The sequence below is a fragment of the Cheilinus undulatus genome, linkage group 3, assembly GCF_018320785.1.
Source record: "Cheilinus undulatus linkage group 3, ASM1832078v1, whole genome shotgun sequence".
Lineage (NCBI taxonomy): Eukaryota > Metazoa > Chordata > Actinopteri > Labriformes > Labridae > Cheilinus > Cheilinus undulatus.
In genome coordinates, this window is record NC_054867.1 from 45,269,543 (window position 1) to 45,413,721 (window position 144,179).

Below are 144,179 nucleotides of genomic sequence, written 5' to 3' on the forward strand. Positions count from 1 at the left end.
GAAGAAACAACTTCCAGGTCTAGAGCTGCAACTACAGCCATGACAGGAATCTTTTACATTGTTTTCATGTTTGGTAATACTTCCTGGACACAAAACATTTAAGCACATGGAGCTATTAAAACAGACCCTAAGGATGCTGCAGAGGAAAGCAGGAGTCAACTTTTGTAACCTAGCAACTATAAATACTGGTGAGAAATGCTCGGAAACTGCAGTTGTGAGTGCTGCCAGCTTAAAAAGCTCTGTCCACAGACACAGACTCTTAATGTCTCGAGAGTCTTTTTCTTTTGTGTTCTGATGGCGATTTGACTGATTGCATCCTCCTCTGTAAAGGTTCATCCTATCTTTATTTTTTGCTCTGTGACATCCTGGGCTTAGCTCTGCCAAAGACGAAGTCCTTAATATGCTCCCTTTTGTGTTTAATGTAGCCTGTTGTCTCAAGAAGCACTTCCAGCAGAATAGTCTCTAAACTGCTGTGAGCTGAACGATGATTACGTACAGGCTATTGATACCTTTATTACCCAACTAATGCCCACTACAAGGGAAACACTGATTCTTGGTATACAGTCAAAGATGTAATATACAAAAGAAAGAAAGTGCACACTGTCTTTGGTGAGTTCTGCATAATAAGCTCTAAACATAAAGATTATAAAATACAAAAACCAGACACATTGTATAAACTGGAGCACTATTTACAACCTGTTAGCCTAGTCTTTGGTTCTCTGTGTTTTTTTTTCCTGAGTGTTTTATCTTGAGATGAATTTCACTGTGAAAACAAACAAAATGATTCATCAAAACCTTCTCAGTATCTAAATGAGTTTCCTGTTACAATTCTAAATGATTTTTTTTCATCAGTATACAATGATTTTTTTTCTTGTCCAGGTAAAACTGTTCCTTTTTTGTTTCACTCAGCCTATTAGGTTTTAATGATGCTTTTTTTCTCCTCTTAAATAGTCAAGATGACGTCATGTAAGAATGATTCAGCATCTGCCTCATGATGTGATTAACATTTTTGTGTTGAAAAGCTAAAAAAATACAATATACATATTTTCTGCAGGCTACAAATGTCTTTCTCTCAAACACTCCCACACACTTTATTTACACTCGACAGCTAATGTTAGCGATAAATCAACTCCACATAGTAGCTTATGTTTTGGTCACCGGGTGTTGTCTGGGTCACCCTCTGCTTAGCGTGAGTCCTCGGCGGTCTCGGCCTCTCCCGGTGGGAACAGCAGTTTCCTGAGGATGGGTGCATAGAAGGGACCAAAGACGGTTCGGTTGAAGTGGACGATTCGCCCAAAGGCCGTTCCCAGCTCGGCTAGCTCAGCACTCACCAGCCTGAGGGGAGCGGGCAGCTCTGGACTCCTTTTAGCAGGGCCGCCCTGCAGCATGGCCTGGAGGAAGCCCTGTACCCTTTCTCCTGTTTGATCGAGAGGAGGAGAGAGAGAGATGTGGGGGTGGAAGAAGAGTGGAGAGAGAGAGAGAGAGAAAGAAGTCAGCCCTCTGCAGAAGGACACATCTAAGTTTAACAGCAGGCATGTCTGCAGAGATAACCCACACTACACTTTAATACACATCACTCCTCTTCAGTGAAGTTTGTGCATCTCGAACATATTATAATAGAAACTATGACTTAATTAAAATGAACTTTGAACATGCCTCGAAGGGTTTTTATAACCTTTAAAAGTCTGAATGTTGTCAAACACATCTTAAAGCTCCCATGAGGAGAGTTTAACTGGCTATGAAACAGACTAAAATTAATACTGATGCCTCTATATTAGCTTCATGAGCAAATAAGACCATCAGGGACAAGACTGGGCATTTCAATAGAGTGATTTGATTAAAGTTGTTTCAATGATTGATAGTACTAAAAATGAGGAAGCTCTCAAAATTCTGTATTTTATTAGACAGGTGCTTAGGAGAGGAATAAATCCACAAAAACTGCAAGCAAACCCATGCACATTGTTTCATTATAGCCACACACTAGGCTTCTTTAACCTGACTTCAGGCTTAATTTGGCACCTCAGATCATTTTTTTGGAGGGAGTTCTGAGCCATGCCAGACTGCCTCTGATGGAGTACCCAGTAACCAATGAGTGAGCAGAACAGGTAGCATCACCAACTGGATGTTGTGTACTTGCACAGCTTACTTACATAACCAAAACTATACCGTCATCTCAGCCAGGGTCTCAGCTTTAGTCTTGACCTCAGATTTTTTTGTCACTGAAAATGTAATGCATGCCAGGACAGCTAGGCTGAAGATGTCAGTCATCCTCCATGTTTGTTTTTCTTCTGAAACCTAAAAAAACAAACCATTCGGCACTAGTCATAAAGTCATTTCCTTTAAATGAAAAGTGTAAAACTTCAGGACAAGTGCCAATTGGTTTGTTTTTTGCATCTCAGTGTATTTGAGCTGGCACCAATATTCCTGCATTTTGTTGAGTTCAGCTCGCCTTCTCCAGTCAAATGTTTTTCTTCTGAAACCACATTTGATCATGTAAGTTTATGTGAGATCTGGTGCATGGAAATTTCTCTCTGAAATTATGACAGGAGTAAATGTCAAGTGTGTATCCTCATGATCTGGCGTAATCGTTTAATGCATGCGTTCAGACAAATGCTAAAAATCTTTAAATTAATGTCCTTATCTCTATGGTCTCCAACAATTTTAAGATCAGTTTGTGGCCAGCCTAAATTTAGCAAATGCATTGGCAATATTTGTGCAATTTAGGAGTTTGCTTATAATTTTTGACCAATGAAAACATTGACATTTATAATATTTGGTGCTTTTGAATTTTGTTTTATTTTTTGTTGTGGCTACACAATAGGAACTTACTTATTTTGTTTTTATAGAAATATATCAAAGTTTAGTTCTTGTTCCATGTACTTATGAACAGTGTTGTAGACCAGTGTCAGATGGAGTGAGTCCATCTGACTTTTCTCAACAATTACTTCAGTTCAAATTTTAAAAAAAAGTAAATTTTTTACACAGTTTAAAGGGATTTTCTTCAGAATACACAATAACATGGACAAGAGACAAACAAAGAGATTAGGTGTAACATTTTGTCCACAGGGGGCACCAAAATCAGTGCAGAACAAAATATATCTCAGGAGCTTTAAAAGTACAGTTTGTAATCATGAGTGGCATGTAGAGCAGGGATGGGTGACTTTGGTTTCTTTATTTTAGCCTCACTGCCAGAGGGCCAAATATTTGCAAATTTCAGTATACTCTAAATTTAGTAATCATTATAATTATAGTTAAACAAAAGGAAAACATATAAAGCTTTTATCACACTTTATTTTAGCATTTATATTTTGAAACTAAAATACAATTTGTTAATCATATAAACACAGGACTTGAGCCCATCTAAACTGCTTCTGAATGCAGTGAATTTACTGTTCATTTAATGTTTTACTTACTTGTCATTTTTATTCACATGCATGATGATAAATATTAAAGATTTTAACAGCAGCAGTTACAGCCAATGTCATCTCTAATTTTGTGTGAAGAACTTCACATATACAAGAAAGCAAACATATTCAGAAATGTTTACATTTTTATGTTTTCATGGCAGATTTTTATCATGTTTCCTTCATGTTCACATTGAAACTGACTTGCAGGCCACATTGAGTGAGGAGGAAGGCTGTGTTTTATCACCTGAATATAAAAGAATTGTTTTATTTGTATCAACGTAAAATAAGCCTCTTATTTATACATAAGGAGGTCTACTACATCTAGCACCTCCATGATTATGTAGTATCACGAGAGGACTATGTAACAGTTAAGGCTGTTGCACACTGTACCTTAAAATTAGTTGATATCAGCCACTAGTCTGAAGTAATCCATCAGTCATATTAATCTTAGCCGACACACTCACTAATACATACTCCTTTTTAATATTTATTGATTAAAAGCAATACTCTATGTCTATTTTGATATTCATTAGATGATCTGAGAAACTTTAAAGGCAAAAATACTAAAATTAACTTATTCTAGCTTGTCAAATATGAAGATTTGCACTGTTTTCTATATCGGGTAGAATTGGGTATGTTGCTAAGTAGCTATAATAAATTGGTTGTGCTATTTTGGTGCACAAATGATGAAAATAGAATAAAAAGTAGAAAGACTGCAGCAGCAGAACTCCCGTCAAAGCTCTAAAATGGAAGGAAACCAATTTAATACAAATTAGGTACAATGGTTGTAGTGTAAATAGGATTGAAAATGTAACAACCTGGGGTTTAAGACTCTTGAGGAAAAAAGCAATTTGAGGTTGTCACTTTGGCCTCATGGAAATAGTGACAAAACATGTTTTCCTATTTGCACATTGTTCAGACAGGTACATCATTAAAGTGAATAACAGGCAGAGTAATCATTTAAAAACATTCAAACACTGTTTGCAAGACTTCTTTTGTCAAATGAAAGGGACAGGTCCCTGTGTGGTTATCTTTTGACAGGCAACAATATTCTTTGATTTCATTATCAGAATCTGCTTCAAATAGCTTTTGGAGAGTGTTTTTCAGCCTAGTGGATCATATTTGTAAATCTGTGGCTGTTAATAAAGCTGATATCAAGCAATAACAAAATCAGTTACTAAGGAGCACAGATTTAATTTTTTGGATAGTGACATTTTCTGCTCATTTGGTGTTTCATTAAACATTTATCTACATCTCTTTGGCTGACCTATGAGTGTGCGGACGGGGTTGTTGTGCTTCCACAGCTCAGATATTTGTCCTTTCAGCAGATCCAGGCTCTCCTGAGGCAGCGCCGCTCCTCCCTGGCCACTCACAGCTTTGGTCACCTGCTGCAGTACGACATCCCCGATCCCCAGCAGTGCGGCCTTCAGGTCAGCCTCCCTGCAGCAGCAGAAACCAGTGTCAGACAAATTACCAGCAGGCTTCATTAGATGTGTATCAGGTCGTGGGGCTGTGAGAGTATCCATTTATAAGTACTGTTGAGCAAAGGGAATCGTGGAAGTCAATAAATAAAGGTCTTAATATCATCTAGGTCTCAAAAGAGGGGAAGATTAAATCAAATGACATTTTAATAAAGGTGATTACAGGAGAAATAGACTGTGCTGCTTTTTATTGCAGCTTGGACCAGAGTATGTGCAGGCTTTGAATATCACAAGCTGCTGCTCTACATTTATCCTCTAATCATGACAGGACTTCTCTCAAACAGAAAGAATGAGGTTAGCTGCATCAGTCTTGACAAGCTAGTTGCCTGCTGTCACCTCCATCGGTTTCCTTCTCATACAATACCTGTTCCCCATGACAGCCAGTACATTCATCACCAAATCCTCCTCTTACCTGGTGTGACTGCCCTCCAGCAGGGCAGCGATGGCGTGCCTGAGTTTACCTACAAACCCCTGCAGGGAGAAAACCAAGCCACTGCACTGAGCGCTGGTCAGGAGCAGCACCGACGCCTCCAAGACCAACGCGTGAAGCTGCTCTCCCAGAGCATCAAGGCGGGCTCGGTCCATCAGCACAGTCTGCGTGAGGAAGGCAGGTCAGGGTTAAATGTCATATGGTTAATCATGGGATATTTATAGCATCCATGGGAGTGTCTCAAAGGAATCAGCTCTAACAACATGACATATGATGATGCACTAGATCCTTGCAACAACATCTTGCATTTATTTTTACCTATTAATGAAGAACATGGGCTACTTGCAGCTCTCAAATTAATTGGAAAGAAAAGGATCACATGTAACTAAAAATATATGGAATAACAACACCAGCACACAATATTATTAAGAAGCACATAAGACTAGTTTTCTAGCAAGGAATTTATCACATTCAGTTTCCTGAAGGTGATGGATAGATTAAAATATTACCTATAAGTAATGAATAAAATATGAAAACAACACAGCTGTAGAAAGGTAAATGTAAAGAAATGGGCTGAGTCTGTAAGCTTAAAGTCTGCATGATGCATTAAAAAACATCAGAATAAAAATGTTTATGAAGGGTTGAAATAGATTGCTGCCATGCCAGATAAGGCTTGAGTTGCTAACAATATGCTAATTGTGCTTTGAAATGATGGCTTGAAGCAATAAATTTTAAAAACTTCTTTTCACCTAAATTAATTTTGAAATTGTTGAAAAAAGTTTTTTTAAAAGTTCTATGTATACATTGCTTTAGATAAATAGGTATGGTAGTCATACGCCCGGCTGTGATCAGCTGATGGCCAGCTGATCCGATTATCACCTCCCAGCTCTCACAGCCAATCACAGCTCCTTCTCTCAACAAAGTGGTGTGTTTGAATATGGTGTACTTCTCACTAGTCACTGTTTGCATTAATGCTGATGCACCTTGCTGCTGCTGGCAAAGCTTAACCTCCTCCACCCCAGCTCCCTCCTTTATAGCTTAAAGCTTGTTGCACCCTCACATTCAGATTCATGCTAAATGGATGAACTGCTTTTGAACTGATTTTATTGCATTGTCATGAATGTATCTATCCATAAGGGGGTTTCTAGCCATGCACTCCATGGAAGGTCAAAGCTATCTGCTTGACTAACTCAGTGAGCATCTTTTGAGCAGAGCCTTCTCCACCAAGTACAACTGTGTATCCATTTTGCGATAAAATGGTTAAATGTATGACAAGAGTGTTCCTGACTGAAATAATAGTTGAAGTCAATGCACAAGCAGGTTAAATGGATCACCATTTGTAACAGATTAAATTTGAGTCATAATTACTTGGAAATATCAGTGAATTATTTTATAAGTACCTGTTCTCATAAAAGATTGCAGATACTGTACTTAGCATTATTTTACAGCTTGATGTTAGCCTCTTAAGCCCAAAACAAACCAGCGCCAGACGGGTGCGATGTGCCATTTGCTGTGCTTAAACTGCCATCCTTAACACAGCGACAGCAGCTGTTAACCTCTCCACCAGCCACTGCATGGCCAGGTGCTTGATACCAGAGCTGAGAGCCCGCTCAGGGATCACCTCACCAGGTAAGTGAGAAAACAATAGGTATTTCACCAGCAGCCTCCTGTTTGAGCCAGTCTCAAGAGGACATTCAAGAAACTACAGTTTTGAGCACTTCCACATTGGCTTAATTTTTAATATCTGGGGGTGCAGCTTGGGTTTGAATAATAAAACTAGCCAAATGCATAAAAAACTTCAGTAGATCCTGAAAAAATATGTGTGCAATACGTTGTTAGCTTGAAGTAATGGACCAGTAGATGAAACAGCTAGATGAAATTTGCAGATAGTTCGTAGAAATTTCTTACAAAACTTGCTAAAGATACAGTTATGTAAAAGCAGTTAAATTTATTAAAAGTTATATATGATTGCTTACATTGAGAGGTAAAGATAGGATATAATTTGTTTAATCTATTGGGTACCCTGTTGAAATAACTAGAGATAAGAGATCAATAGTTGAAATTTTTAAATAATGACTATACAGGCTACACAAATAGTTGATTAATCTATCTTCAAAATCAGACTAACCACTATTTTTCTAACTGGCTATGATTGGAGTTTCCATTTTTTGGATAAAAATGTTAGCTATTTCTAGTTCTTGCTAGTTTCAGCTCTTTTAGTGTTTGCCTCTTAAGTCTTGTGTGAGACTTTTGATCAGACAAAGAAACAATTAGATGAAGTTTCTATGAGCTTTGGGTGTCCATGATGAGCATTTTTACTCTAAATTGCCATTATATAGGTGTAGCATTTAAAGAATTTAGCCCTAGCCACACTTAAAATATAACAGGAAAATATAAAAATGCATGCTTCACCCTTGCAGCTAAACATTAACAGTTCATGTGAATACCTGACTAAAGCTGTAACATCTCTCTATATCTGTGACTATCTATTGATATTTAAATGTAGTTAAAATTAATATCGAGAAATACCAGAGTTACTGAAATATTTCAAAAGAACGCATTAGAAATATGATGGGTGAAGTTGATGTAAGGGTTCTTGATTCGAAGTGACAGGGCTGCGTGGCTGCGTCAGATAAAAAAAGGTTGGGAGCTTCTGATCTATGCCGCCACATGAGCTCTAATGTGGTGTCACATGCTTCAACATGCGGCAGGGTGAGGAGGAGTGTGTCGGGAGGCTGAATATTCCCCCATAATCAATAAAATATCACTCAGATGAAAAAGGCAGAGTGCTGTGTGACATAATTTTTGACCTCGGGATATTTCTGGTCTTGCGGGTCCCAGTGTAGCAGACGCATGTAGGCTCTGGTGAGGACAGCAGTGGGGCTGACAGGACCTCTGCTGTCAGGAGCGGGAGAGTCAGACTGAGCTCTGACAGCCGACGCCTCCTCTGACGCCGCTGCCTGGAGCCAAGCGTTGGTGTAGTCCAGAGAGGCTGGAGAACAAAAATACATATGATACAGACCTATGCATTAGGAGGACAAGCTCAACAGGTACACTTTAGATTTTGACTTATCTAAAATGGATTTAAATCCACTTTTATGATACAAGATTAGTGTTACTTACGTAACTCTGAAGAAGTATGAGTCTATTTTTAGACAGTATAAAGCAGGGTTCCCCAATTACTTTTTCCCAGGGGCCAAAATATTTCAAGGACAGAAAGCCGAGGGCCGGATATGGATTCTTTTTTATTTTTTTATGTACACATACATACATATATGGGTTAATTGGCTACTTTAGATAGAGGATGTATTTACAAGTAATCTAAAAAGGTTAGGCATAAATATGCTGTCCTTGTATCAGGTGGAATTTTTTTGCATTTTTAACGTTTTTAAGCCCCACTGGTGCTAAATTTACAAGACTAGAATATTCATTATAAATATAGATTCAACATGACTTTTTGGCTTTAAAACGGCAACCTATTGTCCGCAATATCTGATCTGACCCCCAGATTATTTCACCCAACCTAGGATCAGTGCAAAGTCCAGAAAGAGAGAGAGAGGAGGATCCCGTGGAGATGTTTCCCTAACTGCTGTGCTATTACTGCTCAAAGAGCTATAAACCCTCATCCCTCAACCCTCACTTTCTCTTTTACAACTATGTCTCATTTAATTAGTTTAAAGGTACAGTGTGTAAAAATGGGACTATCAACATCTAACAGTCAATTCTGGAGTGTGATGCTCATTTCTCTGGTGATAACTGTGGGAACCAGTGAAGTTTAAAAATCAATACATGCTTAACTGTTATTTGGTTCCTTCTATGGTGCCATAGAAACAGGCGAAATGCAAAAATCCAAGATGGCAGCTTCCTTGGAGGGGACCCTCCCTATGTATGAATAAAAGGCTTATTCTGAGTTAATTTTAAACATAAATTTAAAAAATGTGTCATCAGATGTCAACACTAATTTAGATCAATCTACTTATAAATGTTATGTTTCATTTTAACCAAGCTTGTTTTGCTAAATGCTAATAGGCTAAATGTTACACACTGCACCTTTAATTGCAGGATTTAAAGTTTTAGAATAATGGGACCTATTTGGATGTATATTAACCCTCTGAGACTTATGCTATTTTTTAACCATTGTGTCTCATCTGGACTTTTTGTCTAAAAAAGATAGTAAAATCTTAACCCTGTGGTGCACAGTCAAGCTCTAAACATTCATTTTTCAGGGTAACCTGGGCGTTAAGAATATGTGTGCTGCAGTAACCCTGTAAAGCCTATTGTATCATATTTGAAACATACTTTTATGAGATCTCTGTCGTAATCAGTGGGATCAATAAATCACTTAAAGAAGCGTTTCAATACAGTCAGATAAATGATAAAAAATTTCCTTCCGGTGGATTATCAGTTGACAAAAAATGCCTGCTGTATCTAATGTGATACAAAAAGAAATGTGTGAAAGAAGAAAGAAGGTTTAGTAAAAGAGAAAACTAAAGGGAAATTAAAACTTGAAGATTATTGTGTATTACACATAGTTAACAATAATGACTGAGGTTTTTTTGCACACACTTTGCATACTCACATTTTTGGGGAATTTGAGTCATTCAAAGCACAAGGGCTTTTTGTTCTCTTGTCCAGTTTCTTATTGTTTGCACATGTGCTGTTCAGCAAATCATGACATGACGATGGAACAGCCAGCCAATGGTTGTCACAGCCCAGTAACAATACCATTGTGGGATACAAACAGACAATATGGCAACAGTATTAGCCACTAACGGCAGGAACTATTGAAAAAATAGATTAAAAATTGGATAAAAAGGTGTTCAACATTGGAGTTACTGGTATGGATTTACTCTTTAAAGACCCCAAAAAGCCACCCAGGTTCCATTCTCAATAGAAATCTTCAATGTCCTTGCACACCAGAGGTGTTCTTTTGTGCAAATAATTTGCTAAGTTATTTTATATATAGTGGGTGAGTGTAAGCTTTCACACCAGCAACATTATTTTCAAAGGGCATTTTTCTTTCTATTTGGGTAAAAATGGACCTTTATTATGAAAAAGGAAAAAATGAAGTTGTGTCTGCAACTAAACTACAGAAAAACGTGCTTGCTACAAGGTTTGCTATGAATGTAAATAGCAGAAAGGAACAGCTTTGTGCTTTAACATAAACCATAAAGCCATCAGTTCAAAAGAGACAGCAGATGCTTCATCTAAGATGTCAGTCCAATTTGTTCATTTTCAAGCTTTTATTTCTGAGCACCTATGCACATAAAACACTAAGACTGCTCCTATTTATTTCCAGTTGCTTTGGTAAAGCCAATGTTTAGGAACCATCTTTTATACTTTTGCTTTGACAAGAACCATTCACTCTCTCCCTAGTATGCAGTCAAGCCAGCAGGCACATGCAGGTGTTATTGAGACTGGCAGCTTCTCACACAGCATTGTGAAGCAAAAACAACACCAATTCTATTTAAATAAGAAAAATATGCATTTAGTCATTTTCAGGGCATTTCACTCAGCCAGTTGGTGATGTAATAAAACAGGTGGGTCACGGCTGTAAGTTTCAGAAAAAGCTGATCTACACAGATGAAAAAATGCTTTAACAAATTTGCTGACAAGTTGTATTTAGACATAATTGTATTTTTATCAGATAACCTAATCTCTCTGATGTTTAGTATGAGGTCTAACATATCTGTGTCAGCACTGAGGGTCCTGTCACTCTGCCAGCTACACTCAGACAAAATAGAGTTCGCTGATGGGCTGTCACACTCTACCTAATTTATGAAAAAGCTGAAAAATGGCAGCGTGGTGCTTTGCAGCATCAAGGGTCAAAATCGGTTCAACTGAAAAGTGAAATATGCCTCAACCATAAATTTTACTGCCAGAAAGTCCCCTTCCTCACCCATCACACCTCCTCCTCCTCACCTGGCTGCTGGTCCAGAATCTGCTGGAACTTGGTCCTCTCATACTGCACGGCCTGCTGCAGGAGATGAGGCCTCAGGGTCTGGATGGTGAAGTTCACCATGTCTGTTTTCATCAGGCCCAAGACGTGGAAGATCTCCCTGAGCGAAGAACACAAGGATTACAATCTTGTTACACAAAGGAGTTTTTTTTTTTTTTAAAGAAATGATAGAGGAAGAGGGGATACATATAAAGGCCTTCATTGACGAAACTAAAAAGATCAATAGGTTAAAAGAAAAAGAAAATGCTCAGACTAAGCTCCTCTTACTTCCGAGAGTTGAGTTGCAATGATTGCAAAAGAATGATCACATGTATATTTCAGTGGAAGCAGCAGGAGCTATGGATGCACAAACAAAACAGCAGTATCTTAACACTGAGACCACCTCCTTTAAAGTCTGATGCATACTAGTTACTACTACACCTCTGAAAATCGACCACTGGTGTGACCTCAATTATTAGTGTACAGTAGAGTGAGAATGAAAAAATAAACAGATGTTGTGAAGACTAAAGAGATCACTTAAGAATGCTTCGTGATGGTTTAAAGGTTTAAACAGAATCCTTTGAGACTCTTCTGAAGTATTTTATCTACTGCATGATGACAAACTGTTACTAACTCATATCAATCATGTGCCTCTGCTTTCTTTCAGGGTAACCACTGAGCTCTTATGTTTGTTTTGTAATGGTAACACCAACTCATTGCATGAGTTGCTTTGTTAAAATTAGGGTTAGATTCTTTTATGTAACAAAATCAATTGCAAAAATCCATCCATCTATTTTCTATTGCTTATCCCATTGGGGCTTGCAGGGGGGCTGGAGCCTATCCCAGCTCTCACTGGGCGAGAGGTGGGGTCAGTCGGCAGTCAGTCGCAGGGCTGACATATAGAGACAGATAACCAGCCACACAGATAACCAGGCACGCTCACATTCACACCTACAGCTAATTTAGAGTGATCAATTAACCTAATGAGCATGTCTTTGGCGGTGGGAGGAAGCCGGAGAACCCAGAGAGAACCCACGCATGCACGGGGAGAACATGCAAACTCTGCATAGAAAGGCCCTGACTGCGAAGCAACCCAGGAACCTTCTTGCTGTGAGGCAACAGCGCTAACCCCTGCGCTGCCGTGCAGCCCCATTTGGAAAAATGTTAAAGTTAATTGCAATTAATCCCTTCTAATTGCTTTTTTGGAAACTCAATTAAATTGTATTTCAAAACACACATTTTCTGTCCTTATTGACATTGTAAAGCAATTCTTTTACTTCTCTTTTTTTAAGGCCAGAAAGACTGATCCATAGCATGGCTATATTTCACATTCATCTGGGAAACCTCCCATAAGCTGGGTTTCCATTATAGTTTTTAGCAAAATAAAAGCAATATTTCTTAAATTTCAGTTAAGTAAAATTGCATTTTGAATGTGTTTCCATTGAAGGAAGATTTGGTCATAAGCCTCGCAATTCTCATAAAATCTCATCTCACGAGACTCCGCTGCAAGGAAGCTGGACACTCAAAACCTGTTGCATGTTGGTACGGTTATGATTACTTCTACAGCGGTTGCCTTAATAACTTTGAGCAAAACACGAAGGCAAAGGATGGTAGTTCAGAGGCAAAGTGTGTATGTATGGCAAAAGCCACATATAAAGGTATAACCATGATGTTAAGAAAAGTCTCATCTCCTCTTCTGTCCACACGTACCACTCCATGTTGTCTTGGAGTTAACTGGTCATGTGACACCGTACGTCACGTCCTGTGACATTTAAATGCGAAAAAAGTGTTACCATTGCATTTTTGCGATGTATTTCTAAATCAAAATGTCTGAAAACCACCTCATGAGAGTGGATTTTCAAAATTCAGGTATTTCCATTACCAGATTTTTTTTTTTTGCACTATTTAAATTTTGCACATTTCTAAGGGTAATGGGTAAAATTTTCTGGATGAATGTGCTGTCTGTCACATCGGAGCGACAAGACAGAGGTAGTCAAGCATGAGCAGCTGCAGATGAAAGCTGAGCTTTACTAGCATAACATATGAACAAATTATGAATAATGAATTAATGTGAAAAAACCTTGATACATGTAAATAAAATCAGAGAAAGTCGACTCAGAAAATGTATGATGCATGTCATCAACCTCTGATGCAACAGTCACCTTAATTTACAGAGTTTTAGTGACCAATTTCAAGTAATTAGTTCACAGCATCCAGAATAGTTGTATTTCAGTGTGACTACATACTTAAAATAGTTTGTAACTAAAAATAATTTACTTACAATGTAGAAAGGACTCATCTCATTCAAATGAATCTAGATGTACACCTTTGGAGTATTTGATGACAGTCAAATTTACATTTTCTGTTTTAGATCTGAGGTAATGATGTGGTTTGATAAAACCAACTGACCCTACTTTAACAATGTGTCAGTCGTGGCAGGAAGCACGAGCCTTTTCCATTCTGCTAACTCACCTCAGGAGCTCCACAGGTTCCTGGAGGTCCCTCAGCACGCGGACCTCTGGGTCCCGTACAGGTGCACATAAGGCTGCCATGGTGTTGATGATGTATCCTGACAGTCTGTGGAGATCCAGAGCTCCGTGATCCACCTGCTGACGGATCAGATCCATGTCCAGAACCTCATCCAGCTGAGCTCTCAGTCTGACGTGGCCTGGGAGCAGCAGGGACTGAAGCATCTGAAAATACACGAGTGTAGTTTACATACTCAAAATATCTGTTTATCCTTCAAGGTTCATGAAGAATCTGTGCTGTGGATTACACTGAGGTACAGTGTTTCTCTCTGAACATAAAACATGATATATCTCAGCTAATTCCTTAAATATGATCTATAATGTGATTAGTAGCTGCACAAGAAAAGAAGAAAATTAATCCCCTGTAGAGCTTAACTGCTTAATCAACAGGCCAGGAAATTATTTTCTGCTTTACAGGGGAAGATATTTTTGTTCAGAGATATTTTCTGTATTTTACAAACGGTGTTTTTGTTAGATGAAGGCCTCTACAGGTTTAAATTTCTGCTGTAAAGTCCCATTCAGGATTCTGATCCCTTATTTGAGTCTTTTTTTTCTAAGTGTGCATGTGAAAATGTGAAACTATCATCCTCTACCAACAGAGAAGACCAAGTACTGGATTTAAAGACTGGTTTGATTCTGAGGTACACCTATTTGCATTCTTGCCAAGAGTTATTACAGAAGATGGACTGAATTCTTGTTGTCACCATACGGTTTCTAGGCAACCAGTGGTCACTCATGATAGAAACTATAACTGACCGAGTAATGGCATGTCTTTACATGCACTCTGCTGTACTTACACCTGCTATTTTGAGCATATAAATGCTGTCACATTAACAATTATAGCATAAGCAGTGCACTTAGGTGTTTTTCTCATAATGCTGAACATTTCTCTCTCTAAACTGTAGTCATCTTGGAGAGATCTGCATACAAGAATGTCGAAACTTGCTCCGGAAGGATGCTGAGAACAAACAACTAAGAAGCAAAAGCATGTTCAGGTGAAATTAACAAACCAGCCTGAAGATGTTTTGGCAGGTGAAAATGAAAAAGAAACAAGAAGGCAATCAACATTGGGCTTGGTTTGAGATTTTAGAAAACTGCCTTAGTTTCTAGACCTGATGCAGAGCTGAGCTAACGAGCTGTTCAGTACACACGATTTGAGTGAAATGTTTGCTTACTCTCCACAACAAAAACAAAACACAAGACACTATTAATATATCTCCTGGAAAAATAACTATTTAACAATTTGTTTGAACTTATCTAGCTGTGACGGTTGCTGTGATATTATGAATCTATCCAACACAAAACAGATGAGTCCTGTATCTTTGCCTTTTGTTTTCCATTTTGAATACTGTTTTTGTGTTATAGCCATGAGTATTCAGGTAATTGATAAGCTTTGTCATGCATGTTGATAAAAGGATTTTGTGAAATGTCAATGTACGATTTGAATGGGAAATTTACTTCCAAAGCTAGAGCTGCCAAAAAAAGTGTCCTGGCGCTGTTGGGCTCTATAACAGATACCAATGTTGGTGAAACTTCCAGTGGTACAATGGAGGTTTTCTCCCTGTGGCTTACCATAGCCAACACTAGTTGTTTTGGAACAACTAAAATTGACCCTCAATTTAGCAAACATTGCTTGTTTTTTATTTGGATGTTTAAAATATATATATATACATGTTGGAAGTTATATTTTCTTAACCTTGCAAAGCAGATGGATAGGCCCGTTTCCTTGTTTTTTACTGGTGAAACCATCTTGCAAAGCTCCCATCTGAACCGTTTGGGTCTGGTTAGAAAGTGACAGGACCAATCAGCAACGAGGGGCAGTACTTTCAGGCGTGGCAGAGTCGTGACGTAAACAAGCAGCAGCGAAAGAGGCCGGTGCAATTATGGCGAAAGACAGCGTGGATTCTGCTAAAAGCCAGTTTTATCAGAACTTGATGACATTTCTTCATTAAAAGAACAAAGAACAGCAGTAAGTTGTTTTCTTTTCAAAAACGACAAAAGTCGAGTACTTACATGTCTATAGTCGCCATGTTTCACGTTATTCCTCGGTAGCTGCACACGTGCAGCTTGATAGTGGCTACATCATGTGTTTTGTTGCTCTGATTGGCCCGTAGAGATGTGACAGAAAACGTTTATCCAATCACACTCCGAGTTTTTTTCAAAGCCTCTGCCTTTTCCCAAATGTTTCCGATTGAAGCTTTTCCAGACGTCAGGTTGATATTTTCTGGAGTGCTCTTGCAAAATTGAAGTATCATTTGCATTGTTTGTAGGATCCCAGAAAGCATTGGGTGTAGCTCACAGCATGAACCATGAAGGCCTCTTTTTAACAGCTTTTCTCCCTCATTAGGTGAAATTCAACAAACGCAAAATATGTAAAAGTCTGCCCCCATGGGCCTCTCAGCTAAAATAAAAACACAAACACAATAGACAGACCAGAGTTGCACAGCTCCATCTATCTCTGCTGTGACCTTAAACGAGCAGTTCATGCTGGAAAACCCTCCAATATGGCTGAGTTTAAACAATTCTGTGAAGAAGAGTGGGCCACAATTCCTCCACAGCGATGTGAAAGACTCATCACCAGTAATCGCTAACACTTGATTTCAGTTATTGCTGCCAAGGTTGGCACAACCAGTTATTAGGTTCAGGGGGCAATTACTTTTTCACATAGATTCAAATAAATTTGGATTTTTTTTTACCCTTCATCGATAAAATCATCATTTAAAAAACGCATCTTGTATTTACTTGGGTTGTCTTTGTGAGATATTAAAATTGGTTTGATGATCCTTAACATTTAAGTGTGATAAATATGCAAAAAAATCAGGAATCAGTAAGGGAGCAACTTTTCGTGGCGATTTGTTATTTGCTCTTGTAGATTAAATAAATGCATAGAAAAAGTTGAGGTTTTGAGATTAAATAAAGCAAAAACGAAAGACTTGAAAAACTTTAAACAAATGCATATCGAACTATGTACCTACAGCTGATTGCATATTTTGGTTTAGTATGGAAAAAAATGAATAGTGGACACAAAAAGCACATTTAGGAATACAGTACTTTCTAGTGGCACTTAAAAGCTGAAGTGGCCCTCCTTCAAGATGGCAGGACTGAAAATGACCCCCAGTCAGTTCAAGTATGAGACCCCTGCTGTACACCATGATTGCACCGGTTGCTCACCAGTCGTGTGATGTAAACGTTTTAAGCCCCGCTGGCATGCTCACAGTGAACTTTCCTTAATATTATCTGCTGCTCTCTCACATCAGCTCAGTCTGACTTCCTGTAGAAATTTTACTAGGGGGGCTGGCAGAAAAAGTGAGGGTAAAGCTGGGGTGAAACACTCACAGCTCACCCTGAAAACTTCATGAAAGTTTCAGGGGTTTTGTATATGTGAAAGCACCATGTGTGAATAAATGCCAGAGGTCTCAGCAGACCCTCTCCCTCTGTTTCTTCTGCCTCTGATTTGATGCCTCACACTCACCGTCTTGACTTCCTGAAGCAGAACGACAGCGTGGCTGTAGTTTGGAGGATCACTGTTCAGCTGCTCTTGAAGACTGTCCCAAAACGCTCGGTGAACAATCTCTGTCACTCTGCCCTGCAGGCTACACAAGGAAGAAAAGTTTGAAAAAAATACTCAAAAGAGGCTTAACCCTGAATCTATTTTTAGGAACAAGATCAATGCAGGTCACCCGGGCTGTGATTGAGTTTGGTTTCTTGCCTGTCTGTTGGGGGGCTCCAGGGTTTGAAGCTGAAGTCTCTGTTCACCACTATTTCGTGTGCGAGGCTCAGGTTGGAGACACAATTTTCCAGCTCCATCAGACTGGATAATGAGGCGGTGGGTGGGCTCCCTGACACCACAGACAGGACACACACACCCACAGATAATTAAAACTGCCACCGTGGTAATAATTCAATCACTAATGGTCCCTGAACGTGCCTGAAAACAATAACCACCATCATAAAGCGTCTTACCCGTAGGAGAGTCAAGTTTTTCCAGACAGGGAAGGTCAGCAGGGGAATCATCGGCCGCCTCGTCTCTTTGATTCGGCATTTCAGCAGCAGTCTAGACAATTAAACGACTCAGTAAACAATCAACTCAACAGAGCCTGAAGAAATCACTAAGATGTTTTTGTAATTACATCGAGTACAATGAAAAATACTAAAATGGGTAATTATCCTTTGACCAATCAATAACACATCAGACAAAAAGTATTTAACTGCAACTACTGTGATGAATGGACACAAAAGAAGTAAATATTAGAGGGTTACAGCTCCTTAAATGTGTCCAATTAAAGCTTATCTTTTTCATTCAGACAGTTAATTGTATTTTGGTTAGTTTTGGCCCATCACATCAGCTCTCGGCTGGTGGATTGGGACATAAAGATGAGTCACACAGCTTTTTTTGTGAATAATGTTTTGGGGATTATCAAACTTTGCACAAATGTTCACCTTGACCCAAGGATGAACTGATTAGGTTTTGGAGGTCAAAGGTAAATGCATTTAGGCCTCATGGTCATCCACTGCTTATAACATACCACAGTAGGGATGTAAATGGATACAATTTCATTGATATTGATGCCATTATCAGTTCTCAAAGATTTAATTCTTTATTGATTCCCTTATTAATTCCTTCCCGTGAATTCTCTATTAGGAAAAAGGAGATTACAAAAGTTTTCAGTTAATAAGTGCAATTTCATTGAGTCTCTCTGAACAAACCAAATTTCATGCCCACTTCATTGAGAGTCAATGACAAGCACACTTGAATTACTGGCTATAATAAACAGTTTTGATAACTAGTAATATTAGCATCAATCCATCTAAGGTCTAAAGTGGAACATATGTCATGATATGAATTTCATCTGCAGAAATTTTTCAAAAATTTGGTTTGAGATTTCTCACTATAGAGGTTGTGAGGTTAGACTACTACAGAACCACTGCTCTGTCAAACAAATCTGACTTCATTATATTTGGCATGAAGGTATGAAAACACTCATGAAATTAATATGCAGCCCCAAGGGTGGAAAATAAGTCAGTTACAGCCCTAAAATTATTGTAATTTTCCATTAAAGTAATAAAATGACATTTTAAAGGAACTAATAATACTGTTTTAGATTATGTAGAATTTTTGCACTAAAATATGATTCATGTATGACTCAAAATTAACGTCTTTTAAGTAATAGCTTATTTTAGAAAGATGTATGCAGATTATTGAATTATTATCTATAATTATGCATTTGAATGGGTGGAGTCAATGTTATTGCTTTATATATATTTCGTTTAACATAAAAAGAACAATAGAAGCTGTTCAGAAAGAATAACAATGTCTTAAAAATTGACTTTGCTAAATTGACTTTATCACTGACTTTAGTTGAAACTATAAGTCTCAATCCTAATGTAAAAAGTTACAATTGTGTGAAATAATGTAAATAAAAGCACATTAGTACATTTTCCACCACTGAAATAATACAAAAATACGAAATAAAACAGATGTTAGCAAAATGTTTTAAAAACATACACTATTACACTTTATTTAAATGAATCGTAGTGATATTACCTGTGTATTTATGGTCTGACTTACCTGATGTTGATATGTCAGTGACTTTTAAAGTTTTCGTCGAATGAAAAATAAAGTTTCTTCGATTAAAACCATACATGTATCATACAGGTAACAGTTCATGTATGCGTTTAAAAGCCACCTAGAGAAACATCCCCAACGTTCAAGTTTGAACCTGGACAAAACCATTCTCAACAAAATACGGGGGGGGGGGTGTTAAATATTTTCAGAAATTGTAATCTTTTTACAATATGATCAAGAATGATAAAGTTTTGTTTAATTTGACCTAAAAAGTTAACATAAATTTAGAAAATGCTTGTTTAGCTCGTCTTTTGAGGGAAATACAGAGAAAACACGACGGCTTCCGTTGGTTTAGTCCGCTCTCAAATCAAAACAATGGGCGGGACACAGATGTATGGTTCCGCTCCTCTCCGCCCCTCTGACTGTACTAACAGCTGAAACGCAGCAGTGTTTGAAAGAAAACTCACCATACCTGTTCATTGTTTGGGGCTGTATTGTAGTTCACTGGAAACAACACTGAAAACTGCAGCTTTGTTCTCACAAATGCTGCTTTATTTTATATCTACAGCTGGAAATAGCCCGTTTCCGTCGAGTATGTAGCACTAAAAACGGAGGAAAATCACACCATTGTATTCATAACATGAAAAAACACAAATCCCGTAACTTTCGTTGATTCTCAACAGTCTGCACACTTTGCTCACCCTTTTCACAGAGGGTGTTGTAATCATACTGTTTGTGATTCTGAATAAGGCACAATGTAGAAAGTGTGAAAACTTTAACAAGGGATGAAAAAATAAGAATTACATTTGGATATTTTTGGTCTACTTTGGTTTCCATTTAGACCTGAGTTGTTTGACTTGAAAATGCATGGTTCCATCAGTAACAATTAGAGAAAAAAGTTTTATATGCGTATTTAACGGGATTTGATTTTACCAAAATAAAAAACATGACCTGGCCTACCAGTTTTTTCATTCTTATCTTTAATATATTTTTCTTAATGATAGAAATGTTATGAAAGTTACTATAGTCATTTTGCCTTATGTTAACCGATGGCTGCCTTTTTGTTATCTTAGCTCAAACTAGTTTGTGCCTTACTTTCTCTGCTCCTCACTGAAATAAAAGAGAGCTGTTTTGGTGAGAGAAGCCAAGCCAATGCTGTGCTGTTAAGGAGGGGAGGGGGTACTCACTTTTACAAAACAGGACAAAACCTGCAGACAAAATGAGAAAAAGGCATGCAGCACAATGATCATTTAATCTTGAGTATCTTCTTTCATGATAGTAGGAAACCGAAACCATAACTGCAATTTGCATCAAAATTTCGGATTTCTCCTCTTATGAATTGGGGAAAAAGGGGTACAGGCAGAACTGTATTGCAAATTCTTTATAGTTGGAAAATGTTGTTACAAACGGTTTGATAAATACAAGCATTCGACAAAGCCTTATCTAAAAAAGTTGACCCTCCATTACATCCACAAACACACACAGATATGATCATATTTTTGTTAGAAAAGAAACATAAAAAACAACCCCGGGCCATGTTTATACATTTGCATATTTCAAAATATTAAACAACTAAACTCCTGTCTTAAAATAACAAGCATAACTTAAACTAAATGACAGTTACACACTCTGTTTCAGTCATTGTCCTCACGATGTTATGTACAAACTAAATGTTGTGCATTGCTGCTCCTCTCATGTAATACGTCATTAAAGCAAAGAAAGGGAAGTAAGTGCCAGAAGTCGGTCTGAATGACGACAGCAGACCTGAATTGTACCTTGGATAACTTAGTGTCCTATAAACTTCGACGGTAAATCAAAGTCATTATTTAGTAAACCATTTTCAAAAAGCGGCGAGTGAAAATCATTGTGAGCAGTTGAAATCAGCAGGAGAGTTCCTCATGAAAGGGAAATCAATGTCAGAGAAGAAGAAGCTCAAATGTTTTTTTTCTTGTCTGCATCGGAGCTTTGTATTCTGGAACTGTGAGAGTCTTATTGTGAGAAAAAGGCAAAGGAGCATCCACAGAATGAAAATGAGGAAATTAATGAAGCAATCTTTTGTTCCCAGACACACATACAACCGCTTCTTTCTCATTCACACACTGACAAAACTGTACAAAAAAATCATCTTTAATAGTTTCATATTAATAATAATTAAATCAGACTTCTATTGTGTTTGTTTTTATGCCTTAATTCAGTACAGACTGTGCTGCAGTGTGACCCCACCCAGGGAGCTTTCTTTTCATCTTATTTTCTTTGCTGCTTTCCTTTTCACTTCAACTGTTTGTCTCGGGCAACATCGAATACCCCAATTACTCCTGCTGCTATCACGAAATCTCTGTCTTAAAGTGCTACCTGGATAATAGCACTGATATTCACGTCTACAGCTTGTAGAAATAAGAGCTCTTATTATCTGCAATTCTGCCTGTGTTGTGATTAGATCTTAAACAGTAAATAGGTGCATGTTTCAAGTCAAGCTGTATGAGTTTAATTTTGTCTTTAGAATGAAACATCTCTCCCACAGAGTTCATCTGGATCCTTGAAAAGTATTGAATGGACGTTTGAAATTAAAGGCCATAAAAGTCTTATTTTTACATCTGAGAGGTCTTGGATTTTGATGGTATGTTGATTAAGAGATGTATTTAGCCAATCTTTGAATCAGTCTGGCACATATGCTAAAATATGTAATGATAAATGTCAGTATGCCATGTATTGATAGAATAAGTGGCATTAAATGTGCCAGAAATGATCAAATTTGGGCATTTATGACCAAAATAGGTCCTTGTCCCAAATCACCAACATTTCATAAACAGCTCATTAAATCCGGAGGTTGAGCCCTGGTCTGTGTACCAAGAAATCTTTCATTTTTTTGCCATACAAAAGGTGGTATTGATTTTACTCAGCTTAGGTCTTAAAAAGACCTAAATTTGATTTCTCAAAGTGTGTAGGAACCTTGCTCCCTTGCCTCGACCACCGGTGTTGAAAAATGATGCCAATACAGAAGTGCAAAAAGCTGTAGTTCCTCCAGTGTACACTAGAGGCTGGCTGTGGGGACACTGGCAGTCTCTGACAACCCATGTTAATGTGCTTATTATCATGCCTCTTCACTGGTGATATCCAGGGCCAGAGGTGTTAGCGTCTGTGTCCACAGCTGGTGATTTCCTCAGTAGTAGGTGTAACGTTGCCTGAAATAGCTCTGTGTGCTTCATATTTCCTTTATCATGAAAATATCAACAAAAACACACTCGTAAATAAAGCAAAGAAATCCTGTCCCAGCAGGCAGCAACTGCAGACCTGGAAACTTAACACTTGAAAAGATGAGTCCAGGTCGGTTTCTCTTCTTCTATTATTATTAGCCCCCACACATTCTTGATTTTGTTTGGCCAGTGAGGGAAAAGTGACATTGTGGAGCACAGCGCTGTTCCAAAAGTTGAACCGTTTTCAACTGAGAGCGCTCTGAACTTGGCAACAAGAACAGACAACTCCAAGGGTGTTTTTTCTTTCCACTCAAGAGCACAGAGAAAATGCTGGACTACAACAGCTTTATACTGAAAACAAGCACTGCCAGTGGTAAAAGCCCCAGCTGCAGACACAGACTCTTATGTTTTTGGGTTGTCCATCCATCCATCTGTTTTGGCCATTCTTCTAAACGCAATATCTTGTTGCTAAAAGGGATTTCTTCAAACTTTGCACCTGTGTTAATTTTAGCAGCTGTTTATCATTTTAGTCAGTCTTAAGATTAAAATGTTTACGAATTATAGTCACATTAGTCATTTCTTCCCTTTATAGTTTGTCTTTCAGTGTACAAATGTCAATAACATTTTAGTGCAGTTGTAGTCCATAAAAAGTTCTTAAATTCTAGTCTTTATTTTAAGTCAAACATTTATTATCTTTGCCTGAACCTGGTGCCATATCATACTTGTGTGATTATGCATTCTGCCAAACCTGGAATCTCTGCTTTCTAGAGCAGAGGCAGCAATGCTAAAGATGCATTGTGTTTTGATGGATTTACCCAAAGTGGAAAAATATGGATTATAAATGTCTGACAAAACACAACTACATTTTAGTCTTGTTTTAGTCTCCTTGACAAAAAAATAAATAAATAAATAAACGTACTTTGTCAGTTTTAGTCATAAAGGATCTATTCTTAGCTAGTCTTGGTCTAGTCTTTCTAATGGAAAAAATTAGTAACTAACATTTTAGTCACTTTTTAACATTGCTAAATTAGCACTGCTTTGCACAAATGTTAAGTCTGCTTAATGGATGAATTGATTTGATTTTGGACGTCACAGGTTAAAGGTCAAGGTTATTATACCTCATTTTCAACTCTTGAGTCCCATGGTCATTTTGTGGTGAGGTCAATATACCAAGAATGCCTCGAGAAATTTTCTTCAAACTTTGCATGACTTCTCTGCCTCAAGGATGAACTAATGTAATTTTTTAAGATCACACGGCAAAGCTCAAGGTTATTGGGCTCCATGGTAGCTCCTTGTGATGAAAACATCTCAAGAATGCTCTAAAGAATATTTTAAAAGACCTTTAAAATTGCAACAAAAAAAGTGTTTAAGATGTGTTGTATGACAGAAGACTGTCACTTATGTTTGTTGGCTGTTTCTCTGCCTGAGCCATCGACTCCTGAGTTTTCTTTGCACCGAGGCACCTAGACATCCTTCACTGCTACCTAGTTTTAAGAGCTGCTCCTAAATCTATGGGAGATTGGTGGCCCCAATTGTGGATGCCCTTCCTGACCACCTGAGGGCTCCTCAGACTGCAGAGGCTTGGAAGGAGGACTCCTTTCTTTTCTCTTTACTAAAGCTTACCTTGGAGCTAACAGATTCCTTGATGTGATTCTTGGATGTTCCTGTTGTAATTGCTAGATTGTTGTTTTCCTCATAGTTTTTCTTATTTTAAGTGTTTTTTTAATCTATTTCACAACTACAGCACTTTGAGATTTGGTGTGAATGTAAAATGCAAATACAATTTATTATCACACTGTGGCTGTGATCTGTAAACGTCTTTGGGTGTGTTTGAATGGGATTAGCTAATACAGATGGCAGATATCAACCTCTGCCATGAGTTTATGAATGTGGAGTGAAAAGGTGTGAATGGCTAGGTACTCTGAGTAGTCAGATGACTAGAAAAGCGCTATACGAGGTCAAGGTCATATTATCAAATTTCTGTAATGAAGGTGGGCAATGTAAACTTCTTGATAACGGATCCATTTTAGTTTTTAAAAGGGTTAAAGCTTGATATACTCAAGGGCATGGCTGAAAACACCAGCATGTTGTAACTCTATGCCAGGAGGCCTAAGGCCCATATAAGATCTGCCTCTTTGTCTGTTTTAAGGTCTTTGTGTTTGTTGTTTTTTCTTTCTTTCTTTTTGTGCGATTTATTCCTGCGCTGCCTTTATTTGTAGAGGAGGACAGTGGACAGATTTGGAAACAGGGAGGAGAGAGAAGGGAGTGACATGCTGGAAAAGAGCCACAGGCCACACTTAAGCCCAGGCTTCACTGGGGCAAGGGGGTAACCTTACCTCTAAGCCATCTATGCCCCTGTCTGTTACTAGGTTGACCAAAAGTTAGTTCTTAATATAGCAGCCACCACTGATTGGCCTCAGATGCCCCTTCAATAACCCGAATGGTTGATGTCACTTGGGCTTCAATCAACATTTTGTACCATATAAACACTTAAATGTGATTTTAAATGTAGCTCCCAGTGTTCAAGCTGCCGCCCTAGCATAAAGGCCAACAATTGCATTATTCTGGAGTTAATTCAGGTCAGTATGAATTTCAGCTAAATTGAGATTCTCCATTAAAGAAACCAGTCCAGTAGTGGAGACAGAGTGAGGTCATATTGCTGTCAGTCTGTGCCGTCAGTGCTACGATGATGCAACGTCTGGCCTGTGCCAAACTTTTATACTCTGCTGTCCCCTCACACCCTCACACCATCACACTCTCTCTCTCTCTCTCTCTCTCTCTCTCTCTCTCTTTCTCTCTCTATCACTCTCACATACACACATATTTTTCCTGCTAGGAGTCTTTGAGCATGTTGATGCGTGCAAAGATCTTGAGAGCGGGTCCCAGTTTAATGTTCATGGTGCTCATGAGGTGGTCTTCCTTTAACAGCAGTAGGGCCTGTCCATCAATCTCCTGAGAGCGAAACTCGTCTGCGATCTCCTGACAGCCTGTGTGAAAAACAGTTGGGGAAGAAAAATGAGCTGAAGTCAGACTAAGAACTGGACTCAGAGATGCTCTGATACCATATTATCCTTTCAGATAGCTGAATTTATTATCAAGCACTGATGCAGTACTAGCGGGAAAAACAACAGAAACCAAGAACCTGTTTTTATTGTGTTTTTTTTAAAGCAAAATATAACTAAGAAAGAACTTAAAAAGATCACTATTTTCTCATATCCTTAAGATAGATTATTTCTGTGTTTGCATTACTGACCTGGCAGGGAGCGGATAAACTCGTACACCTCCTCCACGTTCCACCTGGCGGGGTCGTTAGGTACGAAGCGCTGACAGGGTGAAGGTTCATCTCTTCCGCTCATCACCTCCTGATCTGAGGCCCTGCTAGAATGCCGGTGGACGGGGACCTGAGTGGGGGCTGGAGCGGGAGCAGGGGGTCCTGAGCTGGCTGCAGAGAGTGGGGACGGCGGCTCCTCGTAGCTGGACATGTCCGAACAAGGGCTGGACTCCTCCTGACTGGGCTGAGAGAGATGAGGCGAGGACACAGAGCCACCCTGAGTCCGCTGTGGTGATGTGGAGAGTTTCTGAAAGGGAAAATGGCATCCAGACATTTAAGAAATGAATGGCTCATCAGTAAAATCGCTGTTGGGACATTGTGTTAGAAGTAGCAAAGATTAAAGAGGTAGTAAGTAAGATTGATACAGTACTACTGCTTCAAATGAGACTAACACACCTGCAGGGATTTGATAGGGCTGTTGGACTGATACCAAGGCCTCAAGACTACTTAAAACTACTTTGTCAGATGTTGAAACCTCTGGATTAGAAAACTTACCTCCTGATCCCAACATGAAACTAAAGCACCCCCCCCACTGGAGGCTCACGACCCACCCCCGAGGCAAAACATAACTCCACACATTTTGAATATAAAACATAAAAAAAGGGTTAGCTCAACCCAGGTGTGCACTGCACTGCTCCTCTGTAAAGTAGAAAGTGATAACAATGCAGTGTTTAAACTCGCCTTCAGCTAGGTCAGAAAGTTCTGATATTATAACACCTATAACACAATTGTAAGGAGACAGTACTGAACAGGTAAGAATAATTAAGTGTTTTACACACTCTTGGTTCTTGCTTTGCCCAGCATTTGTTTACCCAATTAGGTACAGTGGTAGCTTATGAAGAATTAACAGATGGGTGTTAAATCCACAATATATATTTTATGCTAAATAGGGATGAGTATCAAAATCCGGTACCAAGACATTTGATACCAACGGAACTGAATTTTGGCGCTTCGTTTTGGTGCCCTGCAACCCTGACATAACCCTCCGCCACTCCAAATGAAAGACACGACGTGTTTGAGCCTCACATATAAAGAAGATATTCCTTTACTTACATATTCTATTTGCATCTTCTGAAGATATTTCTTTGAATCATTTATGCTTACAAGACAGGTTTTATTCACCCTCCGCCTTTTACCACACTTTTCTCTAAAGGTATCAATACAGGCACGGTTTAGGCATCGCCAGCATTTAAAAAGTATCAATTCAGCACCAGTATCAGGAAAACCCCAAATAGAATCTCCCTACAGCTAAAAGGGGGAAATACATCAGTCTTGTTACAGGAACATGACCCTCACTTAGGTCTAGACAACTGTCTTAGACAAAACAGTCACAACTGTTCTGCTGAGAATAAAAGCTGTAACCTTAATGCAGATAAGCAGAACCTAACCAACACAGCTGATCCTAGTTGAGTGATGTAGGGTGGCAGCCTCTTGGGCCTTGTTTCTACGACAACGTTTTGCTTCGTTTTGCGTTTTCATTTCCAAAAAGTTCCATGTTTAGACGGCACATTTTCAAAACAATCTCCATCTACAAGAGAATGCAGGAAACAGAAAAATGCCTTAGTGAGGTGATTTACTGCACAATAAAACTGTCTCTACAAAAAGGACAGTGTTTTCATCTGTTTTTGAGAATATGTAACATTTTTATCATACAGGTGTGCATGAGTGTAATTCATCACTAAATCCTCCTCATCACCATCGTAGCATAGCAGCGAAATCTTACGGCATATATAAACACAAAAATGCATTACAAGACCAGTCTTATTATAACAAAATCCTGTTAAGACGGTTTGATTTTCCAGGGACAAATTTTTCTCCTAAAGCCTTTGATTTCTCGTGGATATTCTCCGAAAGTGCAGCGCTTCCTGCTTTTAGCGCAGCAAAAGAATGACAGCCTTTCAGAACAATATTTCTACTTCCCTTTTTTCAATTTTATCTGATTCTTGGAAGTGATTACTATCTTTTTTAACCATAACACGGAAGCTTTATTCCTGTCTCCTCCATCAGCTGTGCATTGATATGTGCCGGTGGAGGAGGAGACAGGGGAGTCTATGGGCTGAAGTCAGTTATTAAAACTTAAAGAAAAAAAGATCAAGTCTAAATAATTTCTTAGAAGCAGAAAATAGCATTTATATTGCATTTATAGGAAAATAGAAATATCATACTGAAAAAAGGCTCCAGCTGCGCTCATGTGCAGCGCCGGGCTTTATGATTAAAACCTCGAGAAGTTTAAGGCTGTAGGAGCTGAATTTGTCTGTGGGGAATTTATTATTCTCAGCGGATATCTACGTTATAACAAGACTGATCTAGCAAAGCATTTTTGTGTTAATATGAGCTGTGAAATTTCTCTGCCTCATTACAATGATGATGACCGTGATTATCATGATGATCAATAAAAAAGGTAAAAGTAATCATTTCCAAAACTAACAGCATGACTTTATCTAAAGAAACTGGCACTGATAGCCTTCTAAACTAGAATAATGTTTCCCCTTTTCTAAATCCAGCTGTCTGTGACTTGACAAGCAGTAAATAAATCAGGCGGCTTGGCTCGAGCTGCCATGGCTGGGTTCAGAGTGCTGCGACACTCATGCTTGACAGCTGATTGCAGCCGTAGTGCGCATGTGCGTTTTTTAGAAAATGTCGTTTTCCCTGTTTACATGGAGATGGAGGCAGGGGCATTTTGAAAACTTCCACTCTGGAGCCCGTTTCCAGAAAGTTTCATTTTCAGGCACCAAAACGCCATTGCTGTATAAACGGACAGCCAAAACGCTACAAAACTTTTGTGTTTTCACTCGAAAACACAAAAGTTAATCTGTAGTCTGGACATGGAGGCGTGAACATCTCCTGCTCTGACCACAGCTGAGAGGGACTACTGCACGAGGAGTGGGCTGCCTGTCAGTGCTTTGGGACAGGGAGGGGCCCATGGCAGCGCCCGCTGCTCAAAAGGCGTGACAACGATACATGCTTTCATGTCAGAGTCTCCAAAAGTCTCCAACAACACCAGAAAAAGTCGCAAGATTTGTCGCTAGTAGCTTTTTTTTTTTTTTTTTTTTTTTTTTAAAAAGAGTCGCTAGAGGGGTCTGAAAACTCGCTAAGTATATCAACAAATGTGCTAAGTTGGCAACACTGCAAGGAGGTACAGTAACAATCAGCTATCCACCTTGTCCCGCTGTGAATGACGTCATGACTGACGCACTTACGTGACCAAAGATCGTCTCTGCCTGAAATACACATTACTCTGCCAGGAAACCAGCCAATACCAGCATCGTTCTCCAGTAGCATAAAAATGAATTTTTTGCTGGTAAAAAATAACTCGCCACAGTGGCGAGTGGTCTTAAAAATTTACCAGCCAGAGACAAAATCTACCCTTAATTTGCGAGTGGCATGGCCAGGAGACAACTCAACATTTAAACGCAGAATATTTTGGAATTGACATTCATTTCTTATTTCTTTCTGAGTTCTTTCAATATTTTCTGTTAATTTTTGCCAGGGTTTTCTTTCATTTGCTTCCTTGTCTTTTGCCCACCTTAAGCACGTCCTTTTGTTGACCATTTTATTTTGTTGTTGTGAACTATTTGGTAATTAAATTAAAATTTTGGTCATAGAGAAAGTATCTAAAAGCTTTAACCTTTAATCCATAGATAATTGGCTGCACTAGAGTCTCTATTTTTATACCACAGTTGGGTAAAACACTTAATTGTGATTGGTCAGGTAGCCTAGCAACTTTCTGCAATGGATGATAGCAGTCAAACATCACTTCCTGCTCTCCCGAGTGACTACAAACCCACTTAGGTAAAAAATTCTGAGAACGATTAGCAAGAGATTAAAAAACACTTGAAAACTGAATTTTCCATGATGGTGTAGCTTTTTGTGCTTCAAATATTTAAAGGAAAAAATAAGATAAGGAAAAAGGAGTGCCAAAGAAGAACTCTGTGGCTTTGGGTTGACTCTAGTGAGAGGTCAAGTTGTAAGAAGTGGGACCAGTGTTGTGTTTCTACTGGCTTTAAGCCAGTGATCGCTCTGTGACAGCAGGAGCTGTAGTCTGCCAACATGTTATCAGGTTCTTAACACACTGAAACGTATTAAAAAAATTGTCCAAGTGAAGCTCTAAATCAGGTAACACGGTTAAAATCCAAACATAAGATATGTGATGCCAGTTTATGACATGACAGGTCACAAGATGGGCTTGTCTGTCCAGTTTTGATGGAGAGAGGCTGAAAAGAAACTCATCAGTCAATAACTTTGTTTATTTATAATGTTATTTTTATGGTCGCAGTTCAGAAAAGTAAACATTTGTATGTTCAGCTAACCATTCATTTGGTTTAGAATCCTAATAACTGTTAATCTAAATTATTTTTATACTTCAAGCTTTTCCTTCCCTAAAACCCCTACAGGTCCCGTTCACTGCCATTGATTTTGACAGAATATTTTCGTCCACAAAGGGCTGCGGCCTGCATTGTTTGGACAAAGTAACCAGATAGATTGCTCTCATCAATTCCTTGTTAGATATCCATGATGAAGAGGAGCACACCATTACTTAGAGCAACTAATGGGTTCTAGGAAAGCAGCTCCTATTACAGAATCTGGAGGACTAAACTGTAATCAAATCAATCAGCAGAAATTAGTCTGATTAATTCAACATCAGTTAGTGCACTTTGGGTAACAGAGAGAAGGGAGGGGATAACAGCAGTGAAAGATGTTTGAAAGACATATATACTGGCACATGAGGAAAACACTTAAGACATCATGCTATAGGACATGGTGATGGTTAAAGATAGTAAATGGAAAAGAAGATCCTAGCAGAATCTGATAATTACAAGGTAGAAAAACTGAAATAACTTCTGCACCGCTTCCTGATGATCTGTTTATCATGCCTCACTCAGAATCAGTGGAAATATTCAGATTCTTCATATTATTTTTCAGTGTTAGGATAAGTTTTTATACATGTTCGCAATAATTTTTTGTTTTCATTGCCAAATGTGTCACTATTGCCTTAAAATGTAACTTTCTAGTGCACATAGGAGCTGCTAAATCCACTTCAGGGACCTTTAGAAGTACTAAATCAAAGTTTGCTGATTAAACAACAAAATAAGCAGATCCAGTAGCTTCTGATGTCTCTATAAGTTGTGCAGGAGGCAGAAAATCTCTACTAATGCTCCTCCAATCCTGCTGGTCACCCATAAACGTTGACAAAGATCATCAAGCACTTAATGACCCTTTCAAAGACAGAGGGAGATAATCGGGCACGGACACAAACGATGCCTGAGTTCATTAAAAAGCACTAGGCGTGAAAAGCACCGGGCACAAAATGTGCAGTGGAAGCAGGATCTGATGGGAGGTAAAGTGTCGATGAGGGCGTTATAGAGGAGGACTTTGTGTGGTTGTTTCTGTACCTGTTTTTTAGCCTCTATACTGGGACGGCCCTGAGGTCTTCGCTGCCAGCGATTAGTCAGTTTACTTCTCTCTTGGCGGAAAAGGCCCATGCGCTTCGTGCAGCCAACATTGTACCTGTCCACAAAAAGTCATCAATAAGAGCTCCTCTTTCTTAAATACTTTTATCTTAAACAAGAAGTTAGACAAGCAGGTGACTGACCTTTTTGCGCAAACCATGGAGCAGAACCTTTTGGAGCCTTTAAAAGTGTAGGCGAAGTCAACCCAGCCGCAGTACTCACATGTCAACTTTGGTTCCTGCTCTTTGTCTGCATGAGGAAAACATGAGATAGACATCACAATATGACTTTCTTCACTTAGTGAGACATTCACTCATTCTATGTGGACTAAAACAGTCAGATCACTGGCAAGAAACCTGAAAAAGTCATTCAAATCAGTGTTTTATATTTTTTTGCATAAACTGAGGCTTGCTCAGTGAGGCTTAACATGAAATAAACCTCACCAAATTCACCTTTGTACCTCTTGAACTATTTTTCTGTCTGCTCCAAACTGCTCACTGTTCTGCTTCAATCTTCAAATGATTTAAATTTGCATATTCAACCACACTTTATCTGTGGATTTGAATATCAACACCTCTTCAACCTCAACAACTCCTTGTAAAGTCTGCTTTGTTTTAGATGTATTTTGGTTTTGTATTTCAGGTTTACTACACCTGAGCAAAGGTTTACCTACTGATGATTGCAATTCCTGGATGTGTATGCTATTCACGTATGATCCAAGATACATAATCCTGAATTTAATAAAGACACAAAATAACAAATTTATACAGAAAATACTCTGCAATATTTCCCACAATTATAAACATATATATCATGCAGAACATCAGCGTGATATGGTGATAAAATATTTTTACCACCATTGGTTCAGATTGTTGGAGGTTCTTTGTTCAGCCATTTTCTGGTCATTGCCTTTCTATTTAACCTTGTAAAGCAGATGGGTTTGCCAGACTCCATGTCTATCAATCTTGAAAAGCTCTACTCCACAAGATTTGTGCCAAACTGAACACTGTTCAGACCAATCAGTGCCATCTAACAAGAACAAGGCAGTAGCTATGGGCAGGGTATAGTTGTACTCCAATCCATTTGCAATGACTGTTCAGTGGGGCAATTAGCTCAGATGTAGTTTTAGCATAAGGTCAGTTTGACTAAAATTGGACCACATTTCTGTTTAAAATAAAGAGTAAAAACAACACTAAAAGCTTTTCATGATGTGAAAGATATTTTCACTCTTCTGCCGACCTGCTTCAGCATGAGTTTGTGATAGTTACAGGGGGAGGGGTTAGCTGTGTGAGTGGTTGTGAGTGGTTATACAGTGGCTGCTAGCGGAGTGATTGGCTCGGGCTTGTCCAGTTTTGACAAAACTGCTGCTGTGGCTAATGTGTCTTTATTAAAACAAGGGCAGAGAGCCACAGTGAAAGCTTTCCTGACAAAAAGAACATTGCAAGTAACTTCACATTATTTACTGACTCACTCTTCTCAGTGAATCTGAAGCTAAAGGAGGTCTGAATGCAGCTTAAGCTGATCATGTATGTGCTTAGAGTCACGTAAAATGAACATGAAGTAGAACTTCCTGTATCACTTTAAAACACACGCAGGAAGTGGCCAAGTATCAGAGGCAGCCTCGGCCTGTTAGTCAACCACGTAAATGAACACTTTAGAAAAAGGTAGATTCCTCTCCTGGGAAACCAAGGACATTTAAAATAACCGTACAGACATTTTGTCTTACTGAACATTAACGAAATTAATTCAATTAATCCAAATCAATTAAAAATTGTGCTGCTTTCTGGTTCGGATGCAAGGTCAGTTTTGTTTTCACTCTCCACAGTCTCACCAAGCCCACAACACAATCTGATTGGCTAGACATCACACAAGCCCGGTTTTCCTGTTGCTGCTGTGTTGCTCAGAGTTGTTTCTCATATCAACAGAGGTAGTGCTGAGTTACTATTTTTTTTCAGGGTAAGTGTATGTTGTTTATCATTATAAATGCATGGCTGAAAATATCAGTTGACTTTAAGAGGGGTTAAGGAATCAAGAAGTAAGTTTTGGCAGATGGAAAATAATATCAATGAGCTCTTTATGAGTTACAAAACAACAATAATGTTTGCACAAGTATTTGTTATTTCTACACATTTATTTCTATTACTTGAAACTATGGATGCATGATATTTGATTTTTGCCAATCTGTTGATATTTACAAATTAATTTTAGCTGATATCGATACCAATATTTCAGTGTAGTTCAGACCTAAAACCTCAGTCCTTATAACACACAATTTAAAGTTTGAGGATGAACAAATTAACAAATTTTAGTCCTTAAAACACACTTTAAAGTGTAAGGAATGTCTCTGACTAAAGAGAAAGACATCAGCTGAAGTAGGTCTGTTACTCTACTAGTTTGTTGTCTGTTTATATAGCCAATATTTACATCTGATGAAGCTAGATTTTTGTTGCCAAAAAATCAGTTGTAAATATCAGCAGAAATTTTCATATTTTCCTAATTTTTGGATAATATCGTGCATCCCTACTTGAAACAGCTCTTGTGTCGTGGGGCAAAGTAATGTATAGCAGGATGCCACAGCATGATTCTCAATGAGTGGTACAGCTGACTGTTCAAAGACGTTAAGGACAAAACCAACCAAAATAAAATGTTATACTTTGTCCACAGGAGGTGCCAAGATGCACACAAACAGAAGTTCCTCTCAGGAGCTTTAAAACCAAAACTTCTGCAAGAGTTTTCAAATTTGGCAGGTTGTTTTTGATCTTGGTTAAGAAGCAAAGTCATGCAGGTTATGTGGTCTGGTGAGGAGACGAAGAAGATTGTGATTAAGCTGAGTGCAGCCTTTCTGTCAGACAAAAGCAACTTGTCATCATTTATCAGAGCGACTCAGAGCAGTTTGTCAGGTCAGAATCTGAACACAACACCAGTAGCTCCCACTGCAGATATTTTGTGTAAGGACAGTGATAGTCTGTCCTTTGTAGTGATGTAGTGAGTGCTGTACTGTTTGACAAACCTTCTACAACAGTCTCAACATGACTGACAAGCCATTTGTCATCTTTGGTCTTATCTCAAGCTCCAGGACAATGTGACATATCTGGTTAACAGTCTTATTACACTTGTGTAGTTGTATTTGTGCAATAGCTGTGGTCTCACCTGGCTGGTTTATGTCCTCAGGCTCTGAGTCAGAGTTCGCTGCATTGCTGACGGGGGTTTTGTCAGGGTCTGAGGAGAGCTGGTGATCGAGTTTCTTCGGGCTGTCGATGAGAATGGGTAGACGCTCAACCTGGTGACAGGAAAAAGGGTGTATGTTCAAGGAATGCAAAACAGTACAAGACAAACAATGTCAGAGTGTTTCACACTAGGGGAAATGCAAAAAGTCAGTTTAGTCTATCAAATAAAACGATTATTGATTGATATTTGTTTTGTTAACTTGTATATCAGATATTTTCAAGGGTTTTTGGGCTGCTAGTAGATTTTTTTGGAAAATAAAACCCATAATACTTTGCATGACAAAATAAAATATTTATGTCCGGTATTGCTAAACCATCATCAATTACTTCAGTAATAAAAACAATAATAAAATAATAAAAAGTGCTGTATCCATCTTTTTAAAATGCACAGACTATCACCTAGTCTGCATAACAGGCTGAGTTGTTTGATGTCCTTGTACTCTGTCTGCATGTAAATATACGGGGTATTTACACTGAGTGGCCAGTAGGAGGCAGTGACTGCCAGTGAGAAATTACACCTGGCACATTTGATCATGTTGCATCACAAAAAAAGGCTTGTTTCACTGACATTTAGCCATTTTTCAATAAGATAAATAAGGATGAGATGATCTTCATGTCCACCACAGGGAAACAGATACACTTTAAAATTAAATATCTTAAATTTAAATGCTGATTACAGATTAAAGAAGATTGTTTTATGCCTTGAGATGTAGCATTGGGGCTTTTGTTACTCAGGCACTTTCAGCCATGTGTAGTCTTCCAGCTACACAGCCTTTCGTCACTATAATTAATGACTGAATCAAACAGGAGCAGCGAGCTGTCACTACTTGTAGTAACAGAGGGTTTTGTGTGTTCCTGCTGACGGCTCCCTGCAGGCGCGTACACAGGAGAGCGTGTCAGCTCCTGGTTGTTTATCGTCTCTCTCTCTGATCGTCGGGCAGAGATCAGGGCACTTACACACACGGGGAACGGCTCAGCTCCCTCCTGGATGACGAAGCCTTCGATGACGTGAGTGAGGACCTGCGGCTTGACGATGGCCTGGGGCGGCTTGTTCTCTCCATTCTGCGGTGTGCTGCCCGTCACGGTGGGCGCCTCGCTCTCGTTCCCCGAGGTCATGGCTGGAGGCGGGGTCCCAGGTGCTGCGCTTGGTCTCTTGGCTGAGCCCCCTGCTGACATAGCAATGAACACAACACACCTGAGTTTACACATGAGTTTAAACGCTGCGAGAGCTGGTCACTGGTGGACAGCAAGCGAGTGAAACAGGAGCTAAAGGTGTTTTCAAGCACAAGTCAGGATTTCATACTCAGCCTTGTGTTAGGTCATCAATAAAAGGGGATGCACCTATCATATATTAGTCTGACAATGACGATGGCAAAAGTAGCCACCAACCATTAGTTTGTTTCCTGCCAAAAAAATAAAAAGCCTTGAATTATTGCATTTCAGTCCTTGTCATCTTTTTTGCAGGCTGTATTTGCATTAAAACACTATCACATGCATCCCACTTGCTTTGTTCATGACTTAACCATCTATATTATGATCAAAGACAAAGTTACAAGGTTTGTCACAGCTCTGCAAAACAAACAAATTCACACAAAAATTGTAATTTCTGTTGACTGTAAATTTTTTAAAACCAAAAATTCTGGCAAACAAGTATTTAATTTTACATTATAATATACTTCTATCTAAATTAGGGCTGTCAACATTAGTCCTGATGTAGATAAGGTCCATAATCAGTGTCTTACTTTTTTTTTTCAATGTCATTTAGTCTAAAGTGACTACCTCTGAGTGTTAAGTACATAGATCTAGACCAAGCAGCAACCGCCAATGCTGAAAAATGAAGCCAACATGGAAGCGCAAAAAAACTGCAATACTGCGAGTGTCCAGAAGTCCTGTACACCAGTGGTTCTCAAACTGGTATCTGGGGACCCCTGTGGGTCTGTGAGCCACAGCTTGGGGGTCTGTGAAGTAATTCATAACAAAAAATTATTAAAGTAATCCCATGTCATTAAAAATCAAATACATATAGGGACCACAGCACCATAAAACAACCATACTAAACCAACGACACCCACATAAGTCAGCTTTGGGCTGATAAAACTCAGATATGATCGTGACATATCACATAATTCTATCACTCATCATGCATCAGTCTCTTAGCTCAGGATGCTTTTGGTGTGCAGGTCCAGCTAGCAACAATGGATAAATATTTAAGTGCCTCCACTTCAGCAAGTGATGCTAGGCCCAAACCAGCTAAACTGAGAAAATATGAGCCATCTTGAGTTTGGTTTTACTGAGAACAGCAACAGAAGACCAAAATGTGTAGTGTGTCTTCATGTGAAGCCATGAAGCCCACCAAGCTAAGGTTTCCTCTGATAACAAAGCATGAAGAGTTTAAGGGCAAAACAAAAGTTTTTTTCTGACGAAGGGGTGAGGAATACATCTGCCAGCAAACACGAATGGTGAACCTGACCACAACCTCAGAAAAAGCACAGAGGACTTCTTAGTTGGCTGCTCAAAGGATTGTAAAAAGTAAGAAGCCCTGTAAGGGGTCCCTAGACCCCAAAATTTCAAGAACCCCAGCCATATACATCACATGTTAAAAAGCCATATTTTACACAAGAAATAAACAAGAAAGAAATAAACTCCACCCACTGTAATCAAACGGCTGACATCACACAGGCTTTGTGAAATTCACTCTACAGTCTGTGATCTAGACAAGAGGAAACAAGATTAGTAAGCGCCAAAAAGTGCTTTAAGTCCGTTTGGATGGTTGTGCTGCCATAAACTGTTGGAGGCAATGCACATGGTATACAGAACAACAGAAGAGACAATCTAGCTAAGACTCATTCTACCAATGGGGACAACAGCAGAGAAGAGTCTAGCTAACCCACAATTTCCACATACAGCGGCTTCACCGGGATCCACCAAAGAGCTGCGTCTCAAGCTTTGTTGAAAGTAGAAATGGACTCTGCGGATCAAATGGAGTTGGGTAATTCATTCCCCCATCAAGGACAACAGATGAGAAGAGTCGGGCTAGTGACTTAGTGGCCTGATGTGCTGGAAGTACCACACACCTTTCGATATTTACTTTACTGTCTCTTTCAGCACACTTTGGTTGAGCCACTGCATCATCTCCCTGAAGCCACAGTGATGTAAAAAAAAGTCCATCACTGCATCTCATCGTGTTGTTTCATGTTAAAAAATGTCATAAACAGCTCAGTGGCAAGTCAAGTCATCTGCACCTTGTGTTAGGTAATATTTACCTTTTAATGTTTCATTATTTCATTTCCAGTGTGTTATAAGTTCCCATTTCTGTGGTTAAGTTCATGTCATAATCTTCAATCTATCTGAAATTCCTTATTCTTCCAAAATAAAAGCAGGTCTGTATTTAAACAGGAAGTCAAATGTTGTTACTTTTAGAGAATACAGTCTGCAATAAAGAAAAGGGAGATTAATTATGACCAAAAAGGAATATTCTTGAGCTCTTTAATACACCAATATTAAAGAACTTAAGATGACTTATCAGCACTTTTGATCATTTTTAATTCAAACTTTTAATACCATGATTATGTCTGATTCCAGACTCTCAACTGTGAGTGCAAACTTAAATGCACAGTATCTAAAATTCTGCCACCAGGAGGCTCTTAACCAAAACAATAACACACAAGTACAGGCCAGTGCTGGCCAGCTCTGCTGCTTACTTTCTGTTTTGAATTGTGGACTCGGTCCATTAAGAACAGCACCTCATGGTGTATTCACTAAACAGGAAACCAACTTTTTGGTTCCATTCATAAATTTCCCATCATGATGGAGAAATCCACTTAAATGGGCACTTCTGTGTTCTCTGAAAGCAGTCCCAGGAAGCAGGTGAACTCTTGCGTCACTTCCATTGCAAATGTGTAAGGGTACCTTTAAGTGTATATCTTCCTCATTATTAGAAATTTATGAATGAAAACAAAACGTCAGTTTGCAGTCTAGTAAATATACTGTCTGAGGTACTATTTCATTGAACTGGGTCCTCAATTCAAAACAAATAGTACTATTGAGAAGGAGGCCACTGAGGTGGACAGCGCTGGTCTTGATTTGCTGGAAATGCTCAGAGGGGAGTTTTCCATGTTACAGGGGTGAGTTTAGGTTACAATGTTATTTAGCAGACGCTTTTATCCAAAGCGACATACATACGGGTAGATAGGAGTTCCAGGAGTTGGGCAAGGGCCCTAACTGGATATTGAGTCTGTACTGATTGGGATTCAAAACACCAATCTCCCAGGCCAAAGTCAGTGGTGTAACACACTGGGCTGGATAGCTCAGTGGTGGAACCGGCAACCTACAGCAGCCTACACAACAAGACACGTGTCGTTACAATAATGAACATTAAGTATTTCTCTGTCTTTAAAACTTAAAGGAATATTTGAGAAAATGTGAGTACTCAAAAAAAAAACAACAACATAGGAATGGCCACTTTTTAAATTAATATAGATATTTCTGTGCAAAAAAATTCTACATACTATATCTTTACCATTTCAGTAGTTTGGGCATTATTTGCTCAAAACTACACATTTCAAAGAAGCCTACTTTGGGTTTCACATGACTTATGAAAACTGTAATGAACTGTAAAAACTGCATTAAATCAAACAATACATTTATGACTATATTTAAATTAACAATAAAATTAATCATTAGAATACTAAAAAACTTGCAGTGTATGAAGTTATAAAAATAGGAAAATACATATATTTTAAATACATACTTTCATCCAAAACATTATTTTATCATAAATCTAGTTTCATTTTAAAACTAAATTGAATAAATTGTTAAATCTTATTTAGATGGTTTCACATGTAAATACATAAAGCAAAAGCCTTTTGTCTTTACTGTTTTCATATAACCATAGATTATAGCCGGTATGCATCAAACACTTAGCTATGCATGCTTATGAAGTTATATCATTAATACAAGACATAATTACTACCGAAGCTTTTTATTCTAGAACAGCATTCTATTATGTTCGACAACCCTCTGATGACTTAAAAGCATTTTGTGATGCTGACAGTGTAATATAAGACCAGCATTAGTCCTGACCTACTGGCACACTGACGATCAATAACAAACAGTAAATCCATCATCGATCACTTCCTCCATTACGGCCAAGTCTTAGCTTCGAAAAACAAACACAAAGCCAGAGTAAACAGCGCCAATCAGCCGTCTAATAAGACTGCTGTTAAAAAGTTTTCTTACCGCGCTGATTTCCGCCGTTTTCACACAGAAGACATGTTCGCTTTAGTTTGTTTGTAGCTGTAGTAATCCGACAGACCTGCTGCTGCTCGTCCACACTGTGGTGGTTTAAAGCAGCAGGGCCGTGGAGAGAGAAAGCTTTTTAACCGAGGGTCCGCCTCCCTGTTTCCTCCCACACTCAGTCTGATCGTCCTCACTCTGCAGCTGCTGCTGCATGCACACATGAGCCAGCCATGAACCCGAGCAGAGGCTCTGAATAAAGAGACGGGCTATTTTTGGTCACAAATACTGACTGTATTTTAAAGCTACGCGCTACTATCGCGAGAAATGCGCGAGAGCACGTGCTACACACCAGCAGGGGCACAGCTAGAGATTTTTAAGGCCAGGGGCCCACTGCCCAAAATGCAGTATTTAGGCATCTATTTATTAGTTTAGTCATTCAGTCTTTAGACAAGGGAATTAGTATCATAAAGCCCCTACCAGCGAATTTTCTTCTTTTGTTTGTTTGGACTCTCCAATACCAACAGACAGCTGAAATGAAGTCTCCCTCTTTATTCATCTTTAAACCTCTGCAGCTGAATTTTCATTTTTTTACTGCGTTCAACTCAAGAGAAATCAAAACTTGGATTAATCATTAATCATTACAAAGTGACCTCCAGACAATTACTAGGGATGCAGAGTGGGTGCAGGTATGTATATTTGGGTATTCGCCAATACCAGACACAAATATGAAAACATAACAATACTATTAAAGCTTTTAAATTATTTATAAAGTTTGGTCTATTGTCATAAAATGTTCCTCAGCCATCCTCCTTACAGTTTAGCAGTGAACAGTTTGCACTGTGCTCTAACTTTGTTCTCCTCATTTATGTTAAAATATCACTAAACAGCAAACTGCAGACACAGCTTCAACTGTGCCTACCTGCTAATATAAGGAGAGGCTAATATCAGTATGCTGTAAAATCATGCTGAGAACAGTCTGAGCAGTGTTTCATGAGTATGAGTCCTTAAGCTTGCTATTGGCATCCTTATTGGGGCATCCCTAAAATGTGATCTAAAATTTGTATTGAATTTCCAATGTGCCAATTTTTTGCAATTTAATTCTGGCTGATACTGAGAGTTATACCAATATATATGAAGACCCCAAACTTCAGCCTGAATAAAAACACTTTTTATAGTATGAGAAAAACAAATAAACATCTGGTCTGGAACACGCTTAAAAGCATGAAGTTGAGGATCTACAAGGAAAAAGCCTTTAGATGATGTAGGTCTGTTGGTCCTGCCTAAAACTCCAAAATTTGTTCTTACCATATTTACAGATGATTTAGGCATATATATATATATATATATATATATATAGTCAATATATTGCTTGTAAATATTGGCAGAAATTTTCTTATCTGCAGATACAGATGATTAACTTTTTAGCCAATATCTGCCATACTGATATCATGCCGGTAATATGCATCCCTATTACAACCATCTTAAAGACTGACTAGAACAGAGCAATGTCTAACACAGAGCACACAAATGACCTACAGCATAATCACAATAGTTGTTGATGTATGCTGACAATGATTAACACAATTCAAAAAGTTAGAGCACTAGCAGAAACATGATATTCTCTACTGCAGAGCAATATTCAGCATACACTCATGGGGTTGACAGTGGGCTTTCACCCAAAATATGAACTTTGTCTCAGGAAAGTGTATATTAATACAACGGCTTGTGAATAAATGTAAACATTAGGTAAACATGACAGAGATGCCTTGTCAAATTTATAGGCTACCTTAACTCTAAAAACTCCACAATACAAAGATATTTTACACAAGAGGTGACCACTGCTTCACAGCAACTCTGTGTGCACTCACCAATGTTCTACTAATGCAATGCTCCGATTCTTTTTATAAACTTCCATTACATGCTATGAAGTCAAGTGACAGCATCTCAGAATACCTATGAGCAAAGAAACAGGCAGTGGTCTGGCCAAGAAATGAGATTACAATCTTTCGCTGCTTACCTAGAACATGAAACAAGCCATTACCTTGACAGCTCTTCAGTGGAGTCTCCTCTTTTTTAGATTAAATGTTCCTAAAGTACACCAGAATCTTCATCAGGCCCTCAGGCCAGTGGATCACAGCAATATTTTCCTTCTGTGGTGGTGAGCTGTGCACCTCCACTGCACATCGCACCCAGCTCACTGCCCATAAATGGCAATTTGTGGTTTACAGAATGTTTCATTTTACTAGAAACACAACATTAAAACTATTTCCAACCATGTAGGAAAAATATCACCATAGAAACTGATCCTTGTCAACATTTAGAAAATACAACAAAAATAATTCTGTGTCCAGCACTCGAGGTCCTCAAAGCTTTAGAGCCAAAACACTTATTAGAAACTGCTTTTAACCCCCTTTACTCATATTACCAGCCTGATAAAGTGTTAACAAAGAGCATCAATAACAATGAAAATATATACAACTGTTGATAAAACAATTCAAGGGTTTAATGACAGGTTCAGAAAAAAATAGCTATTTTACTAGCTTAAAGTTTGGAACACATTTGTGTCAAATGGAATTTCTACAGTTTTTCCAACTTTTTGAAACATTGGTTTTCCAAGCTTCTGTCATCATCGTAAATGAGACAAACATGCATCAGACACTGATTAATGGAGAAAAACTTTTCTGCAAGAGCCATATTAACCAACAGCAAGAGGTTTAAAAGCATCATTGAAGTAAATGATGAAACACTACACACTGTTTCTCAATGAATTTAGGTAGTGCCTTTTAAATCAGTGGGTGCCTGGTTTTGTTTAAAACATGAGCAAAGCTGTGAAGATGAATTAAAAATATTTTTACAACTCAACTACTGATCTATGTAAACAGTTATGAAACAAATTCTCATCAATCTGTACTAACAAGAGTGATGTAGTGTTTAAACTGCATTTGGAGCCCTTGCTCAGATCCATCTCCACTGTGAAGGTCCTATCTATCCTGGAGACTGCCCAGTCAAACAATTTTTTTATTTACATAGTGCCATATACAAATATGTTGCGCTTTTACACTAAAAACAAGCTACTTGAAAGGTACTCAGTTAAAAAATCCCTTAACCAAGTTATGCCCTTAATACTGGCCCCAACAAGGGAACCGTGCAGACAAATGGGCAGCAAAACACCAGCACTTTGCCAGGGTTGTCAAATGGGAACCCCCCTTCACAAGTGCTTTGTTTAGTTAATCCCACAACACCTCCAGAGGGCTGAACAGTGATCTCCAGCATCCAAAAGCCACCCCCCTCCATGCTAGCTCTCACCGCCCACCATGCCAACATGGTGACATTCTTTTATTATGCTGTTTGCAAAGACCATTCATGATTCCACAAATCATCAAGGACTTGTCAACAGTAGCAAGTGTTAACACTAGAGTAGGTTGGTAACGTTAGCCAGTGCCAGACCTGCACTAAAAGATTTCAAAAATCATGTCATGTTAAAAATTTGAGACCCCACACGTGACGACCACAATGATTGATCAAACAGTTTGGGGCAGCCATAGACCAGCCCCATCAACCAAAGTTTGGACATTTTTAAGAGGCTGGAGAGTTGTCAGTTAGAGAAACGACATGTAGATTTTTTTTTCAATAAACAAAATGTACTGTGATGATACTGTACTCAATATAAATCTACAGCGTGGTATCTGACTCTAATTTTATTAGCAGGAAGGTGACGTTTGAACCATATCTGCAGTTTGGTGATATTTGACAAAATAAGAATGGCAAAAGCAGAGTATACTTTAAATTATGTACTGCTTAACTTCTAAGAGGAGGAGTGATGAATATCTGATGAAAAATAAACTTTCATAATAGTTTTAAAAACTTCATAGTTCAAGGTGATGTGCCGCCCATTCATATTTGTACCACGTATAGACAAATATACAAAATGTAAGTACTTGTACAAGAGTAGTGGTATCAGTGCATCCCTACTCCAAACACACCTCATTGTAGGGTGCCGTCTTGCAAAAAAACCATTGTGATTATCTTGCATTGCTTACCCCACTCTAACCTTTATTCATAAACTGGATAGCCAATACAGTAAAGGACAATCAGACATTGTGTACTCAACATTTTGGTGGAATCAGTGGGCTCATCTACTTAGAAGACCATTTTTGTTTTGCACGTTCTATTTTTAGTTCAGAAAATAGCTCGTTTCTCACAGCTGTAAGTAGATAAATATGTGGACTGACAGTGATTGACTGACAGATAAAGCAAGCAGTGGTACAATCAGTGACAGCTTCAAATGAACAAACTCACAGGGTGTTTGTGTGTTGTTTTTGTCAGATGCTGAAAAAGACGAAGTATTATGGATGTAGACAGCTGATGTATAATAATGAGACTGCAGTGAGACTGTGAGATGATAGGTTTAATTTTGCAGTTACTGATTTGTCAATTCATTAGCACTGACATGTTTATAATTCAGTGCATTCCAACGTAATAAATCTTACTTGGGAAATCTAAAACTGTTCTGTTGAAGCAGTAGCTGTTTCTCAGTGTCCAGGATCCTTCCTCTGTATGAAGGATCAGCCAGAGTCCGGTTCCTCAGTAGCGAGGCCAGAGTCCTCCCAAGCAACTCTTGAGCACAAAACAGGCTAGCGAGTGTGTGCGATTACACCATAGCAATGGTCATGCCCATATATGTGGTGGTGGTAGCAATCAAAATGGGGGGTACTAACAACAACTTGAACAACTTTTACCCAGTGCCGCCTAATAAGCCATCACATCATCATATTATATATAAAAAAATGATCATATATCATAAAATATAATCATATAATAAAATAATACAATATAATCGTATCCTATGGCACTACTTTTATCCAACCAGCTTTACTTTGATGGCATAAAATAATGATGATAACATATTTACAGTGGAACAGTACATTTAAAAGAGTATTGAGTGCTCGAGGATCTAGCTTCCTCCTGATAATGCCTGATGTATTTATTTTTTTGAAGAGTAGGAAAATTGTGTGCATTAGATTGTGGATAATGCCTGTGAGTGGGTTATACTTAAGTGCATCTTTGGAAATTCTCTGTTTGAAGGACTCAGTCCTTGAAAAGATTTTGAGGATCCTTGACCTTGGAACAGTCCTCTCATGGCAGTTGATGATGTAGTATCCTTTAGAAATGGCCATTAGAGGATCCTTCCTTGGCTTTGAGAAACAGCAAGTGTCACAAAGGCTTTAGTGTACAGAACAGATTCAGTGTTGGGTGTAGTCTAGTGTTAAATTAGCATCTCCACAATTTTCAGATGTTAGCAAGTACATCTGATGGATTGGTTCATCATTTGTTTATGTTTATCTCACTCCACACTACATCATATATCTGTACATATTATTCAGAAATGCAGTCATCTATTATTATCAAATAGACCAAGAGCTACTTGTGCTCGGCATTGTTTCAGTGCATAATTACATTTTTAGGTGGTGCACGCCAGTAACCTGGCATGCCAGATGGATGTGTGAAACACATCCATCTGGTTAACCTTCCATAGACGGTGTTTGGGAAAGAGCAGAGCCTTTGATAAAAAACTCAGAGGGTGATTGGACGAATGTTCTGTCAGAGCAACAAAACACGTGATGTAGCCGCTCCGAGGTGTGCCAGAGCTGCATAACGCGAACCATGGTGACTGTAGACATGTCAGTACACGACTTTTGTTGTTTTGAAAAGAAAACAACTCAATGCTGTTCTTTGTTCTTCTTTTAACAAATAAATGTTGTCAAGTTCTGATAAAACTTAAGCTTTAGCAGCATCCCACTAATGTCTTCTGCCATGATTGCACCAGCCTCGCTGCTTGCATACATCACGACTCTGCTGCACTCGACACCCCTAGATGCTGATTGGTCCTGTCACTTTCTAACCGGGGCACAAACGATTCAGATGGAAGCTTTGCAAAATGGATTTGCCAGTAAGAAACACGGAAACGGGCGAATCCATCTGTATTGCAAGGTTAGCACGCCAGGCTACATGTGTTGGTTTCTATGTAGGTGCAGGGTATCCATTCTACGCAGGTATATATGTTTAAGGTTAGACCGTGCAGTTTATGTGCTTCTGTGTCACTCTTTCAGTGCTATTTGATTTCTTCAATAGCAAACTTCTGCTAGAAACATGCAGTATTGTAGTTGAGCTGTCGGCAAACAGTGATAGTTGTGAAATACAGACTCCCTGCAAGTGAGTCACACCACAAACCTCCGCTTGTCATGTTGTCATTAACTGAGGAGTCTATTTCATCAACCAGAATTCCATTCATCCATCCATCCATGTTCTTCTGTTTTATCCAGGGCCATTTCAGCAGGCTAAGCAAGTCAATCCAGCAATAATTTCCAGCTCTTCATAGGGGATTCCGAGGCATTTCCAGGCGAGATCAGATATATAATACCTCCAGCGAGTCCTCGGTCTACCCTGGGGTCTCCTCTCCGTTGAACGTGCCTAGAAGACCTCCACAGGGAGGTGACCAGGAGGCATCCTAATCAGATGCCCAAACCACCTTGACTGGCCCCTTTCGAGTCAAAGGAGTAACGGCTAAACTGCGAGATAATTCCCGGTTTCTGAGCTCCTCACCCTATCTCTGAGGCTTAGACAGACACCTCAGCTCCCATTTGACCACAAAAGTCCAGAACAGCATCTACAATACTGCCGATGCTGCATCAATACACCTCTCAATCTCATGGTCCATTCTACTGTCACTGATGGGCAAGACCCAGAGATATTTGAACTCCTTCACTTGGAGAAAAGATTCATTCCCCACCCAGAGGAAGTAATCCACTGTTTTTCGGCAGAGAACCATGGCCTTAGATTTAGAGGTGCTGACCCTGATTCCAATCTCTTTAGACTCAGCTACAAACAGAACCACATCATCTGCGAAAAGCAGAGATTAAATTTTGAGGTCACCCGACCAAAAACCTTCCTCTCCCTGGCTGCACCTCGAGATCATGCCAGTGACCAACTAGCACTCCAGATGGTTTATTTATTCTTTTTCTCTAAACAAAGGATTATGATCTAATTAGGGAGAAAAGCTCTTAAAATGTGGCACAGCCAGCCTGATCTGTGTCCCTATGTTTCAAGCAGTGAAACAGCATCTTTCAATACACAATGAATAGGGGTACATTTCCATTGCACGATGTTGTGTGCAATGTGTGATGGTGTTGTGTTTACAGTTATGATGGCACCTGTGCATTTTTTACTGGTATTTTGACTGTACCAGCATGGTGAATGCCCCCAACTTTTTAAATAGAGAGCTTCTCATTAATGGTTATCAGAAAATGCATCTCGTACCCCAAATATAGTAGTCAGATATAAAAGAAAGAGTCTGGTTTTATTACTCATTTACTCCTTAAATCATCCATTTGATTGCAGTAGTTTTTTCCACTGGTGTTGAGGGCTTTTATGTTGTGGCTTTTAGTGTCTGTGTACATGACAACACTGAGTGAACATCAGGGTGTATCAGGTGTGCTTTTTGGCCACAGTACAGGGAAATCATAGAGACAACAACAAAGCAATTAGGAGACAAAGACAAGAGGCAATGAACGTGCTGCTGCAGACACAACATGCTCTGAATTACAACTAAACATTAGCATTGATTTTTGTTCCCTCTGATGAAGACTGCAAGTTGCCAATTTAACTGAAGCAGAACAGATTCAATTGAACATTTTATAGGCAAGGTAAAAGTTTTATTGCATTTGCACATCTTTGGCTAATACGGCAAAGATTTTATTGCCATTTCATCGTTAGTATACAAAAACAATATGCCAGCTTAGATAATAATGCTGAATTATTATTTACCTTGTTGCTGAACAGCTGGAGTTGCTTGGTTGATCTTTGGCTGCTCTACAGTCTTGCTGGGTTGTGATGGGGAAGCTGCAGGTTGCTGCTGTTGTTGCTGTTGAGGCTGTAGCTGCTGAGGGGTTGCAGGGGTCGGACACGTTTCTCTGACCACCAGCGAGGTTGGCTTATCTTTACATTCCTGAACCATTCTGGATGCCTACAATGAGAATTAGGAACAAAAGTTAGCGGGAGACCATTAAGAATCAGTTGAGAGCAGATCAGAGACTGTTAATGTCAGTGACTCAAAAACTGAAATCCATCAGGCTTGGAAAATAGCACACCAGGGGGAAAATATGACACCAAGCATCGCAAACTCTGAAGATTTCTTTTTCTTCATCATGTGTCAGTAGGAATGAATTCAGTGGGAGTTGATGGAACAGCAGGTTTTATTTTGCTGGTTACCACCAAAAAAAGAAAAAACAAGAATGAGAACAACACAAAAAGACAGGATGTATTGTAGGAAAGAAAGTCATGTTCCATTGGAAACAAATGAAGGACAAAAAACTGAGTCAAATCCAATGTGAGATTCTGGATCATTGACAATATTTAACTGTGAGAAGGAGATTTATTCCTCAACTTAAATTATGCTAAAAGTTTACCTAGGAAAATACACTAACGATCTACATTTGAAGAAATTTTTCCAAGCATTTGATGGCTTTAAATGCAGTGAATCATTTGTAACGAGACAGCATGTCTTCAGCTCTGAGAAAAAAATCCAAGCTTAAGGCCAACTAATATAATACTTAGACTGTTAGCAGATCTATTAAGTGTCTGTTGCACTCAACACAAGATACCACTAAGGCTGCTGGGAATTTAATTAGTTTTTCAGCTCAAAAGAAGAGTCAAGGGATCAACAAATTGAAGTTTTGCCTCAAGGGGGCTTGCATTTGTTCAACAAATATAATGGGATGTCATTTAGCAGCGGTTGAGATTTTTCACTAAAAAAAGTATATGTACATGTTCATGTTTGAAACAAGAGAAGACTCAAGGGATCGCCCAAACCAATAACAAATTTAAACTTCAAGAGGGAGTTTAATTTGTGCTGCATATTTTAAGAATCATCCAACAGTTGCTGAGATGCCTCACCCAAGCTTATGAAGGTGATAAGCAGGGTAGCACAAGAGGAAAAGTCCGGGGATCTCCACAGTCAGTGGGATTGGCAGTATTTGCATTTGATAGACAAATCTATGTTTACTGCGGGGCGCTCCTGGTGATAAAAGTACCTGTCCGAGCATGTTTCAGTGTCTAAACTAATCTGAATGTAAACATGGTCTTTAACTTGACAAACAGATTTGACAAAACTCACTGCTCCAAAATTGCTTTTGCACAAGTCCTTCCTAAGGTTTCAACACTCCATTTTGCTGCTGGCAGAAGTCTGTTTTAACAAGGACAAAGAATAATTTCCTCAAAGTTTTATGCAGCTGCCAACCTGTCAAGTTGCAGTTCACATGTGTCATGTTTCCCACAGAATAACAGACAACTGTAATAGGAATGGGGGATGATGAGTGATAAATCTGAATGTTGAAAACATTGGAAAATCAAATCAATCAAGCCTTGAACCCAGTAGTTGAATCCATCCAAGTCACAGGAGCTTGCTTGAGTGGAACAAGTTGAGGTTGTCAAAATTTTGGATGCTTCAATACTTTTTGACACATTTCTAAATAATGTACTTTCAATTATTTCAACAAAAACTGGCACTGTGAAGAGCCAAAGCCCTCAAAAAATGATCTTTTTCATACACAGGTCTCAGGAGAGAAATTAAGTCAGAAAAAATTCAAAACAAACCCTTCACTGTCTCAAACTGCAAAAATATTTTGCCACATTTCATTACAAAATGTGGCTGGATTTTCAATACAGATGTGTGTGATTAGCCAGCTGCATGGTCAAAGTTAGATCCCTCAGTTGTCAGCGACAGAATTACCATTAAATTAACCTAACTATTAATATTTTCAATCACTTCAGGTCCACAATCCCAGTCTAAAGCTCAGTCGAACTGGTAATACAGCTGCCTGCCATTGCTGGACACTGTAGTTCCAGTTAATGGCTACTGCAATGCTGCCGTAACGCTCTTTAACCCAATGTAAACAAGAGTAAACTGGTAGCATTGACAGCATCTTGTAAGATCAGCATGGTATAGCACTACTAGAAAATGAGGATACAACTGAGCTCAGACTGTTACAGGCTATACTCACACTAGATTGTGGAAAAAGTACCTGACTATGATACTCAAGTAAAGTAAAGTTACTTTGGTTAAGAATTACATGCAGTCTGTAAATGTACTAAAGTAAAATTAAAAAGTCATTTATAGCTTATCCAAAGTACTGAGCAGCTACTGTAGATACATAAGGGGATTTCACAGTGAAATATGATCTTTCCTCAATGTGCAATAACAACAAGAGAATATCAATCTCCAACCAGGTTGTTAATCATAAGATGTGACTTAACCTAATGTAAAATGCAACAGCTGTTTCGAGAGGAAATTGAAAAAACAGCAGCCAAATCTTTTCGTACATTAACTGAGGTGTATAAGGAACACTGCATGCTATGTGCACATGTGTTTTAATGGCACAAAAGATTTTGTGAAGGCAGACAGGGATGTCCAAGACAATGAATGTTCTGGGCCCCCTTGCACATCAAAATCATCTGAAAAGATTTAATAAACTGAACAAATCTTGATCAATAACTCAGTTTAAGATTGAGTTCCAAAAAAAAAAAAACAAAACAAAACACGAAAAAGTCTGAAGAAAGAGGCCACAATTGTGGAAAATTGGTTTCATTTTTCATGAGGACAGCTCAGCTCATACTGTATCAAAAATAAATCACAGTCCTTGATCACCCTCCCTGTTCACCTGATTTAGGACGGGGTGAATTTTTCCTTTTTCTTAAGATCAAATCTGTGCTCAAAACACATTTTTGAGTCTGTGAAAGAAGTTAAGAAACTACAGAACTACAGAGGTTCTCAGACAACTGTTTGAAGAAGACCTACTGTACTGCTTTGATCAGTGGAAGACCCTAGATGCAGAGGTGTGTTGATGCAGAAAGGGAGTATATTGAAGGAGAAAGATATTGAAAAAGTTTATCTTCAATGAAATTGTACTGCAGCATTAGTCTAGTTTTTAAATAGCCATACCTTGTATGACCAAAGCAGCAAGTGGCAATATCCAGCCCAGACGTCAATGGTAACCTGCAAGGCTGGCAATGCTGATACTACTGATCTTTGCTGCAATCTGCAAACCAACTTCATGCTGTTTACCCTGTGGTGCTGTGATCCTGTGTTTAAAAAAAAACATGTGATTTTGACTGTTTTTTTGGTTATTTTCTTGACTTTGGACTAGTTTTCTAAAGGTAAATACTGTCTGTGTTTGATTTTATGTTGAATTATTTGCCAAGGAACATCAATAATTTAAAAAGAGAGTGCAAATGATTCTGCTTGAAATTTCTGTTGAGTGAACAAAAAAGTTCCCAACAATGGGTGCCTAGGACTTCTATTTATGTTGCCAGAGTATTGATGGAGTCATGGAAATAAGGGATGCACACAATTAAAGCCAGATCCCTTGGTAATTGGCACCAGAAATATCAGTCAGTTAAACCGATTCATAATATTTTTCCATTACTTGAGACCTCTAATCCCAGTCAAATACACCGTCTTAAACATTACATAGCTGCCTGCCATTTAAAGCAAGTGTAGCTCCAGTTTATGGCTACTGCTTTAGTGCTATTGTTCACTCAGATTTTAATAAGGCACACTGAAAAGATAGCAACAATAGCATTACACAGGAGCAGCGCAGTTTGGCAGTATTTGATTCACAAATGAGGATAAGTTGTATGTAGACTGTGTGACATTATACTTGCTCCCAAACACTTAACTAAAGCACTTTCACTTCAGGACACTGACTTGTGAAAAGAAATCAAAGGCCAGAGGTGCTAGTACAACCAACATTGGTAAATCAACTTTCATTTGTTTACCTATTGATGCTGTTGTTGAATCATAGGGCTGAATTCTAAATGTTTTCTAAGCTTTAGGCTCATTGACTTAACACAACTAAAATTTCAATTCAATCTGATTTCAAAATATTATTCTAGGAACATCCCTAATCAATACTGTTTGATTTAACTTCTAGTATTTGGACGTTTAAAATTCTGGTGAAACCCTGAACAAAATGACAGCAAGAAGGAAGAAGGAAACCATACCCACAGGCACAGCTCCCATCAGCACAGTGGCATTAAAAAGTTGTTTAGTTATTTAAGACCTTGGCGCATGTTCAAGTTCTCACCGTTGGCTGTATTTGCAGGTTGATAGCGGTGAGCTGGACGGGCTGAGCTTTGGCATGGTTGAGGGAGGAGTGGAGTGCGTGGGGGCTGATGGTGGAGTGGAATATGGTGGCCTGCTGGCTGGGCGTGGAGGGCTGGTTTGGAGCGGGTTTGGGCAGCACGGGGACCGGGTGTTGTGATGGTTGAATGGAGGCCGTCTGCAGCAGCTGCCCCGCGGTCCTCTGGGAAGCTTGACCCTGATGGACGACAAACTGCTGCTGCTGTTTGTGCTGCTGGACCAGAGAGTGAGGCTGGATCTGCGTGTATGCTGGAACGAGAACAACAGACACATTTATATTAATAATGTATGAATTCTGCTAACTAACTGCTGTGCTCACCACCAACAGAGACTTTGGCGGTGTCCTAAATTCACCAGTCACTGGCTGCTTGACAGAAAAAGACCTAAAAATACAAAGTTACAAACATTACCTCAGACTAAATATTTTAATTTGCAGGAAGACAAGGAATAGTATTCAAATCATGTATTCTTACATTGTTGACATGCTTTTTGTTTGAATTAAAGCTAAGATTTTGCCTTTTCTTTTAAGTTTAGCATAGCTTTCATGCCTCAGATCCCACATGTATAGAACACCTAATAACAAGAGCTGCTAGTCCCTGTTATCAAGCTTTCTGCCCAAATAGACAATATGCAGCAATTATCTTTAAAAACATTTACATAACAATATGTTTTGGACTAATTTTAATAATTTGAGAACAAAAACTGTGGCTAATGTTGGCAACTATGATTTTTGTGTCCAATACTATCAATTAAGTGAACAACCAGAAAAGGAATAACATCCTGGTAATCCCTTTCTCATATAGTAAACACACTGCCCTTAAATAGTCCCTTTCCAGCCTTTGAACCCCTCAAAGCACTTTCACACTACATGTCACATTCAAACACTAACAGCAGAGGAATGCTATGTAAACGCTGCTGGCTATGCCACTGGGAAAAATTTGAGGTTCAGTGTCTCACACTGTCACTTTGACATCTGGACTGCAGGAGCTGGAGCTCAAACTTCTAACCTTAAACGTGAAAGACAGCCAACTTTATCCCTGAGCCACAGCCGCCCCACATGAACTTGTCATACGTACTGAAAAGATGTCTAGACCTGCCTCTTTGGACGTTGTCTGATGTTGGACTTTAAGACAAGCAGTACTCAGAACATAGACTGCCAAGATACTTTTCAAGTCAAGTTAAGATACAAGTCAAGTCAAAGAGTGAGGGGGGGGGGACTAATCTGTAATAATAACTGTTTTTCTTCATAGCAACAATTCAACATTTACTGTAAAATCTAAATTACCAGTCACCCCACTATATTAGCCACAGTCTCTTTTTGGTGTTTCCCAAAAGAAAAAAAAATGTTGGTTTTCCTCCATGACAATTTCAATTTCATTCAGCAAAGTCCACAATGTGCACTTTCCATGCAGCTGTGTTGCTCTTTTAGCATCCCCCCCATGTATGCATTATGCGCATCTACTAACTATAATGCAGTAGTTGAGCTAATCCTGCAGCGCGTGTTGAGACAGACTAAAAGTCTTGGAGTGATGTTACCCACCTCTGCTTCTCACTTGTTGTCTTGAATTGACTGAAGAGCCTTTTATAAGCATAAATGCCTCAAAATAAATCTTTGCAAAACAGAGCATTACAAAATTCTGACTGAGAAGTCACTAAATATTTTTTGTCAACTAAAATAGAGGCGTAACAATAGCCAAGAGGCCACCTTCAGCCTGGTATGAAAAATGGTGTTAGTCTGTATCACTCATGCCTTCCTTGACCCACACTGCGCGAGGGGACATTTTTAGTAAGTCATCTGTTTAGATCAGGCTAAGAGTTTAGCATAATTAGGGGTGTGTTTGAGTTTGCTAACAGGCAGGTGCATTGTAGCCATTTGTCAGGAGGCTAAAGGTCCCTTCAGCTCTACTTCCAAGTGTGACCAAGTGAGGACCTGTGCATGAGGCGATGGGTTCGCTGAGTAAGACAGTGTAGCGTTTCCTGGTATCCGAGCATGGATATGAAAGTCAGAGCCTTGGGTCCTTGGTCTAACCATACTCCTGTGAGGACTTTACATTAACTAATGGCCAGAGGTACCCGCTGGACTCCTTTGTGACAACTTCTGTTCAGCGCATTTTTGGCAAGACTGTGTGTCTAATGCTGACATGCTTGGTACAGGAACGACAGCTGCACAGGCGCGCTTTTCCAGGCCTGATCCAGCTCACCACATGCATGGTGCCCAGGACCCCAGTGGGCGGGTCCAGAAGTGGGGGGCGACCTTGTGCATCATGAAGGGGGCAGCTGTGATGATACCTGGTGAGTTGGGGCATGGGTGAATACCATGGCCATCAGAAGGCCGGAGCAGTATAGGATTAGGATGACACAGCAAAGTGCTAAACCAAAAATGCTCCCATACCCGACTTGACCTGGCCAGCAGTGTAAAATGCATTTTGAGTAGTCAGACAAAAAGAGCTAGACCAGCTCAAGATGTGTGTAAAAAGGCTGGGGTTTGTAAAGTTCTGTGTCTTAAAAAAGGTCATTCAGAAATGTATGTACAAATTTATAAAGCCTGTTGATACCCGAGTAACATTTACACAAGTTCAAAACTGTCAAACTCAGTGTGCATGTACAGAACTGAAAAATGTAGATGAATTCTTTGAAAGCAGCTTGTTTTGTAGCTTTATAGCTTCACCTGAGAGCCCTTTGTTGACAGGATGTAATATTAAGAGCTTGTTGAAAAGCTGTTGTAGTCCTGGCCCGAGCATTACTCACAAACTGTTTCAAAATGGCCTGTCACCACCTGTCAGAGCTGCTGTGGGTAAAAAGACATCCTGAGCTCATAACCTGCCCCGGAGCCCAAGACACAGCACATCAATCTTGTATTGTGGGAGCGTGTGTGAGTGTTCGGCGGAAGTAGCCTGGGGCTGGTCTAATATTAGAGCTGCCTCAGGAGCGAACATGCAGAGCTGACTGTCCATGACAATTTTTCTTGGAGTGAACGCTGAGTCAGTGGGTCTGAACCCCTCCGCTGCCTCCTTGATCTTTAACAACACTGCCAGGAAACAATAACATCTAATTGACTCATTCTTTTTACTGGAGCCCAAAGTAGGAATGACTTACTCCTGCACCACTGTATTATAAGCTTCTGCTATATGAGCCGTGTGAATATGGAGGTGTTTTTTTGGGGGGTGTTAATAAACCCCGCCTACCTCTATAACTGCAAGCATGGAAAACTGCCAAGTACATCCGCATTTGTCTCAAATCCCCTCTCGCCCCCACCTTCCTCCTCCACCCCCTCTTCTTTTCATGATGTTTTGTGTGGGATAGGCTCCATCTGGTTTCAAAGTTTCCCTGTGAGGCACTAACCACAGTCTGTACCCTGCTGTGGACTATATATACATGTTTCTATCCAGCAGGGTTTGCATGTCATTAGCCTCTTTAATGCTACAGGAGCTGCTCCAAAAGGCTTTCTCTTTCACGTGGTGAGACACAGTGGCACTCACCAGGAGAAAATTTGGTTAGCTTTGGCATACAGGGAGTTCATTTAATATTTACAAGGTTCAGAAGAGGATGGATGTGAGGCTTGGATGGGTGGATGTGGCCGGCGGCATGATAATAGGATAAGATGTGAGGCAGTAAAACTGTTCACGGTTGAGAAGCAATTTTAACAGACACTTCAGGGGATTATAACATCCACCGGTTCAGCAGCTACGCCTCAGGTTGGCAAAAACAATACATTAGTAGATACATAAAACTGAATTTTTAGTGCTATTTTATCAAACCTTTTCTTTAAAACAATTAATTCATGAACTGCAAATGAGTCATCACAGTTTTAGCGAAAACAAATAAAATTATCAACAAAACTTAAATAGAAAATTTAATTTTACTTATTATTTTACAAACAGAATGGAAAAACTAGGCAGGAAGCAGACTGTCTTACTCTGTGGTGATCAGTCCTCATCTTACTTCTTAAATGGAACTAAAAACAGAAAAGGCTGGCGCTAATATCATGACCCTTGTGCTGCATGAGCAGAAGTTTTGATCTAACAACAGCACTAGATATTTAACCTGTATTTAACCAGGTTAGTCCTATTAAGATCCTCTTTTTCAAGGGAGATCTGACAAAGAAAAAAAAAAATAAAGCCCCTTAAACTCATGTACTTCACAATAAACAACTAGATAAAGCACTCACAGAGTGCAGACCTCCGCTATTAGCCCTATCTCCGAATAGTGAGGAATCTTTTAAAAAATTACTGGATCCATCCCCATGTGCCCCCCACCATGGCATTCGCCGATTACTCCCTCCACAGTGGGGTGGAAACATGGTGAGGCAAAGCACTGGCTTTGCTACGGGTGGACTGTCATGGTGGAAGCATTGCCTGCCGGTGCCATCAGATGCACTGACAGTCTCACCCATGGTATCACTGGACAACTGGAAGTCATGGCAGAGGGTGAATATTCCTCTATTCCTCCCAGCATTGCGAGTATTCTCGCTACAATTCGCTTTCTTTCTCTCTGTTACACTCTGACTTGTCTCCTCGACCGGGCGTCAAACTCTATAAACTCCAAAACTTTGAATAGAAACACACCCAAAATGCTGCTGGGATTGAAGTTACTCATGTCCGCCATCTCCTGGTGTAAAGTGGTAACAGCGCAGCCCTCCACCATTAGCCCTATCTCCCAATGGTACAGAATTCTTTAAAAAATTCCTGGATCCAGACGGTGATCCGGATCACTCCCAAAATCTAATCAGTTCTTCCTTATGCCATTTCTGACATTTCCAGAAAATTTCATCAAAATCTGTCCAAAGCTTTTAGAGTTATGTTGCTAACAAACGAACAAAAAAACGAACAAACCCACCTGATCACATAACCTCCTTGGCGGAGGTAATAAGTACCGACAGACAGAAATAAGCTTGGGATCTCTTAAGTTCTTCCTGATGATAACACAAAGCTGTGAACTAATTTTGATAGCAATCCATTTGTTGTTCCTCTAAATAACAACACTACACATCATGGTGGCACTTGAGGAAAAGCATGGAGATTATCCACAGGATTTATCCTCTAAACACCATGGATTTTTGAAAAACTTTCAAGCTTCTGTCAATTGCAAGCTAGATTTCCATTGTCAGTCTTACAGCCGTGCAACTGACATGGTGTAACAACCCCCAGCTCTGGGAGACAGCCGTGACACATGGCTTAAAACTCGGAAAGTTGGCTGGAGGAGGTGGAAAATAATTTCAGGTTTTATCAAGTTACAGTTTCAAAGAAGCGAGAATAACAACCTGTCAATCAATCACAACGAGATGAAGGTCTCCTTTATCAGAGCTAAGTTTGTCATGTGTGGCTGTTGATAGGATAGAGACAGATCAAAAAAATGTAAATGTAGATTCCAGTGTTTGCAAGTCAGTGTTTGGGTCCTTTTATTAATGTTTATACTATGTTACTTAAAATTCACTCAAAAGATGGCTGTTGCTAGCGCTTCAATGGCTCAATGTAATAACCAAATAAATGTATAACTGTTTCTGGACAAACGTTGTCAAAATGTACTTGACATTGGTTCTTTTTAAGCATGGTTTAAAGTGAAACAGTATAAGTCATTCTTCTGATCAATAGTATCAAAAAGTGCCAATGCATAAGAGTGAGCTTCGTCTAATGCTCATTTGAGACCCTGTGCATGTTTGCCGAGTGACGGCTGCCACACATGTCTACTGTGGTCCCCGCTGTCTGAGCTTATATACCAGGCATGTGTGTGCTGCATGCTGTCACCCTGCTGTCACAGCACTGTCTTTTGTTCTAAGTTTTTAATCAATAAATCTCCCTACAAGTGAATTTATTCTGTATATATATACTGTAGCCTGAATGAACCATGAAAAATTTTACATAAAAGCACTCTGTTATAGTGTTTTTGATAAGATAGTGCCAGAGGTACTCAAGGAAAATTAATGTTATAAATGTTGTGACGGTGAAATTGGCATGTTTTGTAAGTATTGTTTTTTTATGAATGTGTGTGTTTTTACTGTGTTTATTCCTTTCATTTGTTCTGTTTCTGTATAACTGCAGGGAACCCCTGGAAAAGAGACTTCAGTCTCAGTGGATCCTAGAGGATAAATAAAATTCTATTGATGTGGAAACAGAAGCACCTGCGACGGCTGAAATTAAGAGAACATTTTTATTAGACCGAGATATTATGGCGTGTGGCCTTCATCTGGAGACACACTGCAAACATATTCTACAGATCAGGACATTTACATCAGCTAAAACAGGGTAAATATGTCCCTTTATTTATCTTTTTCAGTCTGTTTTGTAGCCAAAAAAATAGGCGAGCCTTCTTTTCTCAAGATTCTTTGCACTGTCTTGGGCCGTCTGAGAGCCCTGACTTATCAAATGCAACCCAAAATGAAAATAGGGCTGAGACATGGCTGCCATACACCCAGTCTGGAAGGCCTCTTAATGCACTAATATAGTGGCAAGCTGATTGCACTTGTATTTTTGCTGCTGTGGTTATAAATAAATAAATAAATAAAAGCTATCGATATTTGCAGAGTTTTCTAGTACTGAAGTTTGAAATCCAGTTTCATGATAATCCTTTTCTGGACTAATTGCAATACATTAAGTCCCTTGAGGTTCCTATTGGGCAAGCAGATCATCTTCTCTAATGTCTAAGTTTAAGAAGTACTTTTGTCAGGCTTTCTATAAATCATCACAGCTCACAGTTTAACAAGCAAAAGGAGGGCAGGATCCTACATGTTTGTAAAAGTACTTAAAAAAAAATTCTGCTGATGGCAAACATGCAACTGTGACACTAATAAAGGACAAAGGGAATAGTAAAAATGTTGTTCTACAGCGTCACTGTAGGAACATCTGCAATTTACACTGATGAACAGCAGTAAAATTAAGTTCACACAAGCTTTGTCAACTACTTTAGTTGTAAATATATTTTTAAGAAGGGGAAACTATGAGAAAGTGCCACATAAGGGCAGAGAAAGAGTTATTTACACTTGAACAGTAGCTTCTATAAAAATCTACTTTCATCATAAGGTAGCAGTGAGATTCTCAGCCCTGGTTGAGTGAAGGAGGGGGATTTCTGAATCAGGAGTGCACCGGATACGACCGGCCCTCCTCATGAATCCTGACAACTTTCTCAAGCCCCTAATGAGGAACAGAGAGGAGTCTTGGAAGAAAAAGAAGACGAGGGAATTCATCGAAATGCTATTCCCCCTCAAGGTCTTTGGATTAAGGACTGGAATGACTCAGGCCCTCACGCCCCCACACATGTATAAACACATGCAGTCATACAATCTTTGGAGTTTGGCAGGAGGCCTACAGTCCTCAGAAGTTGTTAAAGAATGTAGACCCCTTCACTATCTGTGTGTTATTGAGCGCAGGCTCGAGATAGATGACAGTATACGTTCCTGATGAGTTTATAGCACAGAGCCCTGGAAAATCCCCGAGTTTCCACATTCAGCCTGACTGCTGCTTTGGCTGACTTTCACAAAACTCATTCTGACTTGTAACAACAGAGTGACAGTGGGCCTAATGGCATCTTTCCTCACTTATATATGACATTTATCAAGATTTTATGACACATGCATTAAAATTAGATCAATTATTCCACTTCATAATCGGTGTAATGGTTCCAGTGTGCCAAACCTCAGCTGTTAACTTCACAGTAAGGCTATATTTTATGTCCCTAAAGGAGCTACTAGCCTCTTAAAAGCCAGTTTTAAACAATCAAGGATAAACAAGTAGGTGAATTATTACCAGGCATAACACTTTGCATCATGGAAGTCCAAGTTTTTTGCATCCTTTTCAAGTGAATTTGGCACCTGATACTTTCATTAGCAGCCATTTGAATACACAAACCTTGTGTAGATCAGCTCTTTAAATCTGTGAGCGTCGTGCTTTTGGGGGTTCCCTGCTGTGGATTTTATAGTGAGGTGCCTGCTCTTTCCTGCCAAGAGGAGGTGATGGCAAATGCTTACTGCAACAAGCCAGACAGTCTAATGTTTGTGTCCAGCCCATTTTCCTTTAAGTGACTCTAAAATGTTTGTAATGTTCACAGAAACTAAAGGTATACATCTAAAATAATCTGCCATCTGTCTTGGAAAGGAGATGAAAACAAATGACAAAAAAACAGCACACACAATTGATCACTTCCCTTTCTTTCTATGTTGTTAGTACTATTTTTTATTTCATTTTCCCCCTTTGCCTTGCCTTGAACTTCAAATAACTGATGTAGCTTGGGATGAAATGCTTACTTGCCTGCACTCCAGGAAGAGTTGTTAAAACCTTTCTAGGGCTCACGGGGATCCAAGTAAATAAAATCTAATCAAATACAGTACATGTTCATCTGATAATAAAATTTCAATAATCAAATTGTGGTTACTGGTACTTCCCAGAGGCTCTTTTTAACAACTCAGCCTTTTTAACCTCTTCATTCCATGTTTTCTTAAAATAACCTTTTTTTATTTCCAAGTTTTATAGCTTCAAGTCCTCTCAGACATATTAATTCTAAGCACAGTGCATTAAAATTAAAGAAATATGACTTAAGAAGTGAAATTTTAGAGAACCTTTTCATTATTAAGAGTATTTATGTGGGTAATACTGGTTTCATTTTGCATGAAGCCGGTATGTTTGAGCCCAGCACAAGCCATTAAAGATGGGAGGAAAAAAGTAATGTGTCAGAGCTGGCAAGTGCTGCCTCTAAATGCATTTCTTAATATAAGAGTTATAGTTACCTTATAAAGATTAGAATTTAGGGGGAGGGGTAATGTTCTGCACTTTAAAGACAAACAAAAAAGTATTTTTTTATTTCAATAGCGAATCAACATCAATCACATTTTTTAATAACGTGTTTACAATTCAACTATTTTGCATTTCAAAAAATGTTTTAAGTCCATACCGATAATGTGAAGCAACTCTTTCTGCAGCCATGATTTGTAAATCAAAACAATGTAAAAAGATTAACTAATGATTTAGTTTTTTAGGTTTATATTTCAGTAAATACTGAACTGTTACAACAGTGTGGTATAAACCTTGACTCAAAGGTGGAAGACAACTTTAAAAGGCTTTTCTGCCAAATCTAGTTTTTATCACTGAGAAAGTATGCAGGAGTGCATGTACAAAATGACCCACTGAAGTCCACTGATCCCCGGATAATGTCACAGTATTTGCACTTTTCAGGAGTTCATGTTGTGTTGCTTTCCCCGTGATTAACCCAGTAAAGAAAATAAAAATTTTATGCTTCCTTTAAATATGGAAAAATAAACCTGTGCACTCTTAAAGATCCTCTTTTTTAGATTCCAACAAATATGTTTGTATAATTTACACAAAGCTCTAGTAAACTTCAAACAGTATTTCATATTCAAAGATCAAAAATACTTTAAAATGCATAAAACTTAATATTATTCAAAGTGAACTTATTAAAACTTTGTGCTGGCTTCACACAGAAACAGGTAGGAGCAATAAATTTAATGCTTTCAAAGTTAAAATATGAATCAGCAGCAACAACTGCACACAACTAACAGCACCACAGGGCTACTGCAGCAAACTTACTATTTAAAATGACAATGCAACACTGAAATTAAGTAAATATGTAGAAATATCCAAAAAAAAAAAATAAAAAAAACTCTTCAAATTATTTAAAGAAAATAACTTAGCTAAATAGGATAACAGGATATATCTAGGCACTATTCCTCCAGGAAGCAACAGATGTAAAGTTTTCAAACTGAAAACTGACATAAAAGTGCAAGCTGCTACTAAAAACACTACATTTCCTGAAGTGGGCATTCGCAGTAAAAGCACTTGAGCAAAATAACAACTGCACACTTATAAAGGATTTGTCAGAAGTACTGCATTCATCATTGATTTAACTTAGCTTTAGCAGCTGCTACCATGTTTACAGTAAGCCTCACTGCCACTCTTTAATGCCACAGCACGCTTCTTTAAATCATCATGGACTTATTGGACATCATGGACAAGGGAGTTATGAGTCAAAACACACCTATAAACAGTTGTTTATGCCATTGCAATCTGAGTTGCTGCAGCTTGTATTAAAGCCGCAGACAGGTTGACAGAGTATGCTTGCTTTGTGTTGCATTATTACAGACATTTAAGTTAGAGAGGAGAGGAAACACCTTTTTCCCTATTCCCTAGTGCTTAACATTAATGACACGGACTTAAAAAGGGGATGTTTGGGTGTTATCTGAGTGAAATATGACGATAACTGGACTTAGACTCAGTTGTTGTCTGTCACAAAGTACACTGCTAAGCTAGCACCAGCATCGCGTGTCTAATCACGGCCCAGAGAAAACATCAGGATTTGGATTGTTAACATGGATCAGTGCTGTCCGTCTGATACCAGGTAAAAAAATAACGTAAATATCGGATAATACTGATAATGGATTGGATCTGGCCCGTCTCCAATATTAACGCTCAATTTATTTTTAGAATAAACTATAATATTATATTGGAGCTATAAAATTCTGCCCCTGGACATGATGGTATTACTGCATCCCTCATTAAAGAGGTAAAAGAATCGATTGTGAAACCATCATTGCATATTTTTTGACATGTCTATGAAAACTGATATTGTACTGGCTGATCTCAAACTGGCAAAAGTTATTCCACTTGCATGTTTCACAAATTACCATCCAATTTCAGTTCTTCCTACTTTTTTAAAATAATCTTACAAAAACTAGTGCATAAATGCATCCTTGGACATTTGAATACGAAATATATTCTGTATGAACACCAGTATGGATTCAGGAAGAATAAATCCAGACTGCACTGGAAAACAGAGAGTTTGCATGGTTTTTTTTTTTTTTTTTTTTGGATCTCTCAAAAGTATTTGGTACTGTTAATCATGAACTAGATAAGCTAAGGTGATATAAAAAGGTTTTTAAAAACTAACATGTACCAGTTAAATCTCTGGTTTCCTGTTGCTAACTTGCTGGCTAAAATCATCAGGCGCTTAACTTCCAAAGAAGTTGTTTTAAAATGAGCGGTTTAACACATGACAGCAGCATGTCAGTACAAAAAGCTGATTTCCAACTAAACGTCAGAGACAAAGTGTACAACGACCCATGCACAACCAAGTTAAACCCTCACTTTTAACCTGATCTGAATCTCAACAGGCATCCATACAGCCTCTCCTTCGCCTCATTCACACTGTATTAACTCCACAGCATCTCATGTGCACACCTGTCCCTAATGGCCTGCTGCTATGGCAACCAATGTTAATTTTTTTTTTTCAGACAGCAAGCAGCCAGATTTTCAGCTTCCATCCTCCCTTTCATTTTATGTGAATCCATTACTGCAACAAAGAAAGACACAGTTGTGCACTGACACGCTCAGATAATCCCTACGCCCCCCTCTCTCTTTACTCGACACACCAACACACGAGCCCCAAAATACGCACACACATCTACAACAACACAATATACTGCAGCGTATATACAGTGTATTCAAGAATCCTGCCTACACATATTTTTGGCTCTTTCTAAAAATAAACCTTTCACACAATATGACGTCTTAACAGGGAAATGATATAATGCATCTTAAGGGGTTTGTCCTGCAAACAAACTGGACTTAATTTGATCTAATCAGCTTGTTCTGCTGGCATCTTCACAACCATTCACGCTATAAAAAAGGAAAAAGAAACAGCTGCTGACTTTCAATTACACAATAAGTGGTTTAGAAGGACTCTTGCGTGGCAGTGTGCCTTTCACAGTCTCTAATTCACAAAGCAGCTCGAGTGTTCCAGACACAGCTCAACACGCTGTCTGTAACACGGCTGGTTTCACCCCTTTACTGACTGAATGGGTTTGTGATGCAGGCCCTGACATGCCACACTCACACAAAGCTATTAGGAGGGCGACGTGTAAAAACGCTTTCTCATCTTATCTCACTATAAACACGAGATCACATTTCTATTCTACATGTGACAGCTGCCTGAAGCCCTAAGTCTATTTAAAGGATTAAAACTGACATCTTTTACAACAAAATAAGCAAGCAGACCATCTGAAAGTGCAATTCTTCTGTCTGCAACTGTGAAAATAAACTTCCTGTAATGTATTTTATGGCAGTGTTTGTACAGAAATAACACCAGGACTTTAAACAGCCAACTGTTTACATTGAACATTCATGACATTTGCACTATTACTGTCAGATGTAGACTGAGAGCCTGTACCTGTGTTTGCAGCACAGAACAAGAGAGTGAAAATCAGGCATACAGCTCCCAACAAAAGGACAGGATGAAATCAGTAGATGTTACACTGAGGCTAATTTTAAGCTACATGACATTAAAATGCACACAGAGTCAATTAGAAGATGCTGACGATTACCATATACACTAATGGGCACTATCACCATTTGGTTAAGTAAGTACATTTGAATAAAGGCATATAAAAAAGGACAGCTGAGGAAGACAGAGGTCTATATTTTGATATTATGATGGTGATTGAGAAATAGTAAGGGAGTCATTAGAGCTCAAAATTTAGGAGCCCTGCTGCAGTTACTGACATTTAGTTAGGTAGATCTTGCAATTATTTAAATAAGGGACTTTCTCGTTGCACTGCAGGGAATATATGGGTTCACCAAAGTCATAAAACATGAAGTTTAATAATATACAGGTCCATAAAACAAATGGTAAGTTCCAACTATTTAAGAGTGCATAAATAGTTTCAGTCATTTATAAAGCAAAATGTCAAGCACTTCTGCAGATGCAAAAATGTCTATAAACTTCTAGAGGAGGTGCAAGGGTTGAGATATTTTTATTTAAGGTAAACTTTTAGGCACTCTTGGCTTTATTTTAATTGAAGCTTTCAATACTTACTTTGGCCCTGCGTGTACAATAGAGACTTACAAGAACTTGGCACAGTAGACAAATTCTGTAACTGCTCACAGCACTTGTGCAGCATTACCATGAGTGCAAGGTTTTCTGAGGCCTTGTCAAATGTTATAGAAATCCTGAATTAATTGCACGTTCTAGTTGTATCTATACATTTCATAAAAATGGCAAAGAGTGCATTTTTAGCTTCCTGGGGTTGGAACTAATGGTTTTTCTCCATTAATGGTGCTGTTTTTGCTGGCAGCAATCGTGACTTTAGTTTCAGAGTGCTTCTCATCAGCGCTTACTATTGTTAGATTAAAAAAGTCAACCTCCATCTTCCCCTCTAGTGTTCATTAGGACTGTTTTAAAAGCTCCATATGCTTATTATTTACTGTCATTCCAGGAAGTATATCCAAGGAAATGGCAAACTATGCAAAGGAGACCTGTTTTGGCATAAGCAGCAGCTCTAGACCTTCAGACTGCACCCTTAAAAACTGAAGTTGGTCAAGTTATTGTCTCCCCTGCTGTAGTTTAGAAATCAGATATCAGATGTAGCATTTCTTCTTCATGTTGATTGGTCTTCCTCATTGGTTTTGTATTGAAAGCTAGCGCCACCACCAGCACAAAAACAACATTAATGGACAGTGTTTTTTTCTTTAATCTGCACAAGACTGTTCTCTTTATTATCAGATAAAAAAAACATGAAAATCTCACCATTTTAGAAGCAGGATGTGTGAAAGCTGATTAATTGACAAGATAATTCAGCTACATACACATATTTCTCAATGACATTGATCTGATGGCATGGAACAAAGAGAAAATGCTTGTGTGACGGAGTTTAATTCTCCTAATTCTTTTGATCATCACTAATTTTAGCCCTACCAGGATCAGATTCATGGGTAGGTAAACACTTAGACTTGAGAAACATTATAGACTTTGGTGTTACACATTTTACATACCTGGAGCGATCAGGGGCTGAGCGCTGACAGCTGTGACATTACGGCTCATGTTTATAGCTCGGACTTCTGTGACCGCTGCTGCACTGTCTCCCTTCTTCCCTCCTTCAGATGACGTGTCAGAGGAGCTGGTCTTCCCTCCTGCTGTGGCCTGTGTGCTTTGGCTCGGGTTCTTGACCAGTGACGCCGGCTGGATGGGCACAGGGCTCTGCTTCAGACTCAGAGCCTGCAGGGTCTGAGTCTGAGAGGAGGCAGTGGTTGCCCCCTGCTGGCCACGGATGGCCAGATTCTGGACCTGATTCTTAGAAAAGACAGAAAAACATGGATTGATATATAAAAAGGATGTACTTAATTCATTATCATACCCCTTTCCTTTCACAATCAATCAGCAAAGCATCTTAAGTTTATGCTGTATATATTGTCTTAGAAAATGTGATACTATTTAACATCTAGTCAGAACGTAAGTGTCAGTAACAACTTTTCTGTGCTTCAAATTGTTAGGTCTGTCTCTGGTTTTTGTGAAATTGTACTTGATCAAGTCCAGGATGGGAAAGGGAAACTTTCATGAACATTAAAGCTCTAAAGTTCTTCTTGAACTCCAATGAAAGAAAAGCCTCCAGTCTCATCCTCTGTCTGATACTTGAATTTTTGTAGTCAAGTGTAATGCTACACCTACTGATTACTATTTCACATCCTTGAAAAGTAATGGAAATAGTCAAAATCTATTAGTATACTTTTATGCATGGTCGTTTTTGACTGGCATCTGCTTGTTCCTGGAGTTCAGAAAATACCCAGAAATGTACTTTTTAAAAGAGGCTTGAAATCTGCACTCTTTAGTCACAGATAGCTTTTACATTTTAATTGATCTAATACATGTCAAAGAAAATAAGGAAAAAAAATTAAAAGCCAGTTTAACTTAAAAAAAACAAAAACAAAACTGTGTCATCTTAAAGTGAGCTCACCTGTGAGGAAGCCTGTGTGGAGCTCTCTGACTGGACTGCGGTCACTGTGGCTGTTGGAGTGAAAATGAGCTGTGGGGATAAAGGAACAGCCCGACCCAGGCTCCTCGCCACCTGCACCAGATTACTCTGCTGGGCCTGAAAGAGCAAAAACACACAACATGGCAAGGGTGAACTTGATCAGACAGAGGGTTTGAATTTTCTTAAAATTACCTTTAAAGACGTAGGGTTGCATCAAATTGAATTGTTGTAGTTTTTCAATTTGCCGATATGATATACATGTTACTCATACAAAAACATAGTTCAGTCCTTTAAAAGTTTAAGGATGGTCAAAGAAACAAACTTCAGTCCTTAGAACCTACTTTAAAGTTTAAGGAATATAGATAAACAAAGAAAAGACTTCAGCTGGTGTAGGTCTATTACCCCTGCCTAAAACACCACAATGTTATTCATACTACTATCTAGCCGATACTTACAGCCAAAATAGGCAAATTTAGAGCCAGTGTGTCAGTTGTAAATATCAGCAAAAATATCCATACCTGATGATATAGAAAATTATTTTTTCAAGCTTATGTCTGTTGATACAGATAACATGCTGATAATATTGTCCATCCCTATAAAGGCAGAAATTAAATAATAATAAAAAGCTAAAAACTCGTGTATTCACTCCAGCCTCTTACAGGCTAAGATTGCCCTGATACAGGTTCTTCATTTACTTTATTTAAGTGCTGCACTTGTTTAAAAATGACATATTCTATTTTAGATGTGTGTACTATGTACTCTGATTAAACTGTAACATTGTTCTTTGTTGTCATAAATGCTAAATCTCCTTTTAAAGTTTCTTTTTAGTCCTGTATAAGGCACTTTAAATGACCTTACTGCTGAAACGTGCCATACAAAAAATATGCTTTGCCTTGAAATTACTTTACCAGCTAAAATCTTACATGATATGTTTCATTAAAAATACATCCTCCTACTTTCAGTTGGGTAGATCTAAGTTTTACATATTATATTATTCTTTCTGTTTTTACCTTTTTTTTGGTTTAAATCTCATGATAACCTGACAGCCCTGATAGTCTACTTCTCATATCCACTGCATGGGATGTATTTCACATCTGAGAAACAGCCCGTAGTCTGTGTTCAGAAAGGGCAGAACATTTTTTTTTTAAATCTCAGAGGATGAATGGATGAGCATTCTGTCTGTCACAATTATTACCATCCAATAAAAGCAAGAAAGCATATGACGCAGTAGGCGTGTGCAGCCCCAGGGAGTAAACTACATAAGTGGAGCTCAAGCCAGTTGGTGAATCAAACCCTTACTGAAGCTGGTCAAGAGAAGAGAAAAAAACATTTTTTTCAACCATGAGAGCTTTCAGTGTGGTTCTTTGTTCTTTTAAAAAAGAAATGTTCAGTTCTGAGAAAAGTGCTACTATAGATACTAGGGCTGGGTACTGTGAGCAGTTGATCAGAGTTTACATTAAATCGCAACATCTCCTCCTGCAACTTTCAAATCGTAGACAGTGCATTATTTCTTTGACCTGAAAAGTGTTTCAAAACCAGTTTAATACATTTTTGCAGCAGATATACAAACATTCAACAATCCATTTTTTTGTAGAATAGTTTGCAAATTTTCCACTTGTCTTATTTTTGTTAATGTTTGTCTTTTCAGAAATGAGAAAGAAATATAACCATAATTCCCTTCAACACAACAATTCATAATAAATTTGCATCAAGTCAAAATAATTGCCATTCGATATTTTTTCAAAATTGTTGAGCCTACATACAGTTGAATCTTCCGAATATTGTGTTATAATTAGAGCTGTCAAGATTAATTGAGTTATTTGTAATTAATCAAGATCCACAATCAGTGTACTAATTTTTTAATTGCATGCTTTATTGTCCCTTTCGATGCACTTTGGTTAAGGTACGTCAGTATCTCCCTGCAGCCACAGTGAAGTTAAGCGCTCCTTAATGTCTCATTTTACTTTAAAAACTCACAGACAGGTCAGTGGACAGGTTAGAAGTCATCTGAAACATTTCAATGTTCTCTTTTTTCATTTAAAAAGTTCCTGTTTTTTGGCCTAGTGGTATAAGGTGCTACCCGTGTATGCGGGCGGCTCGGGTTTGAATCTGGCCTTTGGCCTTTTCTCGCATGTCTCTCCCCACTCTCTCCCATTTCTATCTACTTTCTTCCTCTATCAAATAAAGGCATGAAAAGCCCAAAAATAAATCTTAAAAAAACAAAAAACAAACAAAAAAAAAAAAACAAGGTTCCTTTCTCTACAGTTAGGTTTATGTTATAATCTTTGATATACCTCTAAAAGCAATTCTGAATTCAACAGAAAGTCAATTAACCTTAGTTTAAGACAGTGAACACAAAAACGGCTTAAAATGCAAAACAGTGTAATTTAAATATGCAATAAAAAGGTTGCGATTACTTGCAATTAATTACAGAAATTCTGAGATTATTCACAATTAAACATTTTAATCTTTTGTATAGTATCTAACACAGAATGACTAAATGCTTGTTTGTTGATACAAGCACAAGATGAGGAACTCAGAAAATAATCACACATTAAATTGCAATTGCAATATTTAGGGAGAAAATAAATCAATGAGATTTTTTTCCCCAAATTGTTCAGACCTAATAGCTACATCTGAGCTAAGAGCAACTCAGGTTGCCATTCTTCTCCAGTATGCCGTAAAACTAAACTGCACCCAAAACTAATGCATCATTCTGAGAAAATGATTCTGATTGGTCCATTCAGTCCCAGAGCTGGCAAAAACATTTCAGACTGAAGCTTTGTCAAATGGACCTGATGACAGACATGTAATCTGGCCTTTCCATTGGCTCTGCAAGGTTAAGATCAAGTTAACCACTTTAAAAACTGATATTTACGCCCTATTTCGCTCTTCTTTTGGCACCCTATCCTTGTTTTTGTGTTCACTTTTTCTATTTTGATGTAAAGCACTTTTTTCTTGTTGTGATGTAATCTGATCTGGACAAAAGTGGTTTCGATCAATAACATGACAGCAACACTGTGACCGATCTTCATCTTTTAGATTACCACAGTTAGGTGGTCTTGAAAACAGTCATACTGATGCAGCAATTACTAGACAACACTGCTCTGAATGTTTTATTGGATGTATCCATCTGGAGATAAAAGCATGTCAGAGGAAATTATTGTATGTGTAAGGCTTAATACACACCATATACAGTGCTTTACTGCCAAAAGACTACACAAGTAATAAAACCCATGTCCTTTTAAAATGACAAATGTGTCTCCGTCTGCCAAAAGAATTACACAAATTTGAGAATGCTTTGTACTCGGTCACAATGAGGTGGCAGGAGCAGTCTGTGTGCCAGCTGTACAACTGATGGAAAATTGAAAATGACAAGTTACCCTCAACTAGCTACACAAAAATAGCCCAATAAAGACAGTATGTTTCCTCTAGCAGGTCTGTTTTGAAACAACTGAACCTGAAGCTATAGCCAAAGGAATACTCCTGACCTCTAGGAAATGTCCTTTATCTGCACGCAACCTAAACATCCACGAAATTTCCCTCTGGGTTTGTAATGAGCCCTCTGGTGTTAGTCAGATCATCTTGACCAAGTCCTCTGGTGACAAGACCAAAAATAAAAAAACACCATTTCCTAGAAGGGAGTGAGCATGTGCGCATTACATGTGCAAAATTAATGTCCGGAAAGAAACAAAGTGTACTTATTTATTCAGGCAGTGAGTGTGTGTTGGGTTGTTTTTATGCAAATATGCACACTCATGCTTATGTGCTGGTGGCAATGTTCTCTGTGTCCGCAGCCTCACCATCTGTGCGCGCAGGTACATCTGTGCCTGGCTGGCCGTGAGAGTGGAGCTGGACGGGCTGCCCAGCAGAACGGCCTGCTGGGAGATACTGGTCGGCGTAGAGCTTATGCTCTGAGCTCGACTGATCAGCTGAGCTGCTGCTGGGGAGGTCGTCAGGTTGATCTAGGAGGAGAACACAAACAGGACAATTAAGTAGGCTAATTATTACACCTTGACATCATTAATATCTCAGTGGCACATCTAATAAACAAGATACAGAATCCTAAGAGCTACTGAAACCCTTTCCAGTCTGTTCAAAAGCAGCTAAGCAGCAGCACAGAGCAGCTAGTGTGGCGCTCAGTTTCCCCACAGCCACCTTAGTGCTAAAATAACCTCAGTTCAATAATAATCCAATAAACAAAGAAACTGTAGACTTAAGAAGCACATAGGAGAAAACTAAACACTTAAAACTGCACTCACCGTAGCCTGAGTTGATCCTGTTTGTTGGGATGTAGTGCCGTTCTGTGAAGAGCTTTGCCTGCCAGCTGCGATACTGGCCTATTAAAAGGTGAGAGAGAGAAATTTAACATTTCCTGGGATGTGTTTGCCCTTATCAGTGTTATCTTGACATTTTAAGAATGATTCTCTGATGTGTAGACTGTTTGCTGACCTGCTGTACAGCAGCCAGGCTCTGGAGCTGAGCAGTGCTGAGGCTGTGCTGCTGCTGGAGGGCTGCAGTTTGTAACATCAGATGCTGCTGCTGAGCAGCGTACATCTGCTGCAGGTACTGTGCTGCTGTGTTAGGTTGTCTGTGTAACGCCTGCTGGAACACCTGCATGTGCACACAGAGACAGAGCTGGTTGAGTAATGAAGTATGCACAGAAAAAGGGTTTGCATTAGGGCTGAACAATTTGTGAAAATAATCTAATTGCGATTTTTTTTCCCCAAATATTGCAATTGAATATGCAATTAATTTTTTAGGTTCCTCATTTTATGTATTGTTCAGCAAACACAAGCAATAAATCATTAGATATAATCAGCACAATATTAGATAAATAACTTAGGAAGAACTTTTGCAATTGTGATTTTGGCGAATAAAGCAAGGTTGATACATATTGCTATACAGAAGGGAATGATATTTTTTGTTATTCTCGTCTTAATTAGGAATCATATACATAACCAGGAAGAGCAGGATTTTTGCAAACTATTCTAAAAAAATTACACTTGAATGTATGCAAAATGTGTAGAGCAAAATATCTCAGCTGCAAAAAATGTATCAAACTGGCATCTTGGCACATTTCAGATTAAAGAAATACTCCACTGTCTGCGATTTGTAAATTGCAGCAGGCCATATTGCAATTTAATCTAATTTGCGATTAATTGCCCAGCTCTGGTTTGCATTTTATTCACTTAAAGGTAAAAAAGCGCAAAACAGAACACAGAGGAAACAAAGATTACAATGTACTGATAAAACCAGAGGTGTAACTCTCACCCTTGATAAAATGTTCATACAGCTCTACGAGACAGAGCCCTACACTTTTATCACAATCCAATCTATTTCACCTGTCACTGATAGAATTAATCAAAAGTGTGCCACTTTAGCACCACTGCAAGGTGCATCTTCCCCTCTGGCTCCTGCTTTCACTCTTCAAGGCCTCACCTAACGTCCTGTCCACACTATCTGACTGACTCAACATCACAGGAGTTCTAGCTAATCAGCATGGAGGCCAAAGCCATCGCCAGTGTCAGTAGAGCTAGTACTGATTTTGCTCTTTTTTGTTTAACCAGCAGTTTTGCTTTTGTCCCACTAAGAACATTTAGTCATCATAAATGCATACTCAAGCCAATTATCACTTATTGGTTACATTAAGTTCTAATAATTTGTATCATGCCAGCCATAAAAAAACCAATGCCATCGATGCTTCTGGTTTCTTTAAAGTGTAAGTAAACTCCCAGCTCAGAGCCAACTCTGCCCACTACAGATTTTTTATCAATGCACTAAAAAATGGGCAGTTTGGTACTGAAAGGAGGGAGGGGAAAAGGACAGGGTTTTCCAGATGAAGCGGGAGTGACAGTGACACAGAGTCCCGCTGCACTGCTGCCTCAGAGCAATCTTTTGAGGTAGAGGATTTTTCCCCTCCAGAGTCCCCTGGAGCAGGCTGTGGAGTGGTGGTGGATCGTGGTGGTCCTGAGAACTACCTGTTTGGGCTGTTGGCTCCAGCAGCAGCGTTACTAGGGCTGGAGCTCTCAGAGAGGCAGTGCAGGTGCAGGACAGGCAAAGCACAGTTTTAACAGTCACTTTTATTTCATCCTATACCCACATACATCACAATTCTGTTTTCCATTCACAGTTTTTGTTGAAATCTGTCATTAACATCATAAAGATTTGGATTAAATCCGTTTCTGTGGATCCATTCATGTTTGATCTCACCATCTTCAACATCTCCATACAAACTTACACTAAAGCCAGGGAGTGGCAGTTCCACAGCAAGGCAAGTTTTATAACTAGGGCTTTGCAATGAAACTTAATTAAACTGTTATCACAATATGAGCATTTGCAATATATACAATCCAAAAGTCAGAATTTATAGCAATAAGTGAAAAACATCTTATGTAGCAATGCTTTCTTCATCAGCATGTGCATATTTCATCTATTGAATGGAGGCCTGGGTTAAATGGATGTAGACAGAAGATGCAGAAGATGGCTATTGGCTACCCTGGGATTAGCCTATTTACATCAGATGCAATGTTTGCATTCATATACCTTTAACACTTGATATGACATCAGCAAATTTTGGTTGATATCATGGTTGTTAAGATGTGATCAATAAAGAGCAACATGATTCGTGAAAATAAATTTGCAGAAGGAAGTTTGGTTAAAAAAGGAAATCTTAGCCACCACACACAAAAAAAAACAAAAAACAAAACAACAAAAAAAAAAAAAACAGATGTAGGATGAAAAAGTTTTCCAAGTTGGGCCTTGTGGTGAGGTCACAACCCATGTTGGTGGGTGGCAAGGGTCCAAGTCCAGCATGGGGTTCCTTTACCTCATGTCTTTCTCCCTTCTCTTATCCCCATTTCTACCTCTATTTACTGTTGTTCTCTGTAAATAATAATGGCATAAAGGCCAAAAATAATCATTTAAAGACATTTTAAAAGTTTTAAAAGTTGAGCTTTACAAACTGAGTGAGGGGAGGGACATTGAGACATTTTGGAAGCCAACAACAACAATGAATTTGATGGGAACCAAGATTATGAAGTGGCTGTGGACTCGCTAGCCTACCAATCTGATTGGATTGACAATTTTAGAATGTAAACAAATTTGAGGGTTAAGGCATTTTTTTTAAAGGTAAAGCCAAGGGTTTAAGCTTTCAGATGCTATCATGTCCTTTTCCACTACTGAGGCGGAGAAATACACTTTTAAAGAAAACATTGAAATTCTGTGTAGTTTCGCAATTTTTTTTAAGAAAACCCTCTGGTTTTTGGAGGTTGTTTTCAAACAATATTTTAGTTTTAGACATTGTTTTATAAGTGGCCTTAGGTCCTAATGGGTTCATTTGAGCTGAATTAGCAGAGATAAAAAGTTTATGGATTTCTTTTGGATTCAGGAGGGACATGTTGCAGGCACCACTATTGTATAACCCATGAAGAGTAGCAGATAGACATAGATACTATTAGTTATGGCTTACATGCACTCGTCACCTTTTATTAATCACTATACATTTCATTATCAAACATATTTTTATGATACATGCTGGCCCAATCAAAATATGGTTCTGTTTCTTGTGTCCTAATTATTAACAGAATCAAAATTCACTGGCTTCCTTGCACATTACATTATTAATAAATCCACAACAAATCAGCTCCAACTTCACAGCCTCTATGTTACCCTTCTCATGCATCAGTTCAGGACTCAAAAAAGTTTAATCTCAAACCTTATTTATGCAAGATTTTAAAGTAACTAGAGGAGCAAAAACACATCTAAACTGTGCAATAAGGCCTTGACTGTGAACATAACAAATGGTCATAAATTGTCCTCGCTGCTGCATAGTGACATAAATAAACCCAGTCTAGAGAAAAAGTCTCACAGTTCCATAAAGTAATTATCATGGTGCTGAACCTTTGAGTCCTGGGACATGACTCCTTTAACCCCTCACCTCTGAGAGCGCTCCCTGCCTGGCTAACAGAGAATACTGACCTGAAGTCCGAAGTGTCACAGAAATATCCGTGCCTACTCTCATTGGAATGAGGCCAAATTAGCAGAGATGCTCTTCACACATTCATTCAAAGTCTCACTGCAGTCCTTTCAGCTCAGAGGGCTTCATGGTGATAATAGTGTTTGCCTTTTAACTGTCAGCGGGCCGAGGACAAGAAAAAGACAGCTGAATACAACAAAGACCCTGCTGTCAAAGCATCAGCACTTAAGTTCATGGACCTCATTCACGGCGAGGGGAAGCCTCTATGGAGACTTAACACCAGGGCAAAGGGGTCAAAAGACTAAACACTGAAGGAATTCCTTACTTCAACTTGGACTCTTCCTTAAAGTTCATGTTTTATTTAAATTTCATCCCTTCATATGTTGATAAGGAAGACAACTACTGCATTCATTTACCTCCAATCAGAAAGCAATCTAGTAATTCAAATAGCCTGGCTATGGATTCACATACACCAACAGAGGGCAGTAGAGTTAAGACACTAACTTTAGGGCCTTCTTTGAGAGCACATGGTCCTAATGTAAACAAGTCTCACAAAAAAAAACCCAAAATGTCAATAATTCTCTTAAAAAAACACCAATGAACTTACCTGCACTGTCTGCCGGTCAGGTATCCCGCTGTAAACAGATATCTGAGGCACTGCCTGTCTGCCTGCTGTAGTAGTACTACTGGAACTACTGCTAGTGTTACCACTACTACTGCTACTACTGTTGGTACTGCCAGGAGAAGTGGTAGAAGTAGTAGTAGTTGTAGAAGTAGTGTTAGAGGTAGTACTACTGCTTGAGGCTGAAGTGCTGGAGGAGGAGGAGGCGGAGGTGGAGGTGGTGGTGGTGGTGGTGTTGGCTGTGGTGGTGGTGGCTGTCCCTGCAGGGGCCCCCGGCTCACTCTCCATGGTGCCCTCTGCTCTTCTCACCTTTGAACCCCGGCTTTTCTGAATGGCTCTCCTGTGCCTGAAGAGGGAAAAGAAGAAAAGAGGAAGAGCACATGAGAAAATTCTGTAAACTATGTCCTGAGTTAAACCCGAAACAAAAAAGGAAAGGATACAATCAATGAAACAAACCCTAGCCAAATGTAAACCACATTAGGCCTGTAAAGCATGAAAAAAGGATGGAAACAGGGATCAAATTATTTATGTTGCAAAGACTACATGTCTTGCAGGATAAAAACATGTATTCAGAATTGGACAAGCTAGAACATATGGTTCCTGTGCCTTCCTGTTGGCTTTTATGCATTAAGAAGTACCTCCTGAATGTAAAATACAGCTAAAAAAAGAACTGTTTTTGACATCTCTAAACCAGGGGTTCACCAACTTTTTAAGCTCAAGACTAAAATTAGTATTCTGATCTCTCCCGGGGACAGAAACTTCCAAAAAGAATGAACTACAACAATAGTTACATGTTTATTTTGTCACCTAAAACTATTATTAAAATTGTTCACTGACTAACTTTTTCCGTGAGGAAGACGAGACTAAGACTAGTTAAAATAAATCTTTGACGATTAAAACAGATGAAAAGTAAGTTTAGTTTTGCCACAGAGACTAAAATGAGACTAAAACGTTTGTGCTAGACGACTGGATATTTGAAATCCATGACAAATCTCCACTGTGCACATTATACAAGGAAGGAACACAAGGAGGGATTGGGTAGTTCCCTTTCAAAGAATGCCAATATTTCTAAATAATTAAAGAATCCATTTTAATGTATTAGAACTTTCCATTTATTTTTCAATACGGCTGTTATAACTAGTTCAAAGAAAATGACAAGACTTGACTTAAGTAAAGACTAAAGTATAAGGAGACTTGACAAAAACTGTAGAAAAGTTTTGTCTACTTAAACTGGACAAAAACTTTTACGAATTGGCTAAATGGCTAAAATGTCACTCTCTTTCTTACCTACCCTACCATAGCCATCACAGCCCAAACAGCACTGACAGATCATTCAGCCCCCAGCCAGCATTATTCCTCCTTAACCAGATCCACTGACTGGTCTGAACTACTTCATCTGACATCTCTTTCACACTCTTGCAAAATGAATAATAATAATCCATCTATGGTAATTTATTGTACTGACAAACCTTAACAAAAAGATGCTCAAGTTGTAAATTACTAATAATGAGCTGTGAATTTTCCAGGACCAGATTATCACCAGGATAACTCCACCTATTCTACTGAAATCACATCTATGCTAATCCAAAAGACTGATTGTCAGTTGCAGTTGGACTCATCCCTTTGAATTTAAAGACTCTGCTTTAAGAGAATTCTGCTGTAGGACATGATAGTCAGCGGGGTAATGAATAACTCTTTTGAAGTCTGCTAATTTTCATGCACAAATTCATAACAGAAATACTCTAAATTTAGGGGCCTGTTGAAATAAACTTCCTCTGTATAGCTCCAAGATTACCCAAAGACACTCGGCTTCTGAAACAGCATAACTTCATTCACCAAAAGCAAAACGAGATGCATGAAGGAACAAAGCGAGTCTGTAAGTACACTAAAATGCAATTTAGGAAGCGTAAAAAAATCTACTGAGTTTAGACCACAAGGCACATTGGCTGGGTGACGTTTGTATTCTCCCCAAATTACATATACACTGGAACATTTGCATAAATAAAAACATATTCAGCTCATTTGATTAGGAAGGCTGTTAAGATATAACTACGTTCCTAAAACACTCTTAAGACAATGACACAAACACCATAAATTAATGTCAGTGGAATGAACATGGCCCTAATTATTGCTCAACCATTCAGACAGACTATATAAAATTAGCTAAACAGATGTATCAGCTAAAAAACAAATAGTAAGTCAGTTGTTTAATTTGATTTTGTCTTGTCAGTAATACAGAGGAGAAAAGAAAAAAATAAGCTCCTTCTCAAAGAGCTCTTTTAAAAGGTTTGTCTCCTGCTATCCATTAACAGAGAAGGAAGAGGTTGAGCACTCTCCAGAAAGATGAAATAGAAGAGAAATCAAACATGACAGCTGATGAGATGAAAAGAGGAAGGGAGGAAAGAAAGGCTTTTTTAAATTTGTGGAGAGACAGGACAAAGACATTTTTTTATAAAGCAATATAAACAACATTATGGAGGAAGTGGTGCTCCGATAGAACAGGAAAAGAGCTAGACCTAATCAAGAACTTGAGATGCTATTGGGTGGGGGGTGGGGGTGGGATTAGTGTGTGTGGTGGGGGCTTCAAACAGCATGACAGCTGATGTAACAGAGCTGAAAAGAGGGGCCAAAACGGGGAGGATGGAATTTCTTGCCTTGAGGTTAGAGGTGTGAGCATTAAGTTAGAAGAGGGGGGGGGTTGAAGGGGATGAGAGCCAGAGAGGGGTGAAGGTTGAGTGAGCAGGTTGAAGGTTTTTTAATGGGTTGGAGGCAAAGAGGGGGTGTGATGGAAGTAATTAAATAAGGAGTAACGCTGCAGCCATGCCTCAATTCTTAAACCATTTCCTCCTCCTCCTCATTATTCTTTAGACGGATTAGCAGTTAAAGCAAAGCTCCAAAGCACACTTTTGATACAAAGCAGACTTGAAAACAAACTGCAATCTTACTGCACCACATGCCTTGAAATGGCACATGCAGAACTGCTCCAACCTGCATAAAAGTGGGTAAACATACAAGTCTTAAAATAAGAAGAAGAGAGAAAGTTTGGCTTTCCTTTGCAGAGCCGTTAAATTCTTAAATGATTCAAGACACTTGTGAACAACATTAGTCATGCCTACATGTGTAAATATAGTAAAGGATAAAGCAGGAATTTCTAGTCATTCCATGTAAGATCAAGTCATTTCAATATTATAGCTAAATGGCAATATACGAAATTATTTTTATGTAAAGAAAAAAAAATGGTCAGCTTTGAGTAAAATCCAAATGGGCAAATGCCAAATATTATACAAGCCCTTCAATTATCAGCCAGCTGCATAATACAAACATAAATACATAGAAATAACATGAAAATAAACATTCCTTTAGTAAATAAAATAGACAAATAACCTTTCCTTCATATCTAATAACCAATTCATGTTTAATATTCCTATTGACCAAGAGATTATCTTGGGTGTCAAACAAGGCCTGGGGACCAAATCTGGCAGACAGTAATGTGGGAAAAGAAATGTATTTTTGCTTTTATTTCACATTTTCAATTTTGCATCTCACAATTATGACTTAAACTTATGATTTTGACTCTTTAATTCATATTTTGACCTTTTCAATCTCATATTTTGACCTTTGAAGTTCACAATTTAAATTTTAAGTCATATTTTGACCTTTAAAACTGATGATTTTCACTTTTTATTTCATATTTTGACTTTTAAAAGTGATTATTTTGAATTCTATCTCATATTTTACCTTTTAAACTCATGATTTTGAATTTTATCTCATATGTTGACCTTTAAAAAGTCATGATTTCTTATTTCAGATATTTTGACTTTTAAAACTCATGATTTCTAATCTTATCTCTTATTTTGACCCTTTAAACTCATTAGTTCAACTTTCTATCTCATATGTTTGCCCGTTAACATCATTTTGACTTTTAATTTTGTCTTTTTTCCATGTAAACTAATAATTTTGACATTTCATCTCAGATTTTGAGCCTTTTTACTTATCATTTTTACTTTTTTCATCTCCAAATTCATATATCATCAGTCCCAAGCTTCTTACCCATGATTCATCACTGGTGAAGATTAAGTTGACAATTATGGTTAAATTTTGACCCGGTTTGGCTCTCAGGTCAGACCTAAATTCAGAGTCCAGCCCCTGTTGTGATTGAGTTTGATACCCCTGGTCTATTGGAACATTACCATTAATAGTTCTTACTTTAAACAGTCTTTTTACAGACCATTAGATCTGCTTTCTAGGGCTGCAAAAACAAGTCAATTCAAGCCATAAGAATGGATAATTAAAAGAGCTGGAAACTTTCATTTTATTTTACACGGTTATCCCCTCACTCACTGTGATGCAGAGCTTTATATGTCACATGTATACAGTTGATACATTTTACTTCAACTGAACCTGTAATTTCAATGATATTATTTTGATTCACACAGATTATTTGGAAAGAAGTTTATCTACAACTACTCTTCTATGATGGAGAAGAGATTTGGCACCCTATAAATAGGCATTTTTAGCAAAAACTCTCCTAGAACCAAAATGTTGTTTGTAGTTGTGAGACGTTACTGGATAAAAACAGATAGCGGTGGGCTGTCAAACAGGAGAGGGGACAGATGTGTGTGGGCTGCAGGCACAGAGCGGGAGGACCGACTGAGTTTTTACATGTGGTTGTGTGTCTGTCAGTGAAGTGAGGACTGAAATGCATCAAGCAATAACAAGCTAATAATGAGTTGTTAAAGCAGTGGGTGACAAAGGTTTGTCAGATGTCATAACCGAACATGACATGAGGCTTACCTTCATGCTTTTCTATGATGTTTGCCAGAGATAGAAGAAAAAGCCTTAGTACACAGAGATAGTATTCAACTATGAGTTAAAGACCTTCATCCAAAGCCTCTCAGTAACATCACTATGATCTTAAAGGGTTCGTCTATTAGGGTAGAGTAAGGTAAGGCAAAAAAGTCTTTCACACACGTTGTAAAGCATTTATTTACAACATTAAGTTTGTCATTTAGTTTTTGAATAGTTATTGGGCACCGGTGTAGCGCAGTGGGTAAAGCAGGCACCTATATTAGGAGTCTACAGTTCTCAATGCACTGGTGACGGGATCTTTTCCTGTCTCCTTCTTCGGCTATCTTAATAAAGGCAAAAAAATCCATATAATTAAAAAAAAAAAAAAGTCATTTATTATTTAACAGCTCTGGAACGTCTGTGTTTTTTAAAATAATAAATAGGTGGAAGTTTAAATAAATTCTGATTCATCTATTAAAGGAAAAAAGTAACCAAAGTCCTTCATTGAAATAATCGTCAGTACCAACCCAAAGACCCCCGGTTTTATCTTAATGACTTTCTTCAACATTGCACTCAACAATGGCCAGATAAATATCATTTTAACCAGCGATGTAGGCTATAAGTTGGCTAAACTAACAAATCTCAACATCAAATTGACCAGCAGAAGATTTACGAGGCAGTTAAACCACTTAATCTATCATTTCTATGAACACAGGCCTGAAACCCCAAATCCCCATTAGTTTATTTCTGTAATGAAGCTTTCCACCACTAGTGGCGGCTGTAGCTTCAGTTAATGGCCACTGCCTTCCTGCCAGAGGTTTCTCCCAGCTCTTCACCAGATAGAAACATGAGAAGTTAGCAGCTGGCAAGTCGACTAGGGATTTATGATGTTGGATTTTTGCTGATACCTGTAATAAAAAAACTTTAGTCTTCAAAAACTTTAATAAATGAGGATAAATAACTATAAAGACCTTCAACTGACATAGATCTGTTGGTCCAGCCTAAAACTCTACTAGTTTATTAGTAGCCTACATGTGGCCAAAATTTACAGTTGATATACGCTAACATTCACTGCCAAAATATTGGCTGTAAATATCTGCAGAAATTCTACTATCTGCCGATACCGTTATCAGGCCGATAATATCTTGCATCCCTAATAGGAACAATGTGGTACGGCAACACTATATCAATCTGCAAAGAGAAACAAAGGCTGGCAGAGCTAGCTGCTAACTTCAGTCACACTCTACTCGGCACTCCAGCCTTACATCATATTCAAATAATTTAGCCATACAGGGAAATAGCTGCCTGTGAACATCACTTAGGTTGATAAATTACTCTTATAAACAATATTTTTTCAACCCACATCTCATTTTAAAATGTATTAAATAGGGATGTTCCAATACAATTTATTTTACAAGTTATTTAACTTTTGATAAACGGTGTCACTTTTTGTGATGACTAAGGTGTTTTAACAATCACATTCACAGAAAAACTGTCACACAGTCACTAATCTTTTCTGCTGCAGTGTGTCCTCTGGCTCTTCTACGCTGCTCTGAAAACGGTAGCCTGTGCATGACGTGCTTTCCAGCAGCAAAGAAGAACTGATTTCTGGTTTTTAGCGCTAACATTTAGCATGGATAAACAAAGTAAAATATAAAGCTAAACTTGCATAAACCTGTGCACCCGCCGATACCAATACCTGCATTTTAAGCAGTATCGGACATATTTCCAATACTGGTATTGGAATCAGAACAACCCTAGTATTAATGTATTGTAAGAACTCAATATATTGCCCAGCCCTAGTTCAAGGCAAGGAGCGTTATTTAAATAAAACAGGGATACACAGTATTATTTACATGATATCGACATCAGCAGATATTGGCTTAAAAATTTAAAGATCTGTATCACCAATATTTATAGCCAATATATCAGCCATACATGTAGGCAGTATAAATCATATGTCAAATGTACAACTGTACCATCAGGTATAGGCAGTTTCCTTGGGCCCAACACAAGCCCCAAATGTAAAACAACAACAACCAGACTGTCTGCTTCTCTGCTCCTATCTTGGCTCCATGAGCCTCTCTGACTCAGCCTTTCTTTGCACTGGAGACACTTATTCTTCTTTACAATACAAAAAAGATGCGGTATCAGTATTGCTATTGGTTAAATGACTTTGAATATATTGGCATACCAGAGACCAGCAAAAATGTGCATCCCTAGAATAAAACATGGGCATCACACCTAAGTCAACCTCAAAAATGGAGAATTTTCTGACAGTAATTCAGCAGAGTAAAAATACTAAAATTACATAAAAATACATACTCTCCAAAAGACAGATATTGCCTGTTTGATTTCAAATTAAGGTCAACTTATGTTATCATTGCAATTTTTGATTAGTAAATACAACTGAATTGCTAAATGCAACAATGAAAATAAAATTAAACATAAAACACAAACTATTGTTGACATTCAAGGATAAATCTTAAATGTTATTTGAACATGAAATGAAATCATAAGAATAGACTTTGGGAATATCCAAAACAAAGACATTTCCAAGTCCGAAACAGAACACATTCCACTCAGGGGAATAAAACATAATCAAGCAAACTGTAGAAATGGATTTCTTATGGCCCTATAGCGGAAACCAAGTCAGGCAAAAAATGCCTTCTGGTTGTAAACAAAGCAGCACTCCTGCCAAAGCTGGCCTGCCCCGTATGCAGTCATTAGCCTACATCCCAGTCTGTTTCCCATCGCCTCCTCATGTGAGGAGAGGGGAGGGAATCCCCTCTGGTAATGATGCCTTCAGACCCTGTCTTTCTGAGAGGAGTCAGCCATCCATCAGTGAAGGGGTGCATTGGAGAGCACCCCCCACTCCAATCCTTCTTAACCCCCTACTTCCACTTCCACAACAATCATGCTTTCAGTCCTTTTTTGGGGGGCAAACCCCAGTGCTCGTGGTAAGTGGTGAAGCCAGTGTGTCTGAGAGCACATCAAAGCAGCTTGAGCAGCCTGCATACATCGCAAAGAGCCGGTCAACAGCATAACAACACATTTTCAGCACTTTGCGCCCATCACAAGAGAGCATATTGATCCTCTCATGCTGGCATTACAAGACCACAAAAAGTGTCTGTGAGATTTGAGCGTAAAGATTTGCATAGCCTGCAGGAAGATGAGAGCTGTTAGGAGACTGTCAGACAGACTGGCTGTCTCTGTAGAGCTGAGATCACAGAGAGGAAGTGCAGGAGCCTCCATCAGTGTCCAACCTCCAGTCTACAGTCCAATGACCCACATTTAAAACAGAAAACACACACATCACAAGTCAGCTGCACGAATCGATTGGTGTGTGATAATGGCTCTAATAGCCAGAGATCCACTGAGAAATGCATGTCTGTTTGTATGTTTGTGTGAGTGTGGAGGTGGGACTTTGCTGCTGAGACAAAGCCCCCTAACCCTGATGCTCCTACCTCCTCCTGCCCCCCCAACGCGATGCAGGGGTATGGTGCCCCATCCCCCGGGAGTGTGCGGTCCTCCTGCAGGATGCTGCTCTTCTTTGTCTGCCTGCCTTCCTGACTGACTGGCTGAGTGACTGAGTGAATGACTGAGCGTGTGCGAGCGTGTTTCTATCCAAAACCCCCTCAGCCCCTCTCGTCTACCCCCAACTCGCAGCGAGCTCGTCGTCCCAGCATCAACACCCCACTCCACCAACCAGGCCGCGGCCTGCCTCCTGATTATGTGGTATCCTAGCGACAGCCAACGGGGTGCCTATGGAATCCCCGTGCAGAGCAGCATGCTGATTGGACAACAGGATCCTCTCTAATGAAGATGATGGTAATGATTTTACGCCGTGCCTCCCCTCCCCCCTCTGCTGCTGCCTGAATACTGAATTTTTTAAAGATGCATGGACCTTCCAACACAAGCTTGTTTTCTGAAATCCAAGGTAATGATGTATTCCATGAAAATGACAGCTCAGCTATAGCATTCTCTTTATTTTGTGAAGGCTGGAGGCTTCATTTCCCATTCAGTGTTTTAAATTGCACTGTCTGCTGGTCCACATCATCTAACCATTTATAGGAGGCATCATTTCCACCCTTATCCTTCACCTCTGAGTGGGCCAATTTTGTATCATAACACTCAGCCAAGGACAGGAGCAGTGATTTATGTCCAGACTGAACATCTAACCCGCTATCTTACTAGAAGGACAGTAATCGTTGTCAATTTTCTGGAAAAAAGGACTAACACTGAAGGTTAAGAGTTTTCAAAAAAGAAAATAAAGAAAGAGACATTGTCGCTTAGAAGATTCCCATTAGCCAGTCATTGCCTGTTATTTGAGATTTGTTTGACTAAATCTGAGATAATTTATCATAATCCTGCTGAAACAGCACCATTAAATCCCTAACTCAACAAATCACAATCTAATAAGGCTAGCCAGGTCGCAGCAGGAAAGCGTCTCACCAGTTATTTATAGCAGCGACTGAAATGAAATGCAAAACAAAAGAAGTAGAAAATTGTGATCCTGTCATAAAAGTGAAATGGGATAGCTTTGCAGTTGAATGCAAACCCCCCTTTAATGACAGCTGAATTCATTTACGTGGGATAGGGCAGATAAAACCGGAGGATAATGGCATACTTATGGTCTGCCCCACCACATTAACACACCACCCAACTGTCTGGCTGTATGAAATGTAGCCATTTGAATCGTTTGTTGCTGCAATGTGGTATTGATTGGGGCCAACCATGCATGAACCTCATTGATTATTATCTTCTCATTAGCATATAGATTAGCTGGCGGTGCAGCCAGGAACGCAGGCCCGGAGTGTCGTTCTTGGCTAACAGAGCTGTGAGTAGCAGATGGGGGTCAAAATAAGAGGGAAGGAAAAAGCAATGTGCTGGCTCATTTTGGTATGGGCTGCTTGATGATGGACTTTTGAATCTTAAAGAGGGGGACTTCTGAACTGCTGTGATATCCTAGAATAAACAGTGAGCAACCCCAATGAAGGGAGGTGTAAGAGGCGGTCCAGCGAGGGGCTTAAAGCAAATAGACTCCGCCTACTGTTCAAAGGGCGTTCAAGCTCATTATTCTAAATAACTCTGATGCTCTGCGAGCTTAAAATTACAGAAAAGATGTTACAAGCTGGATTCCTTCATGAAAGACAATGACTGCTGACGTAAGAGTTAGCTTGAAAAATATAAAGTATTAACTAAATATTCATGACAAAAGTTAAATAAAAGATTAGTGTAACACATAAGAACATATTTGACAAAAATAAACAACAGTTTCAATGTAAACATCCCAAATTACTCGGCCTTTGAGAAGCTGAATATATTCATTAGCGTTGTTTGTCTGGTTTCAATTATCGTTTGATGAGTACCGCCTACTTATGTTCACACAGGGGAGATGCAACATCTGCCTGCCAGAGACTCATCAACTTTTATGAACACAATTGAGCGTTCTAGCATTTTCTCTTTCTTTAGTAAGTGCCAGATCTGCCATTCAGTCTTTATTGACTACTATGACTAGGCCTTGGAGGAGACTGAAATTTCTGCAATGTATGAGCAACACTGCAGCACCACATTTTTTAAGCAAGCAACAAAATATCAACCATGTCTTATAGGTACCAAACCATGTATCCAATTGACGGAAAATTTTAATGACTGCACAGTGAGTAGCCTTTGCTTGTGTTTATTAATATGCTATTGTAATGACTTTTGGTTTTGGACCACTGATCATTCAAAACAAGCCAGCTAAGATGCTCTGATAAGGCGACTACTCGGGTTGTACAACTGAATTTTAATCACAGTCACAATTTTGGCCTTCCTATGATCAAAGGATCATGACTGATGGTAATTATTTATATTTAAAACATAATCTTAAAAAGTCAGATTAATCTTAAATATTACATCTATTTAGATGAATTTCGAGTTGAGGATGAATACGGAGTCGCTCTGATGACCACACAACAGTCACAGAGTGTCAGAAAATAGAACTTTAAATTCACAAGAACCTTAGCCATGCTTAATATAAAATATCCTGCACTGTCTCTGCCTGTGCATAGCTCTACTGTAGCTCATATACTGCAGGACAGCTCACTGTGGTATAAGGCCTCACCTTAAATGCACATTTACACTAATTTATGTAAATTATCTTAAATGATCTCATCTACCTCATGTAAATTTGCCCACATCCTTGCATATTTTATACTTCTGATCATGTCTAGTCAGCATTCTTGCACCCTTTGCACATCTTGCAACCATACTATCTACGCACGCGGATACTGTAAGTATATATTAGAAAAATATCAAACAAGCTCTTGTTCAAATCTTACTTTTTCATTCTTTTTTCAGTTTTATTTATTCTTTACATTTAATGTTTAATTTCTGTACATTGAGGGCAAAGCTAACTGGAGTCAAAGTCCTTGTATCATATTTGGCCAATAAAGCTGATTCTGAGTTGTCCTGTTGTCACAATAATGGAATTTGAATTTTGAAGCGATACCAGTAAAAATACAAAGTATGGCTACCTATCGATACAAGGACAAGACAAATTACCCTCTAGGAACCCAAAACTGGCTTTTTTAGTCATGTTTTTCTTTTAAACCTTTACATTATAAAGGGTCACTTCATTTACCAAAACTATACACACAAATATTTGGAATGAAATGCAAATAAGTACGTTTTTCCTAAAGAATAATGCATAAAAAACATTAATTGAATAATCCAGAAGAGGTGTATGCAGTGATTCTGTTTCCTGTCTGGATTTCTTATTTAGGACACTTTAAAGGAGTCAGTGTTTGTGCAGGGATATGAAGTTCAGCTGACAGCCTGCAGCTTGTGACTTAGAAAACAACTTTGCCATGACTGTCCTCAGCTCTATCTGTTGGCGCCATTCACACTTGCCACAGTCCTCAAGCCCCAATGGAATGAACCTCAATCCTGATGCTGGTTGGCACATGTCCTTCCCTATTCTCTTTGCCTATACTTCCTCTTTCTCTTTAGCTATCCTTTGAAAATAAAGGCAAAAAAGATCTCAAAGTGTGCATTGTGTTTAGATGATAAAGGCACTTAAAAAAAACTTCTTTGTCCACTACTTAGTAAAATAATCACTGTAATATGTGAGAGATGATGGAGTAGTGGATGGGACTGTGATTCAAGTGTGACTCAAGCAACAATCAAACAAAAGCCCACACCTCCCTTCACATTTGTGAGGAAGTGTTGACAAGTTTAAGTTCTTTAGAGCATAACCACTGTGAAACAATGAGAAAATAGCATGTTATTCCTGCACCATTGGTTTGTTTGTAACTAGCAGCACCCATCCTCTCTACTTAATCTCTACGTTGATCACCCTCCGCTGCACGCCATCTCTCTGTCCTCGCAGAAGCTTTGGGCTGTATATCTGTTTTACTTTCACAGTATCACAGTACTCATTTTTTACATTATCTTGTTTTAAACTCCATTTGTACTGGTTAATAGAATTTAGGTGTTGTCTTTTTAGCGTTATGTATTCATTCTCTCTTTATTTTGTAACCCACTGTGCCATTTAATGCTGTTGAATTTTGTACATTTTACGAACTATGTTTACTCAAAGGCTCAACTAGGGACAAGAGCTGGATATTAACAACCACTATAAACTCTGTATAGCACACCAGCTTCATGTTCTGTAATGGAACTGCCAGTTAAGCAAACTTAAATTCAACTTTTGACAACCTTATTCATTTTAGCTTGAAAAATGACTGAAACATCCCAATCCCACTGTGATTTCAATCGATCAGTCTTAATCAATAAACAACCCTTAGATGCACCTATGAGTAAGCACAAGTTATCCAACCATCCAAATCTCAGCTCAGCAGACAGCAATACTCATCATCCCCACTCTGGTTGATTCGTAATGGATGACAAGGCCTGCCCTATGAACTCTGACTGTAAAAGTCTGCCCCAGCATCCTTTGCTCTACAAGCAGCGCTTCCTCTGTGATGCAGGGGTCATCCCTTGAGGACGATGATTGCTGATGAGTCTTGTCCAAACAGCAAACAGGCCACTGCCTTTGTTAGAGAGTGTGTAAGACAGAGATACCCTCTGATCCTGAGGCCAGATTGGTGGGTCGCTGTAATTGAGACATCTGACTCAGATGGACTCTGCCTTCCACAGCTGAGTAGACCAGCACAAAGACACTCTGGCTGCTTTCCAGGTTAAGTGTGCTGAGCGTGTGTGCACCATTCCAGCACACGTAGCCTCACGCTGTGAACATACAAAACACTTTCACTTGACCTTCCCCTGCAGGCTGTGGTCCATGTTTTTATGTTCAGACACATTTAGTGAGGCCCCTTTAGCCTTGGAGGTGCAGATTGCTCCATGAGATGCTAAAAATCCCTCGGACTGCTAAGAAATCTCAAAATAAACATGGGAGAGGCACTCAGACAATTAGAAAGAGAGACAGGGAGAGCGGGCAGCAGTCTGACAAATAAATTCAAGGTTCTCCCTCTGATCTATAAATACCACAGTTAAATAGTTCTGGCAAAGCTTGCAGATTAGAAACTGGCTTCAATCCAGGCTTTCAATCAAAAAGCTGTCTCTGAGGAATCACTCTCAGGCGTCAATCACACCAAGATGAAAAAAAATGAAATAGGTCAGGTATGAGCCGAGATGAGTAGCAGCAGAAAAATGTAGGGCTATACAAGAAACAGGCTTTTCATTTTCAATCCAAGCCAGAAGAGGACCAGCCTAAAATCCAAAGTTCATTCAAGGACAACAGAGAAGATTCTGGGTCACGGGAGGCAAACTACTCCAAGAAGTAAGAGGAAAGTAGTTATTTTGATACTTTCGAAAGACGTATTCTCTACATATATTCTGATGTACTGAAAGGAAAACCGCGATTAATCAAGGTCCAAAGTTAGTGTGCTAATTTTTTATTGTGATTAAAAGCATAATTTATTGTCCCTCTCAGCACACTTGGCTAAGCCATGTCAGCTTCTCCCTTCCACCACAGTGATGTAAAATACAGTAAGCCCACTTCTGGTCCTTGTGTCTCATTCACACAGATTTAACTTTAGTATTCACTTATTTCCTTTTTAACACATAAGAACTTTCTTTTCCACAGATAAGTCCATGATATAATCTGTGATCTACCTATAAAAGCAGGTCTGTATCCAAACAGGAAGTCAAATATCCTTAGTTTAGGACAGGGATGTCAAACTGAATCACAGCAGGGGCCGAACTGAGAATTTGGGTCCAACCTGAGGGCCAAACAGGGTCCACAATTAACCATAAACTGTAATCCTTATTTTCACCAGCAATGAATAATGGGGGAAAAAACTTTGGCACTGATAGTAAATGATTATGAGATTGAAAAAAGTCAAAATGATAAGTTTAAAGGCTCAAAATCTTTTAAAAGGCAAACATATGATATAGAATGTTGAAATCATGATTCTTCAGGGTGAAAATATGAGATAAAATTCTAAATTATTGGTTTAAAATGTCAAAGCGTGAGGAAAAAACATTTATATTTTGAGCTTTAAAAGGTCAAGTAAGGAATTAAAAAGGTCAAAACATGAGAAAAAATACAAAATCATGAGTTTAAAAGATCAAAATATTACTTAAAATTTTAAAATTGAGGATCTAAAAGGTCAAAAATAAGATAAAATGTCAACGGTGTGAATTGAAAAGTTTAACATGCGAAATAAAAAGTCAGAACCATAACTTTGTGTCATAACTGTGAGATGCAGAATTAAGAATATGAAAACAGAAATGTATTTAACAACATTCCTGACTTTTTATCTAATTATTTTAACTTTTTACTTTTTCTTATTTTTATGACTTAACAAGGGTATTTTAAATAATCAAGGTTAAGTTTATTTTTTTTCTAAACTGAAGGAAATCTGCAGACCTCAAACCAGTGGGCCAGTTTTAATAAAAATATGATCTGGTGGGCTGGGTATAACTGCACCACGGGCTGGATTTGGCCCCCAGGCCTTGACTTTGATACCCCTGTTTTAAGATAACAGAAAATCCAAAATGACACAAAAACAGCTTTTTACGCACATAAATGGAATCTATAAATGCAATAAAAGGGTGCAGTTAATCATGATAACCATAATGTTAGTCTTTTGACAGCCTGAATTACAATATATATATATGATATTAGCCAATGACCTTTGCAAAAAACTCGAATACAGTCGTTTCAGCTGATCCTGTTTTCCATTCTAGCACAACACATCGCTATGACTCCCTCTCATCTCCACTAACTGTGCTGGTTGGTGCACACGACTAGAAATCTCTACCATGTTTGTACCTGTATTCCATGTAATCACCAAAAGTCACAGGTGTCTGACTTGATGTGATAAACACAGTCACTGATTATTTCACCTAGGGAGAACATGTGGCATTTGTTCAGGAAAACCATTTCAAAACATCCTTGTTGTTGCATGTGGTTTGATCTTTAAAGAGATCCTCTGTGACATGCTGATTGTCAACAGTTGATAAAAAGCTTCTTAAGCAACAAAAGGCAACTCTGCTCCATTCAGTCCCACAGCAGTATCCTAAATGCCGACTTCTTCCATTAAAGCCTAGCTTGTATTGTCTTATCTTGGCATAACTTATATTGTCTGAAAAACTGAGAACATATTTGCGCTCTTATTTACAAATATAGAGTCCGACAGTGAAATCAGAACAGCATACTTAAGCATAATTTGCTGTGATTCTGAAAGCACAAGTTAATTATTTCTGAGCTGAAGCTCACTTTTTCATATGGTATGACAGAGATATTTGCTCTAACTGCCTGAAACAGGCAACTTGCTTGTATGGGAGCACATCTGACAAAGATCTTGCCAAAGAAGATATGCCAAGGTATGTTCCATTTTCTTTTTGCAAAGTGAAAACATCATGTCTCTTTGAGAGAGATCGTAATTATCACTAACACATGTGACTGTGAATGTAGAGTGGGCATAGATAAGAAAGTACAGCAGCCATCTCTCATGTAAATGATCACAAGGCTCAAAAAACGTGACAAAGCTGTGTGGCTGTCAATCTCTTGTGACACAAACAAATCAGAACATTCTGATATGTAGGACTGCTCTATTTATTTGAATAAATGCTTCATGCTAAAACAGGTGCCAGCTATAATAACAGACGTGAAAGGAAAAGCCTCTATGTATTCTCCTAGGTTGTGTGATCTTTTTCATGTGCAATATATCAGTGCATTAAAGGTAACGATGCAATTGATTGGACTTTTGACAGTATCCAATATGTGGATAATTCCAAACTCATTTTGAAATTGCTCCTGTATTAGTATGTATCTTTTCCTCTTACAGTGATGGCCTATTCATTTCAGAAACAGCCATAAAACAAGATAAACTGATTTTATGATAAATGACATTTTTCTCAAATAAAGACTTCTTCACTGTGGGTAAATCTGTCAAAAAACAATGGATCTGTATCTCTTCTGTCTCTCAGCTGTAGAAAGCAGGGACCCCAGGTTTGGCAGGGTGCAGAGAACACACTACCATGACTTGGTACCAGATTTAGGCAAGAAAATAAATGCTTGGACTGGAAGAAAAGATTAAAATGTGAGGACTTTTTGTGGACTAACACTAGACTAAAATGTTTTGAATTTTTGTCGACTATAACTAGACTCAAACTAAAAAAGGTAGAAATTACTAAAATGTGATTCAAACTAAAAGACATTTAATTTAAAGATTTAAACTAAGACTAAAATTGAAAATAGCTGCCAAAATTAACACTGATAGAGAGTACAAAGTGGGTGAGAGATACTGGTATGGATCAGGTTACTCCTATACATTTACTAAAGGGAAGATGGTGGTGTCTAAGTGTCTGTGCCGTCTTTATTTAACCTGTCCTTGTTTTACCTGTAGTAAAAGTTTGTGTCTATATTGAGAGCAATGTAAGGCAAGAGTCAAATTCCCAGGATGTGTTCAATTATGACAAAAATCATAACAGCCATTATTCTGACTGATATTGAGATCACAGATAACATGATTACTCATTGCTTTTACAACATCTACATGACATGCATCTGTTGAACTTAAACACTCTTATCACCCAGAACACTCTGAAAAATAGGTCCTAAATGAAAAAATATTAATCTTTTTGAAGTAAGGGTGCAAGATGTACTCATGTGGCGCCAGTGCCAAAATGTGGAAAAATGTTAACGACACAACAGGCAGCAAAGTAATTGCTTGATCTTGATTAGCTTGTTTTCATGATCATTGGAAGCCACAGTCATAATTGAAATTCCATTAATGGCTCATCTCTAATGTGTCAATGTAGTTGGCCGATAAAACAGATTCTAATCTTGAAAAGAGTCCTTCTATTCCACTATAACAGTCTGCAATGCTAATAAATAGATGAAGGAAGAATCCCCCTGCAATTAACCTATTTAGATTAGAGGAAATTCTTTGAGATTCTTAACTATGCCTGGTGCTAATTTATATTCATAGAATGAGCAAAGAATCTGCTATAATCTAACCCTCTTAATACTGCAGATAATGAGAAGGAGTTGGGTACCTGAGGCAGCTATTGTAGGTGTGAAAGACCTGTGGCTGATGCGGCATAATCAGTATAATAGTAATATTGTCCAGTGCTGTGAATAGGAAGTCTTATCAGCCCTAATTGGCTGTAGGATGTACAAATTACATAGGCAAACAATGACAATTAATCAGAAGTCATTTCAAAGAGTTACAGCAAAGAGAAAGCTTAATATTGTTCCACAGGAGTGGGAAGTGATTGAAAACTTTTCAGCAAAGTGTAATTACAGTGGTGTTAAAGAACAGTAGACTTCTGCATCTCCCATCTAGCCATGACAGGAGATTAAAGTTTTTAAAAAGTAGGAGTATTTCAGTGAACTGTGTCCTTAATATGTGCAAGCAGCTTACTTCAGGCTGTCCAAATAGAAGCATGATTAAAGTGCAGCAAACCCTCAAAAAAGGAATGTTTCTACATTTCTACAAACTGCTACAGAGCAAAACAAGCAAGTGTCTGCCGGCCAAACTATTTTTTAAAACAAGTGTGTGACAATAGATGCAATAAAACTAGTGTCAAAACTGGCAAAGCACTTCGGGGATGGAGATATGTTCATACCAGCCTCACTAGGGATTCATGCTCGCTGTTCTTCTTCTGGGTGATTTTCTGCAAACACTAGTGTATACCACACAGTGTTTCCCCTACCATTCTATGAAGGGGGTGCCCCACCCCCCTTGAACGTTTAGTCAATCTTATTTAATTGTATTTTCTATTTAGTGCCAGATCACAACAGAAGTCATTTAAGGATACTTTCCCTACAGAGCAGGTCTCTACCTGGTCCCTTTATTAAACAAACTAAATAGCCTTATGTTATTTATCTTGTTTACATGAATGTATTTAATTTCTGAGTCCTGGTTTTCTGCTCATTCCCCCAGACTCCATGACCAGAGCTGAGCAAACCCACAACTGGCGATATTTATGGTTGTTATTTACACTCATAGATAAACCTCGTCCACATGCAGATTACGACAGAACCTCTTCAACCTTTATAAACAACATTGACAATAGATCACACAGGCATAGAGACAACAGGAGGAGACTGAGACATGCAATATGTGTCCGTAGTAATAGTAAAGAGAGAGAAAAATAGTAGATAAAGTCAGTGGAGGACAATCAGTCATCATAAAGAACATTTACCAAGATACATAATCTTATCAATTACAAATATGTTACATGTTACAATAAATGGTTTCCTAAATAGTTTTTTGAGTCGTTTATTTGTTAGATCTTTCAGATGTCAGATTCATTTGCATGTGGGGAGGCCTTTTTGACAGCATAGGTCAACTTTACACTTAATATTGGTCTGATACAGCCCTAAAGTTACTCCTGATGTGGCAGGAAGGCAAAAAAAGTTCAATTCCAACCCTGTCATTCATACATGCATAGATAGACAGATGCACCCCCCCCCCCACCCCCCCAGTGTGGCCATTTGCCCCAGACCATAGACCAGCTGAGGTTTCATGCCTGTCATTTTGGTTCAGACCAAACAGGTGTAAAAGCACCCTTAAATCTGTTGTATTTGTTTTTGTTGTTATTGTTGCTCTGTTTGTTTATCTCTACTCATCTCTTTCTTTCCATATCTTTTGCGATCCTCTGTCAAATCCAGACATAGTTGTGGCAGATGGATTTTCAACTTTAATCTGGTTCTGCTCAAGGTTTCTGCCTGTTTAAAGGTAGTGTCGCCCAATTTTTCACAGTGATGTTGTCATGGTGAATGAACACTGGGTCTCTGGGAACAATATAAATGTTTTATAAGTGCCTTGACGTAAGCTTGGTTGTGAATTGAGATAACAGTTATTGTTATTTATTAATTGAAAATAAGCTTTCAAAGCATGAAACATGTAAAAGAGACTTTTAAAAAAGCCAACATCTGGTAAATATAAAAACTAGCTTTTGGTATAAAGCAAAAAGTAGCAAAAACTGATGCCTGAATTCTGAAAAACTGCACTATGGGCCCTTAATATCTTCTTAATGGCCAAATTATCACAAAAACAAACTGACAAGTGATTGATAGATTATTGAAGCAACTGCTGGCTGTAGCCCAAGCTAGTACAATCAATAAACACCATACACTAAATCTTATGTCTGTCGAGACCGTATGGGCTAAAAGCAGGAACACACGAGGAAGGCTTAACCATTGCTATGCTTATATTTTGACCATATTCGGGTCACTGGAGGGCCAAGGTAACACTTTTAAGCTCTAGTGAAGCATTGGGGCCATCCTCTTTGATGACTTACACTTGTCAAAATAAGCTACTCCTCCCCTGTGTCAGGGGGTCATAACCTAAGGGATCAGAGTTCTTCAAGAGAGCACCTGGCTAACTTTAGCAAATAATTTTAAGACGACATAGAAAAACAGAATAACTAAAGAAAAGATGTTAGCGCTACCCGGAACAATTTATCAAGCACTTATTTTCATTCATAGCTTTATTTTTCTCGATGGTGAATAACTGACTCTGAATTCCGTTACAGCAGTGGCTAACGTTAGCTGTACTTGTGTTGTTGTTATTCGTGACCGTACTTCTGCGTTTTGATGAAGCTAAAGAGGCTCTGCAGGCTAAACTTAGCCGTTAAAACTGCCGTGAAGGTTAGCAAGCAAGCTAGGAAAAAAAACAGAAACAGTGTTGTTTTGGGGCCCCATGAAGACGTTAGCTAATGCGACCGTTTAACCTCACGCGTTCCGACACACACAAACACAGTCCCTCGTGCCAATCGTGACACCGCGTGCCAAGAAAAAAAAAAAACAAACAAGACGTCGCCTTACCGTCACCGTAAGCCCTGTAGCCTCGCTCCTCTTTCTGCCCGCTGTCGCTTGTTGTTTTTCCTGTTATTCTACACCATTTCTGGATGGTGGCTCTCTCTGTATCCTGCAGGCTCAGTGCAGACCAGCAGCAGCTAAAGAGCAGAGCAGGGGTGGGCCAAAGCAACTCTTTTCATTTGCATTCCAAACTGGTAACATGACGCGATTCTGACCAATAAGAGCGTAGTATGATAACTGGACCCGCCTCTTCTACTGTCCATCAACAGACCCCCCAATCGCCCCGCCTCTTCTTGTCCTCTGCTCCATGCGCCTGTCAAGTGGCGACCGCTGTCCTTATCTCCATGGTAACAAAAGGCTTTAACTCGTTTGGCCTGGGTTTGCTCAGAAGCTAAGCTAAAGTTTATAAATGTTTCTGTATTTTTAAAATATTTATTATTCGTTTATTGAGTTTAAGGATGACTATAGTGAGGTTAAAACGCTCTGTAATAATTTTAGGGGTTTAGGCTTGGGACATGCACCTATCACAGAAACTTCCCTACACATGAGTAGGCTATTTGCTATAAATGTAGAATCAAATTATCTGAAATATGTTTTTGTTTTTCATGAGAAATTAACTAAATATTGCCAAATATGTCTTTTTTTTGTTTCTGGACCAAGGGCTGCACCTTTTTGGTAGAATGGCCCACATATAACATTTACTAACACACGGATGTGCCACAAAATACAAAAGTGAATAATAAATTCTCATATCATATCTCATATCTCCTGAATATCCTTTTTGTGTTTTCTCCCTCTGTTGCATTCATCAATCTTTCCGCCTTTGACAGAGAAATACAACCTTGAAATGTATTCCATTCTAATGAAAGTTAGTGTAGACTAATTTGTACCACATGCAATAAGCAATATACTCACTTTTTACTCATAAACTGTTGTTTTATTTCCAAAATATGCCCAGGCTGTGTTAAATGATTAAACAATAATAATGTCCCAATGTCCTTATACAAGTATTTGCTGTTTAGCGGTGTTGTAGAGTGTTACTTTTGATAAAACTTGTCATAATTGCATGCCATATAAAAATACAAGTGTTACTAAGCATAAAATAAACAAGTTTCAATCATAAAATTGGAAGAGTTTTAGTACCTAGACCAGTTTTGTGTAAAGATGGGCTGTAGCATTTTGGTTTGAATGGCGGCCCGTTTGAAAGGACACTAACAACTGCAATGAGCTTTTGTGACCTCAAGATGGCAGACAAAGTTTCCACGAATGAGGCTAGCAGGTTTAAGTACAGCAAAATTTAGAGTAATGGCCACAGACTGTAGAAAGAATAAGACAAAGCCTGTGTGACATCAGTCGTCTGCTTACAATAGGTGGACTCAAACTGCTTTTAAAGCCAGTCCACGGCGGCTTCCATAGTGAAATCGCTGTCTCAGCTGAACTTTGGACCAACCTAACGGCCTGCCCACAAACATGACTTCCCGTCAGCTAGCTAGCTAGCATTCTGGGACACGAAAGCTAATGAGACACATTTGGTGTGTTGAACCAGGCTGTAAACCAGTTTATTTCTAGTGTTAAAACCAGCTTTTTAACATGTGTTGTGTATGTGACTTCTGCTGTTCCTGCAGCCAGCCTCAAGTGGACACTAGTGGTATTGGAATTTTTGCACTTCTGCATTGGCTTCATTTTTGAGGACTGGAGGTTGCTGCTTGGTAATGGAAATGATCCACTGCAAGTCACATAAATCAGTTGATTTTCCTCACTTGTACAGTAGGCTTTGGACTCCTCAGTTAGGACGGTAGCTTTTGTAAAGGCGTTGTTGCAACAATTTGGCTCCTTAGTTGATCAGCGTTGAGTAACACTGGTCTAAGGCTAGGATCAGCACCCAAAAATAGCACCCTTGTTACTATCAAAGCTTCCTTCTACAGCACTTTTAAAGGCCTTAAGACATTTTTTTCTTTTACTTTAATTTCTTAGTCTTTAGGGGGGCATTTCCCTGTGCTTAGTCTTAGTACAGGTTACAAGATAGGATTTAATGTCATTCTCTTTAAATATGTGACAAAATAGAGGGGAATGATGCCTCAAAATAAGAATTGGCCTTTTCTTGACAATAAACATGGATTTAAGAGTTACAGATTTGTATTTGTTTTCTTTCACTGACATTTTTAATCGTCTTGGCAGAGGATAAACTGGTGGAAAAAATAACATGACAACTCCTGCCCACAGTGTGTCAACAAAGTGCTGCATTGTTTCCAAAAGCACTGAAATGGAGCCATCATTAATGGTGTTAGTCACACCTGTGTTTGACAAAGCAAAATTTCAGACGTGTCAAGTTTCTTCTCTAATCCTAATGGATTATAAAACTGGGTCTGTTTTGTGTTGGAAATAAAAGACAATGTTTTGAAAAAGAAAGCATAAGCTGTCCCAGCATCTTGGATCTAGATTCATGTCTGTTTCCTCTTAAGTGTCTCTTTCCCTCTGTGTGAATCCTTGATTTTTGTCATTTGAATATTCGTTTATTCTGTCATAATTGTAAAGATGATGATGTTCTCAGTCAGGTCCCACCTGTTTTGGCTGCACAACCCCAAAGGATTTGCTCCTGTGCTCTATATTCTATATAACACAGCTAAAACAGTCTATCTTTATCACTACAGCTACAATGATGTTATTGTATATGCCAACTCTTTCTGGAAGAAAGCTCCCTCTTTTGGATTTCTAACTGAGGTTGTCTCCATCCATACTTTAAAAGCCTTATGGGAAGTTATCCTGTTAAAACTTAGCAGGACAGGATATATAATCCCTCCAGCGCATTCTGAGTCTTCCCAGAGGTCTCCTCCCAATTGGACATGCCCTGAAGACCTCCACAGGGAGGCGCCCAGGATCCTGATCAGATGCCTGAACCACCTCAGCCACATGAAATCAATCATGGTCTATATAATTAGGGCCCGAGCACCGAGTGGTGCTAGGACCTAATTGTAATCGCTAGGATTATTCAAATTATCGCAGGAAACTTTGCACGTACTTCTGGTCTTGCGAAAATTTTGATGTTTCTTGGGTCTCCAACATGAAAATTCAGAATTGCAAAAATAGCGCCCCCTAACAGTTTTCAAAGTTAAAGCCCCCTCCTTTGACTTTGTCCTAAATTCATCAGATTTTGTGTGCAGGTGCGGCTTGGGGAGATCTACAAAAAACCACACTCTATCTCCAACAGGAAATCCACCATTTTGAATAAATATGCAAAAAAAGGGGCAGTTTTTGGCCTTTTCCAGGGGTCATAACTGAACGAACTAGTCCAAGGGATTTCATCTGACTGACTTGTACTTCAGCACAGAGCTACATGAGACATGGCTGATGAAAAATTATTCGGGGTTTTCTCATTAGTTGAAAGGTGTGGCCGTGGCGAGCCCTCAAATTTGCATATGTCTCTGGTAAACAGGAAGTAGTTTATTACTCAGCCGTGCATTGCCCGATTGGACTCATATTGCTCAGGTATATTGACGGTCATGGCCTGCACCCATTCATATGGTCAGATTTTTTACAGATCAAAGCGCCACCTAGTGCTGACAGGAAATGTCAAGGTTTATGGTTCAAGCTATAGTTTAAAAACTATCCAAGATATCCACTTCAAATTTGTGTCAGGATGGACTAAAGAAGTGGATTTAGCTTTGTGAAAAATAAAATTGACTTTTCGTCAGAGGGCGTGGCCTCGGTGGGGCAACAAATTCAAAAGTCGCCACTTTGTCTCATCAAAAATATTTAAACAGTCATAACTCTAGTATACATGGTCATACTGAGACAGATTTCATGTGCTTGATAACAGTCCAGGCCAGAACACATCCAAACTTGAAATTTTGAAAAATTGTACAGCGCCACCCTCTGGCAACAGAAAGTCACTCCTCCTGAATTTCACGTTGCAGAACCTACATGGTTGGGCAGATCATTCTGAAAATTCACTCAGGCTGTTCCCAAGGAGTTGGCCTTACACATATATAATGGTCAAAGATCTATGTTAATGGGCGGGGCCATGGTGATTTTTTGTTCGCCATGAAAGAGGAAGTAGACTTTTCAAATGGTTATAAGACACCTAGAGCAATGAAACTTGCCAAAAAAAAATCTCATCAGATTGCTAAGAAGATTGATATTCATTTTGTAGGTGGGCGTGGCCTATTGGCTCAATGGCGCCCCCTACAAATTTTCAAAAATTCAGCCACCTCAGCTGGTTTAACCCAGGCCTTTGAATTTCGGTGTGCATATATGTCATCATCAGTCCTACAAAAAAGCTATTTGGACCCATGCCCAAATCTCAACAGGAAGTCCACTAGCTTCATTGGATGAAACAGGAAGTAGAATTCTCAGTGGCTTGTGATATGTGTAGAGCAATAAAACTTAACAAAAACATTCTTATGAGCATGCTGAGATAATTGAAGTGATGTTTTTAGGGTGGGCTTGGCCAGTAGGCTCAATGGCACCCCCTAGAAAATTTCCAAAATTCAGCCCCCCCAGCAGGTTTGACCTAGGATTTTGAACATATGTGGGCAGATGCGTCATGTCAGGACGCACAAAAAATCCTCTTTGACCCATATCGTAAGTCAAACAGGAAGTTGGCCATTTTGAATTTTTTGGTAAAACAAGGCATATTTTAGGGGTTGTATTTGAATGAACTTGTCCAAGGGCGTTAATCCAAATTACTTCATCTTTGGTGGAGAGCAAGAAGAGATCTCTTAGGGCAAAAGTTATTCGGGGTTTTCTCATTAGTCCAAAGTCGTGGCCATGGTGGCCCCTTGAATTGAAATGCCTTATCATGTGATATAAGTGGCTGGTGCTCACTAAAAAAAATTTCCATTTATTACAAGATTGGCCAAATCCTGCTGAAATTAGCCCAGAGACATCCCTCAAGGTTGTTATTACTCAGATTTGAAGGTCAAGAGTCCTTACCTAAAATGGTGTGGTGGTGACAATTTTTCATTCGCCATGTAACAGGAAGTAGAATCATCTAGGGCTTACAAAACTTGTAAAGCCATGAAACTTGGCAGGAAAATACTCAGTAGCAACATGAGATGATTGATAATATAATTTTTGGTGGGCATGGCTTTTATGCTCAGTGGCACCCCCTACAATTTTTTGAAAATTCAGCCCCTGCAACAGGTTTAACCTAGGATTTTGAAAATTCTTGAGCTTATACATCATTTTAAGTTCTACAAAAAAGCCTCTTGGACCCATGCCGCAAAACAAACAGGAAGTCTGCCATTTTGATTTTTGTGGTCAAAAAGCAGCACATTGCAGACTTCACAATTTTCAAAATTCATCATGAGGAATTCATCCAAACACCACTATGTTAGGGATATTGTAAGAAGACATGTTGAAGTTGAAAATTTCCTTAGAAATATTTCATTCCTCAAAGGGGCGTGGCCATGGAGAATGTTTCCTCCCCATGAAAAGGAAGTAGAATTATCCTAGGCTTACAAAACTTACAAAGCCATGAAACTTGGCAGAAAAATACCAAAATTAGGAAATAAGAAGATTGATAGGATGATTGTTGGTGGGCGTGGCTGTTTGGCTCAGTGGCTCCCCCTACAATATTTCAAAAAATCTGCCCCTGTAGTGCATATTACCTAGGTGTTTGAAAATGCTTCAGCATATCTGTCATATCAGGATCTCTTGGACCCAAATTGTAAAACAAAAGCAAGTCTATTTTTGTCATTTTCCATGTTGAAATGTTCAAAACTCTGTCCTCTCTTAATGGAACCGAAATTAAGGCTATGCTGCCATCTTTTCACAGCATTGCACCATATTTAAGGACAGGGTCCAAACAGCAAACAACACATTACAAAGTATACTTCTGTCTATCTATCCATGAATATAAGGTAAATTGCCAAAGTGAGATAAGATATAAAAGCACTGAATAAAATAATAAAACAAACATGTACGCATCTGTACCTCTGTATTTTATGCATCTATATCTGGTTATTTTACACATCTGTCGCTGTGGCAAAACATTAAAAGTCATGAAAAAAAAGGTAGGGGGAACTAAAAGAACTGGAAAAATATCTTCAAAAATGAATGCGTTAGAGAGAGCAACAGTCTGGATATAAAAGAATTAGGTTTATTATAAAGTGTCTGTAGTCAAGATCTTTTAGACTGTGATCAATAGTTCCATATTTGCATAGACAATTCTGAATCCTGTGTTTCAATTGTGTCATCATGTCAATCCAAACCCTCTTTTTACAGCTACAGGATTGTATAATATAAAGGTCAAAACCTTCAGTGACACACCAGATGGCAGCAAAAGACCACATTTTTGTAGCTGTGAGGCTCTGAAGGGTCAAAGTGATGGGAAGACATTGGGGTATCAGCTACAGGTGGATTTATTTGACTGGGAGAACCTTTAATTTAAAAAAAAAAAAACAAAACTTTAAACTTACGATGAAATGTATTGTTCTGATTATCAAATGGGATTTTTGCTTGGTCTGGTTGTCTGCTGTATACTCCTTGAGTTTTGATCATAGAGTGACAACAAGGATACCGTTGGAATCTGAGGAGTCTCGGCTTGTGTCACAGGCATGAAATATAAAATACTGAGGGTGCTTGGCTTGCAGTCAAGTACTGTTTGTATCTGTCTGTTTATCCATAAATACATGGTAAAAAAAAATCTGAGAGGAGATATCAAAGCATTGAAGATAATAATGAAACAAACTTGTACACATCCGTATCTCTGTATTTTCTCCTCTATCTTCCACACTGATGATTGCAACAATCTAAGAACAGTTAATACTTTCAGCCACTCAGTCATTTTTCTTCTGTGGAGTGAGTGTGAACAAGAGGGAGAGGGAGTGAGGCTGCAAGCATGCAAAAGAGAAAGAGAGAGAGAGCAACTGAGCCAAGCAGAGCAGACAAGAAGAGCTGTGAGCTGACAATCCAGTGATTTGTTCATTTTTTGGAGCTGCTTTCCAAACTTTCAGGGCTCATGCCTCACGCTCATTTGGTTTTACTGCCAAAGTAATGGCAAGCTCTGGAACTTAATAAGGGGGATCACCTTCTGTTTCTGTTAAACTGTGAGTGTTGCAAAACCCACATACCCCATGTGGCAGCACACTCTGTTGCTGGCACTCAACAGTTGCCATACACCCGTGGTCGCAGCACATCCCGACGTGCAACAGGTTGCGAGGGCCCGTCATCGCTGCTTGCAGCTTTAATTTGGATTGTTTTTTTTTTCCTTTTTTTTTTTTGACATAAAAACCCAACAAAAAACCTCTGTAAACAGATTTCTACAAAGTAATGTCAAGTAAATAAACATACAGTATTTAATGTCAAGTAAGTGCATAAATATTCACCCCTTTTAAGTCAGTATTTAGTAGTCACCTGGCCAAAAAGCACCATTTTGGTCTCATCAGACCAAACTTTCTTGCACTTGACCTTGGAGTGTCCTACATGCCTTTGGAAAAACTCTAGTCCAGATTTGGTATGAGTTTTATTCATCAGTGGTTTTCTCTTTGCCACACCCCCATGAAGCTTGAAGAACTGTTGAAGAACCTGGGTAACAGCTGTTGTATGCAGAGTCTCTCCTATCTCAGCTGCTGAGGCTTATAACTCCTTCAGAGTAGTCAAAGGTGTCTTGGTGAACTCTCTCACTAGTCTCCTTCTTGCATAGTCACTCAGTTTGTGAGGACGCTGTGATCCAGGCAGATTTACACATGAGCCATATTCCTACCATTTATTGATGATGGATTTAACTGAACTCTGGGGGATGTTCAGTGCCTTGGAATTATTTTTGTATCCATCCCCTGACTTAGACTTTTCAATAACCTTTAACTCTCAGTTGCTTGGAGTGTTCTTTTGTCTTCATGGTGTAATGGTAGCCAGGAATACTAATTAAGCAGTGATTGGACCTTGCAAACACAGGTGTCTTTATACTACAATCACTTGAGAGGCATTCACTGCACACAAGTGATCCCCATTTCACTAACTGTGAGATTATCAGCACCAGTTATCTGGACCTCGTTGAATTAGAACAGTCAGTCTGAAGTGGTTGAATGTTTAAGCAATCACTTATTTTATCTTGCATGTTTTTATTTAATTGACATTATTTTGTAGCAATCTGTTTTCAATTTGATGTTAAAGAGGTTTTTCATAATTCTTTGTCAAAAAAATGCCAAATTATGACTGATCTGTCAAATCAGTTAAAGGAGGTATATTCTTTTTATAGGAACTGTGCACAATTTCCACAAAACAGACATAATATAATTTTCTCATTTATTTTCACTAAAAGTTTTGTTTCTTACTCTTTAGATGCAAAATTTCATCGAAATAACATTTATGTACAACCATTTATCCAAACTTTGCAGTATTAACAAGGCTTGCACCATCCAAACTCATTTATTTAACCACAGCATCAAACATGTGAGGGTCTTATTTGATATGTTTTTTAGCTTTGTTAAAAACATTTGCCACTTTCAGTCGTTGTTGTCTTCAATCATGCAATAATTCTCCATCTCTCAGCTGTCCTCAGACTACAATAGACAACATTACACAAGTTTGAACCCACACTGAGTACACACGGAAATAGCCGAGCATTGTCATAGAACAGACAGCTATAAAATGCTAATGTTTCAACGAGGCACTATCGTTTTGCCTGTAATATGAGCGGGGAGCGCATTCAACGGCCTGCAAACACTGAATAATTGATCAGAATATGACTTATTTGGTTGGCCCTTGAGTTAATTATTCGCTCTTTCATGGCTCCCTTGATACCTTGCTTGCAGCATCAGCATGAACACAGTATCATTTCAGTTAATCCCTGCAGACACATTATGGGCCCACAGCCAGGCACGCCGTGATATTAATGTTGTAGCAGAGGTAACCCCGAATTCAAAAACTGCTCGACTGGGGCTGAAACATACTGTCCGAAGAGATGTTTACACAATATCATGGTAGTAGGTTTAATGTTGTGTAGATAATGCATGAATATTGTAATGGAATATTTATGGGCTACCCTTTCTGTTCAGCTTGGTTGAATGTGTGCTTCAACACAATCAGAGAGCTACATAAGTGTCCCTGTGTTTCTGCAGTGATGCACCCCAAACAAAAGCAGTTTGAAACAGTGCAATCATAAAATGGATTCACCATGACCAGGAAATTCAAATGATCACGTTTTTGAAGCTGCTTTTGTTTGTAGTGGTGCAATAATGCTTTCAAACTCCTGCAGCTTTGCTTTTTTTGATGGATGATGGTGGAGGAAGCTTTTATGGCTCAAGTAGCTTAATGTAAAATGCATTTTTATCCTTTTGGTATGTCTACTTAAAAAATACAGATAAAAGATGTGGGCTGATTCCAAAGCAACAAAGACATAAAGAGGTGGGTTGTTACATTAATGCTGCATGTGGGGTTGCATAAATTCCTCACTGGTTTAAAGGGTGCATTTAAAATCTTCCACATCTGACTCTGAAGTTGTTGAGTAGCAGTTGGCGAACTATCAGGAGTCAAAGCAAAATATGAAGTAGCACCCAGTTTGAGTAAAACATTCACACTGCAGAGAAAACTATGAGCCTCTAGCTGGCAGATCATACAGATATGAGTAGCAGTCGTGCACTCATTCTTATGTTTTGTGTGATATAGAACACACAGAAGAATGATATCTCTCAATGCTGGTCTCCTAGGTACTGGACTGTCCTTGTATGTGTTGTATTGTTTTTTATTACTATTTACGCTGGATCTTGAGTCTTGAGCAAATTTGTCAAGACATTTTGTAACAAATTCAAAGAAACCCATACTTTATAGAAAGTTGCTCAGAGTTTAAGTGTATCATTTTGTGAGGCCTTAGCAAAAGCGTGTGCACTTCAATCAGTAGCTAGCAGTGAACTAAAGACATTAGTTATTGGAAACTTACAGCAATGGTGTGTGAATACCTGACCTTCAATATATAACAGTAGTGGGACTGTGAACCATGTGGTTTTGTCCTCACAAGAGCAGTCTCATTATTTAATAGCCATGCCTTGGATATGCTTTTCTGAATGATTCACTCCACGTATGTAAAGAACTAAAAGTGACATGTTAGTAGCCTGTACAGGGGCGTAGGTAAAGATTTTGGGCCCCCATAAGGGATATTGCACAGCCCCCCACAACAAGCTAGCCAAGCAACAAATGTTGCATCATTTTTACAAATATCTATGCAATCTAATTTGTTTTTGAACCATAATCTCCCTTTTTATGAGCTGTTTTTACCGTGGTTAAATTGAATTTACTTGCATTATTTTGCAGCACTGGACTATACCATTTAGACATTTTTATTGGAGGAGCAGAGGCCCCCCCCAATATTTTATTTTACTCTATTTGATACAAATTCCTGTCTGTGGACCGATTCATTCAGTCACTTTTGATTCAATAATGACACTGATTACTAAGGAAAAATAAATAAAAACACTCTTTCATTGCAAGCCACTCAAGGGCCCCTCCCTACTGTGGGCCCGGGTAATCAGTACCCTCCCCCCCCCGATTTATACCCTTGATCCTGTAGTTTAGCAAATAGGAAATATCTTCTCTTTCTTCCCACCTCTTCTATCATTCTTCAGCTGTCACAGTATTTAATTGTGAAAAAATCAAAGTAGATACAAAGAAAAATATAGAAAACACCTTAATGATAAAAGTTTCCCAGAGTTGTAAAAATGTAAACATTATATATAACCCATGCCAAGCCAGCTCCTCTGTGATGCAGATAAAGGTTTTATTACAGTATAAATCAGGTGATGGGAAAAAGAGAAAAGGACACAGTGTGGGAACACTCAACTATGTGTCACTGAGCAAATATGAGGGTAACACGGCTGCAGTTACTTCTATAAATATTAGGACAGAACATGGGGCTTTGTTTCAGACAAAACTGCTGCTGTGAAAGACCACCATGATATAAAGGTAAGTAACATTTTTGAGATTTTTTTGACAGCAGTACATGAAAAAGAGAGCAGAAAATTTAATGAAGGAAAGCTGTATACAGGAAATCTGGTGGCATTGACATTTGGGTCTTTCAGATCAAACTCATAAAAATTCATAAAAAGAAGGTCGGCCAATGAAAACGCTGTGCTTTTCTTTTGTTTTATAAAACCATACCATGTTCCTTTAGTATACTGAGTTTAACAGATTCTCACAGAGATTTTAAACTGATTTTTGTTTGGATTTCTTTTGGGAGAGTTTGCACTCATATATTTAGGATAAAGACACTGTACTGGGTTGTAGGGATGGCCATCCCACCCTGCCTCATTCTGTTTAACATTTTGCATTTCTGATCATTTAACTTTATCTTTCAGCAGGATGTCATATAAAGACTTGTAAGTGACATTCACTCAACTTATGAAGTGTTTCACATGACATTCTGTTATCATATCTGATGAGCTGCATGTGTAAAGGCTCATTGTTGTTCAGATAGTATATCACAAAGATCATCCTAAAGTACAGAGGCACATGATAATATTGGCAGCAAGAAGCAGCACGGATGTTGAAATGATGGTATATAAATCCAAATTATAACATGTGTGCAGAGCTCTATCTGTGCATTTTTGTGAGGGATGCGCCACTGGCAGGTGGACAGTGATTATATCAATCTTTAAAATAAGAAAATAATTGGTAAATATACTTAGGTTGATTTAAATGTACCTGGGTGGCCCAGCCAAGTATCATCAGTGTGTGGGAAACACTACATGGGATTTAAACTGTCTGTGTGTGAGTTTGACTTTGGATAGTCAAATAAAAAGAAAAATCAAAATGACCAGTAACCAACCCTAAACTTGACACTAAAATGACTTCTTATGTACTGAAGTATTTCCATTGACTCTGTATTTTTCATTTTAAATGACTTAAATGAAATTCAGTGGGATAATTTGTTACTTAGATCTTTGACCCAGTTTGTTTCAGCCCATGGTGACTCACTTATTTCTTTATTCCTGGTTATATGTTGCAGCAGAAAATTTGGACTATGATGAAACACTGCCTTGTGTCCAGAGCAGATGAGATGAACTTCCTTATTCTGCCATTCCCATGGCCTTTCTTTTTATCATAGAGAGACCTCAGTTTGTTATTGACAGTGTTATGAATGTAAGCTTCTACATATACTGCTAATGTTTAGGCTGAATCACTCATAACAGTTATATTCAGTGAAATGCTGAGTAAAGGTTAACTATTGATTGAATTCATCATAAGTTTTCAGATGAACCAAACTCTTTTCAAATCTGATCAAAGACAGGACTATAACAACTGTACCGTATCGTACTAAACTGTATTAAACTATATATCATATCGTACTGTAATGTATCGTATTGTATCACATAAAATTTTATCACAAAATTTATTGTATCAAATTGTATCGTATCATACTTTACTGTACCGTACTGTATGTTATCCAGCTGTATCATGTCATATCCTATCATATTGTTTTCAACTGTATTGTATCGAATTGTATCATATGGACCTATATCGTATCATATTGCATCATATTGAACTGTATTGTATGGAATTGTATCGTATCATACTGTATTGCATTTCATTGTACTGCTATGTATCATATCGTATCGTATCGTATCATATCATATCATATCGTATCGTACTATATCATATCGTATCGCTTTCAACTGTATCATATAGAATGTATTGTATCGTACTGTATCATATTGAACTTTACTGCTAGATATCGTATTGTATCGTACAGTACCGTATCATACTGTATCGTTTCGTACTGTATCGTTTCGTACTGTATCGTTTTGTACTGTACCATATCGTACCGCATCGTATCGTTTTGTGCTATATCCTATCGTATTGTTTTCAACTGTAATGTATTGAATTATATTATATTTTACTGTATCATATTGAATTTTAATGTTAAATATCGTATCATACCGTACCGTATCGTATCATATCACTTTCAACTGTATTGTATGGTATTGTATTGTATTGTACTGTATCATATTGAATTTTACAAATATCATATTGTATCATATCGTATCGTATCATATTGTATCATATAGTTTTGTATCGTATTGTACTGTTAGTATTGTTTCAAAGATGCATTCGTTTTGGCCCTGTTTGCAGTGGCCATTGGCTACAAAATGTGACATGAACAGTTGCTAATGTTTATCCATTGTGTCTCATCAGTTTAACCTGGCATCTTGTATCTAGCTGCTGAATATAAGACATTTTTTACAGGGCACAAAAATACACCTGCTAGACAAACTCTGATCTGTTTTCATGGGCACGTTAATGGCATACTAGGAGTCTTACACTAAAAAGAAGTAATGATTTATTTATTTATTTATTTTTTATCAGCATTGGTTGAACTGTTATGTTAGCCACTGATATCTTTGGTATCTATGTTGGCCCCTAATTTTCAAAATCAGCGCTTCTCAGTGTAATAGGCTACTGGATTTGAAATCCTTCTGCCTACTATAGAGGTCAAGAGGGGACCAACAGTGATCAAAATGTTCTCATAATTGATATCAAATTAAAAAAAAGTGTTTTAATTGGGTTTATTGAAATTACGTATTGGTAAACTGTGGTGGTTAGTATGCCTTATATTGTTACGCTCAAAGGTTCAATTGATGTCAAAAGTTGGAAATTGGTGATGGCTAGTTTAATATCTTTGCAGCACATCAGTTTATATTTACTGAAACTGTATTACATGCCATCTTCCCTGTTCGCGATAAATAAATAAATAAATAAATAACTATTTATATCGTGCGGTAGAAACTAAATAATGACCTCTGAACCTTTCTGCTAGTGCTATTTGATTGGTGGGATGTATCGTTTCGATAGTATGAAGAGACAACTTTAACATTTGTAGGAATTGCATATTTTGCTGCCGAATAATAACAAAGTCATGTAACTGTCTTGAGTGATAAAAAATTCTGTATTATAGCCCACATTACAGGCTATCTAGCAGGTAAAATATCAGTGAGAGATGCTGTTAGTGCAGTGCGCTAACTCAAGCAAGGAGGGGGCTAACGGGTGGATACTGAAGGTTGGATGGAGAAAGAAAAAGATGATGGAGAGTAAAGGGGAAATTTGCATCCATACTGTAAGTACGTTTTATAGTCTCAAAGTAATCTAACAAGAGTTGTATACTTCGAGCTCATGTTAGCCATAGCCGTAGCTGGCAGAGCTGCTAGCTGGAGTTTTGTGATTTCCATGGTAACGTGGATGAACGTGCTCGTTCATTTTTAACAAACGTGACTGCTGCAGTATTGATTGATTGGTAAGTATAAAGTTTAATCCACGGATCGTTTTTGTGGTGAATTTGATGATGAAACATTTTTTATCAATCCAGTTCCTATACATAGTATTTATGGACATATATACTTTTGTGTTCAACCACGTCTTTCTTCATTACCTGTTGATATATTTATGTAATATGATATGAGCCTTTCTCATAAAGAGAATAGTTATTTTAAAAGTTATAGTAAGCCAGCAAAATCATGCAGGATTGTCACAATACATTAGTTTGTAATCTTGATATGATTATATGAACTAGGCATGTGAGTATTGAAGATATCTGTTTGATCCCAGAGTAAGAAAATAGTCAATCTATATGAGGAACCTTGGTTGTCAGTTATTGAAAACACTTCAACCAAACTCATACATACTTTCTAAATTGAATAAATACAGCCTGTTTGGTTTAGTGACCTATTTTAGGTTCAAGGTCAAAATAAAAATGTTTAGTTTAAAACGTGTGGAATAAAAAAGTATTAGAATATTTGGCATTAGGTTGTGCCCCATTTAGAGGCTGGCAGACCAGGTTCGAGTCTGGCCTGTGACTTCTTTCCCACACGTCTCTCCCTGTTTTCTTTCTGACTCTCTCTCTGTTTCTGACTCTTTCCACTGTCCTCCTCTCTTAAAAAGGCACAAAAATCTAAACTAAACAAAAGAGTATTAGTAATTTTAGTTTTACCTAATTTCAGTGATTTTATTTTGTCTGTGTAGGAGATGGAGTAAGCTGAGGATTTGATGGTTCCCTTCTATTTTTTTCCAGGTATGTTTAATTGCAAAATTAATTCTTAAATTCCTAATTTAATGCTGTTTAACTGTCCCCTTGTGTCCAGTTTTACTGTTGGAGAGGACCTAGAGTGAGCTGAGAAGTTTCATGGTGGTTCTGTGTCTCGATCTTTCTCTCCCAGCTTAAATCATGGTACGAGAAAAAATTGCCGTTGTCTAACATCATCCAAAACTGTCACAACACAATGCACAAACCTACTAGTCACACCTGTTTGTGTTGTACATCAAAATCTAACATAAGAATCTAAATTTTGGTTTCCAGGCCCTGCCACCAGATCATCTACAGGAAGAGGCTCCCTGAGGCAGAGTCCAGCCTGGGAAATACCCAACAATTTTCAGATGGCTTATCTTCTTTATAAGGGATAACACTGCGCTTTTGTAAGAGATAAGTAAGTTCTTTATTTCTATTAGTCAACCAGGAAATGGCTTTGCTCTTGATTTTTTCCCGAAAGACACACACCTAAAGCTTCTCTGACTATTAAGTAAAAAGTAGCAAGAGTAGTATGTGTGATAAACTTTCTTACCAAATGCCACCATAGTGGATTATATGGGACTAAGTCATTAGTATTACATAAATCAGCAGCTTCTAAATCATACAAATCTTCCTTTATACCCTTAGATTTATATGTATGTAATCAAGAATAAGTGCAAAAATCCATAGAAATGAACAAGCCAAAGCTATTAAATGTTCTTTAAAGCTGTAGCCAGTTTGTCGAAAACATAAAACCCACACTAATTTGCTGTTTGAAGTACTTTATTATGTTATTATATTATCACTCCACAAGGGGGTGCCATTATGTTTCAATCTGTGGAGGACTTCCTTTGGTCAGGCTCATGCTGTCTTGTTGAGACACTCAGAAGTCCACTTGTACAAATCTTTCTAAAACAAAGTATTATGTTAAATAACTAAATCTGCACAATCAGACCCTTAAAAAAACATTTCAAACCAGGACTGATTAACACACTTGTATTTTTGTTAAAAAAGAGGGTATTATCTCTTTTGCTTTTGGAAATACAAGTAAGTGTAAAGATGATGCCTAGAACTGATGAGTTTTTCAGGTATATAAACAAGGAATTAAACAATTACATTTTCCGGTTGTGTTGAACGAGGAGTCTCGGGTTGAGAAAAGGTGTTTTTAAATAGCATTGAGGAACAGAGATTAATTGTTCCCCTGAAACAATGAAAATTCCTGGAGTCAAAGGCTGTGTGCAGTTGCTTCCTCCCTGCTCAGTCCTTTCGTGTTTGCTTGTGTTATTTTCTTCAAAGACAGACTGAACCACCACCTTGATGCCTTTTTGAACTGCGTTTTTTTGAGCTTGGGAATGACGATAGAGCAGCCTCTAGCATCAAAGTTTGATTGTTAGTTCAAGAATTACTCAGTTTTCTTGTCATTGTTGTGTAGCTCTCGGATTTGTCTCACTTGATGTTTGTACAGCAGGGATGACTATTGTGAGGAAGGATATTTAGTCTGATTCAGGTCCCAGCAGACATCCCCTCCCTGCTGCAGAAGACAGACTTTCAGGGAAAACAAGTTTGGAGATTACATGCCTCCTGTATGTTGACCTCTGCTCCGTGGGGGTCATTCTTCTCTGAAACCATTACTACACATAATCACTCTAATTTACATAGTTTAAAGCTGTAAGAGGAAGTTCTTACCCAGAATAGAGTGACATCAGAAGGATGACCAGCCACAGACTCTTCAGTCTTTGACCTCACAAAATGAATAAGACATCCTGGAAAACATTGTAAAGCACTTCCTCACTTCTTCTGATGATCTCTCCTCAGTCATACCTTTGTCTGAGGAGCTTTACAGGCCTTCCTTTTTGTATTTAACTTTCAGAAGTTACTCAAAAGCCTTCCACGAAGAAAATACAGAAATATGATTTGAAATAGTGTTAGAAAACATCACTTTGACTGTTCATATTACCTGCATAACAATTCCTTGAAGTAGAAGAGTAAAAAGATTTGGGCTGAAATGATGTTGTCATGAAAAATCTTCATATATTACTTATGATTTATATATTTTGTGGACACAATTTTGAATCAGATTTATTATTGTATCACAGTCTTTGTGTAATGGTCTCTGAATTACTTGGGGATAAGGGGGGTAGTGTAGACCTTTATGGAAAGAAATGGGTTAAAACAGTCTTACTAACTACACCTCATAAGACATTGTAAAGCTCCTGTAAATCACAAATTTCACAAATATTTCAATGCTTTGTGAACAAGAAGACTAAAAGACATAAAGACTCACAGGAAGAGAGTGTCGAAAATTGTTTAACAGCAGGAAATCTTCCCGATTTAGGAAACAATATTTGCTTTTGTTAAGAATGCCTAATGTGTTTGAGACTAACAAAAGTATGATGATCTCTTGGTGTCTCGGTTTTGACTTAAAGCTGAAGCTAGATTTTATTTCTGCAATACCATCCATCCATTTTCTATGCTGCTTATCCCATCGGGGGTCGCAGTTCTATAATACTCAATCACCTACAACCTTACTACAGTGCCGTGATAAAGTATTTGCCCTCTTTCTGATTCCTGATTTTTTTGCATATTTATCACACTTAGATGTTTCAGATCATCACACCAATTTTTATTTTTCACAAAAACACCCCAAGTAATAGAAAATGCAGTGTTTGAATAATATAATTTTTAAGGGGGGAAAAAATCCAAACCTATCTGGCCCTGTGGGAAAAAGTAATTGAAAACTGGGCTTTAAAATGATACATAAACATGGTAGCCCAGCTGAAATAAGTCAACAAACATGTCTGGATAATGTGGTGGGAGATTTCATGCAACAAAGTGCAACAAGATGACCAACACAGCACACCACACATGGAAAGATTCATGGACTAATGACGAAAGTCTCCACTCTCACATCAGGAGATCTTGCTCAGTCAAACTTGACTTCTGAGTAGCGCAGCCACAAGCTAAATGGACAAACTGAGAGCTACCTGCCACACCCATTGGGGTACCACGTTCTCTCTCCTCTCCTCTCTTTAGCAGTTAGATTGTGGTCTTTGCAAGACACACTGAGAGGTTGTTCTTCCATTTCTGACATCCATCTAACTTTCTAACTTCACATTTACTAGTGTTGACATGGCTGGGTTTGTTGTGCTTCTTCCTCTCTTATTGGCTATGGCTCAGTTTTATGTAACAATCCTTCTTGGCTGTTCTCTGTGTTCTCCCCACACAACAGGATTTCTGATCCTGAATATGGAAAATGCTTATACAATGCAATGCAATACTTATGAGCAGACTGGAGTGGGTAAAGTCACTCTTAACACACCTCATACCACAGGAAAAGCTGCCAAGATTATCTTCAGAACAATCTAGTAATTGGACCTTTTCTGACTTTGGATGGAAGGCGGGATTTGTTCTTAAAATTGGCACAACTATCATGCATGTCCTGGTCTGACTTTGACAGAGATGTTGACGGCCATTGTCTGACTTCAGACACCACCATAAGTTAAAGGGATAGCATGTATTGTATTTGTACTAAAATTAGAGCATAGCGTATGTATAAATTTTAAAAACTGCCAACTGGTTAGCTGCTTGCTAACTTGTTAGTACAGTCATCAGACGAAAGCTCAATAACCACTAACTAAATGGGAGCATTTTCCCACACACCAGAGAGGAGAAGACAAACTTCCAGGTACATGGAAGTATTGTGGTCCAACTACATGGCCAAGTAGAGATAGAACTGCAGCTTGAATTATCTGTGCATGCTAACTTGCTGACTTTTTTCTGGTTAGAAATACTCAGAACTCTTCTGTGTTTTAGAAATTGTGAATGTTAGAATAAAACATACATAGGAAGAGTCAGTAACATGAAATTTTTATTCTGCAGTAAGCTAAATCTAAAGAAGTTCAAAGTAACTTCCTCAGTTGTCGCAGTCGAGCTGATTGAAAACCTCAGATCTAGAAGCAGCTTAAATCATCTCCACCTCCTCTGCAGAGCCTGAAAGACCGAGCACATCAAACCCCCTCATTACTTCAATTCCTTCACACCCGATCAAAATAATAGGATTTTTGCCATCAAAATTACAGCATGCTGCCCAGTGTGCAGTGATGTGTGTGGAAGAACAAGGGTGCAGTGTTTTTCCGGGTGTTTCTCTGCTAATGAATGGACCATACAACTGTTTGTTTTCTCTGTCTGCCTGCGTCTCCTTTTTACCTTCTGGCTCAGCTTACTCTCCTTTAATTGTCAGCAAATTATACTTTTAAATGAGCGTCATATCAGTTCAGTGGAGAATAATGATACAAACTGACAGTGTAAACAAAAATACAAACATGATTTTTGATTTTGATTAGTGTAATAAATGCTTGACGTCCAGCTTTGAAAGCTGTATTGTTTGCAGCTTCCTCCTTCCTCACCTGTTAAAAACCAGTCTTTCATTACTGTGCACTTCTTCATTCCACTAACTTACTCAGGTATTTCACCCAAATCTGTTCCTGTTCTGTGTTAAACTCACAACACTGTCAAGTGACCAGACTATAATCTCACCAGCCATCTGAAAACATCTGAGCTAGGAATCAGAGTGAAGACAATAGTGTTGCAGTTGTTGATTCTCAGAGTAAAGTTTGATGTCTAGTGCTGAGTTTATACATCTGCATAGAGGGCATCTTCTAAGAAACACACCAGAAAGCAATACTATGGAGAAATAAAACTTATTGTAAACAAAATTATCAGCAAATAGTACAAGAAAATGTACAGTAACTTGCAATGTTTTAAGATAAGTAGAAGTATTGTATTATCTCAAAGAATCCAGATATATATCTTAAATACCCAAATCATACAATAACAATCCAAATATATCTAAAATGTCCTTCCTAAATTGTATTGCATTCATTTTACCCTCTACCTTTACAAGCCTTCCAGGGCCGGCTGCTGAGAAGCATCCATGCCGCATGATGCTGCCGACTCTGTGCTTAACAGTGGGGATGGTGTGTTTGTGGTGATGTGCAGTGTCTGGTGTCTTGTCTGATGGCCAAAAAGCACCATTTTGGCCTCATCAGTCCAAGGAACTCTGTTCCACTTGACCATGGAGTCTCCCACATGGTGAGCTCTAGTAGAGATTTAATGAGTTTTCTTTATTAGTGGGTTTTCTCTTTGCCACACCCCCATGAATCTTCGACTGTTGAAGAACCCAGTCAGCAGTTGTTGTATGCAGTGTCTCTTACATCTCAGCTGCTTATGCTTGTCTGTCAGGAGGCTGCTTTGGCTCCTGCTTGTTGTCTTTTTTCTAGGTTGAATGAAAGTTAGTTTTAGACAGTGTTTTCTATTTGGTACCTGCCATGTCTTCAATAACTTCGTCAATACTTACAGTCTTCATTGCAAATACAAACATATTATATATTCAATATAAAGAAAAATGTGCATACATTTAGCTTCCAGTATTATTTACATCATGTTCTTGTTTTAAGCAGTTTGCTTTAAATGCAACAGGAAACTGAATCTTTGATTCAAATGAAAGCCTGTTCTCTTGATGTAAAGGCAGGAAAAAGCTGGCTGCTGTGTTTTGGAAACCACCTACTAGTCATTCATGGGTTTTTTAGGACTTAAAAGCTGCACTGACGTTAATGCCATCTGATGAAGGCCTGTCAGTCTGGTTTATAAGATTATAATGAAATTCATGACATCAGCTCTATTCACTGGCAAACATTAAGTTGCCAGTACCACACGTGATATATCTCTCCTATTGTCTCTGACAAAGCTGTACAGTATCCACTGGTATTAAGAATTATTTAGAGGGAGAGTTTCTAAACACCAAGACCTTTTTCCATCTTGAAAGCTAAGTGCATGGGTATTAAGTACTAGTGCTGATCAGTCAGGGTCCAATCCTTGACATTTGAGTACAAAGTATTTAAATTCTACTTGGTGTTAGAAGATGTGATGTAAGTTAACTGCCATTGCTCATGGCACGTGATCTAAGTGGAGAAACGTACTGCCCAAACCAGAGACACAGAAAAAGTGCTGAACTCTTTGGTGATGAAAGCTGGCACCACACAGTAGATTTACCTGAGAAAGGTTTATTCTGAAAAATCTAACATTTGCTCCCAGTCTGTTTGGAGTAAAATTCACTCTGTTTGCTGATTAAAATGTTCAGAGCTGTTTTTACTCTAAAAAGTGTTTTGTTTAACTCTAAATGATGATTATGTGATGAAGAAAATAAAACCAACTCTAGCAGTTGTACTCAATACAGAGTTATACAGAACCTGGTTTATATACTACAGAGCTGTTTTACTCAGCAGTGTTGTATTTAATCCTTTCAGAGTTTTTTCCATATTATATTTGTTTTTCAGTCCTTATGGAAATGATTCCTACTCATTCTAGAACAATTTCTCCTCCATTTGGAATGGGTAATGCTTTATGCAGACCTGTATCTTACTCTAAAGAGATAGATGTTCCTCTTTAGAGCTACATTTCACTCTTAATAGATAATACTGCTGCGTCGCTACCTGGAGGAACAACTACAGACATTTTTTGCCTATAGGTATTAGACTTAATGTTCCAATATTATTGAGACAGTTAACATGTGACGAGGACCCAGGAGCAGAGGATGAGACAAGGAAGTAAAGTTAAAGGAGTTTATTTGACAATAACAATGGTGCGAACAACACTGAATGCTGGCTGGTGGTTGGCAGAAACACTTGTAGAGAGATAGAGACACTGCAAAGAAAAGAAGACTGTGGAGTTAACCAATGCAAAATACTCACTGAAAAATTACTAGATTTAAAGGTATAAGTAGAGCCATGCTATCTTATTAGAAGCTGTAGTACACAGGTGTGTGAAGGGTCAGATCTGTGTAGATCTTGATTAGCTGCAGCTGGGACACCAAATAAGCTGCAACTGTGACTGTGAGTGGTGGAAGCTGAATTAATGCAAAAATATAATAATGTAAAAATCACTTTTTCAGGCTTTTCTAAAATCTGCCCCCCCTTTATCCACCTTTCAGAAAATGTGCGCTGAAACAAGCCGTTTTCAGATTTCCCCCTCACAGGAAGATCAGGAGAGCAACATCCATTAAGCCACATCCATTTCTGGAGAGGGGCAGAGTCACGGGCGGAGTCAGACAGCTCAGTAACATTTAAAGCCACGAAAATTCAATACTGGAGTGTTTTTTTTCAGCAACAAACTTCACAGGCATGTTTTGGGGACCTCTGAGACCAGTATAAACTTGTTCTAAAAGGGTAAAATATGTCCCCTTTAAAACTTAAGTGGGTGTGGCTAAAATTTGACTCCTGCAGAAATTCCCCTGTGCTATTACTCCAACTCTGGTGGTGGCTGGTTATAAATACACTCATAAAAAGAGAAGATTTTACTATTTTTGAGTAAAATCTTTTTTACTCTGGACAAATGACTCCCCAGATTTTTCAGTGCACAAACATCTACCATCGGATCAGTCAATAAAAACATACAAGTAGGGCTGGTTTTATTAATGATACCTTGAACTTACTTGGATGACAAATTTCCATTCAGCTTTTCTGGTTGGGGTCAGTTTCTCCTCTTATGTTGCACAACCGGTCCATGTTGAAATTACAGGCAACTCTTTAGGAAGTACTTCCTCAACAGTTGTCCATTGGAGACACAATATCAAAGGATCAATACTAAAACACACCCACCTGGGAAAAGTCCCTGTCAGACTGTTACATTGGTGAAGATATTTGTGTTTTCTGTTAATGCAGAGCATTTTGAATATGCACTGATGCTGTACCTGTTTATGTTTGTGTTGGAGCTATTTGCAACCATCTTTCTGTTCATGCAAAGCATGACTAGTTCTGTCCCAGTTGTCATCTGATTATTTTGGATAACAAAATCAGGAAAAAAATATTGTGTGTTTACTTCTTTTCCTAATCTCCTACATACAACACACATATTTAAGGAAACTGTAACATAAGCAGTTATAGAATGCAGAAAAAAGCATATTTAAAGAGCTGGATTTGCATTTTAATTCCCCTAATCAAATACAACTAAATATGCATGAGCCAAATGTATGGGGTTTCACACTTTTGGGATTTACCGGTTTAATATTTGCATTAGTAGAAACAAGCTTTTCTTACCCTTGTTTCCTCGTGTGTTTCTGGTTGTGTGAGCAATGAAGGTTAAATAAGGTGACCTAACAGGAACAGTGTAGGCGGGACATGAAAGGCAGCTGTGCTCTGCCAGACTCGATGTTGTGGTTTGACCTACTATTAACTTTATTTCTACTGAATAAGAAACCTGATCTGGCTGGTTGAAAGGATTGTAAACAAGGCTTTGTGGAGCCTTTTTAGGCCACTGTGTGACACTCATGGGTTTGACTGTTTGGTTTAATATTTCAGTATTCAGCTGCATGTTAGTTACCGAGTAAATGCTTCATGCCTGCCTGGCTGCACGCACTCATTCTATTTCCAGTCTGTCAGAGTGAGAGAGTGTTGGGGGTTTTAAACCACACAAGAGCTCGTCATCCGCGAAGAGGCTGAATGTGAAAAGAAGTCTAAAATGTGTCTGACAACCAGCTGTGACTCAGACAGAAAGAATGAGAGTGTGCTTGAGACTCTCAGCACGTCTGCTATGAAGGTTGTAGAGGAACTAACACAATGAGAGAAATCTGACTCAACCATTTATGGTATTTTTTATCAACAATTCATAAGACTTCTCTGTCACTAGATATTAGTGTACTACCTTGGAAACAGAAGCCACAAGATTACTGTTATATCACAACTGTAGCTGACCTACATTCATTCTTTAGCTAATAGTACTGACACAAAAATCTGACAGTTCAATGAAAGAAGGCCACGTACTGGGTGGAGCTACACATTCAACCACACCATCCTCACACATGTTATGGGTTAACCTTGCCTGGTTGGTGTTGAGTGTTGAAGTTAGGGCGTTGTGCCATGAGTGCTTTTCCTTTCTGTGTGTTTGATCACAGTCCACAGTGAGGTATTTGTAAGCTCCTTGAGCTGAAGTAAACAGTAAGGTTTACAAAGACAACCCACACTCCAAGTGTTAAACACAGTGTGAAGAAATGTTGATTCATCTTACATAAACTCCTCTGACTTTCCTTTAAACGGCTCAGCTTTGTGTTTTTGGGTGCTTTCTTTGTCCCTCTATCTCATTGTTAGAATTTGATGTCTAGGTTACTGTGTTATATTCAAGGGATTAAGAGAAACATGATTCTTTTGTACTGAGAAACAAGTTCTGTTGTTACTACCCATCCAATACTGGCCTTCAACCTTGTCCCGTGTGCACAGATTTCTCCCAATTCTCTGAAACTTTTGATGATAATATGAGCTGCAGATGGTGAGGTATTCAAAGTCTTTGCAATTTTACATTTAGGAATATTTTTCAGAAATTGTTCCACATTTTTTAGACACAGTTTTTATGCAGATTGGTGAACCTCTGCTAATCTTTACTTGTGAGAGTCTCTGCCTCTGTAAAATGCTCCTTTAAATACCCAGTCATGTTGCAGACCTGTTCCTAATGAACCTCATTATTTGCAAAATGCTCCCCCAGCTGTTTTTCATTGGTACCACTTACTTTTCCTGCCTTTTGTTGCCATGTCTTTACTTTTTTGAGATATGTCGCTGCCAAATTCAAAATGAGCTAATACATTTCATCATGAAATGATAAAATGTCACACTTTCAACATCTGATATGTTGTTTATGTTCATTTGCAAATAAAATGTGGGTTTGCAATTAATGTTGTATGAAAAGATACCATTAGTAAATGTTTACCCCTCGCATCATATTAGCATACCTAACTGGTGCATCATGCATGCACTGATTCATCAAATAATGAACTTTTAGTAAGCAGAGAAAGTCATGCAATGAACATACTTTGATCTGTTGTCATGGTTGAACATGAGAGGACATGATGGCACACTAGGAGTGTTAAACTGATAGAAGTATTGACTAAAACATCGATATGGGCGATTGGCTCAATTTTTACTTTAAACGCCACTATCAGTATCATCCCTATTTTTCACAATCAGTACACCTCTAGTTTTAGGTGTGATTTGATTAAAAGACAGACTTCCCACTGAGCTCAGTTATGCTGATGAACTGTTAGCTTTAGAGATGGGCAAATTTAATACCACTGAAGAGAGAGGATGAGGTTTATTATCTGATTTACTGTCTCTTCTATGACCACATAAGGGATGTATGTTTTACAAAAATGCTGACACTGCTTTTAATGCTGATCTCTGGTAGGATTATTCTGAAAAAACTAAGTTGTACTTTTGAAGAGGGTTTAATCTGTAGGCATCGGAGAAATGTAGAATGTAGAGTCCAAGCTGTAAAAGGAACACTCAGCTTTACATTGACCAGTTATGAGTTGTTGGCCACTGCAACTGCAGCTTTTGTGCTCAACATAAAAATAAATATAGTCAACTAGGGATGGGCAGTGATGTTTGAATATTCAAAAAGTAGGGAAGCTCTGATTGTGAACACTAGAGCTGATATTGATACCAATGTTTTTTTTTTCATTACTTCTTTTGGTGTGAGATCCCCACTGTGCAGACATTTTCACTTGTGTTTGACCGTAAAAACAGATCAGTTTGTCCGAAAGGTGACTTCCTTCTGCCCAGAAGGCACTGGCCAATACCAGTGTAAAACTGATGCACATGTGCCTTCCTATTGGAAAGTCATCAATTTGTAAAGTGCTGTTGTAGTGCTGCAATTTGGTTGCAGCATGACAACAAGCTGGTGTCTGTAATGCATCTTAAAGCTGTTTGCAAACCACTATCAGTGTAAGCATCAGTGTCAGCTGACACAACTGTAATATTAGACCAGTATGATACTAAGAGAGCATCTCTTAATTCAAGAAATGAGCTATTTTACTGGATATTGTTAATCTGATGATCAATTAAATGCTCTATTTTACTTTGAATTATTCAGCAAAAAGATAAAATTAAAATTACAGCAACATAAAGGTAAATCTGTTAGCCTGTTCACTGCAATAATCAGTATAGGTTAGATCAAACCAACAAACTCAGCTGTATGGTCCATGTGCAAAAAAAGGTCACATTTCCTTTAAATGTTTGCAGGACTGCCCACAGAGTTGGCTGGGCCCCTGAAATCCCAGAGGATGGACCCTCTGTGGTTGTGTTTAATTGATGATGTCAGTACATGCATGGATCAGTAGCATTGGTGCTAACATTTGTTCTGGCTAACAGTTACTTTATTTTGGACCTGAAAAGTCAGACTACTATTGGGTTCTGAAGTTAGAATTACTTATTCATGCTACTTTTTAATCCCCTTTACTCCACAACCTTCTCCGCTTTTTGCCCTTTTTTTGTCACTTGTAATTCATATTTTTCTACTCTTTTCTACTTTCATCCCTAGTTTGCTACTTCTATTCTGCATTTTTACCCCATTTTTTGCTGTAGTTTGCCCATTTTTGCCAATTTCACCCTTTTTATGACACTTTAGCCAATTTAACTCATTTTTTCTGCCATTCAGCACCCAATAGTGCCAGTTTTCATGCCACTTTTAATCATTTTTTGCCATTTAACACATATTTACGACTGTGTTGCCACTTAAAAAAAATACCTCTTCTTTTTTGAAGTTTAACCCCACTTTTGCTCCCTTTTGGCTGTAATTGCCTTTTTTTTGCCACTTTTTTATGCAATATATCTGCTTTTCATCCATTTTACCCTTTTAAGCCACTATCGACTCTTCTGTTTATGTAGGCTTATGGATTTGTTTGTTTTCATGCTTCAGGTTGACAGAGGTATTTAATTGCTTCGCTTTTTTTCCATAGATGTGATTTATTGGACTGAAGTTGTGTTCACGCCACCGTTATTAGTTCTGTTCCACTTTGTCTCTGAATGTGAAGCAGAAAAGAGGAAGAGTAACTGTAAGAGAGAACTGCAGGTAAAGAAACTTAGGCAGACAGGATGTTGAATTAAAATGGTAAATGCAGGGACGTGCAGGCAGGACCGTAGAGAGAAAAAGAGAGGGAGGGAAACAGAGTCAGACTGAAAGCAGTCACAGTCACATGCTAGTGAACCAGGATGAACCAGTGTAGTCCTGAACACTCCGGCTGCTCTGACTCTCCTCCCTACTCGTAAAGTTTTAATAATGCATCATCAGCATGACTACAAACCAGATTAAGGTTCCCCTTCAGATCAGTTTACAATTACATTAACCTTATTTTCTCATTCCATGACATCATTAAAATAACTACATAAGATATGATCCTATTTTTACAATCTTTTTAAATCTTTATTTTTGTTTTCATTTTTTATTTTTCACTTATGAATTGGCTCACAGAAAGATGTCCCAGCATGTGTTTTATATAATGTAAATAAAACTTTAATACATGACCTAGATCTTCAACATCCATGTCAGATAGATTTACACAGGCGCTGTGGTTGTTTAAGGAGGGTGGTTATGCACACAGCTGTGTAAACTGGTCTATCAAGTTTTATTTTTATAGCACCATTTCATAGTGGAATAAATTAAGACTCTACATTAAGAAAAGGTCTAGGTTGTACTCTATGTTGTAAAACTTGTGGACACTTAAAAGGAACCTGTATGATCAGACAAGTTAATCTTATTGAATAGATATTTGTATGTCTCAAATGTATATTAACTAAAAAACTCACTAAATATCCCACATATCTGCATTTTGAGTACAGTTCAGCTCATAAACTGATCAGGAGACCGCCATGTTTATCCGCGTCATGGAGTATGATGTCACAGTTCCGCAGCGCTCCTCTCCGCTGCTAAGCAGTAACCGTTTTTCAGACGGTTTTTCTGCTTGCAGCTGTTGCTGACATGAGTTTACTGCGTGTTGGTTTTGTCTCCCTGCTGTCAAAGCTCTGTCATTCCTACAAACTTTTACCTCAGTAAACCTCCGTCAAATGACTACATTGAGTGTATAGTGGAAGTGTGCCGGGAGCTTTTCAAAATAAAAGTTTAATGTACATAGAACAGAGTTTCTCCAAAGAAATGCTAAAGCAGACTTTTACTTTGAAAGGCGCAAACCGGAAGTCCTTTCGTATTGTGTTTATCTTTACCTGAACTGTGTGGAAACAGAGAGCCTCATAAAGAAGAGAAGTTAGGGGAACAACTTTATTAAACAGACGCATTTTAGCTTGTGGCCTTCATCTGGTTCATCAAGAAACAGATTTCAAACATTTTCTACCCATGTGGACGTACATATTTGCTATAACAAGGTAAATATGGCTCTGTATTTATCATTTTCCTGTCTAGATGAACAGATAACTGCTGATGGTGCAAATATAATATAGAAGATACCTCTAATTTTAGAATTCTTCGTGGGTGAGATGTGCTGCGATTCTGAGATGCAGCCCTAACACCGGCTGCCAGTCTGCAACAGCAGTTACTGTGTAGGATCACCGCGGAACTGTGACGTCATGGTGCCAGCGCGGACCAAACGGGACCAAAACATGGTTTCCTGGTGAATTTATAAACTCAAAAGACTCAAAATGCAGGTATCTTATGAGTTTTTTAGTTCATTATGTATATGAGAGATGCAAATATCTATCCAACAAGATGAACTTGTCTGATCATGCAGGGTTCCTTTTAACATGAATCTGCCATGAGCAAAACACTTGACAATGTTAAGACACAGTTGCACTTAAAAACTTCCTTTTAATGGGCAGAAAGCTCGAGCAGAACCAGACACATGTTGAACAGATAGAGGGAGATGCAGAGAGAAGGATATGGATGGAAGCAAAGAGATTAACAACAACAAAACAACAGTTAGTACAGATTTAAGCCTACAGTGATAATGCTGAAAATATTTGTTTTACTATTAGCAGGCTGATAGCCTAATAATATAAAAAAGTTGTTGTCAGTTGTTGGGAAAGTAAAGGCCTATCTTGCCCAAAATGCATTTCAGGGACTCATTCATTTCTAACTTCCTGTAAAACTCTCGTATGCTGGTGTCAATCAGTCATCTCTTTATCATTAACAGAATCACATCTATGCTGTTCCTGTTTCCTCCAGTGCTTTTCTGTCTGCTCCAGGAGCCAGTATATAATATTATTATGTGTTTCTAGAATTTGGCATGGGCTGTCACTACAGTACTGACATGTTTCAATAAGAGAACATGAAAAGATGCAGGCCTAAAATCAGAGGTGACTGGGTCTTTTTGGTGTCTGCTCCAACTCTGTGGAACAGTCTGCCTGTAAAAAGTAAAACTGCTCACTCTTTTGAAAATTTGCCAACATTTACAAATTAATTTTCATCGATACCAGTGTATCCAGTGCTAAAAGTGGGCAGGTACACAGCAGTATGCAGTTCCACCACTTATCAGTTTTATCCTTTGGCACACTGGGACTTTTTCCAGCTTACCTGGACGTCTCACCAGTTGCTGGTATGCTCTCCTTTCCTCTCCACAGCCCACAGATTTTATGGATGGTTTGTTAATGTATTTGAATTCAGGTGAACTCAACAGAGCCCTGTGGTTGACTGGCGACCAGTCCAGGGTATACCCGGCCTCAAGCCCAATGACAGCTGGGATAGGCTCTAGCCCCCCCGCGACCCCCATCGGGATAAGTGGTATAGAAAAAATGGATGGATGGATGGATGAACTCAACTGTCACTGTGTTGGAGGAAATCTGGAATAAGAAATGGTTTCCTATTCTGGACAGTCCACAACTAGACATGCGACCAGTAGCACCTCCAAAGAGGAATCTCATGCTCCACTTAACACCTGTTCCTGCCTATACTGTCACCAGATGAGACATCAACAATGGTCTCTTGGGTTTTTTGCTTTTATCTGGGGAGGACAGGACAGTAGAAAGTGTATGGAACAAGCATAGAAAGTCAGGAAACTGATATAGGTTTTTTGGGTTGAGGAAAATAAAGATGTCAAGAATTAATACTCACCAAAAAGAGAGTTTATGGTAAGAAACAGTAACAGTTAAATGCTTATTGACCTCAAGATTATGTATTTGAAATTTTTAGTCTAATGGGGAAATGACTTTAGTCTCATCTGAGGGGCGTTTGTAAAAATCTAAATTTATGTTTTGTTCCCGACAGAAATTTTGTTCATTTTGATGTTACTTGTCATGCCCATGCTGACACTGTGCAGCTGGCTGTCAATAAACGTGGCACTGGGACATTTGATCTGTATGGATTTTGTGGTGAAGTGACTATGCTCAGGACACCTTTGCAGATTTTACTTTTCCACAATATTCTAATATTTTGAGATAGTGGATTTTTGATTTTCATAAACTGTAAGCTGTGATCATCAAGATTAGAACAAAAAAGTCTTGAAATGTTTCTCTGTGTATGAGATGAATGTGGAACATGTGCAAATTTAACTCTCTGAAGTTAAACCCCAGGAAATAAAACAGTCTTTTTTGGAATATTCCAAGTCTTTTAGATGCACGCTTATTGAACCTGGAGCATAAATGAGCCTCAAGGCTGAGGCTCACAGCCGAAGCAGTTAGAGTGAAGCAGGCTGACAGTAGCAGGCCATCTGCAGTGACATCAACATGAATCTATGAGTCAAAGGATATTGGGGAATCCCAAGAATGTTTTTAGATAGTGACACACAGGCTTGACAGATGGGGAGAGATGGAGGCTCAGAGAGCCAGGTACCCTGACAGTCTTAGCCTTTAGCAGCATAACCGGAGGCTTGTACAAGCCTGAGACTGACATAAGTGAAAGTCTTATCAGAAAGATTCTGGAGGGTTTTTTTCTGTGAGCAGAGGGACCCAGAATAATCACACTAACCTGCACATTTACACCCCAAAAACGTACTTCACGTTTTATTGGGTCATTGTAGACTAACTTAATCTTTTATAGCTGTTGTAAAACAATAGCTACAACTCCCAATAGGGCGCCATCAAAGAGCAGCTTGTTATTGTTTTATTCAGAGACCACAAATAATACTGTTTTGAATTATTTTCTTACACTTCTCAACACATAAACACAGACATCTGGAGCCTTTAATGTCTTTGATTTGAGACATAATTTTCCAGAAGGTGACCATCTTTAAAGCTCTTCTTTTATGGGGCCCTCAGGGGTGTTTGTGGGCTGTAACTCTCCCAGTAGCTTGGCAGGAACATGAAGGCAGTGCTTTGGGGACAAATATATCAAGCTTGATATATGACCAGCCACAAAATTCTCTGGCAAATTCTGCATGTTTCCATGCTATTTCATCTGCCAATTGGCTTGTTTGGCTCATCCTGTTGGAAAATTAACTTGTGCTGCAAGCAATCATCCTGAACATATAGGCCATGTGACAGTGCATACATTTTACATCAGCAAAATATGCTTCTGTAAGAGGCGGCAGGCATGATTGCATGCCGTCTCATTGGCTCTAGTCCCCTCTTACCTCATGTGACCCGGACCACTGAGCATAGAGATGCTCCAGTGGATTTCAGCAAACACTGCAGCACCACGCTAATGCCATGTGACAATCTGTTTTTCTATTCTGTACGGTTCTGGAGGCAGGGGGAGTGACGTTTCTCTAATTGGACATAATGATGAAGGGAGAGAGAGAGAAAGAGAGAGAGGGAGAGGGGCGGGTGCACTGCGGAGGATTACAGTGTATGCACTTCATCGCTTCATAAAGGAAAATGTTCATTAACTCTTTGATGGCATCTGACTTCTACTGCCATGGCTAAAGAATTATAAGACGGATCCTATAACTTCATACATCATTTTCACCTTTTAATACCAGCTCCCTCCCCTCTGTTCTGCTGGACTTATATCTGGTTTGCTCATGTGCTTTACAGTTACCTTGATCCTCCTTGTAAATGAAGAGTGTTTTCTAGATTATTCTACTGCAGTAATAACCAGCTTAAAAATGCATTAAAAAGACACGTAGTTTTTCTGACTTCAGGATGCATGGTACCGTTTGGTAAACACATGGCATATCATAACTGTTTAGTGTTGTGGTGATGGTGTATTTGCTGCCTGGTTTATGCACACAGACAATGTTTCTTTAAGTGAATGAAACACTTAATTTAAGCTCCAAGCTTTCTTGGGTAAATGGCGGCTGTACAAACACTGGATTGTCACGCTAGTGTCCAGAGTTCCTGTCCACAATGACATCTTGTTTTTATTGAAGCAGCGGTAGCAGTTTGGTTAAGGTTGGGGATGTTTTTATGCATTTTTGATGTGTATTTAAACATCTTCATTATAAAGTCACTGCTGACTTTTCATGTAAACGATGAGTGTGAAATTTAAACCCTTGTGTTATCTTCGTTTGAGGTATATATCTGTTGTCTGTCTAATTTCACTTTTTAAAAGCATGATGGTGAAAAGTGTCATGAAACTAAGTGTTTTAATTGGATAGTATAACAATAGAGAGACAGGAAATATGGGGAGAGAAAGTGGGGAGAAACATTCACCAAACTGGGAATTAATCATGCAACCTGTGCGTAGAGTGCCTGCTCTACCCACTGAGCTAAAATGGCATCCATAATAGTCTTTTAACTGACTCATGATTCTGTTGTAGACGTCACAGCATTCTGAATTTTAATCGTTGTATGGGTGCCCTCCTCATCAAAATGGACCCTGCTGGTTTGCCTCTTCATGAACACAGTTTTATACTTTTTTAGAAACTCAAAATCAATATTCTTCATTTTAACGAAACTACATCTTGCCTTACTGTCAAATTTAACTAGAATTGTATATTATTTTGTGATCATGGCACCCCTGGATTGTTTTTGACCCACCAAACTACAAAATGTGTTTTTATTGTTCTCCCATAACTCATTGTTGATCATGAAATGTATTTGAAACAAGTGTGGTATGGTTTATCGTCAACAAAAAACTAATGAATAGATAAATAAATACTCTGGATGGACAGTTTTCAAGAAGCTCTTCCATAGAAGAACAGTTGTGTACCAAATTTGTTTCAGCTTACCAGATGCAAATTTGTTGAAAATTGACATGATGATTTCCGGCTGATATACAGAGTGTGTTTAGTGGCCGTATAATTTAATCAGATGTCACTGTGTTGTCTTATGGCCGGCACAATTTGTCTTTTATGGTGGCACCATAGACGACACAACAAAATCTTGTCCTGTCTTGGCCGACAGACTGACAGTCCTGTCTTGTTGGTCAGTGTCAGGAAACATGTCAGTGATATCAGGTCATGGTGTTATTCCTGATGTTCATATTCAAACCCCATATTTGATAATGGGCAGCCATGACCCACCTGGGTTAAAATCAGGCTAAATTTGTGTAGTCTAATCAGGCCTCTAAGAACCTTTCTTTGCAGTGACTCAACTCGGTCACCACTACTGAAGTACCTCCAGGCTCACTAAAGACATGTTCAGAGACTTGCAGTTTCTTTAGCTACTGTAAGTTTGAGACAGTCCAACAATAGTGACAGGGTCATGGGAAAGTTTACCACCAAACATTTACATTTACATCTAATACTTCATACTGCCCTGCTTTGTCTCTGGTCATTTAATTACTGAGATTAGACACTTATGGCTCTCCTCAACTCTCTCTCCCTCCATGCATCTCACGGGTGTCTTAATCGGGACGGACTAAGGGGCCCTGTGTCACCAGGGGTGCAGCCATTGTGGGCCCAGCAAAGAAAGGAAAGGAGTGTGTCAGCGATTTAGCAGAGAATTACAGCCTGGTTTGGCCTCTTGCCTGCTGCCTGGTCAACTGAGTTTCTGTATCGGCACTGGGCAGAGTGACAGGGCCAGTTAGAGTGAATTAGGACCTTGTTGGACCTAGGTGAGCTTGCAGAGATTGATGAGGCGAAATGTAAAGAATAAGAATGGACATTGAGTCCTTGTGATGGGATTCTGGCTGCTTCTGAACCAGCCATTCTGGTTGGGTAGAGGTGACTCTGAGTGACCACAGTGCCAGAAAGCTGTGGTAATGCTTGAGTCAACTTTCTCTGTGAGCTCTTTCATGTGCTCTGCTTGGTAAGTTGGCATAGATCAATGATGAGTTTTCAAAATCACGGCTGTTCTGTTTAGAACCCAAATCAAACCGATTATATTTTAGACTAAATGGTTTCATTATAATCATATTTTATGATTATGGATGGAAACATTTGAATCTAGGTCTGTTCAGGCATCTACCAGGCTACAGACATGTCTACTTTCTGTAAAGTTGGGCATATTATCAATGAAGTCCATAAGGATAGTCTGCCTTTAAAGACAGCTACAAGTGACCATTTTATTTATTGCCTTTTTGGCACTTGATGGCCGAAAAGATGGCAAGGATAGACTTCAAACAAATAGGTCAGAAAGCATGTTGTCTTGGTTGCAAGTTTTTCAGTTTTGATTTCCACTTCTCCTCTGGGGATTCCATGGTGTTCTAAGCCTGGTGTCATATGCAGCCCCTGCATATGACACCAGGCTGTGGTTCTGGGATCTCCTCCCTGTTGATATGAGAGGAAAACAGAGGCTTCAATGAAACATCCTTATCTAATGTCCAAACAACCCAACTGTCTTCTCTGGACATGATAGAGTGTTGTCTCTACTCTGAGCTCCCCTTGGTTGTCTGAGTCCCCCCACAATCTCTGAGGGTTTAGCCCGGCCACCCTTCATAGGAAACGGATTTATTCTGCTTGTATTAACAACGTCAGTCACTTCCCAGGGCTCAGCTCTTTTCACCACATTATGCCTGCAATACCGCTGACTCAGCACCGACTTGTCTGCCAATCTACCAATCCTGTATTTGTGAACAAGATCTGAAAAATACTTGAACTCCCTCCATTAGTGCAGATAGTTACTCCACTGCCCAAAGAATGGCAGAGACTTAGAGGTGATGACCCTCATCCCTGCCACTTTGTACTCACATTTAAACCTTCTTATCTCCCCAGCTTGATGAAGTCAACGGAACCACATCATCTTCAAAGATAAGAGATGCAATTTTGGGGTTTTTGAAACCTAACAAAGCGACAAGAGTCAGGCCTAGCAGAGGCCAAAAACAACTGGGAACGGGCTTGTGTTCTTTAGTGCCGAGGACGCTTTGTTTATAAAGGGACAGGATGGCCTGTTGCAGTGGCCCTGGCACCTTGTATCCCAGTACTACCTCCCACAGTGCCCCCCCTGTGGGCCTAGAGTTTCTTCAAGTCCACAAAACACACTAAGAGTTGATGAGCAACCTCCCCTGACCTCACCCCACCCTTGAGGGGAAAAGAGCTTGTCCACCATACCTAGCCTGCCAATAGAAAAGTTTTTCTAACATGAATTACCTTCTTTTGCTTTCATTCTTCATCCAAGCAGGCTAGTTTTTAATGTTTTTTTTAAGAAAGAGTAGCCATCATTTTAAACATGCTTCAGTCTTAAGTGGTTCCCTATTTAACATTGCTCAGAGATAAATTTAAAGAAAAAATAAGTTTTTTCAACAGATAAGGAGTGCAACATAAAATTGATATGATTTAAAAAGGATCTAGTGAAGTAAAAGACATAACAAAGCTCTCTTGTTTGACTTTTTACAACACAGTCTTTTCTTACTGACTGTGCTCTATCATTCAGTTTCACAACTTTTCAGGCAATGGGTGAAGTGAAACAAATGTGATTGAGAAAGCCTCAGTGACCAGCGTTGACACGCCAGCCCTCTAAGAGGCCACTACACACTTTGGCATGCTGCCCCATTCTGTTTGTCTGTTGCCTTGGTAAATGTTGATGCTGTTTTAAACACCACGTACAGTTGCTAGGAAAAGTATGTGAACTCTGAGATTTCTTGAATTTCTGCGTAAATTGGTCATCAAATGTGTTCCGATCTTCATCTTAGTCACAACAATAGACAAACACAGTCTGCTTAAACTAATACTGCACAAAAATGATATGTTTTCATGTTTTTATTGATCAAAACATGTAAACATTCGCAGTGCAGGATGGAAAAAGTATGTGAACTCCTAGGCTAATCCAAGAAATCTCAAAGGGTTCACATACTTTTTCTAGCGACTGTATGTTAATGATGCACAGTATCTTATAAAACCTTCCACAGAAATGCAGCTGATATAACTTGTGGTTCTTACTGACATTTGATTATTTAAATCAGGAATGATTACAATTATTAAATGTCAGAAATGGCAAAAGGAAGAACTGATTAGATTTTGGGACTGATCCAGATCACTGTCTGGATCCAGGATTTTTTTAAAGGATTCTGTTATATTGGGAGATAGGGCTAATGGCAGAGGTCTGCGCTGTTACCACTTTACACTAGGAGATGGCGGACATGAGTAACTTATTCAAAGTTTTGGAGTTCATAGAGTTTGAAAGACACGCCCGGTCGAGGAGACGAGTTGGAGCGTAACAGAGAGAAAGACAGCGAATTGTAGCAAGAATGCTCACAATGCTGGGAGGAATAGAGGAATATTCACCCTCTGCCATGACTTTCAGTCGTCTGGTGAGACCATGGGTGCTTCTGCCATGACAGTCCACATGTAGCGAAGCCAGTGCTTTGCCTCACCGTGTCTCCACCCCACCGGGGAGAGAGTAATCGGTGAATTAGATTTGGGAGTCATCCGGATCACTGTCTGAATCCAGGAATGTTTTCAAAGGATTCTTCACTATTGGGAGATAGGGCTGATGGTGGAGGTCTGCGCTCTCCGAGTGTTTAAGTAAAAGAGTAAAAGTAAGGGTTTTCAGATTGCCTGCATGAGCACTTTGTTTCACAACCCTAATACACACAAGGAATACTGAGAATAGAAGGCTCACCATTTTTTTAAACAAGCAGTACATCTCTTGGCCAAAATAGAAAATAAAGTGGTACTTAGAGAGCAATTTTTACCATATTATAGAAGATCTGTATGTACAATTGGTAAATTTTGTCACACAGAAGCTAAACACAGTATGGTTAAATTTACGGTGTGTGCTTTTCGAAGTCAAAGCCTGGTTTAGCGTTTCTGCAGAGAAACTCGTCATGTTTTTAATTTATTAAGATGCCACAGGCTGGACTTGAACCAGGCCGCAACCTAACTGCAAGGCCATCTGTACCCCGAAACTCACCTTGTTTGTAGAGTGTGCTTTTATTCTGAACTTTTTCGGACTCACTTGTACAATGAATCAAGTCATTTACTGAAGCAAAGCTTGTGAAAGACAAGACTGTTACAGCAGGGAGATGCAGCCAACACGCAACATGTGTCCTGAAGGCATAGGCTGGAGCTAACATGCACCACAGCCGTCACGCAATAAACATGCGCCTGAAATGGCCATACCTTTCTTTCTTAGCCATTCCCCCCAACCAAATCAAAATGCTGGTTCATATTGACTAAAATTATACCTACCTGTTGTTTTGCTTCTTTTATTACAGAATAATGCCTTTAGAGCTTCAGTATCCTGAAAGATCAAGAATTGTCAAGGGAAGAAATGGACAGCCATGTCTTGAAGCATTAAATTGGCCTGTGACATAAATGTCATATGTGTATCTGATCATCTACTTATTAGTGATAGAAGAGTGAAAGGCTTACAGAAGTATGTCCTCACATATGGCTTATACTTCCTGGTCTCTTATCTTTCAGATGTCAATGTAGATCCCCCCTTTTCATTGCATCTATCATGGATCATTAACCACCATCAGGCAATGTGGAGGGATCTCATACACAGTTATTCAAACACCTTAACGAATGTTTCAGCACAAAGACCTCCTTTGTGTTAGTGACATAAGAGCTTAGCAGACTTGGAGTAAACAAATACAGCAACAATGCCCACGTGATCCCACGTGAACGCGTTCATCAGGCCACCCTGCACGTTTTACTAAGCTGACTTACAGCAATGGATGCTTGGGAACATTTCAGACTAATTCCCATCAATTCTGCAGATCCCGAACTGGAAACGATAGAAGCAAAGCACTGAGTTTTGTTGAAAGATTGTAGTTTTTAGATTTTTTTTTTTAAGCGGTTATATCACCATATTTACTAAGTGGCCATATCTTAGGTGTCACTTATGAAGCTCATTAAAGCCCCTTACAAGGAGTTTCTAACTGGCTCATTAGCATGCATCACAGAGACATTTACACAAATGAACACTGAAAAGTGGCGAAAACAAAACTAATTTTTAAGTCCTTGTGCAAGAAGCATAGCTGCAAGCTTGGCTCCATGGCTGCAATGAAAATTACCAATCAGTGGAGCAGGTTTAGGGTTTCATCTGTCAAACTATTTTAAATTCAACACCAACATTCAAGGAATCCAAGAGATTATCGAAGATCATATTTTATTAGCTGTAGACGAGTCTTGGCCAATCTTTAATAATCTGATTTTACTGTAAACTTCAGGTCACCTGTTCATCAAAATTTGGAGGAAGTTTAAGCACCACTGAGACTTTTTCTTAAATAACCAAGATGCTGGCATGATAAATATATTTCTGTATTAATCAAACCTTATGGTTTCAGGTTAAAGTATATCCATTGTGTTGAATTTCTAGTCATGTAAATTGGATAATGGATCTTGCTGGTTGGCAGCCTTCAGCTAAAGCTAATACAAGTGTTTGCTCTAATTTGTTGTAGTAGCTGGTGTCACTTTGGGCGGCTACAGGAGAAAACAGTGCCTTGAATAAAAAAGTTTGAAAAGTTGGGAGTGGGAGTGAATGTATCATTGATGAGGTAGCATAACTCAGAGGCTGTTTGACGTCACATCTCCATGAAGAACTCCACATTTTAGTCATTTCTATCCTTTTTAGTTTCAGTCTAGTTTTAGTCGGCGGCAGCTCAGAACATTTTAGTCTAGATTTAGTCCATAAAAATTCCTCACATTTTAGTCTTTTTGTGCAAGCATTTATTTTGTTGCTTAAATCTGGTACCAAGTTATGTTAGTGTGTTCTATGCACTCTGCAAAACCTGGGGTCCCAGTCCCTGCTGAGAGGCAGAATAGCTACAGCTGCATTGTTTTATGACAGATTTACCCACAGTGGAGAAATATCTCAAATTTGAATGTCTAACAAAAACTACATTACATTTTAGTCCTGTTTTAGTCATCTTGACGGAAACTAAACTTAGTTTTTGTCAGTTTTAGTCATCACAGGTTTATTTTTGTCAGTCTTAGTCTAGTTTTTGTCATGGAAAAAAAGGCTGTCGACAAACATTTTTAGTCATAGTTTTAGTCGACGAAATTAGCACTGGTGCATGAGAAGCTCAATAGCTAACCTTAACCCTAACCCTAATATGATTTGCTGATAAGCTATTTGTGTTAACAAGCAATTGAACATGTGTACCTAATAAAGTGGCTGGTGAGTGTATGTGCTCTTAGAGCAGCCTCCCTTTAGAGTTTAGATTTAGAGACAACTATAACACTCATTAATGACCTCATTGACCTGCTCACTCTCAATATTGCCCCACAAATGCGACAAAATTGTTCTATTAAAATTCCCTACGATTCCAGGCAATACCATGTGAGCCTAGACTTGGCATAAGTTTTCAAGAAAGCTGGGAGAGTAATTCTGCTAAGTTCTACTTAAGCCTTCTTATGTCATAACCCCATTGCTTTGGCACAAGTCATAAAAGACCAATTTGTGTCTTTCTTTAGATGTCAAGTGTATAGCTTCTTTAACTTTTTTCTTTGTAAAGAGACTTTTTAACTAAAATGAATCAGAAACTTTTAAACAAAGACACCTCTGGCAAGTAAAATGAGTTTGAATTCAAATCTGTTGTGGCTGTTGTAACAAACCATAGCATTCTCAACTATTACGTTTAACATCAAACAACTATTCTGAAAAACTGGCACTTGATTGGAAGGGTTTCGGCCAAAACATCAGCTGGTTCAAAAGGGGTTAATGTTATTTTCCTGAGCCTCTGAATTCCACCTCTGTTATGTAACATATTTAGTGTTAATCCTGCAATTCGAATAATTCCAACATGAAAACAAACAAGCAAAGCAGACTTGAAAAAGGCCTACAGACCAGCTCTCCCTCTGATCTCTTTATAAGCCGGTTTCCATAACCCTGTTGGCACTTTGTCTGTGTATTGATAAAAATAACCCTTTATGAGGAAAAATAAGAAGTTTTAACCTGCATTAGAATTAATGAATTCGAGTAAGGCTATTTGGAAGAGGGCCATAGTTTTAAGCAGTTGAGAGGGATTCAGAATGGCACACCACAGCTTTAGAAGGTCACAACAGAGGTTCAATTGTGTGGCACTTCTGGGAAGAGTAGGGGATTAAACTAAAAAGAGTTTTTTTTTTTTTTTTTTTGGAGAACCCTTTTCTCATAATTTGCATTGTTCAAGCTGTGAAAGCATTTAAAATGTCGGCTGAGGCCAGAGGCACGGGTCAGTGGGTAAAAGGTTATCAGTGATCATCAGCAACTTGTTGAATGGAATTAAATACACTTCAAGTAATTTTCGCATCAAGTTATGTGGGGAGAACAGGCCAAAAGATGAAAGGATGTTAATGATAATGTTTAGTTGATAATTCTTTGGATGGTTTTTGTTTTAATTGAGAGTTAAACCTTTGTGAAAATAGTTTTCTCAATCCCAGATGTGCTGTAATAAACCCAGAAGTTCAAACAGAGAATGGCCCAGAACTGGACTTCAAAACACTGGTGAATATTCATACCATTCACGCCACCTTTGATATCTTTATTCAATTTATATCTATCGGTTACACCGGGCTGGTATTTGATTATTCCACTTCTAAGCTATGCTAATTGCATAGCTCCTTTAAATTCAACACCAACATTACGTTGCATTGTAGAAGAAAAGGAAAGGTCCTTATGGGCATGTGGTCCAATTTCAAATTTAAACATCGTAGAAATGCTCACCAATAAACTTCCATAAGATGGAAGCTAAAGTTAGCATTCAGCAGCTAAAATTTGAGTGTTACACCATAAAATAGGATAAGCATGAAGTCTAAGATAAGGGTGATGTAAGCTAACCTAATGCCAAGTGAAAAGTGGCTACTGCCACAGTGCTCCCCCCCCAAAAAAAGAAAAAACATTGAACTGATTGCACCGGTAGCAAGGAACCGCACAGTTTAGCCATTAGTAGCATTCTATGTCATATAAGCCACACCTTTCCAGAAAAGATTTTTCAAAGCAGATGTCCGTTTGGGCTTATTAAAAGCCATCAGTTTGGTGCAAATGTCAGAAATAACACCAGCATTGATGTTTTATCATTGTTCAGTCAGATACTTCAGTGTACAGGTGAAAAAAAATGTTCGAGTTTTCACTGCCTCTTTAAAATGTCAAAATTTGCTCATTAGAATATTCATAGAAGCATACATTAGTATTCTTTATATCAACATCACATTCATTTTATAGATTCCAGTAAACACTGCTACGTTTTAAACCAAAGTAGTGTTTGCTAGCGTTAGCATTAGCCTTTGCAGTGCTTCTGTTACAAATGAGGTGTGATTATGGAAAACTCTTTGTTTTATGTTCCATAAAAGTATTTGAAAGCATATAATTCTGACATTTCAAGCTTTCTTAACTTTCCATGTTCAAAATGTGCACTACACTGTGGGTAATTTGTCAAAAGGAGTATTTTTTTAGCACTAGCATCTAGTGAATAATAGGAACTTTTTTTGCTTTCCAGGCAGTGGAAGAACAGAACAGACTGAGTGACGTCAGATGCAAAATGTCTATACTGGGGTGACTTATATTCCAGATTTTAACAGTACATATGCTTTTCATATGATGTTGTTGAAAGCTGTCAAACGGCTCTGTTAGCACCATTTACACTGATCGGTCACATTAGCTTTTTCTTACAGTGGCTTCTGGGTATTAAATTTTGTGTGTTAACACAAAATTTGGCTCTATATTACTTTAGATATTTATTATCTTATGAATTTCTAATGAAAGACAGCATAAATAAACTCTGTGTGAATATAGTGAATTGGTGAACTATTCCCTTTTACACTGCACTCAGGATGGGAAGCTTAAGTAGGGTTGTAATGCTGAAGTCCAGGTTTAATAATCGTATTAACCCTTCTACACTGATCAGCAATAATCCAGTAGTGAACTTGGCCATGTATTTAATTTCTAGACTGTACAATCATTCTGTGATCAGGACAGCCATACTTATTACAGAGGACCCTTCTGAACCTCTCCATCACTTCTCTGTGCTACCAAGTCCCATTGGGCCAGAAAAAAACAGCTTACCTCCGCCAGGGAGGTTATGTGATTGGGTGGGTTTGTTAGTTTGTTTGTTTGTTAGCAACATAACTCCAAAAGTTGAGGACGGATTTTGATGAAATTTTCAGGAAATGTCAGAAATGGCATAAGGAAGAATTAATTTGATTTTGGGAGTAATCCGGATCACCATCTGGATTCAGGAATTTTTAAAAAGGATTCTGTACTGTTGGGAGATAGGGTTAATGGCAGAGGTCTGCACTGTTACCACTTTACACCAGAAGATGGCGGACATGAGTAACTTATTCAAAGTTTTGGAGTTCATAGAGATTGAAAGACACACGCCCGGTCGAGGAGACGGGTTGGAGCATAACAGGGAGAAAGACAAAGAATTGCAGCGAGAATGTTCACAATGCTGGGAGGAATAGAGGAATATTCACCCTCTGCCATGACTTTCAGTCGTCTGGTGAGACCATGGGTGCTTCTGCCATGACAGTCCACATGTAGCGAAGCCAGTGCTTTGCCTCACCGTGTCTCCACCCCACTGGGGAGGGGGTAATCGGCAAATGCCTTGGTGGGGGGCACATGGGGACGGATCCAGGATTTTTTTAAAGGATTCTTCACTATTGGGAGATAGGGCTGATGGCGGAGGTCTGTGCTCTCCGAGTGTTTTTCTAGTTGTTGTATGTACTGAGCTAAAGTGAGAGAAAGAAGGCTCAGGAAACTTTTGCAAATTGGACTTTTCTGCAATATTCTAATATTTTGAGACAGTGGATTTTTGATTTTCATGAGCCGTAATCATCAAGATTGAAACAAAATGTTCTTGAAATATTTTACTTTGTTTTGGACGAATCTAGAATGTATGGAAGATTAACTTTCTGAAACAAATCATTGGAAAAAATGAACATTTTCATAATATTCTAATTTTTTGAGATGCACCTTTAAGTATCTTAACATGCTGATTTAACATTAAGCATTTGGTATAGAGTGCCATTCCTATACTGTTATGGCTAAACACTTTAAGTCTTTACAACTATTGTCCTACAACACAGCCAGTTTTGTCATTGATTGTGTTAAAGTAAATCCTGTAGCATTTTTAGCTGTTGGCTGTAGAAATATTTTATCATTATTTCCTAAGAAGTTTTTGACATCACACTGGAAAGTGTTTGTGCTTTAACAGTGGCAAATATTGCAGGTTTCAATGGGGGAAAGCAAGAGTGTGTGCTCAACACTGCAGGTTATTGTTCCCTACTGATAGACCTGGTACAAAAGAGATTAACCAAACAGATGTCCCAATTTTTGACGTGTTGGCATTGTGTTGCAGTGGCTCTAGTTTCACAGCAGACCAGCTTACCAACACTGGGCTGCCCAGAGCTCTGTGACGCTACTGCGGTTAAAAAAAGTTGCCCAAATTACTGAGATCCTCTTTGTTTTATCCCCTTTGTCCCACTGTACATGTCTTTGGATTTGCTGTATCCACGGTGTTGCAAGAAGTGCCCCTGGAGAACTGGTTACCCCGTACAACACTATTCAGAGCATGGGTATTTCTCACTTTTAAACACCCTGCAGTAGTAGACCTGCCATGACATCTTGTCACTAATTTACAATCCAAATGCCAAGACAGATGGATGACAGGCCAGCCTATGGCCATGGCCTTCCTGGCATGTTGGGGATGAGCCAAGGGAAAACTTTCAACCAGGGTCCAAGTCCATAACTCCTCACCAGAGACAGAAAACGAGGTGCACAGGAAGGTCACTGCTCCCTTACAAGGCTTCTGTTTCTGCTACAGTTTCAGCACAGGAAGCTGTGACAAAGGTGTAAAAATGAAAGCATATTTACCCCCCTGGTGATATGCTGTTGACGCAAGATTCAGAGCCTCTTTCGTCAGTATCTTGTAGGATTAAAGTACTGCCTTATGTCAAAGAGGTCACCCTGTTTAGCTCTCTGCAGTGTTGCTTCAGCTTTAGGGGCTTTTTCAGAATCTGTTATCCATTTATGGACCACATATTTGATGGTGATGATTTTATTGCTGTCTTGATTTCCTCATTTCTCTATCATCAGAAACATTTTCAGGCTCAGCTCCTATTGGTGAAAGCAGCTGCTTTTCCCAGACCTTAGGTGCTCAGTTTGTAAGACTTGGGTTGGGAACCACAGGGTAGCTGGTACAAGTCAGAGTATTTGACAGGAGAAGGCAAGCTCAACACTGCTCAACACTAATAAGCAAAAAAACAAACAAATCGGCACTCGTTGTAAAGTTCTACACTTTTTATTTGAAAGAAAACAAGCAGCAAACAAAAAAATGGACGGGTTTTAGCTCGAGGCTTTCATCAGCGTTTCAACAACCAACAAGTCAGAATATTGAAAAAAAAGTACTGATTTGCGTTGAAGGCTGAAATGGTGCCATTTAACTTTTTTTCTCCTTAGGCTTTGTCATGTGTGGTAAATGAGAGCACTAGTAATGGTCCAAGGTGACTAGTTTCACATCAGATTGGAAGTAAATTCTAATTGCGTGTAGTCGACTGGCCTAAAGTAAAAAAACACTCAGTAAGCAGTCAAGCCAAGAACTATTTAAGACTGGATCACAGTGGCAGTTGGTTAAAGGTGTGAAGTTGGTCTGTAGGCTAACTAAACATGTACAGTGCTTAACAAATTTATTAGACCACCACCCAAAGTAAGGTTCATGCCACAGCTGCCCTAAATTAACAGCACTGGTAAAAATTGGTAAAACCAAAATCATTTTTTTATGTTTCTGCAATGGTTGATACACCAATATGTAGAAGCGCTTTAACCAAAATGATATATTTTTTTTAATGCTAAAATATAATTCTTATTGTTATCCATGAATTTTCAAATTTACTGATTTACAAAAAAACTGAAAAAATAGTAAAGCACATTATTTTTTCTTGAATATGTCAAATTATAGTTGTTTACTTGCATTCCTGAACAGAAAAATGAGTTTTAGTGGTTGAATGTTATGCTTGATTAATTTCTGACTTCTCAGAGAAGCCCAGTGAGCCGGCTCAAATTTGGGTATAAAAAGGTGAATTCAGTTTGAAATTCCTCATTCCTGTTCAAAATGGTAAAACGTGGAGAGCTCAGTGAGAATGAAAGAGTCCACATTAAAGCACTTCATGATGCCGGATGGCCTCTGAGACAAATATGACAGATGGTCTAATAAATTTGTTATATGCTAAACATTGCCACTAATTGCTTCAGTTATATGCAAGTCTGACCTGAGACAGTCTAAGTACAACTTTATCTCCATAGCTAAAAATAGTGCCAGATTGTGCTGTTACTATGTGATGCTAACAGTAACCTATCGTTTACATTCAAGTTAAGAAGCATAATGGGCTTATGGCTTAATGGCAACAGCCATGAACTGGAGCTACAGTGGCTACTAGTGGTGGGTGGCTGTGTTGCGGTTAATATGAAGCATTTGACTATGATTGAAGGCCTGAACTGATTAAAATGATTAACTACTTAATTGGGCATACTGACTAGTAATTGTTGTGTCTACAACTGAGAGACATTTAGCAGGCCTAGCTCTCACTTTTATTTAAGTGAGGAGCAGAGCATGGCCTGTGATCCAGTTGTGCTTTAAAGTCTGAAAAGCTGTTGGTTAACAAAAAAAGAAAAAAAAAAAAGAAAAGGAAAATGACCTCACTCTTGGTTTTGGGGAGTCAGACCTGAAACAATCCAAATTAACCTACAGAGTTTGTTATGAAGTGACAACTGCCCTTCAAGGCAGTACAACCAATTATTTACACTTTTTAAATTCATACATCGATGCATATTGATTTCAAATCAACAATCATGTTTGATAATTGTGATTTCAATATCGATCAAGATAATCTTATGTTGCAGGGACTGAAAGAGTTTCACAGCAGCTGTTTAAGGATTGCAAGTGCCCGAACTTGCAATTCATCCTGATATCTCAAATTTTTCTGTGGTTGTTGGTTAATGTAAATTTGTGCCTTTTTAAAGAGATAAAAAATTAATATGCCTTTACTGCAGTTCCATTTTGTCCAATTGTAACTGCTGCTTTCCTAGACTCTTTATGGCCTCCAGGCCTCTGAGCCAGTCACATGACTGAAAACCAAGAATAACCAAGGATAAAATAGAAGTGTGATTACCTAGTATGAAGGCATTGAGGTAGAATTCATATCCATAAAGACAGAAAACTGAATAATATGAATGTTTATGTTAGGGAAACTCTTAATTATCCCAGACTCCTAAACCCAGTCTAATATCCTGGGTTAAAATCGAATGCCTTGTAAACAGCAGCCTCAGGAACAAGAGGCACCACTCATGCACTGTATTGACCCCACGATAAAACAAGGCCTTTGATGCATTTGTGTTTTGCAGGACAACAGCCCAGGGCTTACAGAAGAGGAAACAAATCTGTTTTTTAATAGACCCAAGCCCAGGCTCTGGGGACTGTTCGGATTACGTCTACATTTTTGGTTTACGGAAAGACTCCAGCAAAGATGTAATGTGTGCGGGACAGGGGGATGGCGTAATGCGCGTCCTGTGTCGCATATCCGCTCATAGACTGAATTTCTTATCTTTGTAACAAGATCATAGTCAGGCTTGAATGGCTAGATATTATAAGGCCAGCCCCAGAATCTTGGTGGTTGTACAAAAAAAGTGAATAGGCTGTACTTTATGATGTAACTAAAAACAACAGTAGCAGTAGAGGCTACATCCTGAACTTATTATTTCCAGTCAATTAGGCTGAAGGCCTCTAAAAAACGCTGCATGTAATTCAACAGGAATAGGGACATTTTAGGTTAGTATGCTTATTTGCTTTGGTAAGAGTAAGAAGGTACATGAAGCGAAAGCCAGCAGCGTCTTAGCTCAGATTAGGGTAGCACACAGACTGTAAAATACAATGCCCCGATACAACAAAATTCATCTGCAAGCTCTCATAAAGATTATTAGTCCACGTCTTTACTTCAAAGTTTTATTTGCAGAAAAAATACATAGTGAATGAGTTTGAGTGTGTGTAGGTGTATTTAGATTTGATCAGATCACATTGTTATGAACTAGCAGTCTAAGTGCACAAATATAAATAAAAAATAGCCCTAGTCTAAATTAATAATAAAAAATAAGAGATGGAGATTAGAGAGAAAGGGCATGTTTTTGTGACTAGAAAAATATGAGGTTGAAATAGCTCACTGTTGCACCTGTCTGCCAAGCTTAAGCTCTTGTTTACTCTAGATGTTATTATAGCAAAGAAACAAGCCTGTGCTTTGTCTAACTATATGCTCAGTTTTAGGAATTCTGTTTGGATCGCAACACAAAAAACCCAACTGATTTAATTTAATTTCTGGGGTGATGGTCGGTGGTTGAGTAGGGCTCTACAATTTAAAAATAATGTAATTGTAATGCCCCCCCCCATTTAATATGCAATAAGTTCCTCCTATTATGTATTTCTCAACTAACAAGCAATAAATCATTCTTTATTATAACACACAGTATATGGAAGATTAAACTAAGGTTAAAGGTGCAGTGTGTAAAACTGAATATCAACATCTAGAAGTGGGTTCTAGATTGCATTTCTCTGCTGAAAACTGTGGCAACCAGTTGAATTTAATGTGTATTTGTAATGTGAATACAATACAATACAATACAATAACTTTATTTATCCTTTTTTCCTTTTTTCCTCTATGTTACCATGGAAGCATGTAAAAATCCAAGATGGCGGCATCCATGGAGGGGACCCTCCCTATGTATGAATTAAAGGTTTATTCTGGGTTGTTTTTTTCAAAATAGCTTTTTTTGAATTAGATGACTAAACACTTATTTAGATAGACTGTCTTAGACATGTTTTGCTTTGTTTTACCAAGTTTGTTCGGCTAAATGCTGCTAGGCTAAATATTACACACTGCACCTTTAAACAAACTTGAAAAAATATGAATATATGATTTGTAGTGTTTAAGGGGATGGTGATTTTATATCGTTCTCAATGTTTTTATAAGACAAATTTATACAAAAACATTGAAAGTAGGATTTTTTTGCAAACTATTGTAGAATAATTGCCACTTTAATGTTGCAATATGTGTAGAGCATAAAATCTCTGCCTTAAAAATGTATTAAATGGGGCGCAGTTGGCCTAGTGGTTCGAGGCACACCCCATGTACACAGTTGGCCTGTGTTTGAATCTGGCCAGTGGCCCTTTTCCGCATGTCTCTCCCCAGCTGTCTCATCCCTGTTTCCGATTTTGTCCACTGTCCTCCTCTGTCAAAAAAAAAAAAAAAAGGCATAAAGAGCCCAACTGGCATTTTGACATGTCAGGTCAAAGAAAAATTGCACCTTCTGCTATTTGAAAAATGTAGTACTATTTAATCTTAAACTTGATTAATTTCCCAGTCCAAATGTTGAGTGCAGGTTACTTGTACAAGTCAGCTGCTGCAGGGTGACCTGAGTCTCTGCATCCACTCTACGTGACCTCAGAACTGAAACATTTAAGATTACAGATAGGACTGAGCTGTATCCAGTTTTTAATCAAGTTAAACCTTACCAAAGTTTTCCTGAGGTATATGGTATTACTACCATGTGATTAAAAATGACTCTGTACTGGAAGCAGGTCAGACCAAGCACTTGCCAATATGCAGAGTTCACACCTCTGCTCTTGTTTTATTCAATCTTAATAGAAAATGCCCCTTTTACAGAGTCTAAAAACTACAATGAACCCACATAGCATTTATTACAAGGATGCTGGAAGTGATTGTAGTTGCACTGTTGTTTGCGAGTGTCACTGGTGAACTGAGCTTCAATAAATGAAGCTT

The 144,179-nt window shown here is 38.6% G+C and overlaps 2 protein-coding genes across 3 annotated transcripts; both read right to left on the reverse strand.

Moving 5' to 3' along the window:
• Nucleotides 1-1,184: 1,184 nt before the first annotated feature.
• LOC121506768 (T-complex protein 11-like protein 2) lies at nt 1,185-19,485 on the reverse strand. Its single transcript, XM_041782634.1, has 10 exons — nt 19,354-19,485; nt 17,748-17,838; nt 17,494-17,623; nt 17,257-17,377; nt 13,729-13,949; nt 11,241-11,377; nt 8,129-8,310; nt 5,301-5,482; nt 4,675-4,847; nt 1,185-1,417 (listed from the first exon to the last, which is right to left on the reverse strand). Exons 2-10 carry the CDS (start codon nt 17,824-17,826, stop codon nt 1,185-1,187), a joined length of 1,458 nt encoding a protein of 485 aa, XP_041638568.1. The 5' UTR covers nt 17,827-17,838; nt 19,354-19,485.
• Nucleotides 19,486-21,461: 1,976 nt separating this feature from the next.
• On the reverse strand, nt 21,462-95,542 carry phc2b (polyhomeotic homolog 2b (Drosophila)). 2 transcript variants are annotated; one of them, XM_041781434.1, is made up of 15 exons: nt 95,416-95,542; nt 75,318-75,678; nt 71,185-71,346; nt 70,995-71,072; nt 70,536-70,697; nt 66,715-66,849; nt 65,756-66,053; nt 51,931-52,235; nt 47,615-47,813; nt 35,510-35,718; nt 34,476-34,605; nt 31,469-31,574; nt 31,269-31,383; nt 25,798-26,122; nt 21,462-25,531 (listed from the first exon to the last, which is right to left on the reverse strand). In XM_041781434.1, exons 2-15 carry the CDS (start codon nt 75,618-75,620, stop codon nt 25,377-25,379), a joined length of 2,682 nt encoding a protein of 893 aa, XP_041637368.1. In that variant the 5' UTR covers nt 75,621-75,678; nt 95,416-95,542; the 3' UTR covers nt 21,462-25,376. The 2 variants fall into 2 exon arrangements, with proteins under 2 accessions (XP_041637368.1, XP_041637362.1); XM_041781428.1 differs by having other exon boundaries at nt 35,510-35,721.
• Between the last annotated feature and the right edge of the window lie 48,637 nt (nt 95,543-144,179).

What these genes read in the sequence shown, in the direction of transcription:
- phc2b (XM_041781428.1), bottom strand. Translation starts at nt 75,620, where the DNA reads ATGGAGAGTGAGCCGGGGGCCCCTGCAGGGACAGCCACCACCACCACA. An exon ending in ACCTGCAAATACAGCCAACG is followed by an intron (nt 47,814 to 51,930) that starts GTGAGAACTTGA and finishes TTCTCATTGTAG; the next exon opens with GCATCCAGAATGGTTCAGGA. An exon ending in GTTTATCCGCTCCCTGCCAG is followed by an intron (nt 25,532 to 25,797) that starts GTCAGTAATGCA and finishes TTTTTCACACAG; the next exon opens with GCTGTCAGGAGATCGCAGAC.
- LOC121506768 (XM_041782634.1), bottom strand. Translation starts at nt 17,826, where the DNA reads ATGCCGAATCAAAGAGACGAGGCGGCCGATGATTCCCCTGCTGACCTT. An exon ending in TGGAGCCCCCCAACAGACAG is followed by an intron (nt 17,378 to 17,493) that starts GCAAGAAACCAA and finishes TTCCTTGTGTAG; the next exon opens with CCTGCAGGGCAGAGTGACAG. An exon ending in CTGGAGGGCAGTCACACCAG is followed by an intron (nt 4,848 to 5,300) that starts GTAAGAGGAGGA and finishes CTGCTGCTGCAG; the next exon opens with GGAGGCTGACCTGAAGGCCG.